General features: G+C 46.3%; 1 protein-coding gene, 2 long non-coding RNA genes and 4 pseudogenes across 3 annotated transcripts; 2 read left to right on the forward strand and 5 right to left on the reverse strand.

Annotated features, from left to right (window-relative positions):
- Positions 1 to 550: 550 nt before the first annotated feature.
- Positions 551 to 113,400, forward strand: LOC140216177 (uncharacterized). The gene is made up of 3 exons (XR_011892868.1): positions 551 to 959; positions 26,823 to 26,960; positions 113,155 to 113,400. It is a non-coding gene; the product is annotated as an uncharacterized lncRNA (long non-coding RNA).
- LOC126540886 (uncharacterized) lies at positions 37,257 to 38,451 on the reverse strand (annotated as a pseudogene).
- On the reverse strand, positions 41,081 to 41,916 carry LOC126540885 (piggyBac transposable element-derived protein 3-like; annotated as a pseudogene).
- On the reverse strand, positions 86,503 to 101,163 carry LOC129387239 (uncharacterized; annotated as a pseudogene).
- Positions 113,401 to 121,786: 8,386 nt separating the features above from the next.
- LOC129387240 (putative nuclease HARBI1) lies at positions 121,787 to 125,783 on the forward strand (annotated as a pseudogene).
- Positions 125,784 to 125,881: 98 nt separating this feature from the next.
- Positions 125,882 to 127,983, reverse strand: LOC126540882 (uncharacterized). Its single transcript, XM_072286182.1, has 2 exons — positions 126,566 to 127,983; positions 125,882 to 126,276 (listed from the first exon to the last, which is right to left on the reverse strand). The coding sequence occupies exons 1-2, from the start codon at positions 126,771 to 126,773 to the stop codon at positions 126,023 to 126,025; spliced, it is 462 nt and encodes a 153-aa protein (XP_072142283.1). The 5' UTR covers positions 126,774 to 127,983; the 3' UTR covers positions 125,882 to 126,022.
- A 4,912-nt stretch (positions 127,984 to 132,895) lies between these two features.
- LOC129387243 (uncharacterized) lies at positions 132,896 to 143,973 on the reverse strand. Its single transcript, XR_008614492.2, has 3 exons — positions 140,358 to 143,973; positions 139,824 to 139,989; positions 132,896 to 137,522 (listed from the first exon to the last, which is right to left on the reverse strand). It is a non-coding gene; the product is annotated as an uncharacterized lncRNA (long non-coding RNA).
- Between the last annotated feature and the right edge of the window lie 206 nt (positions 143,974 to 144,179).

The raw sequence follows: 144,179 nt of genomic DNA on the forward strand, positions 1-144,179 counted from the left end.
ATTGTATCGGGGAGGCGAGAGCCCGTCAAGCTGGATATCTAGCTTTTTCTCTCCCCCTCCCACATCCTTGGGATGGAAAATAAAGGCATTATTATTATTATTATTATTATTATTATTATTATTATTGTAAATATTTTTGCTCACTTGTAAATAAACGATTTCATGACCAGATCTGTTGCTTCACTGTCTGCAATCACAGTAAATTCCTTATATGAGCGTCAAAATGACATGCTACAGGTCTGCAAGTGCAGACAAAAAGTAGTTTGTAAATACGTCCAGACTTTATCAGGTAATGTCTGCAGTTTACAGGTCTTACGGCACGCATAGGGTGATTGACTGCTGATCTCGAGGACGGCGGTCGCATTTTCAGGGAGGCGATATGCAAGGCGGCCGTGTGCCGTATGATGTCAGTGCGCGTTAAAGAACCCGAAGTGGTCGAAATTATTTCGAAGCCCCCACTAGCCCCTAACACCCAAAGCCAGCTCACGAAATGCGCACAGACAAAACGCGTTTGAATATCGATACAGTGCGAACTGGGCCCGTAAAATCTCGCAGGAGTAATGATTTGGGCTGACATAACATTGTTTTCATGATAAAGATTCATTCTTTGACGCTCGCAGAAAGCGCGGGATACCCGAAACGGGCTCATTTTCACTTCGGTGGTAGAGATGCAGCCGACGCGAGGCTGGCGAGGCGCTCATTTTGGCTGCGTGCTTACCCCGCCTTGGTCAACAGCGCCGCCCCGCGGCATCGGTGCGCTGTGGGGTCACGTTTTCGCCGCCGGTATTCACACCTCCCCTTCTAGCCACCCTAGCGTGGTGCAGGGTGCAGGCATGGTGCCATGTGGGCTGAAACTTTTTTGTTGTAGTACATACTGCACTAGCGGTTGTACAAAAACAGCAGCTGATATAAGTATGCTCTATCACCGAGTAACAAGTGACTGCGCAGCCTGTGACAACGTGAGTATAAAAAGCGTAGAAGGGTTTTCAGCTGGGCTTGTTGGTGCATGTTACTTTTGGGTGAACTGCGCGAGGACGGGATAAGAAAGAAAACTAATAGGAGCGCTCATGTTTGTTTCCTTGTCCCGTCCTCGTGTAGTAGTTCACCCTGAACTAGGAAGCGTACCACGTGGTACGTAATCTCGGTCGTTCTGTCGCGTTTTTGAATTAAGGGCGCATCCAATGGGGTGCAGTGTTTGTTTATATTTTCTTGAAGCTGCAGTGAATGACGAAAACTTCTAGAATTTAGTTTTGATTTCCGGCCATGGAAGCCAAATTCAAATGGGTAACTTACTGGTACGGTCCGGTTACTGTTCACCTGCTCAACAACGTATCACAAGTTATCAGACGTGAAATGACAATAAAGCTTTCCAACCAATGCATAAACAAAATGGGTAATAGTAGCTTTGTTCTTGATTTCGCGGCGGAAGCCTGCATGACAACTTGCGATCCTTGCTTGTAGTCTGCAATTCGTTTCTTGCAGTTTAGTCATAGCAGTTTTATCTTTTACGCTACAACTAGTGATGTTTTCCTTGCAACGGGCCGTTTTACATGTTCCGTCAGCACGCAAGTCTTTAATCAGCTCTCCCAGTTTTTTTTTTTTTTTTTACAGCTTCTGACCTTTTTTCTAATAACCATTTATTTCGCGTTTTTGGAAAGATAGTGATACAGGAGCCGTTCATTCTTGGAAAGTTTGCAACCAGGCTCTAAAGAGGTTAAGAGGCTATTCCGGGTGTTTTTGTATTGACAGGTAGCGATATTTCATTTAAAACTGATCTTAATTGTCCATTATAGTTGGCTGTCTTTTTTTCCCCCACTAGTCAGTATAAGCGTCTTACTTGATTACGCCGATATAAATATTGCTGCTGTAATATATGCGTCTGCTTTTGAATGTTCATTATTCTATGCTTACTATTTGCATTTGATTCGTATTCGAACATTTTGATATTCGCTCACCTCTAATTTTATTGTAAGTAAGGAGGTTCATTGCAACTTTATTAACAGATCATTTGTTGCAATCTGAGTCAAGACAATATTGTATCCGTGTTGGGCAAATGGTAGTTTCCGTTTATTGGGGTATGAGAGAGGCTTGTGACATTTGCAATTGCAGGGAAAGTGATTTTAGAGTTACTGTGAATGTTTCATTGAGTGCTATTTTCATCATTCTTGAAGCATTGCTAATGAGGCTAGGCAGTGAGATGCATGTGGAGAGAGTTCAGCAAGTGCACTCGCTGGAGAGTGGACATTACAACAAGTGCTACCATAGAGTTTCTAAATAAATACCCTGGAGGGAAATGTGGTGCTAGTGTCTACGGGGGTTCTCCCGAGCATTGCCTCAACCTACATGGGAATGATGGGAAGCACAGGCTTCGGATTGACTTTGATCTTTAGACCAGCGGCGTTTACTTGCAGCGCAGTAAACGAAGCTATACTCAAATATTATCGCGTAAAATCTAAGTTTATTTCTGCACTATCTTATATAATGCACAACACATTACATAAACTTTGTATTACTGAGATTGAAGCACGGTTTACTATGGTTTACACCAGGACACACCAGGGTATGCATTCTTGTGCAATTCTGTTCCCGATTGAGTGCCAGAGAATAATTATTTATTTATTTTTACAACAGCAGTAACAACTATGCATGTACTTAAAGAAAATACTCATAAAGTATTTATGGAAATAAAAATTTTGTATTGTGAGAAAGTGTTGCGCCCTTGAGAGGTATGCTACAAGTGTCATCTGCTACGACGCCTGCTCGCTGCAAACGCAATACTTTTCTAGCAGACGACAGGCACTTGCGAAATATCTTGCTCTTTTGAAAGGCTGCGTCGGCTGTCACGATTGCTGAATGTCTTCAAGTACTTTTAAGCACATCTGCTGCACTGCTAGCAGGGATGCTTGAGGCCTCCTATGAGTATGCTTTATATTATTTTATGTTGACGTACCGCTTCCGAAGTTTTACGCCGTGGCTTTGCACTTACCCATTTTGCGACACTAGACTACAGCCAGTAAGCAGCAACCTTTCCTACCACAAGTAAGTTTGTGTTCTCGTGCAAAGTCCTAAAACACTCATTTCAATGAGCACATAAACGAGCAATGCATAATGAATCCCTGAATAACATTTGATTGTCAAGCCACTAGAAGTACAACTGTCTATGTCTTGTATCAGTAGTGTTTTCTTTTTCCTATTCTGAGGTTTCATAAAGCACGTAATGCTACAGTGCCAACCTAACACACCTGACAAACCAAGGTCCAAACGGTCAAAACATGTTCTTTCAACGTTTACGATGCTGTTGCTTTGTCGTCAGGACTTCGACACCACACCGCGACACAGACATAGTCCCAGCCGCTGGCCCAATGTGCTATCGCCACTTTGAGCAATAGAACAAAGCAGGGCGCTTTTCGTTGCACTGTCCCACTGCAGGTTATTCGCAGCTTTCACGTACGGTGGCGCCGTCGTGCGGCGGCGGCCGGAAACAATCGAAAGATTATACTCGCCGCTGGCTGCCGCCCGTTCGGGTAGCGTATTGGTGTTGTGTACGCTTTTCCTTCACTTTTGGTTGATGTTTTAACGCGTTCAAAGCTGCCGTGGGATCCTGAAGGACACTTAACATGCTCCGAATGAGCAAACATAGAAGTAACCGTATTTGCTGCGTGCCGCAATGGGTGCCGAGCGGTAGTTATGCGGTAGGTGATGTGAGCCTTCACTCATTCCCACCGGCTGCTTCCATGAGCAAGAAATTGATTATTAAGCTGCGGATTGGCAAAGCTGTCACAGAAGCGATGAAGGTTTGCAGTGCGCACTTCATGCCGGAGGACTTTTTTTGGAATACGAAAGATCAGTGACGATTCCGAGCACTTGAAATCGCGAATAGACGCACCTCCATAAAGACGCAGGCATAGCTCTATGTTAAATGCAGGGAAAGATATAATGCGCAATCTTAACTCAGATGTGTTGTAGGAGGATTGATGCTTGCGTTCTTACCACTCATGCCTTTGCGGCTACGTTGGAGCGCAAACATTCTCCGTGAAGCCTTGTACCTGTTTCAAAATTTCTTGTTCTCGTTCATGCATTCGTGCTCTGCAACGCTGGCTTGACATTCCACCATTTTCGAACAGCGAGATGAGTTTCTCATTTGTGCATCGAAGCAAAGTGTCGCAGGCGTAGAGGGACCTGGAATTCGTACCTCGTCTGCCACTTCGATGCACGGCTGCAACGTGTGCACAGGCGCGCATGACTGCACTCGTAAGGTAACATATATTAATCCAACAAACGTTAAACTACTGTGCAGTGTTCACGTAGCGAACCCTCAGTTGATGTGCGTGTATATTATTTTATATAAAGATAACTGGAATAATGAAACAAGCACTGCTACGGACCGGTAAATATCGGCTATGTATCGCTTGATCTGTCTATAGGCAAGAGGCGGTAGGACTCACGCAGGCTGTAAAACTACCGCAAGGCTGTAGCTTGCACAGCACGCATAAAGCGCAATAACTAAATTACAAGAGCGAACGGTTATCGTATTAGCTTAAGCGGTCAGATACGGTTTTTGTTTACTTCTCGTGTTCAACATCCAGCTTTGTTAACACAGGCAGGGATAACTAGACAAGAAATTTTCGCACACGGAACGATGCTTTTTAGGGCTGCTTTTCACGCCGTCGACGTAAAGGACTTCAGTCGCGCGGCATCAGCAAGGTTTTTCTTCTCGACATGGCGGCTTATTCAAGCAGTGTAAGTAACAACTTGCAAAGAGCACCACACCGTATAAAAGTTCATGACATCCGTTCAAAGAGGTCAAATTAATAGAATAGCAAATAGAAAGCACGGTCACTTCTCTCAATAATACCGTCGCGGTAAAACTGAAACCACATCGTGTGGCTTGCTTCGAAGTCGCGAAGTTTGTATGCAAAGGCCTTCAACAGTCATGGACGTCGACGTGCACGCTTTTATGCCGCAGCACACAAGATGACCAGCATTTAGGACTTCCTCACCTTCAAGCAGGCTTCGAATCCTGCGTTCTGCTCGCCCAATATGAGCCATTACGCAGGCAAACGACAGCGGGTGTGTAAATTGAAGAGACATTTCAACATGATGCGAAACAACATGTCACTGAGCAAGACTACCGCAGTACTGCACCGACGGCACTAGTTCTTAATCTCTCGGGCAGCCATGTTGGATTTAAGGTGGCGCCCCCTATAGGCTGTGAAAGTTGCGAATAGCAATTGCGCTGGGAGTGAAACCAAACTGCCAAAAAATGCTTGTAGACTAGTTTGCCAGTCAACAGAATGCCAATCCGTAGCTTGTACTTCCCATGATTCCCATGATGGTTGAACGATCACAGCGCCAGAATTCTCTCTAGTTATCCCGATATGAAACTCTATGAGTGCCACTAACCCTTTCCTTTTGACATTGTGTGAAGGACACTATACTCCATCTCGCAAGTCATCTACAGTAGTGTGGAAGCTGCATGACTGCTTAGTCAATAGGGAGGCTGAATGCCCCTCGAGGTTCTTTCAAGTGCACTGCTTTGTCTGCTGAGCGGCTGCTGAATGAGAAATATACGACATGCATTGGAAAGGTCCTAACATGTCACGTATTGCTATAACATAGGTACCAAGCAAAAACAAGACTCTAATCCTGCCATTATTCAGATAATTACACCCTTAACTGTTTTACACTGCTCAAGGATATTGTCTGTATATGCCTCATACCTCCAGCAGTGCTGCAAATGGCTTGCAATTTTTGCATCTGACAGGGGCAATAGTTTCTGATACTTGCCAGTTATCTCTGCAAATGAGGCATGCCTGTTGTTGCGGCTGAACAGCTTGGCTGCGAAGCATGAGGTCATGGGTACAGCCATTGGCTGTTGTAGCCACATTCACATGCGGAAGGAATTGAGACGGCTGTGGACCTGTTTTGTCGTGGCCCCAAGAACACTGGGCATATGCTCAAAACTAATCTACAGCCTACCCCCTCAATACTCGATGAGCTATGCTCTGTTTCAAACTTAGCAGGCAATGCTTTGGTAGCTACGCAAGCAGTGCAATCATTGAAGCATCCCTTCATGCATTTCGCAAGGCAGTTCTTAATCTGCAACACTTTCTACAGAGTAACTGCTTCATAAACTACAACTGCAACTTGTGGACCTTAGGCTACACCAAATCAAGTCTTGTTTATGCCTATTTGTGCTTTCAGTATGTGACATACCTTACTTTTGTTGTCAGTGCAAGTGATTTACTGTGGCTGCTAGTCGCAGGAAAGTGTCACTCTGCTGGTTCAGTGGTAAATGGGTTCAGATCTGTGATGTATATTTTGCTCTAGTTACATCATATTTTACTACATTAATTGACGAGACCTAATGTTGCATTGAATTGCATGGCTCATACCTATATGTTCCTTTCATGTGGCATTTTTTTCTTTTTTAATGCAGGCACGGAGGTATCTTTAGCCATTGTAGTATGTACTTCTATGTATCAAACAGAGTATAGATGTAAAGCTCTGCTGGCTGCTTCACATATGCAATACCTCTTGATAGGAAAAGAATACCCATTATCAAGCCTTTTCACAGCCATCTTTGAAGATTTTTACGCCTCTGCAGAAAGTTCTTTCATTTTTTTTTCTTCTTTTTCTTATTTTGGGTGGGTTTGCTGTGAGGCATATGGGGAATAAAAGAAAGTCAAGAAAAGCTTCTATTTCTGCCTCATGCAGGAACTGTGGCAATGTCTCTGCAAACCTGTCTGTCACCCAATGAGTGTAGTTTTCAGGTACATCTGGCTTCAGTTCAGCCAGAGTCCCTTAATACTTTTACTGGTCATGAAACTCCTCCGAAAGTTTCATATAGGGACAAGAGTGGCCGCTAGGGGCGCCCTCGCCACTCAGGGGGCATCGGAGTGAATCCGGCGCTGGCGCTCTGCAGCCTACGACAGAACTGAAAAATGCGAATAAATACATCTCCGGAGTGATACTACTGTGAGAAGGATGTGTGTCTGGGCAGATGATGGCACAGGCAAAAATGAAACTTTATCCGCGCACTGGTGGCCGGCGAGCCCGGTAACACTCAGCAAACGCACTATTAGATTTGGCAGACGATCTCGCTGCTGCCACCATTTGAAGGAGTTGAAGGTTGTAGAGAGGAACCCGGTGAACAGGATTTATTTACATATTAACATTTAAAACAAGACATACATCGACAGTCTAGCGTGACTCCCATATGGAGCCCGCAAGACGACGCATACGGCAAACAGCTTACGAGCACACAGCTCACGAGTACATTTCTTGCACGACAACGAGCACACAGCTCACTAGTACATCTCGACCATGACAACGAGCACACAGCTCACTACGACGAGCACACAATGAGCACACTCTAGCAGCCGACAATCGCTGCTTATAAGCTCTCGCCCCCCCCCCCCCCCCCCTTAATTCCAAGCGAACGGAAACGTTCGTCCAGTCATCATTCGACATCACCGTTCGACGTCACCGAGGATGACCTGCCCTTTTGGAGGAGGCGGGCCCACATACTCATGTTGCACACACACACACAGGTGTAAAGGTCCGGAGCCGACGTCAGAGGGCTTCGTAGAACTCTGCTCCGTCAAGGGTGGCGCTGCCGAGTACCACATTCCTGAGCTGACCCCGCGCCACGTGGCTGCCGGTTATCCGCAGTTCTCTGAAGTGCGCCCCGTCTGGTTGGATTGGAACACGTGCAGCGGGCTGAAATAGCTGGCACGTTGCCACCCCGTACGGCCATTCTTAACGGCACACAACCGACTGCGCAACAAGCCAGCGGGCCTCGCTCGCGAAATACGAATCCCTATTACAAAAACAAATAAGACAGGTGCCAGCATGGTATGTGCTGGCTAGTATTTAAGAGACAAGAGGTGACCACCTGCCGGTCCGATGGAGCGGGGCTGGCGCGTCTGTTCGCCGTTCAAGGTACGAGGCGCAGTGCGCATACACGCATCGGCAATGGGCGCAGGCGCCCCTGGCTATGCCTGCTAGCATGGATACAGGTATATGTCTGGTGGCAGTGCTTGCACTACTTGAAGGAAATCTGGGTAAACGACGATTAATGGGACTTAGTATTAAATCTAGCTTTACAACGAGAATTTCGATGGCAATAATAGCATGTCATTTATACTATGCAAAATACAGTGTTGATAAAACGTTTTTTTCCTAAAGCATTTAGTGCAAATTTCAGTAGCTGATGCACGGCCCTTTTAAGACAGACCGGCCTTAATGCCTCCCGAAAGTGCAATGGTTACTACTCGCGACCACGCCTGTTCGCAATTCTCTACATAGACGCTTACTTGTAAACATTTGTTTTCCATTTTATTCAAAGTATTTTCTTCATAACTACAATCAGTATGAATGAAGCAGTGATGCAAATTCCGGAATAAGCAATTAAGACCGAATGCTGTTTCATATGAATTTCTTGCTTTATTGTTTTCTTTACTGCCAGCGCCTTCATTCCACATCTGCCCTTAAGGTTGCTTATAAAGTATTCTGTAGTTTTCATTCCTTTATTCTGGTTTTTATTGCAACTGGTATGAATAATTTATCCATACAATCAAGTAATTCTTAATTCTTCTTCATGGCCGAGACCATCATTAATAAGGTAAACTAAGTCAGAACCGTTTCCAGCATCAAAGATGAAGAAAGTGGGAACAATAGTTTTATTCATGAGAACATGACAACAATTTTTAAAGCAAAAAATCCCACGAATATTTTTATTTTGCAGAGGCGTGACAGAGCTACATAACTCGGAACAGTTTAACCATGTTTAACACAACTTTTCCCCCCCACTTGCCGGACAAGACTGGCGCGATGATTCCGTGGAATTGTTTTTTTCTCTGGTGAAGAAACGCAGCCGGCATCTCAGAAAGAAATGAACTTCTGCAGTGGTTGCCACAAAATGAGATGGACAGCCCACGCTAGCTGAGGGAATTCTGTTGTCATGCAATATTGACACATGTACTTGTCTTTATTGGGCGACAAGTTTCACCGCCTAACAAATGTTATCGCACAGCGCAGGACGCACCGGCATGTATTGGAAGTTTCTGGAATGTTATCGATGCTTCCATCCGCTGTCTGTGACCGAGCCTTGTGTAATCTGATTGCATGTATGCGCGACGCGAATAATGTAGAACTTTAGGGAAGGCCCGCGGGTCCCTCCGATTACTCTGGGACATTCGACGACTGATGTATAAAAGCCGACGCGCTTGACCCGCAGATGAGATTTTCGACGATCGCCAACTGTGTTCGCCGCTCTCGTTGTGTTTTAAGTGTAGCCTGTTTTGTGGGCACAGGTTCGCCCAATAAAAGCTAGTTTTGCCTTTCACAGTATTGCTACTGTGTTCTTTGACGTCACGACGACGTGACATCTGGTGGACGTGCTTTGCGTTCATGTACCGGACGCCCCCACAAAGCCGTGACCCAAGCCCTCACGCGGAAGACAACACCAACGTCGCCAAGAACCAGTGAGGTAGCCGCAGGCTGCAAGGACTGCCCCCGGAGCACGGACTTTTGCCTGAGACGACCAGGAAGATCGCCACCAAGCCCACGCCAATGGCAGCCCCAGCGTCCCCCGTCGTGCTGCAGCAGCCCAGGGAGCCACCGACGTTCCGCAGTTCAACGGTCGAGGACCCGGAAAGCTGGCTTGAGACGTATGAGAGAGTCGCCACATTTAACAACTGGCACAGCGACGACAAACTGCGACATGACTTCTTCGCATTGGAAGACGCGGCCAGGACGTGGTTCAAGAACCGAGAAGCCACCTTAACGACCTGGGAACTGTTCCGAAGCGGCTTCCTGCAGATATTCGCAAGTGTCGTGCGCCGAGAACGAGCCCAAGTGCTATTAGAAACCCGGGTGCAACTACCTAATGAGACAACCGCGATCTTCACGGGGGAAATGGGACGTCTATTCCGCCACGCCAACCCTGAAATGCCAGAGGAGAAGAAAGTCCGCCAACTCATGCGTGGTGTGGAGGAGGAACCTTTGCCGGAATGGTTCGAAGCCCACCGAAGACCGTCAACGAGTTTCTTCGCGAGGCCACCAGCATCGAGAAGACACTCGAGATGCGAAACCGGCAATTCGACCGCCGCACGAACTCGACAAACTACGCCGGAGTTCAGTCACTGGCCACCGACGACCTATGCGAAACTATCCGAGGGGTCGTGCGGGAGGTGCCACAGAAGCTGTTCCCATCATCACAGCCTCAAGTGGCTTCGATTGCCGACTCCGTACGTGAGCAGCTCCAACAACAACTCGGAGTAGCCCCTGAATCGCTGCAGCCTCAGCCGCAAGCGATGACCTATGCCGTCATCACCCACCGTCTAGGTCCCCCTCCATGACCGCGCCAGGGCCCCGTAACGCTGCAATTCCGTCGACCACCACCCGTCGCCCAGCGCAGCTACCCGAGGAAGACAGACGTTTGGCGCGCTCCTGACCACCGCCCACTCTGCTACCACTGCGGAGAAGCGGGTCACGTCTACCGACGATGCCCATACCGGGCAATGGGACTGCGAGGTTTCGCCGTCAACGCTCCGCGCCCGCAGCAAGGTGAACCCCCTCGCGATATCGCCGACTACCTCGCCGCTACTCAGTGGAGCTCTCGACGACCATCGCGTTCGCCATCACCAGGCCGCTACCTGTCGCCACAGTGCCGACCATACACTGGCCCAGCCCGGGGCCGGTCAGCGAGCCCATATCCGGAAAACTAAAAGTAGCAACCGATGGAGGTGCGGTTGCTGTTTGTCGAACTGACGAAGATCCTCCACCGCCGACGAAGACACCGAAGAAACTACCTCGACGACATAATGACACGCCGCTGTCCCGACGAAGTCTGGAAGCAAAGAATACGACGACGAAAGACGACCTGACGACGCGACGTTCCAGCTTCAGTTCAACACGACGCAGCCGTGATCCGACGCCGAGACCTAACTGCAACGCCAGACAAAGAACCACCGACCTCGACGTGTTTCTCGATGGCCACACAGTCACCGCCTTAGTCGACACGGGCTGATTACTCCGTCATGAGTGGACACATCGCCGCCCATTTGAAGAAGGTTAAGACTGCATGGGAAGGCCCTCAAATTCGGACTGCTGGAGGACACCTGATTACGCCGACTGGAATCTGCACGGCAAGAATTACCGTTCATGACCGGACTTGCGCTGCCACCTTCGTTATCCTCCAACAATGTTCACGAGACATCATTCTCGGCATGGACTTCCTAAAGCAACACGGCGCAGTCATCGACTTGAAGTCGAAGTCGATAACCCTGTCTGAAGATCAAGCGATACCGCTGGAGAGCTCTCGTAGTCACCACCCCTTGAGTGTGCTCGAAGACCAAGTGAGCATCCCGCCTCACTCGAGCATTGTTATTTCGGTTGGCACAGAAATACCCGCTGACGTAGAAGGCGTCATCGAAGGCGACCAACGTCTACTCCTCGACCGTTAAATTTGCGTCGCTAGAGGAATCGCTTGACTGCACGGAGGCAACACGAAAATGCTGCTGACAATCTTCAGCCAGGAGTTCAAGCACATCAACAAGGGCACGACGATCGCATACATTGAGGAAATTCTGGAAACCAGCAATGCGTTTGTCCTCTCGGATTCTGCCGCATGTACCCCGACGACCGTAGTTCCCGAACCAGACCGACATAAATCCAAGTCTCCCCATGACTAAGCAACAACAGATGAGAAGCTTACTTCGGCGATACAAAGAGTGCTTTTCGACGTCATCAAGGATTCGACAAACGCCATTCGCAAAGCAACGCATAATAACCGAAGAGTGTGCACGACCACTCCGCCAGAGCCCTTATCGAGTTTCTACGCGAGAATGTGAGGCTATAAGGCACCAAGTCGACGAAATGCTGCGCGACGACATCATCCAGCCGTCCAAAAGCCCGTGGGCATCTCCTGTAGTCTTGGTGAAGAAAAAGGACGGAACCCTACGTTTCTGCATTGATTATCGTCTGAACAAGATCACGAAGAAGGACGTATACCCCCTCCCACGAATAGACGACGCGTTTGATCGGCTCTGCAACGCTAAATACTTCTCGTCGATGGACCTCAAGTCTGGCTATTGGCAAATAGAAGTCGACGAAAGAGATCGCGAAAAGACCGCCTTCATCACCCCAGACGGCCTCTAAGAGTTCAAGGTTATGCCATTCGGACTGTGCTCGGCGCCTGCAACGTTCCAGCGCGTGATGGACACGGTTTTGGCAGGATAGAAGTGGCAGACCTGTCTCGTTTACTTGGATGACGTCGTCGTCTTCGCCGGAAATTTCGACGATCACCTCAGGCGGCTTGCGACAATACTAGAGGCCATCAAGCCATCCGGGCTTACTCTGAAGCTGGAAAAATGCTGCTTCGCTTACGATGCGCTTCTGTTCCTAGGCCACGTAATCAGCAAATCTGGTGTCCGTCCAGACCCGCAGAAGACAGCTGCCATCGCACAGTTCCCGCAACCCATTGAGAAGAAGGCAGTGCATAGATTCCTTGGCATGTGTGCCTACTACAGGCGCTTTGTCAAAGACTTTTCACGCATCGCTGAGCCGTTGACACGTCTAACTAAATGTGATGTTGAGTTCAAGTGGGAAACGCCGCAGGCCGACACATTTGAAGAACTCAAACATGCAGTCGCCGCCAGTACTTGCGCACTTCGACGAATACGCCGATACAGAAATCCACACTGACGCCAGTAGCCTAGGCCTCGGTGCCGTTCTAGTCCAGAGGAGAAACGGAGTCGAACAGGTGAAAGCTTACACTAGCCGGTCGCTGTCAAAATCAGAAGGCAACTATTCTACGACTGAAAAGGAATGCCTTGCCATCGTTTGGGCTACAGCTAAATTTCGCCCTTATCTTTATGGCAGGCCATTCAAAGTCGTCAGCGACCATCACGCATTGTGTTGGATAGCGAATATAAAAGGATCCTTCTGGACGACTGGCATGGTGGAGCCTCAGACTACAAGAATACATCACTGTAACCTAAAGTCCGGCCGAAAACACTCCGTTGCCGATTGCTTATCACGCGCCCCCATTGACCCGCCGCCGCAAGATGACGAGAATGACGACGCCTTCCTTGGAATGATAAGCGTGGAAGACTTCGCTGAAGAGCAACGGGCAGACCCGGAGCTAAAAGGCCTCGTCGAATATTTGTAAGGGCACACCGACATTGTCCCCAGGGCATTTAAGCGCGGATTACCTTCCTTCACGCTTCAAAACAATCTACTCGTGAAGAAGAACTTCTCACCAGTTCGCACCAACTACCTTCTTGTTCCGTCGACGCTGCGTCCAGAAGTACTGCGCGCCCTACATGACGATCCGACCGCCGGGCACCTCGGCTTCTCCCGGACGCTATCGAGGATACAAGAAAGGTATTACTGGCCATGCCTAACCGCCGACGTTGCCCGTTACGTCAAGACATGCTGAGACTGTCAGCGACGCAAGACACCACCCACTAGGCCAGCTGGATTACTACAGCCGATCAAGCCTCCTTGCCGGCCTTTCCAGCAGGTCGGGATGGACATGTTGGGACCGTTTCCGACGTCAATGTCCGGGAATAAGTGGATCATCGTGGTGACGGACTACCTCACCCACTTCGCTGAAACTAAAGCTCTGCCGAAAGGCAGCGCAGCCGAAATGTCAAAATTTTTTGTCGAAAGCATTCTGCTGCGACATGGCGCCCCAGAAGTCCTTATCACCGACAGAGGAACGGCCTTTACAGCGAAGCTCACCCAAGCCATTCTTCAGTACAGCCAGGCAAGGCACAGGAGGACAACTGCCTACCACCCACAGACGAATGGTCTCACGGAGCGCCTGAATAAAACCCTCGCCGATATGCTAGCAATGTATGTCGACGTCGAGCACAAGACCTGGGATGCCGTCCTGCCGTAAGTAACCTTCGCTTACAACACAGCGGTGCAAGAAACAACACAGATCACGCCGTTTAAGCTGGTTTACGGCATTATTCAAAAGACTCGCGCGAAATAGCAGGGACAAAGACAGAAGACGACAGGACGAGCGCTAAACATCAACTGGTTTTTACTGCGAGCGAAGGTACATATATACATTTCGTTGGTGCATGCGCACACAGTGTTAAAACAGTACAATCACATTCTAATCAAAATGTGGGAGACTGTTCTGTAAGTACATTTTTTCTTTTTTGGACAAGGCAAGTGAAGCCGTGCTGACACAGTTATCACCTTCCCTGTCAATGTTATATGCCTCACAAATCTCGCACCCCCACCTTGTGCCTCCCCTACCAAGCACACACGTGGTGTCAAACGCAGGCACGCACCCGCATCGCTTACAGTGCATGGCCAAATGGCCGCCCCCCGCTAATGAATCTACCAGCGTTCGGTGCTCTCGTAGTCGTGGGAAGGTGATAATGAGACAGGGAAAGTGATAACTGTGTCAGCACGGCTTCACTTGCCTTGTCCAAAAAAGAAAAAATGTACTTACAGAACAGTCTGCCACATTTTGATTAGAATGTGATTGTACTGTTTTAACACTGTGTGCGCATGCACCAACGAAATGTATATATGTACCTTCGCTCGCAGTAAAAACCAGTGGATGTTTAGCGCTCGTCCTGTCGTCCTCTCTGTCTTTGTCCCTGCTATTTTGCGCTAGTCTTTTGAATAATGATGACACCAACTAGCCCAGCTTTCTGCCTTGATAGCTTTGATTTCTTGTACATCGGGCCCTGTGCTTCCTTCTTTTATGTGTCGAGATCCCTCAGTTACATATGTGAACCTAATAGCAGTAACTACCTATCGGGCAAGAGTGCTATCCTTCGCCCTGAAGAATGGACTGGTACCGCCAGATGTGCAAGCCTTGTTCCATCCCTGCCAAGCGTCCGTGCGATATATTAGAAGAATCACCAAGATCTTCCGTGCCGAACTCTGGAGACACATCCGGTATTTCCACTCGTGCCTACGTGTGCATGTCGCGACTAGGACAAGCTGCCTGGTAACCTGTGACGCCTTGATTAGGACTTGGGCTAGGGAGGCAGCTAATGTTACCGAGTTTCTGTGGTCTTCTGGCCTGCCATCTTTGTGTGCTTGGAAAAAAGCAAAAGGGGATTCCCAAGATGTTCATAAGAAAAAAGTGTTGTGTTTAGCGAAATGTGGTCTCCCAGATAATGTTCAAAGGGTTTTGAGCTGCGGGCCTAAATTTTGTAATGAGGTTAACGAGACACCGCTTGGACTCCTTACTATGGTTAGGAAAGTTGGGCAATGTGCAGATGCAGAAGAGAAAGCTAGATGTATTTCTGAAGGTGTCGACTGCCTGACAAGTAGGAAACCATGCTCACCTGGGGCAACGCTAGCGGTGAGCAAAACTTCATTACCTCAGGAAGAATAATCTCTCTTTGCTGACTGCTGATAAGGAGGGTGGTTTCGTCGTGTTGCCCAAAACGATGTATCATGAAAAGGCTAAGCAGGCTATTGAAAAGAATTTTGTTCCCTTGGAAAGATCTGGCAGGAAAGTAAAGGCAGAGGCACTAAATCTGTGTGAACAGATCAATTTGACAGGACTACACAAGTCTGTAAAAGCTGCGAATATGCCGGGGCTGAACGTATTTTTTTCTGCAAGAACCCACAAGGAAGGCATGCCTCTCGGAGCACTTGTATCCGAGAAAGAAGTCTGGCAAGGTCTGGTATCAAAATACCCACAAAAGCATCTTAGCCAAATAGATGTAGAAGATCCTTTTCGTGTGAGCAACTCAAAGGATGTGATTGAATTTTTGGGTGAGCGAGATGGTGCTTCACGAGCCAATTTTGCCTTTTCAGTTGATATTGAGGAGCTCTTTTATTCCATTCCCTAAACAGTTGTTAGACGCAGTAAAAGAGCGGATTGAAAACTGGGGGGCTGTCCAGTTCCAAAATAGTAGTGGGGTTTCCGTTAACGACTTTGTAGCATTAGTTGAGTGCTACCTCTCTTCCACCTACATTTGTTTCAACGACAAGTTGTTCGTGCAGAAAGATGGTATTTGCATAGGCTCCTGCATAGCTCCTATACTTAGTGAAATTTTTTTAGGCCAATTTGACAAGCGCGTGGCAGCGTGCATAAAACAGGAAAAACGTGTTGTGAGGTGTTTTAGATATGTCGATGATTTTATTGTGTTTGTGAATGTTGAAAATGAGAGCGACAAACCACAGGTTGTAAAAAGTGTTTTAGAAATTTTCGGTGATTGTTCTGGCAAATTAAGGTTCACGCATGAAGTGCCGATGAATGGATGTCTCCAATTCCTCGAGCTGTGTTTGTACTTTGGCACAGGGCACATCTGCTGGTCGTACCAGCCTCGCACAAAAAAGGAAATTCTAGCATATAATTCGGCTCACTCAAAATTGGTTAAGAGGGGCATTGCAAAGAATTGCCTGCGTGGTGCTCTCGAAAAGTCTTGCCACCATAAAATTGAGGTTAGCTTGCAGATGCAAGTGCTCCGGTTGCAGAACGCCGGTTTTCCGAAAGATATTGTGACGGCTGTGGCAGAATGCCTCCTGAAAGAAATCAGAGCAGCTGGACGCCCTGGCGTAGCAGCCGAAAAAAGCTGCAAGAAGCTGAAACGTACAGCTATACCGTACGTGCACCAGCTATCACACCGGCTGAGAAAAGTTGGAGAAAAGTGCAGCGTGGACGTGATGTTCACTGCCCCCGAAAAGCTGGTGCACATGTGCAAAGCTGTAAACGAGAAGAAAAAACCGGTCTGCGCCATAAAACATGCATGCAAGTTTGTACCCTGCATTGTTGGGGTCGTATACCGCATACCTCTCTCGTGCGGTAGATGCTACGTGGGGCAGACTGGCCGCTTCCTAAATGAACGGCTACGAGAGCACCGAACGCTGGTAGATTCATTAGCGGGGGGCGGCCATTTGGCCATGCACTGTAAGCGATGCGGGTGCGTGCCTGCGTTTGACACCACGTGTGTGCTTGGTAGGGGAGGCACAAGGTGGGGGCGCGAGATTTGTGAGGCATATCACATTGACAGGGAAGGTGATAACTGTATCAGCACGGCTTCACTTGCCTTGTCCAAAAAAGAAAAAAATGTACTTACAGAACAGTCTGCCACATTTTGATTAGAATGTGATTGTACTGTTTTAACACTGTGTGCGCATACACCAACGAAATGTATATATGTACCTTCGCTCGCAGTAAAAACCAGTTGATGTTTAACGCTCATCCTGTCGTCTTCTCTGTCTTTGTCCCTGCTATTTTGCGCTAGTCTTTTGAATAATGATGACACACCAGCTAGCCCAGCTTTCTGCCTTGATGGTTTACGGCAGGAACCCGACGACAACGCTCGACGCCATGCTGCCACACGTCACTGAGGAGGAGAATCTTGACGTCGCTACCTATCTCCAGCGCGCCGAAGAAGCCCGACAGCTCGCCCGCCTACGGATCAAGAACCAGCGGTGTACCGACTGCCGACACTACAACCTCCGACGACACTTCGTCGAGTACCAGCCCGGTGACCGTGTTTGGATTTGGACCCCAATACGTCGACGAGGACTCAGTGAGAAACTATTGCGACATTATTTCGGACCCTACAAGATCATCCGACGTGTTGGTGAACTGGACTATGAGGTTGTGCCAGACGGCATTTCGCAGTCACAGCGGCGCCGGGCACGATCTGAAGTGGTCCACGTAGTGCGCCTGAAGCCCTTTTACGCACGCTGACGAACTTCCTTATTTTTGTTTTCTTTGCTACGAGTGCTTTTCTTTATTACTTTCGTTTGTTTGCAGCATCGGGTCGATGCTTTTTGAGAGGGGGGTATTGACACGTGTACTTGTCCTTATCGGGCGACAAGTTCCACCGCCAGAGCACTCACCAGAGCAGGATTGGCCACCCTGGTGCAGTACTTGGCCACAACCTCCTATATGAACACAACAATCAAACCCCGGCCCTCAGTCCCCAGCAGCTGCGACGCAACTGACCACGGTGGCGGTCAGACCTGCGACGCTGCAGAGGGTGCTAAGAATCCCTGGCTCCGGACAGGCCGCCATTGGAATATGAACCTGGCAACATTTAACGCTAGAACGTTATCTAGTGAGGCGAGTCTAGCAGTGCTATTGGAAGAATTAGAGGGCAGTAAATGGGATATAATAGGGCTCAGTGAAGTTAGGAGGCCAATAGAAGCATATACAGTGCTCAGAAGCGGGCACGTCCTGTGCTACCGGGGCTTAGCGAAGAGACGAGAACTAGGAGTCGGATTCCTGATTAATAAGAATATAGCTGGTAACATACAGGAATTCTATAGCAATAACGAGAGGGTGGCATGTCTTGTTCTGAAACTTAATAAGAGGTACAAAATGAAGGTTGTACAGGTCTACGCTCCTACATCCAGTCATGATGACCAGGAAGTCGAAAGCTTCTATGAAGAAGTGGAATCGGCGATGAGTAGAGTGAAAACAAAATACACTATACTGATGGGCGATTTCAATTTTCAAGGTAGGCAAGAAGCAGACTGGAGACAAGGCAGTGGGGGAATACGGCATAGGCACTAGGAATAGCAGGGGAGAGTTATTAGTAGAGTTTGCGGAACAGAATAATATGCGGATAATGAATACCTTCTTCCGCAAGCGGGATAGCCGAAAGTGGACGTGGAGGAGCCCGAACGGCGAGACTAGAAATGAAATAGACTGCATACTCTGCGCTAGCCCTGGCATCATACAAGATGTGGACGTGCTCGGTAAGGTGCGCTGCAGTGACCACAGGATGGTAAGAACTCGCATTAGCCTAGACTTGAGGAGGGAACGGAAGAAACTGGTACATAAGAAGCCGATCAATGAGTTAGCGGTAAGAGGGAAAATAGAGGAATTCCAGATCAAGCTACAGAACAGGTATTCGGCTTTAACTCAGGAAGAGGACCTTAGTGTTGGAGCAATGAACGACAATCTTGTGGGCATCATTAAGGAGTGTGCAATAGAAGTCGGCGGTAACTATGTTAGACAGGATACCAGTAAGCTATCGCAGGAGACGAAAGATCTGATCAAGAAACGCCAATGTATGAAAGCCTCTAACCCTACAGCTAGAATAGAACTGGCAGAACTTTCGAAGTTAATCAACAAGCGTAAGACAGCTGACATAAGGAAGTATAATATGGATAGAATTGAACAAGCTCTCAGGAACGGAGGAAGCCTAAAAACAGAGAAGGAGAAACTAGGAATTGGTAAGAATCAGATGTATGCGTTAAGAGACAAAGCCGGCAATATCATTACTAATATGGATGAGATAGTTCAAGTGGCTGAGAAGTTCTATAGAGATCTATACAGTACGAGTGGAACCCACGATGATAATGGAAGAGAGAATAGTCTAGAGCAATTCGAAATCCCACAAGTAACGCCGGAAGAAGTAAGGAAAGCCTTGGGAGCTATGCAAAGGGCGAAGGCAGCTGGGGAGGATCAGGTAACAGCAGATTTGTTGAAGGACGGTGGGCAGATTGTTCTAGAAAAACTGGCCACCCTGTTTACACAATGCCTCATGACCTCGAGCGTACCGGAATCTTGGAAGAACGCTAGCATAATCCTAATCCATATGAAAGGGGACGCCAAAGACTTGAAAAATTATAGACTGATCAGCTTACTGTCCGTTGCCTACAAAGTATTTACTAAGGTAATTGCAAATAGAATCAGGAACACCTTAGACTTCCATCAACCAAAGGACCAGGCAGGATTCCGTAAAGGCTACTCAACAATAGATCATATTCACACTATCAATCAGGTGATAGAGAAATGTGCGGAATATAACCAACCGTTATATATAGCTTTCATTGATTATGAGAAAGCGTTTGATTCAGTCGAAACCTCAGCAGTCATGGAGGCACTGCGGAATCAGGGTGTAGACGAGCCGTACGTAAAAATACTGAAAGATATCTATAGCGGCTCCACAGCCACTGTAGTCCTCCATAAAGAAAGCAACAAAATCCCTATAAAGAAAGGCGTCAGGCAGGGAGATACGATCTCTCCAATGCTATTCACAGCATGTTTACAGGAGGTATTCAGAGACCTGGATTGGGAAAAATTGGGGATAAGAGTAAATGGAGAATACCTTAGTAACTTGCGCTTCGCTGATGATATTGCCCTGCTTAGTAACTCAGGGGACCAACTGCAATGCATGCTCACTGACCTGGAGAGGCAGAGCAGAAGGGTGGGACTAAAAATTAATCTGCAAAAAACTAAAGTAATGTTTAACAGTCTCGGAAGGGAACAGCAGTTTACGATAGGTAGCGAGGCACTGGAAGTGCTAAGGGAATACATCTACTTAGGACAGGTAGTGACTGCGGATCCGGATCATGAGACTGAAATAATCAGAAGAATAAGAATGGGCTGGGGTGCGTTTGGCAGGTATTCTCAGATCATGAACAGCAGGTTGCCATTATCCCTCAAGAGAAAAGTATAACAGCTGTGTCTTACCAGTACTCACGTACGGGGCAGAAACCTGGAGGATCACGAAAAGAGTTCTACTTAAATTGAGGACGACGCAACAAGCTATGGAAAGAAGAATGATAGGTGTAACGTTAAAGGATAAGAAAAGAGCAGATTGGGTGAGGGAACAAACGCGCGTTAATGACATCTTAGTTGAAATCAAGAAAAAGAAATGGGCATGGGCAGGACATGTAATGAGGAGGGAAGATAACCGATGGTCATTAAGGGTTACGGACTGGATTCCGAGGGAAGGGAAGCGTAGCAGGGGGCGACAGAAAGTTAGGTGGGCAGATGAGATTAGGAAGTTTGGAGGGTCAACATGGCCACAATTAGTACATGACCGGGGCAGTTGGAGAAGTATGGGAGAGGCCTTTGCCCTGCAGTGGGCTTAACCAGGCTGATGATGATGATGATGAAGTTCCACCGCCTAACAAATGTTTTCGCACAGCACAGGTTGGCCGGCATGTATTGGAAGTTTCTGGAATGTTATTGATGCTTCCATCCGCTGTCTGTGACCGAGCCATGTGTAATCTGATTGCATGTGTGCGCGACGCGAATAATGTAGAACTTTATGGAAGGCCCGCGGGTCCCAGCGATTACTCTGGAACATTCGACGACTGATGTATAAAAGCCGATGCGCTTGACTCGCAGATGAGATTTTCGACGATCGCCGACTGTGTTCGCCGCCCTCGTTGTGCTTTAAAGGGACACTAAAGGTTAATATTAAGTCAACATGGACTGTTGAAATACCATCCCAGAAACCTCGAAACGCTTGTTTCATGCGAAGAAGAGACTTATTTTAAGAGAAAATGTGTTCTGAAGCGTCCGCGTACCTCTAGCGCAGTTCAAATCACCCGCCCTCTGATCGATTATTGACGTCATGGTCTCATAGTGACGTTGCGTCGTCGGTGAGTAAAACGGCTCTCGCAGACGGCGCTACGGCTTTTCTGCACAAAACGCAAACGTGCGGCCAGAAACAGAGCCAAGACAGAGCTGACAGCAGCGCGAAAGCGGAACTATGGTGGCTAGCGGAAGGGAAAGCGCACGACGATAAGCTGGTTCTTTATTTTATGACGCCAACTTCGACGCTCGTTGCAATGGATGACCCTGACAACGACACATTAGCTTGAGATGCTGGGCTCGAGTTCAGCGATTTAAGCACTGATGAACGTGACCTGCTGTTGAGGGCTCGCGCTGCCGGCATCATTGCGTACTACTAAGACGACGGCCTGCTTTGAAAGGCACTTCACGCGACTTCAGTAAGTCGGCGTTGAACTCGTAATCCTCTGAACGAAAGTGCAGCGAGCACACTACGTGATTTTTCGGCTTTTTGCCAGTGCGCTGTGGCAGAGGTACGGCACTTAACCACTTCGAACGGAGAGGCGCTTTCTTGCAGTCAGTATCTTGTAACTTGAGGAGCAACTTTGGTGCTTCACCTTCGACTGACGCTCTTTTCGGAGGCCGTACCAAGTTGTTGACACTTAGCATACGGTAGATAAACAAGAACTGCTGGACTGTTGGTTGACCTCCATCTCCGGCCACATGTCTAGCTGTGCCGAAAAATCGCTAGAAAAAGAGGACATAAACATGCATTCATTCATCACATGACACTCTATAAGCATTATATATGTAATAGCTATAAGAATGTGGCAGCGAGCACAACACGCAATGTAAATAGGACATCCATTTTCTGACAGGCAGACCTTTCTGGCTTACCTCTAAAAGGTCCTGTCCAATATTTCCTACGAGAACGTAACGGAAGCCAGCAGTGAGGAGACATTCTATAAGGGACACGGTGCTATGCAATGTTATTCTGAGAGCAGCACAAGTGGGCTTTCTGAGGAAGAAAATGTGTTGCTGTTATGGCAAAGATTTGGTATAAGCAGACCAAGCATCGAGCCATGCAACGTCGTCTTTCAGAGTCTGAAAACAAAGTTTGTCTTTTGCATAACGCACAAAATTTTTTCTAAATGTGTAGCCTATTACCAAAAAAGACTGATTATACGATCACTGCAATATGTTCAGTTTCTTTGAACAGAACCTGCTCTGTGCATTTAGTGTTCAGGCAGTCAAATAATTTGTTCATGCGCCTTGTGAAATCAGCAGTGTCGGTGCATCCATGAAGCTTCCTGCAGTTCTCTTGTTTACTGTAGAATTCCATGGCTGAAGCTGTACTTTCACTCAGCAACCGAAAAGTAAGAAATATACTATGAGGCTCATTAATCACAAATGAAAGCATCCAGTAACCAGCACGTAAACATACCTGCACTGCAAGCTTCACGCTCATTTTCTGAAATGCATTTGGAAATATATGAGCTTTTGTGAGTTTGTGAGTGAGCCCAGACTGCTGCTCCTCATAATCCAGCAAGGCCAAGTAGTACAAATGACAGACTTCTTTGTCACCAGGCAGCTGTTCAAAAAAAGAAGGTAAATGCATCATTAAACCATTGCCCTTTTTTCCATGCCAGTAAGAACTTACATAAAATTTTCCAACCTTCACCAGATTGTTCCGTATGCACTTAAATATGTGGCGGATAAATCGCAGCATAAATGGTTCTCCCAGGATCGCATGGATGTTGAAGGGAAGTCTGCAGTTCATTGATTTCTCCACTGGCACCTAAAGAAAATTGCCACGTTATGTATGATGTACAATTCGCAAATTTAATACCACCAATACGTGTGATACAGTAAAATATTTACCTAGTGAGCTCAAAGCTGACCTATTGGATGCGAAATCGTCGCGAGTGACTGCATCTATAACCACTCCAGCGTTACAAAGGTGAACAATACACTCCAACAAGAGTTTTGCAAGGACTGGGCCTGGAGCAGCACCAGACGCACAGAACACTCCTACGGTCTGTGACCAACCACCCAGGAATGGCCGAAACAGAGACACCAAAACGTGATCGCCATCCTTGAGGTGATCAGATTCCCTGGTGTATTCACCAAAATCAACTTTACCCAGAAGCCTCGTGTCACTTTCTCATAGGTGAACACTCTTCCTCACGCTCATTTCATCAAACATCAAAATTCCTGAAAGCGAAGAAAATATACAGAGTGAAGTGTCAGGGAATACAAATTAAGTCACCACTTTAAACCTCAATTAATAAAAGCACACCTCGACGTTCCCTTTCAGTCAGACCTTGGAGCTTTTCCCTCAAAATATGAAACAAATTCTTGTCAAATCCCAACTGTGCTTTTAGATTCTTCAAATAAGTGTACAACGTGCGAGGATGTGGCTGGGGAAGAAACCAATTTTCATAAATAAATGTGTACACCGATGTCGATTTTATCTTCAGCAGCATGCAGTCACGAAGCCATTCCTTCATGTACCTGTTGGCAAAGATTTTTTTTTTTTCGTAGCGAAGCAGGAAAAATGTGCAGATCTCAATAAATAAAACGCTGAGCGATGTGCCTATCTACTTAAAACTTACCGCACTGCATTTGGCGACTTCACGTTCACTTTCATTACACTGATCAAAAATTAACTTTTCACGCTTTGACAGTTTGGGCAAATTTGTTCAGTTTTTCGAGGTTTCGCCTCTTGAGCTGTCACCCTGGCGAGCTTCAGTGGACAGCGCTGAAGTCGTTGCTCTAAGCAACGGATATGGGCCTTCAATTTTTTAAACTGCGAGAAGCTGCATACAGCTGCCTCAGTTTGACAGGCAGTGTCTACACGTACGCTTCCGTTGACCCCAATGCCTACAAAAAAGAAAAAAGAAAAAATTTCACTTATAGATATCCCGCGCACCGTACATGCAATCAGCAAGCAAGCAACAAGGCACACGCATGTCTACTTTCATTACCTGCGCCAGTTTTCGTTGCATCTGCGCCCGTCGAACTCGAGCACATCGTCGCTGCAGTGCCGGGGCTCTCCAGGTCAGCTGACAGTTCCCGGCGACGCTTGGTAGCCTTAGGCTGTCGAGGCGAGTGAGTTCTGCACTTTTTCAGATTTGACAAATACGCACAGAGGCCTTCGAAAATCCACGGCACAGCATCCGGCGAAAGTTTTGGCACATCGCGCTGTGATGTCATAACCATGCCATCAACTATCCATTGATCCGCCCGCACAATGTGACTCGCATCGAAGTGCTTTTCACAGACACGCACATGCAGGGAGTCGAAACTGAAGCCAGAAGTTTCTCAGCGTGGTATGGCACGCTTCCATTCTTCACGCCAGTCGCTGTAACTGGGCAGGCCGAACATCGACACTTTTTCTGCATTTCCCCTGTACCTGGAGTGGCATCCAGGTATGCAACAAGTACACGGCATCCTGACCCTACTTTCAGGCACACCCAGGGCACATTTTCATGAGACACAGCACATGGAGAAGCCGAAAACTGTCAGCTCACATGCCACGCTACTTCGCACTGACAGCAGCTGCCGCCTTCGTTCTCGCCTCCGTGATGCCCCTCCGCTACACGCAGCGCTGCACTGCGGCCGCCGCTTGCAGTGCACAAAGTTCTCCCATAGCGTGACGGCAAAGCTTCATGACCAGTAAAAGTATTGAGGGACTCTGGTTCAGCCATTCTTAAAGGAGCTCTGAAACAGTTCTCGAACATACTAAGAAAATGTTGCCGAAGTTTAGACGAGACCCCAGTGAACATGTGAAGCAAATATTCTTGCACTGCTTGCAGCAGGGAATTTACAATCTAATGTCAAGAGAGAGAGAGAAAGAAACATTTATTATTTGACACAGTGTCCCGAGCGAGGCCCGGTATCACCCTAATGTGGGAAGGCTCCTTAGTCCAGGAACCTTCTGGCTTCGACTGCCCTCTTGGCCCTGGCAACGAGTTGTCGTTGGGCTTCTAGGTCCCTGTGGGCGAGCTTGGCCTCCTATGTTTCGAATAGGTGGTCTTCGTTTGCTTCTTGTGCTCGTTTCGCATCCGTTTCCGGTTTCATTTCACTGCCTTCCTGCCACGGACATTCCAGGAGCAAGTGTGCCAGGATGTCGGGTACATTGCAGAGTAGGCAAAGGTTGCTGTGGAGCGTCGGGTAGAGGTGGTGCATTATCGTTCCGTGAGTGTACATGTTACTTTGTAGGTGTCTAAGGATCATGCTTTCTTCTCTGCCGGGTTTAGGGTGCGATCGACGGTACACTCAACACTTGAGCCTGTAGTTTTGTAATATGGCCGAATAGTTGGTGGGTACGGTCTCCGCCTCTTTTGTCGCGGGTCGGAGAGTGCATGGGATGAGGGGAGCCCTGCTGGCGTGCTCTAAGGCAGTGGCGTGGGCCACTCCATTCCCCTCTAGTCCCTTGTATCCAGGTACCCATGTTAAACAGGTGTAAGGGAGCAGAGTGCTTCGTCTTATTAGCATCTTGAGTGCATTGGCCGACACGTGGCCCCCCGAGAAGTTTCTACAAGTGGCCTGAGAGTTGGTGAATATATATAATGTCAAAAATGGTCAAAATATATCTTGCTTTCGCTTTCACAATGTCGTCTGCAACTACCTCGTGAGCAGGCAAGTGGACCCAGCAGGTATTGGTGGATTTCGTGGTCGGAGGAACATTCTCCATTATCATATTTTTGGTAATCTTGAGTTAAATAAGTGAAATATATATATGCCCGCAATCTATAAAAGACCAATAAAGTATCTTATATTTGCATTTGCGGTCTACACACAACAGTTGCACATAGGTGTCTCTGCCGTGCGTTGCCTCAGCGATTGCACCGTCGTGCTCCGTAATGTGGATACTGTGGGTTGCCGGTAATGTGGTACTGTAATGTGGTACTGTGGGTCATCACAGGTTGCCGTGATGAGCCCTCTCGTCAGTGAGATGCTCTGACAACTGCATGCTCTGATTTGCGTCTGTGGAGGACGTATGCCTAGGGGTGAAGCTATGCAAAGCAGCATGAGCACCCATCCCTCGTTGAGGGAATGGTACGCGTGCCTAAACCAGAGGTAGTGTCATGAAGAAAAAAAATGCCCAACTTTAGAACTGAAGTGGCCTTGCCCACTTGCCATCATACCTATGTAGCTTCCGGTGCACAAGTGAAGATGAAAGGAGACAGAAAGCTGCAAATTGGTGCAATAACTATCTCTAACTTCACTTATACTTGAAGGATTAGAAAAATGTTTGCGGCAAGAGATTTGTGAGGTGATGTCCTGTAATTTTGAGGTCATTCTGTGATTAGTTAAAAAAAAGTGTTTCGATGTCCTTTATGATTTTAGCTTGATTGCCTGCATTCCAAGGCACAGCCATAAGCAGTTGTTGAGCATCTGATGTTGCACAGAAGGTGAGCACTTGGTGCATGTTCCTTAGTCAACTTTTGTCTATCCCGTAGCCCAGGTAGCTGGTTAGCACTTCCGTTACATCTGCTGTATGTATATGTATCACATAAAAATGTGTGTGTGTGTGTGTGTGTGTGTGATGCAGCCCTCCAACTGCTCTTAGCATGCAGATTTCTGGTGGCCTCGGGGGACGTTGACATTCTTTGTTCCACTGCACATTCAAGCTCCTGGTTGCTTCACCATTCATCGACGAGCGAGCACCCAACTGTCATGTGCTCGCAAGGTGAGGACGTCTGGGCCAGCAGCCCCTTCACATTTTCTAGGCCTGCATGTCACTTCACAGGTTCCTATAGTATACTCTCATATTTCTCCTCCGATGTACAGCCTGGACTTGAAAAAGTGGAAAAGCAAAGCCTTTCAACCGGAGTTGTCACTAAGCTTTGTTTAGGTTTAGAGAACCATAACATAAACGAAAATATTGCGTTATATGGGAGCAACATCACGCTGCAGTCAAAGCAGGTATGCATGCCTGTCAATGGTGATGACTGGACGGCGTGCACTGCACCTTTAGTTACACTTTGGCCACGCGCTATGCTGTTCACGTTTCACTTGACGCTAGTAGCGCGTCCCCAGCCCATACATAGCGCAGGTAATTAATTACAGCTACATTGGGCTCATGTGAGCAAAGCAACCAGTGGTGTCAGCTATGACAATATTTATTGATGCAAGCAATAAGCAATGAACACCTGCAGATGGGAAGTTCATTCTGTAAAAGGCATTAATTAGGCTTGCCTCGTTGCACGTGATTGTGAGGCAAAGAGGTCGCTTGTGGGTTGTGGGCAGTTGTCCTTAAATCCAGTAAAAAGTCTCAAGAGCCAAGGAGCAAGAGGGCACGTTACCTCTGACAACCCTATTTTATATCTTTCTGACTCTGCAAGGGGGCAGTCCTCCTCAAGGAGAGACGGAAGCCTTTCCTTTTCTCACAAGTCTGGGGAAAGAGAATGCGTCTCATGAGAGCGCCGGGGAAATCTGGGATGCGATTGCACAAGCAGCTCGCTTTTCCATTTGTTCGGTTTCGTCGGTGCCCGCATGTTTCGTCACGGCTGCCATCGCGCTGGGGCGGGACCACAAGGTGCGCATACGTCACGCTTCTGTCAATCATTTGAAAACCGAGTGGAGTTGTCTGTTAGCGTGGAATGGTTGACGAGTTCATTCGCTTCGAAGAATGAATAACCGTTGCCATCGTAGTGCTAGTAGCAGACAGCTGCGCTTGTTGTCTGCTCGTAATGTCGTCGCTCCCGAAACATGGGTGGCTGTGGCGGGGTTTCCGTTTGTCGAGATTAAAATGTGACACGCCTTCGCAGAGTGTTAACGATGTCAATTATTGAAAGCAATTGCAATCAGTGAAAGTAAATGTTGTGCCTGCTCTGTGATAAATATATATGGTGTTCTTTTTTTTTAATTGTTGAATGATACGAGTGCATTTTTCGAGAATACTCGCCGTTTCACGTTGTACTCACGGAACCACATTCAGTGTTTGGCATTCACAAGCCACGATGGCCGCTCCTATTGTCGTGCTTTTGGAGTCTCTCAGGCAGCCTCGGCGACGCATGTTTCGGGATGCATTTGACGAGTTGACAGAGGAAGAGTTCTGCGAGCACTTCAGGCTCTCAAAGAACACTTTGTGGTGGCTCTGCGAACAGTTGGAGGACGCCATCAGTGGCCTTCGGACCGGTGCCATCATGACGCAAGACAAGGTGCTTTGTGCTCTCCGTTTCTTTGCAATGGGGAGCTTCCAAAGATCCATCGGCAGCGAAGAATTCATATCTATAGGGCAGGCTCAATTTACCCTGCTGCCTCGGGAGAAATGTTTTCGACTTTATTTTTTATCCAGATGCGGAGTACTATCACAATCGCCAAGTGCAATCAAATGTGTGTGGTGCAATACAGCATATGTGGCAAACTTGTTTAGTTGATACTTGAAAGTGTGAGGCCAAGGTTTTACAGTAAGTTATATGCAGCAGCATTTTAAAGTGTGGGATTTAATTGCAGGCAACTTGCCATATTTGTGCAACTGCTCAAAAGAAACAGGCTTAGTGGAAACTGTAATGTCTTAAGCTGTTACTGTGTCACTGATGGCATGTGCCCTTGTTCTCTAGTCCACTCAGTTATCGCCTTTTTGCAGAACTGCTACTGGCAGTGATGACTGTGTATGAAGGCGTTAGATTGTATGAGTGATGGCGAGTGTCCTTGCCTAATTATCCACGTATGTAATGTGCAGCTACGTTTCGTCTGCATCCCTTACTCATCTACTTTCTATTTTTCAGTTCAGCTGTTCAAACTTCTGTTAGCCATGTGCATGTGTTTGTGTCCCTCTGCACAGCCCATAAAATTTCTAAAATATCATTACAGCTGTCTACTGTAAGTCTACTATGCACCACCATATAAACAGACAAAGACCTATGCACTTTGTTTGTTTCTTCATTTTGTGCCACGATCCAAGCATAATCGTTGACCAGACATTGTACCAGGACCTCCTGGTGCGAGACCCAACAGGGTCCGTGAGGCCGACAATGTACTGGGCGTGGCCAGCCTGGAAAAAAATCACAATTTATAATGAACTGATCACTATGTTAACTATGTTATGAACTATCTTATATCCAGAGCATTAAAGCCGTGATATTTCAGGATTTTCCTTTTCACTTACTGGTTCTCATAGGGCTGGGGCCAGCTCTCGGTTGTGCAGCTGGAGGGCTGTGGAGCAATGGCTTTGCTGGAGGGCAGTCTGGCTGTGGCAGTGCTCCTACATTGTTTGTAAAAAGTACATTCACTCAATGGTTAGAGTAGTAGTAGTTTGTGCTCCATATAGATGAAACAGTTTCCACAAAAGGAGAGAGGCAACAGGGAAGAAGCTTACTTTCAGGTGAAAGGCCGCTCATGCCAGCTGTGATGCCCACTGACTCAGTTGTCACGGTCACCTTCACGGCGGGCTGCTTTATGTATGAGACACCAAGAAGCAGTTTTCAAAAGTTCGTCTAATGTGCTCCTCCTGGGGTGCAACTCACAGTGTCATGAAAACACAAAAGAAATTCATGAAATTCTAGCAGTAAAATGCCTTGTGCATGCCACCGCACACGCATGCACATAAAGGGAGAAAAACTGTATCTGTCATACCATTGTCACATGAGCACTTTCGATAGAGATAAAATTTCTTGCTTGCAATTGAAAGCACCCTGTGTGACTACGGTATAACACTGCTCACGCGAAGCAGTATACGCGATGTGATTGCCAAAAAAATTTTGGCATGTTTATGAACAGCTTACCTCGTCGAGTGGCTGAAAGAAGGGTGCACACACACCCATTACTGTGGATGTGCTGACCAATTGCTGGATATGTCCACGAAGGCCGGGCAGGTGGCCTCCATCTTTGCCACTGCAATTACAAACAGCATTGTAAAGACCGCAAGCAACAGATCCACTCCTCGCACGCACCTTTGGCTTGTTGAAGGTGTGGCGGCATCTCGACAAAAGAGAAAAACCTCCTCCTGCCAAAACACCTGCCACTGCTCGGCAGTCTTTGCGGCTGGGCATTCCGCGTTCAATAGGGTGGCAAGCTTGTTGCATAGATGCCACTTTCGCTCAACTGTACATTCCAGGCTGAGCTCGCACGATGCTCGCACAAGGTATGGGTCACCCTTCATGAAGGTGACCAACAATTCGCGTTGGTGCGCCGACACATGTGGGTCCAGTCTCGCATTCTTGTGCGAAGACATTATGGTGGAGCGCAAGCGAGCAGAACAAAGCTACAATTGCCAACTAAACTGTATGTTTCCGCCAATTTGTTTTGGGCTGTGAAATACCACCTAGAGAACTAAATCAAAATACAGTGCAACCCCGATTATACAACCTTCTCGGGACCGCGGAAAAGCGTCATAAAATCCGAACATAAATTATACCTATAAATATACTGCTTATTTCGCGTGACAGGTTTACGAGAAACTTCAGTGTAAACTACTAGCATGCTCTGCAGGGCTTGGGAACCCAAATTACCAAAAAAGTAAAAAGCTTGTTGGTGTATGATATAATTGCCAAAAGAAAATGATTTAAGGAAAACAAAGAAAGGATTTGAAACATCAGCTTTACACATGAAAGTCTTTCAAGGGGTAATTTTCCACAGGTTTGTAGTTTGTCTCCTCCAAACTTTTTTCTTGTCTTCTACTTGTGTGCACCTTTTCTTTTTCTACCATGTGCAGCGCTAGTGCAGTCACAGAAGGACTTTGTCAAATGTTTTGCGAGATAATTTTTAATTGTGCGAAGGCCACGTTCCAATCTAACTTGTTTCATTATATCTAGTCTGCCTGTACTGCCATTGTTGAAGTGACTGAGTGTCACTAGAGCAAACTTGAGACTCAGCACGTCTAAGCAAATAATAAAAAGTGATACTTTTGTGAGAAATCCGGTATCGAACTTGGCGTCATGCCTTGAAGAGCCCCTAAACCCTTGTTACCTCAAAAATTTGCTGTTAAACAACAGTGCATCAGCCTCTGCATTGAACACCCAGCCGCAAATATATTCTGTTTCAACCGCTGCGACGTGTAGTGCTGCTGTGTTCATAAAAAGTTGTTGCTGCAGTATTCTGTGTACAATGCGTGTTTGAAATGTTAAGAGTTGTCTAAGGCCCTTTTAAGAAACATTACAGTTTGAGTAGTGCACTGTATGACATAATGAATGTGTACCGGGTTGCTGTGTCGAAGTCACCGCACTTTGTTCACAAGGAAGCAAAAATAAAAGTGATTTACATGACCCAAAGGTCACAGCACATTGACTCGGTGTAGTTTATATTGTAAAAGCGTTTATTATGCTCGAAGCTAAACAAAACTTTATTACAGGCTCGGGCGGTTCTCTTTATTCACACGTCTTTCGAGTTTTTCAAGATGTTCAAAAAGCTGCTCCCTTTCTTCTGCTCGACACTGCACTTCATACCTGTGAAGGCGTGAATTTTTGAAGGATGAATAGATTGCATTTTTTAAACAGGCTGATGGCGCTCACGCATAGACGCCTTGCCAGACAGTGTTGCTAATTGAGCTGTTAGGTCCATTCCATTCGCCTGCACCACTACGAACTAGTTCATGGCAGTTTACGAACAATGCAACACTCGAAATAATTGCTGAGGCACAGGCATGATACAGGCCTTATGTTTTGTGCATAGAGTGCATAGTTTTGATGGTCTCAAACTGCAGTTACGATTGGCTTTTCAGGGTAAATACACACCACACTCGCATAGTTACACCAGACGCAAGCAAGCAGGGCTCTAACATCACTTGCACCTCTATCCTGCATTGCTGTGTCCCACATGTACACCTGCACCAAGTTGGCACCAATATTAGAGGGTGCAGGAAAATCTTGAACCAGTCCTGCACCATTGCTGTACCGCTCAAGCGCATGTTAGGGTGCAGCACCTAGTGAACTAGTTCAGGTGGTGCGGGTGAATCAAACAGACCTATCGACAGTGCTTCGAAATGCTTGAATATCTGTAAACATAATTGTTTTAGTTTTCAAGTTGTTAATGAGCACAAAAAAGAAATAAAAATCAATTTCTTGCTCGACATAAATCAGCCTCACTGAGAATTGACTGCTCCACAACGTAGCTGCGCAGCGACATGAGGCAGCCCTTGTGCCGATATTTGTGTGGAAGAGATATCAACGCTTCAACGTGCAGAAGCTGTCCTGTGCTGTCTGCACATGTGTGGCCTGGTCTTCATGGCCGAGCTTCAATGCTCTAAATTGTGTGCGAATATTGCTACACATCTTAGAATTAGGTTGTCTGGCAAACATGCTCCCTGCTGTCATATTCCATGTATCCTAATATATACATTCCTGTGTGTCAGGATATGCAAAATGGACTTGTGCAAGAGTATGCCCACTCTAGAACGTGACACAGTGCATCACTCAAAGGTTGCATTCCCATGCTTAGCAAAAGAAGGTACTGCAGTTGTACATACCGTCCACAATGAGAAGAATGTGGGTATCCAAAGGGATAGATATTTTTTGGCCACATCTGTACACAGAAACATGCAATGAATGAAGCCAGTGAAATCATGGTGTCATCATCATCATCAGCCTATTTCATGTCCACTGCAGGACGAAGACCTCTCCCTGTGATCTCGAATTACCTCTGTCCTGTGCCAACCGATTCCAACTAGCACCCGCAAATTTCCTAATTTTGTCGCACCACCTAGTCTTCTGCTGCCTCTAGTGCGTTTCCCTTCTCTTGGTACCCATTCTGTCACCCTAATGCTCCAACAGTTATCTAATCTGCGCATTACATCACCTGCCCAGTGCCATTTTTTTCTCTTACTGTGAATTAAAATATTGTCTACACCTGTTTGCTCTCTGATCCAAACCGCTCTCTTTCTGTCTGTTAAAGTTACGCCTAGCATTCTTCGTTCCATCGCTCTCTGTGCAGTCCCTAACTTGTTCTAAAGCTTCTTTGTCAGTCTCCAAGTCTCTGCTCCATATGTCAGCACCGGTAAAATGCACTGTTTGTATACCTTCCTTTTCAATGATAACGGTAAGCTTCTAGTCAGGAGCTCATGATGTCTGCCATACGCTATCCAGCCGATTTTTGTTCTTCTGTGAACTTCCTTCTCATGGTCAGGGTGCCTGTGATTAGTTGACCTAGGTTAACGTACGCCTTCACAGACTCTAGAGGCTGACTGGCAATCCTGAACTCTTGTTCCCTTGCCTGGTTATTCATCATTATCTTTGTCTTCTGCATATTAATCTTCGACTCCACTCTTGCACTCTTTCTGTTAAGGTCCTCAATCATTTGTTGTAACTCGACTGCAGTGGTGCTAAATAGAACAATGTCATCGGTAAACCGAAGGTTGTTGAGGTATTCACCGTCGATCCTTAAGCCTAAACCTTCCCAGTTTAATAGCTTGAATATTTCTTCCAAGCACGCAGTGAATAGCATTAGAGAGATCGTGTCTCCTTGGCTGACTGATGGAATAGCACAGTGTGGTATAAAGGTTGTGAACAGGATAAGTGCCTTAGAAAGACTGGCCAATGTTTCGATAGTTGGACCTATCTTCGTCAAAGGTGGCCTCGTCATCCTCAGCGTGTTAGTCTTAAAAGAGTTAGTAGAGTGACGTCACGTGCGGTTGTTGTTGGTGGTGGCTGGTTGCAAAGGGAGAGCCTTCAAAGAGAATGAATGTTGTCGCTTGACATCTGTAACTGTGGTTTCTAAGATGATGGGACAAGAGTGGGAGAGTCTGAAGGTGGGAGAAAAGAAAAAAAAAGAAAAGAAAAAACTGACACCAAGAGGGAAGGAAAGGAGCAAAAAATGAAAGGCATGGGAGGGTGTTTGGAAAGCGAGAAGTTATGGAGATTCGGGGGTGTCGTTGGCGGCACTTTCTTGTGGCATTAGAAGTGCCGGTCAGGCGGTCAGTGCGCGACTAACAAAAAGGAAAAAGAAAAACATCAGTTCAAAGAACGACTTGAGTAGCATAGCAGCAATGTGTCAGGTAATTTTGAAGGAGTTAAGGTGGTGGCAAGGAGTCTGGGTGCCAATGTATGGGGTAGCTGGAAGGTAGCGGTATGCTCTTTCTAGGGATGTTAGCCCCAGTAGCTCAACGTAGGTGTTGTCACGGCGGTATACAGAAGTGGCGACAGTCTGCGTGGCTGAGGCGCCGAGAAAGGTATCCGGGCGTCTGGGACTTTGGAACGTGTTGGTGAGGGTGTTTCAAGAAAATATAACAAAAACAGAAAAAAAAGGGGGGGGGGGAACCAAAACCGGAACAACAAATAGGAGGATAAAATGAGTAAAAGCGAGCGGAGGCAGGTGGGCATTGCAAAAAGGGGTCGTACGGTTGATATAAACGTAAAAACATGAAAGAGTATATTAAATTGAGTAATGAGTAGGGAAAAATTGGAAATGGAAGAATAGGTGAGGTTAAGAATTAAGCATAGCTGGTGGCGTGATATGTTTTATGCCTTTGTTGATGATATGAGAATTTCAGATTTGTGTGTGTGTGATGTGGTAACTTTATTTGGAATCCGGCAATTGGGAGGCCCAGGCCTGGGGCCGCCTAGATGGCCACTGGGAGCTGCTGCTCCCGTGCGGCTTCCTTGGCTCGCTGGACGGCCCAATGTTGGTCGTGGAGTTCTGAGCTGAGCAGCACGGCCGACCACCGCGCCCGTAGATTTTCTGGGGAGACTGCCATTTTATTTTGGTATATTTCACATCCCCACAACATGTGTTGAAGAGTGGCTCTAACAGACTTGCATAGCTTGTACATATCGCTCTCGCACATATCGGGGTAGAAAGTTTTAGTTGCACGGGACTCGTATAAGTTTCTGTTTGTACTGTAGTCGCCTCCAAGTAACGGACTCAGCTCTGTTCAGTTTAGTGCGAGGCGGTGGTAATGCTCGCCTCCGATTTTGATAGAATTTGTTAATATCGCTAAATCTTGTTAATATATCTTTTTCTCTCCAGATTTCCTCCTCCGCGTTCTCCTGACCGATGGAAGTCACTCTTTGCTCAGCTCGATGAGTAAGACCTCGAGCTTTGCGGTGTGCTACCTCGTTAAGGTGGACTGCGGGAATGTCTGGAGTCGTATGCAATTGCAACCAGAGCAATTGCCTGCCGTTCTTCTCTGCATTGGAGAATTTTGCTTCATTGACTCTGATGATGCGCCATGCCTCAGGAGAGATCCTACCTTTTGCATAATTTCTAATGGCTGCTTGAGAATCGCTAATGATGTACTGAGCATTCGTGGAGACCAATGCTAGTGCAATGGCTACCTCCTCTGCTGTCTCGGAATGTTTGGTATTAACCGATACGCTTGTAAGGGGTTTTTGGGTGTGATGTACGATTACTGCTACATAGCTATTTCTGTCTGGGTATTCAGCCGCGTCTATGAAGGTTGCTCTGTCGTCTGACCCAAAGCTTCGGATAATTTTCTCTGCTCTACTCTTGCGTCTGCCGTCGTTGTAACCTGGATGCATGTTCTTGGGTATATTTGGTACTAGGAGCTTGTCGCGAATTTCTCTCGTTATCGTCCTCTTTTCCCCGTAGAGATTGTGGTAATTCATTCCTAGTTTGCTTAGTATATGCCGTCCTGTTTTGGTTTTGGTTAGTTGCAATGCTTGAGATGTTTGTTGTGCTTCTATGAGTTCGTCTAGTGTGTTGAGGAGTCCTAACTTTAGCAAGAGATCCGTGCTAGTACTGATGGGAATCCCTAGTGCTAGTTCGTATGCTTTTTTTTATCAGGTTGTTAATTTTACGCTTTCAGCTGCAAACCAATTGTGGAAGGCTGCTATGTATGTGATCTGACTGATTACGAATGATTGTATCAGCCGTATGATACTTTCTTCCTTCATACCTTGGTGCTTGTTAGTAATTCGTTTGATTAATCTCATGGTGTTTGTTACCTTTGTGTCTAACTTCTTTATGGTTTCCCTATTTGTGCCTTTGTTCTCGATTACCAGACCCAGCACCTTGAGCTGGTTGACTATTGGGATATTCCGCCCGTTCTTGGTGTGTAGCTCGATTTCCTCATGAGCCTTGTTTCTGTCGTATCCTTTGGGAGGCCTGCCTCTAAGTGTGGGGCGGTACAATAGAAGTTCAGATTTCTCTGCAGAGCATGTGAGGCCTGTTCCTATGAGGTGTTCCTCTACTGTGTTAATTGCAGACTGGAAAACTGAAACTGGAAGACTGGAACTGCAGAAATTTAACTATTGGTCCGTTCGATTTATCTGCACTACCTGAACTAGTTCATGTATTGCCACACTTGGCCATTCGTTTTGGCAGTGCAACGTGGCGCCCTCTGAACTACGGCATTCGTTTTAAACAAGTGCAGGCGTCGTGCAGGGCTAGTTCAGGCAGACCCTGCACTGTGTTGGGAGGTGGTGCCGGTCGTGCACAAGCGCAACAGCTATGGCAGCAGACGACGGCAGCATTTGCGTTGCAATAGACGGCGTGTCAACGAAGCTTGACGCCGATCGTCAATGAAGGTGGGAGCCGTGTTTGGCAAGAGAACGGCTATGCGTACAGGACAGAAGGTATGTTTGGGCACAGCTCCATGTTGCATGAAACACGTGGGTGCACGAAGCATTTTGCTTGTAACGTCATACCCGCAATAAATATTTCGCTGTAGTCAGCGCGCTAATCGCATTATTAACTGCTGTGAGTTAGTTTCTGTATGACAGCTTACCTTTCCTTGGCACATGACTATCTGTAGTAAACTGATACCTATTTGTGTGTATTAGCACTAATACCTCTTTGTGTGTGCTAGTGGGGCGCAATATCGGTGCGTAGGTTAGCGTTTAAAGGTAACTTTTTATACTTATATTGATTCCGCATGTGCACTCAATGGTATTCTAGCTATTGGGTGCGGTATGCTTGCGTCTAAACAGTTGTGTTTACGTTGTTGGGATATACTGCGCTTGACAAAAACATAAATTGTTAGCTTTTGTACATCTGGCATTGTACAGCCACAGACTAGATGATTATGTTGCACTGAGTAATTTTCTACTTCTTAACCAGACGGGACAGTTATGTCCGTAGTGTTTGCGGATCAGCAGCCGCCTACCGGCACCCAGTCGCCAGCAGCAGCAGAAACAGCGGCACAGGAGGCACCTGCAGAAGTGGCACGGGGCGTACCAGCCATACCTGCCACACCACGGTCAATGAAGATATCGGTGTCTTCATCATTGACAACTTCTTCTTGCACTGGCAGCTGCCGCAGTTCATCAAAAAAATTTCTCTCTTCATTGCACAAGTTGTGCAGAAGACATGCACCCATGAGAGTAAGTACGCACTGTTTGATGCTTGCAGCATCGACGAGATACAGCCGCCTGAAGCGCTGCTTCAGCAATCTGAAAGCATTCTCAACTGCAACTCTTTGCTGCGAATGAACCTCGTTGAACTTCTTCTTCCACGACGGGAAAGTAGCCTCGTTGTCTCGGTAAGGCGTCATCAGCCATGGTAGGAGGGGATGTGCTGAATCTCCAAGGATATATCCATTGCAGCATTTCAACGCGGCTTCTTCAAAGAAAGGGCTTTCACGCAGCATCCTTGCGTCTTGTGCCGAGCCAGGGAATCCAATAAATACATCCAGGAACTTGTTTCTGTCATTGACAATGCCTTGCAGCACAATTGAAGGCCACTTGTTTCGGTTGTAAAAAGAATGAGGAGATTCCGTCGACTTGTTGATCTCGACGTGGCAGCCGTCAATACAGCCCACTGTGTTTTGGGGCCCCTTGCCACCGGTTTTCGCAAGGAGGCTCGCCTTGCTGCGCTCCTGCTCCTGCCGGCCAGGCCACGCAATAACCTCCTCACTGACACTGTTGAGGAAATCCAACATTTGCACGACACAGCTGTGTACAGTTGACACGGCAAGGTCGAAGCGGTCAGCCAAAGAGTACATACTGCACTGTCCACCCAAGTAACACAAAACCACCAAGCATGTCTTTTCGGCACTAACCCTTGGACGTCCTCTTCTTGTCGCGCTCGGGAAGAACAGCGACGCCATGTATCCGGTAGCAAGTCTATCAAACGTCTCGAGCTATAGGCGGAAAAGTCTTAAATTCAAAATCAAAGTAGCGACTCACGACTTCTTCACAGTACTTAGGAATTCTATTGCGTTGCAACCTAGTTAGCTTCAGCGCTAGAATTGTGACAACATCGTCGAAGTCCTCGTCTTCACTGTCAGAGTCCATCAGCTCAATAACTGTTTGAACGATGGCTGCAGATGATGCGCCGCAATCCATAACGTTTTCCACCATATCAACCAGCCTGTACACCCTTCAAAACACTTTCGCCTAACCGCGGGCAGGCTGGATCAATCCATGAACAAAAGTCGACGTGCAGCTGGCAAAGCGCCAAGACCAGCAGAAGGCCTGCACTACCTGCACTTCAGCATTCATTTCAGTTTTGCGCTAGTGTCGCGCTATGCCTGCACTGCTGAACTGGCACTGCATGAGTGTGGCACTTTTTCTGAACTGCCAGGAACTAGTTCACGCAGTGCAAGGTAAATCGAACGGACCTTATGATTGGGCGGTGCTTTTCTCTTTTGAATGTGCCTAGACGATGCACTCGCTCGATGTTATTGCTTTCGATGGTTATTTTCAGGTTCTCCTGGCAGTGATCAATTATTAGTTTTTCAGAATCACTCCAGCTTTCGTTTTCCGCATCTTTGAGCCCATAGAACACCAAATTGCTTCGGCGAGACATGTTTTCAAGATCATCCATCCGGGCAGTCAAAGTAGATACATGAGCTGAGCAGTTGGCGGTAATGCTTTGTATACTGTCAATTTGAGATCTTACATTTGAAATAGACTGGAAATCTGCCTCAATCTTCGCAAGCTTAGTGTTTAGGTGTGCAAATGCTTTCTCATGCTCCTCAAGGGTGGACTTGATAGAGCCTAGCTGCTCAAGGATTGTTGACTGCCCGGATTGTAAAACTGTAAGCGCGGCAAGTAATCATTGGAATTGTCAGCAGCAGAGGATTAGTTTCCACATCCTCGGCCAGCAATAGCAGTTTCAACATGTGGGAACACTCGTAAAACATAGCTATACATCGCCGTGGGCCCGGCAGCACAAACAGACAACAGTTACTACTGGAGCGCTTGGCGTAAAGGCTGTGATAATTCATTACCTGCGTAACGAAGAAGCGAAGGCAGTTAGGGCGATCCATTTCTGTAGCGCCGCCGAGCCCACTAAGCGCTACGATGGTTTGGTCGGGCCTTATGTAGCCGAATCGAGGGGAGGGCACGGCGATTGTCACAGATAGCGATGACGGTGTCCAGGGGTTATGAAGATAATGCAGCTGAAGCAAAGTATCCGTAGTTGCAGGTGGAGGCTCGCACTTGGCTGTCCAAGCTTGATCCTGCAGCGGTTGTTCCATGTCGGTATGGGCATGCGCAGAGGGAAGCACAGGCAACGGGATGACTGTCGATGATGTGCAGGCGGACAGCACTCCGAGAACAGCGAGCAGATGGGGCCAGGAAAGTGGGGTGAACTGCGTAACGAAGAAGCGAAGGCAGTTAGGGCGATCCATTTCTGTAGCGCCGCCGAGCCCGTTGTAGCTAGGATAGTTGCAAGGGGGTGCCTGTGTTAAGTATTTCTGCCGTAATTCATTGAGAAATTCCTCTTCTGTGCCCTCATATGCGTGTATTAACTTATTAATGGCTTGCATGTGATTTTTCTTGTTATTGTCATGGTCAAGCAGGAACCTGAGCATGTCAGATTTAAGTTACAGCTTTTAAAGATTCTAAGTTGCTACGTGCCAAATTAATTCCCGTCGGATGTAAGCATTTAAATTTGTGTATGAGGTATGATTCCGTATATTTCTACTCGCGAGGTGAATGCAAATTTTTTTTTAGTATATAGAGCTTTGCTTTGTCGAATATATGACATGTTCATTGAAGTGGCTGGCTACTGGCATGGCCGCTCGATGAAAACACACAGGTGCGGCCTGCCGTATGCGGCGGAGACGGCGTAGCTCGCCTAGTGTTCCGGCCACCGCAGTGGCGCCACCGGTAGGGGAGAGCAGACGGAGATATTTGCGGCGGATCGTGGCATGACAGCACCGCTCGCGTGATCTCGCCGCTATTTAACCCTTTCAGGCGCCACTTGTAATTATGCATAGAAAAAAATTTTTTTTTACCTAAACATTCTTTTTTGGACCTAAGAAAGACAAGACCATTGAATTCTTGAAAGTTATCATGAAACTTTATTATTTACAACATCGTACACAATTGTGTACACAGCGCCTCGGTGGTCACAAAATTCACTTGTGGAAGGCGAGGAAGCAATTTCGCTCTTTCGTCAGGCACAGTGGCACGGCGCATTTCATGCAGAATACCTGGGACCTTCCTGTGCACTTTTCGAGCTTGCACCTCGATGGCTTCTTCTGGTCGCGGGCTTCGGGCCAATGCTCAAAGGAGTCGTAGCGCGCGTCGGTGCAGGGTAGCGATATTCTTGCTTTCTTTTGCCCTATCTTTGGTTGCGGGGTTTGGATCTCTTCAAGAGAAGGCCTTCCATGCTTTTTTTCGGGCAGTACCGACTTAATTAATGCTTCGGCAACTTGCAAGCGAAAATTCATCAAATCTAGGAGTTTAGCTCTAGGCACCGTTTGATTGTCGCGGAGGTATTCGAGCCAAGAATTGCATATAGCCACGTCCACAAAGTGAAAAAGCACCCTCAGTGTCCACTTTTTCGAGCGAATTTTCGTGCGGCACAAACTAAGCAGAAAATCCAGCTTGTCAACACCACCCATTGACTCAGTGTATTTTCTTATCATTTCTGGCTGGTGTACAAAGACATGCTCTTTCTTTTGTTTGTCCCATCGCTTCACTTCACATTGCTGTCCTACTCCGACAAAGTTGGATGCAAGTGTCACAGTATTATTATCGTTCCAAATAACTGCAACAATGTCATCATCTGTGACGCACTCCTCTGAGTAGCCCCTTGGCTTCTTTTTACTCGGCTTGGCTGATTGGCAGCAGGCACTTCGACAGTCTGTTGGCCCGAACAGTTCCTGCTGCAAGTATATTGTCTGTCCGGAGTTGGCGCAGAAGAGGAATCGAGGTGAAGTAGTTGTCAAAGTACAACTGATGATTGCACCCTACCGGAATTCTTTTCGCGAGGTGCAGTGCGACACCAGAGCAAAGTCCATATGCTTGCTTCAGTTCCTCCGGTATTGTGTTGTGGCCTTGGTACACCACGAAATCGTACAGCAAGCCACTCCTTCCACACAGAGCGAATACCTTTACTCCCCAAGGTGACGGCTTCCCTTGCACATACTGTTTAATTGAGAGCTTCCCTTTAAAAGGTATCATTTGTTCATCAACTGTTGTTTGTTCTTCGACCTGCAGTTCTAGGCAACGAGCCCTGATACTCTCTAGAAACGGGCGGACCTTCCAGAGTCTGTCTTCGCAGCTTTCCTCTTCGTCTACAGCAGCATGAAGGTTGTTGCGCAACTTGAAAAATCTCTTCGCTGTCATAGTCTCCGATATGAGAGCAACTTTCGCAGTGCTCTGCCAGTACATACGTACCCTTGAAAGAGGGATTACTCCCATTAGAATGTGCATACCGAAAAGCTTGCGCACCTGATCAGGATTAGTGTTAACGGAGATCTGGCACTGCTGTACACTGTACAAGTTAGTAAACTCCGTTAAGAATTTATACACAGACTGCGGGACGTACCTCGAAAAATAGTTGAAAGGTGTCATAGTGTCAGCTTCATCTGAGGCGAATATGTCTCCTCCACAAAACATGATGTTTAGTGGCGGTGCGAACTTCTTTTTTTACCAGCGCACAGTTTTTGAAATGACGCTATCATGAGTCACTTCTTCAGCTTGCGTTTCCCCTGCACATGCATCTTCTTCTTCGGCGAGGTTGGTGAACGCAGCAGCAACACAGGCGTCGGTCACTTCACATGTACCATCTTCATCACTTTCCCAGACATCGGAAACGTTGCCATCAGCTATGAGCTCCAAAAGCCTTTCAGCCGACTCTTGGGTTTTTTCATGCTTCTTCGCATTGTAAAAAGAAGAACAAGGAATGGCCAAAAAACCTGGAAAGAAAATCAAAGCAACTCTCAGCGTTCTTCATTTCTGCAGCGACCATGGCGCTTTGTACACAATCGTGTACACATGCGCGTGCGAGCGTTAGCGTTCGGTCATCTCACAAAGGATGAAATTATCACTGCTCGGTACTTTATATATTGCACAAGCGCGTCTAATATTTTTTTGCTTGCTACAATGTAAAAAGCGGCTCTAAAAAAATAAAAACTTGACTCACCGCTCTTTGCTGCTCCAGCGTCTGCCATTTCTTGTTTTGATATGAACATCTTCACCGAAATGCGACAGATGGCGCCCAAAATGCACATGGTTGCCAGTTTAAAGTTTGAAAATACGCTAAAAACAACCAAATAGAGAATTGTGCGTCCTAAACGTGAAAAAAACACCAGACGTGCAATGTACACATTTGTGTACAAGGCACCTTAAAGGGTTAAAGGGCGGTAATAAATCTTTTGGCGGCCTGTCCGGAACCAGGGATTCTTAGCACCTTCTGCTGCGTCGCAGGTCTGACCGCCGCCGTGCTCAGTTGCTTAGCAGCTGCTGGGGACTGAGGGCCGGGGTTTGATTGTTGTATTCATATAGGAGGTTGTGGCTAAGTACTGCACCAAGGTGGCCAATCCTGCTCTGGTGAGGGAGTGCGTTACCGGTTCTGGTCACCGGGATCAGGCCGCACTCCAGGCCTCTTCGTGCAATTTTATCAACATGCGGCGTTTTTTTTTTTAAAATCCGGTGCAAAATTGCGCGGCACCGGGATTCGAACCACGGTCCTCTTGCACGCGAGGCGGATGCTCTACCTCTACGCCACCACTGCACCTCTACAGGCTGCTATTGGAATCTGAACCTGGCAACGTTTAACGCTAGAACGTTATCTAGTGAGGCGAGTCTAGCAGTGCTATTAGAGGAATTAGAGGGCAGTAAATGGGTTTAATAGGGCTTGTTGAAGTTAGGAGGACAAAAGAAGCATATACAGTGCTAAAAAGCAGGCATGTCCTGTGCTACCAGGGCTTAGCGGAAAGACGAGAACTAGGAGTCGGATTCCTGATTAATAAGGATATAGCTGGTAACATACAGGAATTCTATAGCATTAACGAGAGGGTGGCAGGTCTTATTGTGAAACTTAATAAGAGGTACACTGTACGATTGAAGGTCATACAGGTCTGCACCCCTACATCCAGTCATGATGACCAGAAAGTCGAAAGCTTCTATGAAGATGTGGAATCGGCGATGGGTAAAGTCAAAACAAAATACACTGTACTGATGGGCGACTTCAATGCCACGGTAGGCAAGAAGCAGGCTGGAGACAAGTCAGGGGGGGAATATGGCATAGGCTCCAGGAATAGCAGGGGAGAGTTATTTGTAGAGTTTGCAGAACAGAATCATATGTGGATAATGAATGCCTTCCGCAAGCGGGATAGCTGAAAGTGGACGTGGAGGAGCCGGAATGGAAACTCTAGAAATGAAATAGACTTTATACTCTGCGCTAACCCTGGCATTATACAAGATGTGGACATACTTGGCAAGGTGCGCTGCAGTGACCATAGGATGGTGAGAACTCGAATTAGCCTAGACTTGAGGTGGGAACGGAAGAAACGTACATAAGAAGCTGATCAATGAGTTAGAGGTAAGAGGGAAAATAGAGGAATTCCAGATCAAGCTACAAAACAGGTATTCAGCTTTAATTCAGGAAGAGGACTTTACTGTTGAAGATAGGAACGATAATCTTATGGACAACATTAAGGAGTGTGCAATAGAAGTCGTTGGTAACTCAGTTAGACAGGATGCCAGTAAGCTATCGCAGGAAACGAAAGATCTGTTCAAGAAACGCCAATGTATGAAAGCCTCTAACCCTACAGCTAAAATAGAACTGGCAGAACTTTCCAAGTTAATCAACAAGCGTAAGACAGCTGACATAAGGAAGTATAATATGGATAGAATTGAACATGCTCTCAGGAACGGAGGAAGCCTAAAAGCAGTGAAAAAGAAACTTGGAATAGGCAAGAATCAGATGTATGTGTTAAGTGACAAAGCTGGCAATATCATTACTAATATGGATGAGATATTTCAAGTGGCTGAGGAGTTCTATAGAGATTTATACAGTCCCAGTGGCACCCACGACGATAATGGAAGATAGAATAGTCTAGAGGAATTTGAAATCGCACAAGTAATGCCGGAAGGAGTAAAGAAAGCCTTGGGAGCTATGCAAAGAAGGAAGGCAGCTGGGGAGGATCAGGTAACAGCAGATTTGTTGACGGATGGTGGGCAGATTGTTCTAGAAAAACTGGCCACCCTGTATACGTAATGCCTCATGACTTCGAGCGTACCGGAATCTTGGAAGAACGCTAACATAATCCTAATCCATAAGAAAGGGGACGCCAAAGACTTGAAAAATTATAGACCGATCAGCTTACTGTCTGTTGCCTACAAAGTATTTACTAAGGTAATCGCAAATAGAATCAGGAACACCTTAGACTTCTGTCAGCCAAAGGACTAGGCAGGATTCCGTAAAGGCTACTCAACAACAGACCATATTCACACGATCAGTCAGGTGATAGAGAAATGTGTGGAATATAACCAACCCTTATATATAGCTTTCATTGATTACTAGAAAGCATTTGATTCAGTCGAAACCTCGGCAGTCATGGAGGCATTATGGAACCAGGGTGTAGACTAGCCGTATGTAAAAATATTAAAAAATATCTATAGCGGCTCCACAGCCACCGTACTCCTCTATAAAGAAAACAACAAAATCCCAATAAAGAAGGGCGTCAGGCATGGAGATATGATCTCTCCAATGCTATTCACAGCATGTTTACAGGAGGTATTCAGAGACCTGGATTGGGAAGAATTAGGGATAAGAGGTAATGGAGAATACCTTAGTAATTTGCGATTCGTTGATGATATTGCCTTGCTTAGTAACTCAGGGGACCAATTGCAATGCGTGCTCACTGACCTGGAGACGCAAAGCAGAAGGGTGGGTCTAAAAATTAATCTGCAGAAAACTAAAGTAATGTTTAACAGTCTCGGAAGAGAACAGCAGTTTACAATAGGTACCGAGGCACTGGAAGTGGTAAGGGAATACATCTACTTAGGGCAGGTAGTGACAGCGAATCTGGATCATGAGGCTGATATAATAAGAAGAATAAGAATGGCCTGGGGTGCATTCGGCAGGTATTCTCAGATCATGAACAGCAGGTTGCCATTATCCCTCAAGAGAAAAGTGTATAACAGCAGTTTCTTACCAATACTAACGTACGGGGCAGAAACCTGGAGGCTTACGAAAAGGGTTCTACTCAAATTGAGGATGACGCAACGAGCTATGGAAAGAAGAATGGTGGGTGTAACGTTAAGGGATAAGAAAAGAGCAGATTGGGTGAAGGAACAAACACAAGTTAATGACATCTTAGTTGAAATCAAGAAAAAGAAATGGGCATGGGCAGGACATGTAATGAGGATGGAAGATAAGCGATGGTGATTAAGGATTACGGGCTGGATTCCAAGGGAAGGGAAGTGTAGCAGGGGGCGGCAGAAAGTTATGTGGGCGGATGAGATTCAGAAGTTTGCAGGGACAGCATGGCCACAATTAGTACATGACCGGGGTAGTTGGAGAAGTATGGGAGAGGCCTTTGCCCTGCAGTGGGCGTAACCAGGCTGATGTTGATGATGATGAATAAATCTCTTATAGTGTTCATCATATTAGCAAGCATGACTACCGAGTGTATCAGCTCGGCAATGTTTCCCCCAAAATATAGCAGCTGTTCGTTTAGAACTAAAGTGGCTGCTTGGGCTAGTTCGGATTGTCTGCGTCTCTGTTTCCTCCTTTGTTGCCGTTGCGCTGTACACTCTCGAACCTGGAAGACTGGTGCGACAACCTCTGTCGTCGATAACAACGCCACACAAAGGAAATCACCAGAACGCAAGACACCCCAGAAGTGGATCCCCACTTACTGCACCTGTGGGATGCCAAACGGGGCCTTACCCACCATTGGAAAAAACAGAAATACAACAGGAAACTGAAGACGCGCATAGCACAAATAACAGCGGAAGCAGAAGAATATGGCATGCAACTCGTCTCCGCGAAGTGGTGTAGATTCTGCGACTCCTTCGGTGGCACGCCGGACACGGCCAAAACGTGGCACATCCTCAAAGCCATCCTGGACCCCACGAAAACCAAAGGAGAAGGACACAGGGCTCTGGAGCGGTTACTACACACCTACCCACTCAGCCAACAAGATCTCATCGATGCCATCAAGACCAAGTGCTATGGAGATCCTGCTCCCACACAGCCATGCAGAACACCCTACACAGGACAACCCAACCCACTAATGGACGAGCCTATCACAGAAAACGAAATGAGAGCGGTCATCGCAGCCACCACCCGTAACACAGCGGCGGGCACGGACCAGATCACGAACTCCATGATCAGAAACCTGACCGACAGGGTTATCTCCGCGCTCACGGCCTTTCTCAACCAACACTTGGAACAAGGTACGGTGCTGGCGATGTGGAAACACGCATGAATAATCATGATCCCCAAACCGGGCAAGAAATTGGCAATTGAAAACCTCAGACCCATCTTGCTCATGTCCTGCGTCGGCAAGGTGTACGAAAAAATTATAAACACGAGACTACAGAGACACTTGGAAGATAACAAACACCTGCTGGACACCATGTTTGGTTTCCGCGCAGGCCTGTCCACGCAAGATGTGCTACTCCAAATCAAGGAAGAAGTCCTCAGTAACGTTTCCCACAGTGGCGAACACGTCCTCCTAGCAATCGACATCAAAGGGGCTTTCGACAACGTAAACCACCAAGGAATCCTAGAAGGGCTGGCCAACACCAACTGCGGCAAGCGAACGTACAAGTATGTTCAGAGCTTCCTGAGCAACCGCACGGCGGAGCTGAAGATGGGAGAGATCCAGACTCCAGTGTACCACCCTCCCAATAAGAGCACACCACAAGGTGGTGTCATCTCTCCCACGCTGTTCAACGTTGCCATGATCGGCCTAACAAGCCAACTGCAGGACGTAGCAGGTCTTCGCCACGCAATCTACGCAGACGACATAACACTCTGGAGCATAACAGGGTCCCTCATTGAAAATGAAGAACGGCTGCAAACTGCAGCAAATCTTATCCAAGAATACGTCAGCCAAATGGGGGGACTACAATGCTCCCCCTAGAAATCTGAGCTCCTACGAGTCTGGCGAGGTCGGGGTAACCACACAGTCCCCACAGACCCAACAAGAAGACTCGAGGTACGCCTCAACGGGGGCCTCATACCAGAGAAGCCATTGCTTAGGGTGCTGGGCATGTGGCTACAGTCCAACCAGCGGGCCACACACACCCTTACACTCCTTAAAACCACTGTCAAGGCGATATCGCGCATGATCTCCCGCGTAACATCCAAGAACAGAGGCATGAAGGAAAGGGACACCCTCCGACTGGTCAGAAGCCTGGTGGTGAACAGAATCACATACAGCCTGCCCTACTACCACCTCACACAGTCCGAGACGAAGCAGGCCGACACACTTTTGAGGATGGCTTTCAGACCACTCTCCGCCTGCCGATGAGTACATTGACTGAGAAATTATTGGCGCTACGGTTGCACAACACCCTCAGTGACCTGACAGAATTCCTTTACGTCTCGCTACAACAGAGACTTGCGCGAACTCACACGGGCCGGCACGTCCTGCAAACCTTGGGGTTCCCAGCTATAACAACACGAACCCAAGAAACCTGCTTGATACCTAGTCACGTCCAGGACAGGTTTCACGTGGCCCTGATACCACGCAACATGGACCCTAACCTACACTCCAGCAGGAGGAGAGTAAGGGCCCAGTACATGGAGAAAGCGTTCAGGTTCAATACCACGGCTCGTTTTATGGACGCCGCCATGTATGGGACGAACAACAATGGTGCAGTGGCAGTGGCATGCAACCACCGAGGCCACGTTACTTCCGCTGCATCGACCCGCCCCTGCATGATTATGGAAGCCGAAGAGCTGGCCATCGCGTTAGCCATCCGCAAGGGCCTACACGCAAACCAACCACTGACAATCCTCACGGATTCCCAACAGGCCTGCTGCAACTTCCTACAGGGAAGAATTGGAAGACCTGCTGCACATGTCCTAGCTCGAATACTCAAGGAGGATCCTGAGGACTTTACCACCCAAACCATCATCTGGATACCGGGCCACACTGGCATCACGGGCAACCTGCAGGCCTACAGAGCAGCTTGAGGATTCGTACATAACCGAGCACTCATCACGCCATCTGTGGAAGACCCGGACCCTGTCGACCTCGAGTATTCAGCCATCGTGAACTACCACAGAGGGCGTCGCTTGTGATATCCACCACCTAATAGAAATCTAAAGACAGAGGATGCTGCTGCCTGTCGTAGGCTTCAGACAGGCACTTACACGAACCTACACATATTACATCAGATACACCCCACAGCCTACAGGGACGAATGCCCGTGGTGTCGGGCCACACCAACCCTATACCATATTACGTGGGAGTGCCCACTACACAACATAGAACACCCAGACATGAACACCATGAGGGAGGAATGGGAGGCACTGCTGTCCAGCTCGGCCCTCGACGACCAGCTCAAGCTGATACAGAGAGCTGAGAAGATGCCAAGAGCCAGCGGAGCCCTGGACTAGGGGCCCCGACCATTAGCGGTTTTTCCGATTATTATTTTAATAAAGTTGATCTATCTATCTATCTACACTCTCGAAGATTTTCGTTTATGCAACAGTTATTTCTGCAACAGCACAGCTGCTTGTTGACAAGTGCGCTTGTATTTACTGAAACATTGTGTTTTCCACTCTAGAAAAAAGAAGACGTAGAGAGCAATGGGGAAGTTATAACTTCTTTATTGTCTGTGTAGAAAAAAGAATTCTGTGTTGTAATCACAGGCGCAGTACTTTCCTGACGAGAGGCTTTTGCGCCAGGCGTACAAATCGCTCAACTGACAGGTTAATATCTCCTGCCCAATTTGCAAGGACCGGTTGCAAGAGCTTTCTCAGGAAAACTTTGCACACTTCCATTGCGTGGCCGTCTGCTCCACAAGTCAGCTCCCGGCATTGCAACAGGTGCGGAAGAAGTGTTGATGATAGGAGGCCGCAAATTTTTCCACTTCTTCTCACTTCTGGTATCTTCATTACCCTATTAATAAAGATGCATATGAGCTTGCAAATGCCAATAATTACCATCTTCGGGTATTTGAGGTTGCCGTTGCTAATGTTCTCGATTAGCCCGTACAGCACGTCTGTCTTCTGAAGCTACAGCTGAGCTTTGCAAGCCTTGCACTGCACCTGTGTCAAAGGCAATTACAAAAGAGGGGAATGATTAACAGGCATTTCATACTATAAGTATGTCATACTGGTTATTTAGCGCACTCGAAAGACAAGGTTCAAACACCAAGGTGGTGACAAATTTAGCTGGAAGAAAGCGCTGAGTCTTTGTCACCTCCTTGTTTGTTTAACCATTTTGTTGCAAGTGCGCTAAGTAACCAGTATGACTGAATTCCAACTAGCCCAAGTCACCACCCTCTGAAGTGATATAAAAGTATGTATTCTAAAGAGGATCTTGATTTTTTTTAGCAAGAACCACGCCCATCACAAATGAAGTGCCGGAAGGTGGCTTGTTACGATATCCACGTCTATTATTTTATTACTGAAAAGAAAGTGCCGTTACCTTCTCTTCACAAGCATGCATGAGGTACCCAGCCAGATAACCAATTGGAGCTAGTTCTATGTCAGCCCGCGTCTCAGACCAGCTACCCAAGAATTCAAGTTCACTGGACAGCTCTTTCGCAGCAAGCACAAGACCAGATGGCATGGGAACAGGGCCGTCATCCTTTACATCCATCCTAATGGATGTTTTGACCTCTGAACTGACAGGGGCGTTCCCATTCTTTGCAGCTTGCAGTATTCCAACCTAAGAGAGTAATAATCACGAAAGAAATTGTAAAGTCATAGCACAATACAAGAATCAACAGCACCTTCGGAAGCTTCTCTGCTGTGAACACCGCTGCCCAGACGTCTACTCTGTCATTTCTACCATTGTACTGTCTGAAGCAGCTGAACAGGGATTCAACGGGGTCGCTGTTTAGACCTCGGGTCAGAACGTACTGGAAGCTGTGGAACACAGTAAAACAATGAGAATTGTAAATTGTATTACCCAGCAAAATTATAGAAAGGTAGATTAGCATTGAAAATGGTATTTACTTCCCGTGGTCAAGAAGATACTCAGTTAGGGCCACTGTCGATCGTGTGGTGAGAACTGTTGCCTCGTATGTTTCTTTTGTCATTCTGTTTCTTGATTTGCTGCCAGAACGCTGAAGTTCCTCTAAGTAGGCAACAAAGTCTACTTCTAGCCACAACAGTCGCTCATCATCTGTGGTGAAGAAAGGCGCCTCATTCGGTCCTTGGGATTTAACGTATTGGCCGTGTGGCCTGACACTGCCGATATCATGCAGGGCGTACCACTCCACCACCATATTCATAAATGCAATGGTGGCACAACATCCTTGAAATTCCTCTGCATCTGAATGGCATTGAGGATTTTCTTGAAGGTACTTGAGCGCCCCAATCACAACTGCAGAGAAAAGTTGCGTTGCCCTCCTCACTTTCATTTTCTCAAGATTGTTGGGCTCTACATGAGACCGCGCAAGAAATCTTACTGGCTTCACAAGTAGATGAGTTTGAATCTCCAGCAGTTTCTTGAGATACGTACCTCCTCGTATTGTTTCATCGCCATCCATCAACTCTCTTTCCAGAAAGTTAGTCCGAATGTTTTTTATCGGGTGATTTGGATCAAACGGCAGATACCTGAGGAGCACCTTCTCGAAAAGGGTGCGGCACTGCATGATCAAGTGTGCCATTTTCATTCAGGCATTTGAAAAGTGCGACGTTTGTCTGATGATTATCAGTTACAATTCTCATAACATGAAATCTCACGTCCTCAACTACTTTCAGCACTTCCATTGTGATAGAGAACAGCTGGTCGCCTTTCAGACACCTCGTGAAAAAGTATCCCACGGGAATGATGTATGGTGTCGACAAGTCTCTTATTACAAAACATAGTAAGCGGTTTGCGACTTGAGGGACCGCTGTTGAGTGCTCTCCTCCTTCAGGGTCAACAAGACCGAAAAGCTTATCGACCTGTTGATCATATATAACCCTCTGCTGTATGGCCACTTCGTCAATGATGAATTGAGCAGGAAGCTTCTTGCTCTACACTGAGCCCCTTCAATTCGATACACAGCCACTCCTTTATCAACGAAGTGACGCCAATTTCACCAGTTGAATGGCCAATATATTTTTGCAGCGTTGAGCGGCAAGGAAGCTTTAAAAAATTTCTGGATCTTACATGCTCATATCCTTTGCTTGAGCAAGCCTTCCAAATTACACACTTCCTTAGAATGATGTCACTATAGTTAGGCTTCTTCATGGAGAAACTGCGGACTTGGTTCCTAATGAACTCGGCAGTCTTGTCGCCTTGTGCAGCTTCGAGTACTTCATAAAATAGGCAATGTCCTTGTTCTTTTCAAAAACTTGAGCGCCCTCCTCAGCTCCATCGACCTTCTCTTTAAGTGTCTGCAGCGCTCCTTTAACCCTTTCGCTGTCGGCCATTTCTGGCCATGACGCACCCCCAGTGTCGGCTTGGTTTCAGGGAACGAGCATAACAGGGAACGAACATAGAAATTTATTTTTGATTATGATTGGTATGCAAACAACATAGTCAATGCAATATGCACATTTCAGTGTTCTGCAGCTGTTGTTAGTAAACATCATCATCATCAGCCTGGCTATATTTATTTATTTAGTTAGTTAGTTAGTTCAATATCCGAATCTGATGATGCAGAATTCACCTCTTCCGAATCCGAGCTCGGCTCGTATTCTGAATCGGAAGAGCCAGCGCTCCAATGAGCAGATGAAGGTCCCGCGCGCTCAGCCATCCGAAAGTAACCGCACGCAGGGAGGACGCGCTTTCACTCGCCCGCACAATGGAGAGAAATGGGATTTTGTGTGATCAAGAAGACAGAGGGAGATGGAAAAAGACTAAAACAAGACTAAACAATCACAAGGGCATTTATTGCACCTTTCATAGATCAATGCCTGCTAGCCGAGTTGCTATCCACAAAACATGCCGATGGGTGTGCGACAAATCTAGAAGTCCGACTCACCGCGACCGGATAGCGAGCTGGCTCCCAACACCTGGTCGTTCGCGCGTACGGTCACGCGAACGGTGGCGCGTTCGAAGGCGGCCACGCGAGACGGTCTCGCAGCAGCATGGATCGGCGCACGCGCTGCACGGCATGTCCACACTGCTCACTGGCCGGAACTAAAGAGAAAGCGCATTCTCTTTCGGCACCCAAGTAACCCCGCCTGTGGGCGGCGTTAGCAGCGCAACACTCGCGCCATCTCTCGTACTGCGCCTCAACTACTCCGACCGTTGCGGGCGCCAGGCCACGCGAGCTGTGCGGGAAAACAACATATCAGGGGACGCGCGAGAGTCGTGCATCTCCACACGCCACTTCGTGGGGCAGCAAGGAGGCTCTGTCAAAACAAAAATGGCGTTCATCAAGTCGAACCATGCACCGGTTGGAGTCGGTGCATGGTGCTCTCAATCAAGTTGGCTCAAGGAGTGTCCGAAAAATCAGACGAGAGGTTGCAAGGTGTCCGAACTTTCGGCAGTTGTTATACATTATGGTCTATGGGGAGAATGGCGGTGCCGCGAAGATGACCGAATAATTGGGCATGCCCGAATTTTTGGAATCCGGAAAATCAGTCAACGACTGTATACCGTCATGACAACACCTACGTTGAGCTACTGGGACTAACGCCCCTTGAAAGAGCATACTGCTTCCTTCCAGCTACCCTATACATTGCTCTCCAGACTCCTTGCCGCCGTCTTAACTCCTTCAAAATTACCCGACGCATTGCTGCTACGCTACTCAAGCCGTTCTTTCAACTGATGTATTTTTTGGTCTTTTTTGTTACTCGCGCACTGACCGCCTGACCGGCTCTTCTAATGCCACAAAAACATGCCACCAACGACACCCCTGAATCTCCCTAACCTCTCGCTTCCCCAACACCCTCCCATGCCTTTCTTTTTCTTTTTTTGCTCTTTCTTTCCCTCTTGGCGTCGCTTGTTTTCTTCTTTTTCTTTCTTTTCTCCCTGCCTTCAGACTCTCCCACTCTTGTCCCATTGTCTTAGAAACCACGCTTACAGATGTCAAGCGACAACATTCATTCTCTTTGAAGGCTCTCCCTTTGCAACCAGCCACCACCGACAACAGCCGCACGTGACGTCACTCTACTAACCCTTTGAGACTAACACGCCGAGGATGACGAGGCCACCTTTGACGAATACAGGTCCACCTATCGAAACGTTAGCCAGTCTTTCTGAGGCACTTATCCTGTTCATAACCTTTATACCACAGTGTCCTTTCTTTATAGGTATTTTCCTACTTTTCTTGTGTAGAATTAAAGTGGCTGTAGATTCTCTGTAGATATTTTCCATGGTATTTATGTAAGCCGTCTGTACTCCTTGATTATGCAGTGCCTCTATGACTGCTGGTATCTCTACTGAATCAAATGCTTTTTCATAATCTATGAAAGCCATATTGTACTCTGCGGATTTCTCGATAACCTGATTAATGACATGGATGTGATCCATTGTAGAGAATCCCTTCCTGAAGCCCGCCTGTTCCCTTGTTTGACTGAAGTCCAGTGTTGCCCTTATCCTATTCAAGATTATTTTGGTAAATATTTTATATAATACTGGGAGTGAGCTAATAGGCCTATAATTTTTCAGTTCTTTAATGTCTCCCTTTTTGTGGATTAGTATAATGTTTGCATTCTTCCAGTATTCTGGGACCCTTGCAGTAGATAGACATTTCGTATAGAGAGCCGCCAGTTTTTCAAGCATTATGTCTCCCCATCTTTGATTAAGTCGACTGTTATTTCATCTTCTCCTGCCGCTTTTCCCCGTTTCATGTCTGCTAGGCCCTTCTGACCTCATCTCTAGTTATAGTGTAATGGTGTAATGGGCACCAAAAGGAATGGAGAGGGGGAGGAGATGGACAACCTAGGTTATTCATTACAACTCCAGATGAAGATACCTGTGCAACATATACCACATGTACCTGTGCATTTCTCTTTGAAAGCGAGCTTCCTTTCATCGTACTCCAGCCTACGTTGTGCAAGGGCAAGTTCAGCTTTTCGAATAGAAAATTAATGTTCTTCCCGTCTGGCCAGGAGCTCCAAGCCAAGCTCTTGTAATGCTCTGATTCCTGTTGAGGCGACAAAAGAAAACTGTTGCTGAGGTTCCAAGCAGCATGAAAATGGGCAAAACTATATGGATGCCCCATATTAGCCCTTTAACCCCTAATCCCATGCTGTGCTCGTCATGGGAAGTTGTATCAATATCGCTAGTGACAAGTCAAACTTGTTCAGCTCGATGTTGTGCTGCTCCTGCTGCCAAAGATGAGTTACAATTGGCATTGAAGGAAAGCTGCCCTTAAGAGCAGTTTCCTTTTTGTTAATCATAACCAGAAATGAATCAAGTAACACATTTTCAGAGTGAGGATATTTAGCAACCTTTTCATTTCTTTAGCGACGCATTTACCTATGTAGCGACTGGCAACTTCTTTAGCAGCGCTGACTTGCCCAGATAACGGAATTCTGTCATGCAGACATGAACAAAACAATGTACATGAAAAAATAAGCTTTGGAATACGTATTTCAAGTTCGCTTGTGGCTACTCTCTTAAAACGCCAAGCCAACGGGAACCTCACTGATGGCTCCCGCTCTCCTGCACCATATGTTGGCAGAAAGCAGTTCATGTTGGCCAGTCTTCTATCTCATGTGGAGGTCTGTTCATATACCTCTCATATTCTTCCACCGTGGGCAGAACAATCGTTCACTGAGAAACAAGTTTCTTCAAAGATGTGAGAAAGCCGACAATACAGCCCAGTAGTCACAAGTCTTTCACAGGTACCTGAACATTTCAAATAAGTGCCCTTTCATTGCACAAAGTATCTCTCAAGGCTCTATAGGATTTTCTCATAGGCATTGGCTTGACAATGCCTATGAGAATGAATGAGAAAGACAAGGACGGCGGTAGGGCATGGCCTGACTGTCCCAACTTGGGAGTGGCCCGCAGCGCGCCGTGTCGCGTACCTCAGGACATTCATTAAAGTTTTGCATGCATCCATCCATCCATTGGCTTGACAAGCTTCTCTTAAACAGTACTTTACATTCTAAATTCTCCTATGAAGCCATGGCCTGTTTATGATTGTGTTCTCGTACTTTTATAACCTTGTAGACTTTGCCAGTGTTTTGCTATTTTATTACCTTTTCCTTAGCGACAATTCTGGGATAGCCGGCCCTTTCTGTGGTGAAACGTCCCATGTTTCATAGCTATGAAGAGGCAATGCACTACATTGACAGTAAAATAATGCAGTATGACCATCCTCTGACTGAAGATATCTTATAAAGAATGATCCATAAGAAATCATGCCATATGTGAAAAAAAGAAAAAAAAATGCTTGTGCACTATTGATAGACTCTGATGACTAAATAACACAGTAAATTATTGTCCTCACCTCGTGCAGTTCCTGGAACGCACTGTAGCTTGCGTTGAGGTTGCTGCACTTGCTGCTCAGGTGTTGTGATGCTACCGTCATCTGAGGCATCTTCCACTGGCCTGGTGTCCGGAGGTGCAGGAGAGTTTGGCATATGGCATTCATATACTGGAGACTGAGACTCCACAGTATAGATGCCGCAGAGCAACTCTGAAGCTGGCGACTCGATTTCTACAGAAGCAAAACAGTAAAAAGAATCACTGGCGATGTAATGATAGATAATGCATTCTCATCTGCTTAAAAAAAAGAAAAAAAGCTGTTCAATACCCTACTTTGCTTGCAGTAGTAAAATGTGGTGCAGAAATTATGATTACTATCTTGCTGTACTGTGTAGTTTGTCCTCCTTTTGATGTTACGAAAGCAGCTGATGCAATACGATTGAGACTAGAGCGACCACCTGTTCTTTCACAGGAACACCAACATGCACACAAAACAGGAGCACCTCAAAAAAGGTTGTACTGGCTGTTCAACGTGAGCTGTTTCTATACAGAAGTTCCAGAAGCAGATGGCACAGCAACAATATTTCATCCAGGCTTTCTGTTCTTTCAATGGGCTGTACCGTGTGGTTGCCAAGATACTCAGTGAAATTAATGTATCAATAACTGTAGGTCTACACACGCACATAAAACCTGCTTGACGATTACACTTACAAGCCTGTAACATGTCTTTATGTCATACATAAACTTGTCCAAGATTGTGCCTGCTTTACCATGTACTGTAGTATGCTACCCATTACGTATGCATTTATGAACGTGTCAAAATTACGGCTTTCCGCATGCGTCAAGCAAATGCGACACGAAGCAATGGCCTCTCGTACTGCACTTTTCAATAAATGCTTCACGATCCACATCTGCAGTGCAAGCTACGTTGTCCTGCCTTCGCAAATAATATACGCTGGAAGACCATGCATGCACTAATCGGCAAATTAACCTGTTAACGCGCAACAATTACCATTCAACTCTCTGTCCACCGCATGGCTGGACTGCGATATGAGGGTCTTGGCAGTGGCGCCTCTCACGCGCTGCGCACTGTTTGTAGCCTTGGCAGCAGCTGACGATGCCTGCTGCTGTCGCACCTCCACAGCCCCTTTTCGTTTTCTGGGTTTTATTTTCATAATATAATTGAACTCCCGCCCCAAGTCGGACACTTCTTGTAGCAGCCGCTGCAGCTCGTACTGCTCCTCGGTACCGGACCTAAAACCAATAGGTAGGCTAAGCGTGGGGACAATTGTACATTTCTTTTCTGCTAGAGGCGACGCAGAAACAACAGCAATCTACGCACAAATAAGAAAAGTCACTTACTTCCGCAGGTTCTCTCGGTCGTCCTGTCTAAAGTAGCCGACCAGTAGCTTCACGTGATCTTTGATCGCACGAAGCGTGACCTCCCTGCGCAGTGCCACGATCACGATGGTCAGAAGAGTTTCCCACATGTCAGGGTTTTGAAATGGGTTTATGGCCACAACCTCCCGAAGTAGAAGATCTTCATGTCTCCTGAAGTGTATTCTAGGTCTGCGCTTTACACATTGCGATTCCAACGAGCTCGTTGACGGGCTGCATGACATTTTCGGCGCAGATATGTCGCAGCAGCAAGAATTTATTTTTCATATTCTGTGCTTAATTATTAAACTGTTACAAACATTCTGCACTTAATGTATCATCTCTAATAGAAGTCCAAATTGGCGACACAAACTTCCGCGGCTGAGCTCGCTCATCTATTGGCTGTGCTGTCCCTCCCGTTCTCACAAACTTTGCAGACGGCCCACTTTGTGATGTAGCAGCCAAACCAAACGACCGGAAAGCTAGCTGTTTGTGCGATCGCACCCCTGGAGAAGGGTGTACTAATGTGCATTCCCCATGCCACCCACCAGCTTTAAACGTGGCCACAGCATGTGATCCAGCTGACATAATATGTGGGAGGAAATGGTTGCGCATGCTTCCTACGAGGAGCGTTCAATAAAGATTTTCCCTGGCCCACTTCCTGTGGACGGAGAGCAACGAAACTTTGCAGATTTATTAGTCCTTCTCTACATAGGTGCCATCCAGGCACACACACATCTCCCATCTTATTATGCAACTGCAAACACCTCGCTTGTAGAAGTCGACAGGTTGCTCCAAAAGCCATGTTGTGACTTTAGAAATCAGAGTCTCATCATCTGGAAAATGCTAGCCCTTCAAATATGACTTTATTGTTGGAAATAGGCGGAAATTCGATGGTGCAAGGTCGGGTGAATAACTGTGACGCGGTAGAATTTCAAAGCCGTAGGAGCGTGCTTCCATCTGGGCAACATGTGAGTTGTGAACTGGGGCATTGTCTTGCAGAAGGCGGACACCTTTGGTGAGCGTGCCGCATCTCTTGCTTTTGATGGCCTCCCGCAATTTCCGCAGCAGTGAAGCATAGTATGCCCCAGTAATTGTGGCACCCTTTGTTAGGAAATCCAAGACTACTCCGTGCTGGTCCCAAAAGAATGTGAGCATGACCTTGCCCGCTGAGGGCTGGGCGCATGCCTTCTTTAGAGGCAGCGAGTCCAAGTGCTTCCATTGCATCGACTGGACGTGAGTCTCCGGATCGTAGTGATGGACCCAGCTTTCATCCTGTGTAACAGACAGACAGACAGACAATGAACTTTATTTGATCCTGAGGAGCTTAAGCGGAGGCCCCTATCGGGGACCCGCGGAAGCCGCTGGCCGCGTCCAAGTCGGGGCAGGAATACCGTGATGTTCCGCCCTTTCTCGGGCCCTCTGGATTGCCTCTAGTTGTGTCTGGAGCGATGGGCTCCGGAGTGCCTCTTCCCAGTCGGCTTCGCTGGATAGAGGGCCGTTAGGTAACGCGTGTAATCAGTCTGTTGAAAAAGTCCTCCTGGTTTCTATGGCACATGGGCAAAAGAGCCTGGGAGCATTCAACTTGTTCCTGCTTTTGGGAAGGCGTGAGCAGCCGGGGAACCCAGCGAGCGGATACCTTACGTATATGAAGGTGGTCCTGAATGACTTTTTCCGCAGACCCCACACTAATCTTGACATCTTGGGCTAGGTCTTGAACGGTTACGTGGCGATTTTCCAAAATGGCGGCCTCCACTTGCTGGATGGTGTGTTCATCGATAGCGGAGTGAGGTCGCCCTGCAATCGGAGCCATTTCCACCGAAGTCCGACCAAATTTGAATTTCCATATTTTCAGTTCTTCACTACATCATATGATGGGGAATCCTCCCTAAAACCTCTTTTATCTCATCGAACGTCTCCCTTGGAGTGCGGCCTTTCAAGTACAGGAACTTGATGACTGCTCTGTATTCCACTGCATCCATTATCATACCTCACACAACTTCAGCACCTGTAAAAGAAAGACCGTTATTAGTTCAGAGTTGCACATTGGCACGTGACCTATAGTGACTTATGTCATTACACATGCGCAGTTTCAGCATCCTGCAATAAATAGAAGTGAATCAGGGAAAATCTTTATTGAACGCCCCTCGTACAAGCTATGAAAAATTATTTCCCATTTATCTCTGCAAGATTTTTCACACCATCTCCACAGCTGCAATGTGTAGGCTGACCTGAATACAAAACACTCTAGGAAACTTGTTGGCATTTGCAATACTGCAATCAATGCCAGGCCACTGATCTGGCAAGTGGCTTCGTCTTAGTGATGTCTCGATGTCCTCCTTGCCTGCCACTCCATACGGAGCGGCGGGTGAGGAGCTGTCTGGGCAGCAATCCAGGAACCTCACTTTGAAATGAGCAGGAATTGCGACACTGTTGTTCCACACTAGAAAATCCATCTTGACTGTCATTTCCAACTTCTTACAAAATACAGTTTTAACTCATTAGGGACTTTGGCTAACCACTTCATGTCACTTCAAAGCACAATGCTGAGGACTTGGAGCACAATGCTGAGGCGCTTACTCTGGCTCACTTACTCAAGTGGCGTGGTGGCTTTGGTGTTGCGCTGCTAAGCCTTGAGAGTGCAGGATCAGATCCCAGCCTTGGTAGCCCTCAATGGATGGGGGCAAAATGCAAAAGCACCTGTGTATCGTGCATTGTGTGCATGCTAAAGAACAGCAGCTGGCCAAAATTAATGTGGAGTCCCTCACTATGGCGTGCCTCATAATCGTATAGTGGTTTTGACATGTAAAACTCCGGAATTTAAATTCAATCCATCCTTGACTGCCTCTTGATCAACCTTCCTATGACAGGGAGGTTTTGCATAAGTGCAAAATCAAATATGCCTTCAGCGTCAGCACTTTCAGGCAAGGGGAGCCACAGCAAACCATCAGCACTGTCAATAGCAAGTCCTGCTTGTATGTGACATGATAAGGGTAGTTTTTTGACAGCACGTTTAAATGATGCACTTGTGGTGGCAGCTGCAGAGCTTGCTAGATGACTTGAAGACTGTCATCAGTAGCTGGTGATTGGAGAGAATTTCATACTTACGTTCATACAAGTATTTATAAAATTTCTTGATTCGAAAAATAATTGCAGGCCCCCCCCCCCTTTCTTTTTATTGGCACACAATTGTGCTCTGTTGGGGTCATTTATTGTGACACATAGTCTGCAGGTTTCTCCTGACTGCCAACCACATGTGACAACACTGTTCCTGTTCGTAAGCCATGCAGATCCGTCACACGTCAGATGCAAATAGTTTTTGGTAATCAGGTTATCAACATAGAGCAACTGGCTTTTCCACAGGAGTTCTTTGGAGTCATTAAAGATATTTTCGCAATTACTTGATCGCTTTGCATGCACTTTCTTTGTGTAGCAAGTTATGCAATGAAACAAGCAGTACTGCCAAGTTGGGCAGAAACTTCACTTAAAGTTTGAGACCAAAAAATTTCTTTAACTGAGTGACATCTTTTGGATGGGAAGCATGCATGATGGCTTCTACCTTTTCTGGTGCTAGATGCAACCTATTGCTGTGAATTTCATGTCCAAGATAATGGAGTTTGCCATAAAAGAAACTGCACTTTTCTGCATTAAGGCAAATTCCATGAGCTTGTAGCTTCTAGACCGCTTTTTCTGTTCACTCATAGCATTCTTACTTTTCCCATGATTGGAACATCTGCAGTAAAATCTGGAGGTTATGAATCTCTCGAGATGGCACAAAAGATTTGTACAGTGGAACCCACTTCTAACAATATTCAAGTGTCACGAAAATTCTATTGTTATGGCCAATAATTGTTATAACCTGGGTTGCATGAAAAAATCAAAATAGGGTGATGGCAGAGCTGATGTGAGAAAACTATAATGGTGGGAAGGCCAGTGGCCCTCCCCACCACCTTCTGCTATCCAGCTGCTGATTGTGTTCACTTGTTTAACTGCTTCTTGGAAACTCCGATCACATGTAGCAAGCCGTGGCTATCGGTGTTAAAGAATGGCACTGCTATAACAACTGCAAAGAGGGGTCACGGGTGGCAAACAACATGCGAGCACAGCCGAGGCATTGCTTTGGTGGCCCCAAAAGGGGCCTTTTAAAAATTGCGGGAAGGCTGCCCCGGCAGCCTGTCAGCTTGAGAAATCCAGAAGAAACGCTAAGGCGAGATCGCCACAGGCATCTCGCCACTTATGTCCATCAGCCTTGCATGCTTTACGCAAAGCTTGCCGACATCCTTCTCCAAGGCATCCAGGTGCTCCATGTAGTGCGGCGGAAGGTTCCTCGCGAAAGCAAAGCCTTGGAGGGTCTGAAACATCTGCCGGGCCTCCTGTGAGGACAACATTGAGGCAGCCTGCCCTACCACATCATCCTGCCATCGTCGCCGTCGCTATCAGATGCAAGCACGTTTGCCTAATCAGTTATAAGCACTTAGGCTTTCTTTTCACCGGCAACGTCATGCATTGCTGATGATCAGCAGGCGCATCAGCCATCTTCGTTTAGGCGGCGAGTCAGAGCAACTGTTGGTCAAATGAGGCTGAGAAACCGCATGGCCAGGAACGATTTCGAAGCAGCCAACAAAGACGAACGCAAGCAATTAAGCTGCCTGTAGAACTGCGCTGAATAAGGAGCTAGCGAGCAACATGTGAGCAATCTGCGAGTAGTGCACTTGGCGCGGTCCATTCGTGTTTTGGAGGGTGAGGCAGCTTAGGGGGTCCCATTCATGTTCGGAGGGATGGAAGGGCGATGGGAGAGAGGTGCGCAGAGATGGCTGGAAAATGAGCGCGCGGCAGCTGTTGAAGCAGCAGCCCTTCGTGCAGCGGCTCGAATTTCTTGTTTTCATTTTTTCTTTTCAAGGATTTCACATTTCACTACCTTTTGGCTCGGACACACAGCAGCCAGACTTCATCATTATAACTGATATTGCGGCATTGTAGTAAGCGGGTTATTTGACCATGGAAAACATACAAAAGATGACGGTGCAGCAGCTTTTCATTGTTAAAACCGATATAACCAGTATTGTTGTAAGTGGGTTCGACTGTATCACCTGAAATTCATATCACCATAAAACAAAAAAACAAAACAAAAGAAACCTAAATAAAAAAAAAGAAAACGGGAAAATAACATAACAAAGAGCAAGCACGTCTGAAAATTCTTTATTTGAGCAGAAGGCACTTCTGGTGTTTTTTTGCCTGTGCTCTTTTGTAAGGCTCGTCAGAAGACATTTTTCGAAAGCATAAAAATGATTGCACGTGTTGTCGCTGATGTCAATCTATGGTCCCGTCTTCAACAGCAAATTCCTGAGGCATTTGATTAGATGCAGGAAGTCCAACAGGAAAAAGAGGTGTCAAGACGCATTAATTGGGGGCTGGACTTTGCACTTCACTGATTTTGCACTTGCTCCAATGCCAAGTACCCTCCACATGTTCCTGTTCCAACTGGCGCCATCACAGCTAATGAAGTCAATGAACAGCCCACTTTTTTCGGCCGGAATCGTTGCCTCAACAACCACTTTTGCAAAGATGTTCCCCTTCATATTGCCATTAGTGGCAAAGCACCCAATAATCTGGCTCCATTTGCCTTGGAAAGGGACGAAGAGGATGACTAGCCCATGGTCGGAAGGTATACCTTTCTGCGTTTCTGCGGTGAAGGGTCCTAAATCTACAAAGCCCTCGATCACCCCAGAATTCTTCATGGCCAAGTGCTTCGATAATTTCAATTCACCAATAAGCAGCCCACGATGTCTTTTACAGGCATCAATGTTTCCTGCCTTTTCTTTTAGTCACCTTAACCCTTTCAGGCGCCACTTGCAATTATGCATAGAAAATTTTTTTTTTATATATAAACATTCTTTTTGGGACCTAAGAAAGACAAAACCATCGAATTCTTTAAAGTTATCATGAAACTTTATTATTTGCGACATCGTACACAATTGTGTACACAGCGCCTCGGTGGTAACAAAATTCACTTGTGGAATGCGAGGAAGCAATTTCTCTCTTTCGTCAGGCACAGTGGCACGGCGCATTTTATGCAGAATATCCGGGCGCCTCCTGTGTACTTCTCGAGCTTGCACCTAATTCGCACCTTCTGGTCGCGGGATTCGGGCAAATGGTCAAAGGAGTCGTAGTGCGCGTCGGTGCAAGGAAGCGATATTCTTGCTTTTTTGCCCGATCTTTAATTGTGGTGCTTGGATCTCTGCTAGAGAAGGCCTTCCACGCTTTTTCTCGGGTAGTACCGACTTAATTAATGCTTCGGCAACTTGCAAGCGAAAATTCATCAAATATAGGAGTTTAGCTCTAGGCAGCGTTTGATTGTCGCGGAGGTAGTCCAGCCAAGAATTGCAGATACCCAGGTCCACAAAACGAAAAAGCACCCTCAGTGTCCAATTCTTCAGCTTGCGTTTCTCCTGCAGCAGCATCTTCCTCTTCTGTGAGGTTGGTGAACGCAGCTGCAACGCAGGCGTCGGTCGCTTCACACGTGAATTCTTCTTCGTCACTTTCCCCGACGTCTGAAACGTTTATCAGCAATGAGCTCCAAAAGCCTTTCAGCTGACTTTTGGGTTTTCTTATGCTTGTTTGCATTGTAGAAAGAAGAATGACGAATGGCCAAAAAACCTGGAAAGAAAATCAAAGCAACACGGCGCTTTGTAGACAATCGTGTACACATGTGCGTGCGAGCGTTAGTGTTCGGTCATCTCCCCAGAATGGATGAAATTATCACTCCTTGGTACTTCATATGATGTACAAGCGCGTCTAATTTTTTTTCGGATGGCACAAAAAAAAAGCGGCTCTAAAAAAATAAGAACCTGACTCACCGCTCTTTGCTGCTCTGGCGTCCGCCATTTCTTGCTTTGATATGAACATCTTCACCGAAATGCGACAGATGGCGCCCAAAATGCACATGGTTGTCAGTTTAAAGTTTGGAAATGCGCTAAAGCCAACCTAATAAAAAAGTTCGCGCCCTAAACGCGAAATAAACACCAGACGTACTATGTACACAATTGTGTACAAGGCGCCTTAAAGGGTTAAGATGTTCTCGTTACAGCCAAAACAAGACTGATAAGAAATCATGTAGCGCTTCAATGTGGCCTTGCTGGGAAGGGATAACATGTTCTTGAGATGTTCATAAAGGCGAGGACTTTTCATCTTCATTAACCCTTTCACTGCCGGGTTTTTTCTTCACCGCTGCACACTCCCTGCAAGGTTTTTTTTTACATGTTAGTTTCTTGAAAATCTTATGCTAGTAACACACTACAATGCTCTGAAGGTCATGTAAGAATTTTTATTCAAGATTATCTTATAGATATTAGTTTTACTGAATACAAGAAATTGGCACTTAAATAATTAGCAATAATTATCTGCTAATTAGGATGTCCAGGTGTTTAGAAAACTTTTTTGGGGTGGTATTCTTCAAAACAAAGCACCACACAAAGTGGCACCTGGCAGCTAGAACACAGATAGCGAGACTCTTTTTGTTGCTCTGGTCGATGCTGTGTGTTAGCGCAGACGCGGCAGACTCGTGTTGGGTTCTGCATCACGGTAGTTGGTAGTTTTGCGAAGTGGTTGTACGTGTCCTTGAGCCGCGATTCGTGTGCTTCCCAACACTGCACGAATTAGCGGAACACATGAGGCAGTTTGCAGCACTAACCGGGTTCCCCCAAGGTGTAGGAGCCCTATATGGATGCCATATAGAAGTGTGCCCACCACAAGAACAAGCCTGTGACTGTTATAACTAAAGGATGGTATAGTATAATACTCTTGGCTGTGGTAGATCAAAGCTACAAGTTCATGTATACAAATGTAGGCACACCTGGAAGAAACCATGACGCTGATGTCTTTCAGAAGTCAAAACTGAAGAAGATATATCAAGCAAGTTGTTTGATGTGGAAAAAAAAGTGATCCATGGAGCGACAGTTGGCCCCGTACTTCTTGCCGATCAAGCTTTCCCACTTCAAAAGAAAGTAATGAAGCCTTTTCCAGTGCCAGGGGCTGCAGTTCTGCTTCACATGTTTTTAATTACCATCTGTGTAGTGCAAGAAGGTTTGTGGAAAATGGGTTTGGTCGCCTGAAAGCAAGTTTCAGAATTTTGCGCAAAGGCCTGGAAAATAACATTAGTAACGCGAGACGCATCATTCGTGCATGTTGTGTGCTGCACAACATTTGCGAAGAACTGAGTGGTTCTGCTTCACAGGTTTTTAGTTACCATCTGTCTAGTGCAAGAAGGGTTGTGGAAAATGGGTTTGGTTGCCTGAAAGCAAGATTCAGAATTTTGCACAAGGGCTTGGAAAATAACAATAGTAACGTGAGACGCATCATCCGTGCATGTTGTGTGCTGCACAACATTTGCGAAGAACTGAGTGATCGATGCGACACAAGCTGGCTTGAATGTTTAACCTCTGTTGATGCCAGTAGGTCTCAACAACAGAGCAAAACCAACCGGTCAGAACCAGGTGGTGCAGAAGTACGAAATGCTTTAGCAGCGTTCCTTGCTGGCAGCTAAAAGAGCACATGGATTACCTCTGCAAGGCCACTTCAGTGTGCATAACTGTGCGGGTGCCAGTGTTTTTTTATGCTGTGCTTTCTGGTTGCAAATCTGTGACACTCGGAATGGGTGAAGCAGTCGGATGTTCAGCGTGCTTTACCATAAAAACTAAAAACTGTTAGCCATCTTTTGTGCTACTGCAGTCACCCAAGTTGTATATGAAAAGCAGATCAGCAGCTGCAAGTTGCTTGTGTGGCTACCATATGCAGCCTCCCAGTGTGATTGAGCACTGTCTGTATTAATGTTTACATGCGTTTGTTTAGAAAGCCTGGAAGATTAAGTACAACTTTGCTGTTATAATAAAAATTAATACTCTGATATAAAAGCAGTTTTCACTTATGCTTTCCATCTTTTCCTTCACTGATTTCTCACTCAACTTACTACCATGGCACAACTTGGACGAGTTTACACTTCTCTGAACTGAATCATTGCACCATGACCGACATGAACAACTGGATGTCTGGCACTTATTTACGCTAAATAGAAATAATGAGTCTTTTAAGTACCTGTTGCCGTCCTTAATGTGGTGCAGGGCAAAGCTGAGAATAAAAACTTCTTTAGTGAAAATCATCGGCATGCGCATATTGGTGGTGACCTCTCCCTAGCAAGTATAAATGGTTTGCGCGCAATTCAGGCTTTTGCCGGCAGGTATGGTCTAAGTACATCCGTAATTCCACTGAAGCCAGATGTTAAGGTTGTCATGTGCTCTACACGCGTAATTAAGTATAGTCAGCCAAGCAAGCCAAACTATAAATCAAGAAGACAAAGTTCCATAATGAATGTCAGCTGCCAAAGTACCCCAAAATGACAGCCTTCACACAATATAGAGTCAGCGAAAAGATGCTCCACAATGCTGAACTCATTGCTAAGGAAAGGAAACAAAGTGCAAAGGAGTGCAAAGGAAACATGTCATTACTAACCATGCATTGAAGAATGTTCCATTTGTTTTCCTTTTTTTACCTTTATGTGCAATAAATTTTACTGCTGCAAATGAACTACTACTAGGCATTAAATGTTAGGTGGTATACCAACTTGCATCAGCACCTGCCCTGAATACCTTTGTAGCTGTTCCAAGTTGGCACTTTGCATGCGTCAAGCCTTGCTCTGAAAGTTTAAGTGCTGCTCCTATCACTTACAATTACATGCCTCTCCGTGGCTGCTAAGAAATGCTGCAATTCAGTTTCTACTCTTTTATTTTTTAGCAAAATGTTGCTGCCTCAGTTGCAGCATGGCTGCTTGCATGTCATTAGACTCTTTTTGCAGTTTTAGCCCTTCCTTCATAAGTTATCTTGATTTTCTAGCTGCTTTTTTAGCAGTGCTCGATTCTTCTTTCTGTAAATCCAGCAGCTGCTGCATGACTGAAGCTCCTGGCCATTTCCTCTTCCCGCTGGAGGAGGTGGTGTCATCAACTGCAACAGAGTTGCCTTGTTCATTTGCACTATTGGGTCTGGTGCTACTGCTACTTGCAAGAGCACGGCTGCTGCAGCTGTTGCTGTTTGCAACATTTTCTGTATCTGTGCTGGACTCATTGGGGATGGTGTCATTCCAAGAGGCCAGCAGCTCCGCGTCTTCGGTCACATCTGCGTCTACGGCAACCTGCACAGTTGTGACCTTGGATTATTGTACCACACAATCAAGACATCTCAGGTGCTCTTGCACGCAAGCAAGCAAGCACACTTTCAACAGGACAAATGTGAATCGCCTAGCAATGTAGTGCATTGAAGATGGCTGTTACTCGGTGCTCATCATTAGTCTTCATTTTTCACATGCTAACCAGTGCTACTATCACAATGAATAGCATTGTCCAATACTACGCACTAACTATTTGGTGAACAACATTCTTGTGAAAAGTCATGCAATTCAAATAATCTTGCACGACATGATGAACATGGCAACACTAATTAGGGTGGGGAAACATTCCAAGTTAGTTTATAAACACATTATACCTGGAAACTTTCTTCAACCAGCTGGTCGTCGTTGGTTGCTAAGCTGCCCAAAAATTTATGGAGGCTCCAATAATATTCCCACTCGACACCTATCGAGCCAGTTGTCGTTCCTTCCCTTCTCAGCTTCCTAAAGAAAAAAAACAAACTTGTCACTGTAGACACAATCCGCTAAATGTTCTATCGGTGGAATGCTATCAAAAGAAATGGGAAAGCATGCTTGCTGAGCACCAGGCATGAAAGTATGTAGAAATTGAAGCAAAACATCACGCTGTATGATCACAAAACTGTCCGTATCGGCAATAACAGAGCGTTACTTTGAGTGCCTTGGCTCAGTGGTTATGGCAGTCGACTGTCGACCGAAGTACTCATGTTTGATCCCGGCCGCAGCAGCTGCATTTCGAGCGAAACAAGACACAATGCGCCTGTGTGCTGTGCGATGCAAGTGCACATCAGGAAAGCCATGATGGTCTCAATTATTTCAGAGCCATTCACTGCGGCGTCCCTCATAGTCCACACATTGTTAAAAGGCGTTAAACCGCTCACATGTTACCGCTTTGATCGCATACAATGCAGCAGTAATGAGTCTGCAGCGAGAGGGTTATGCAAGCGCAATCGGCAGGGTTCCATTTGACATACAGATTAGTTGCATCGTGTCTGGTTCCAACCTGATGAAAGACGAGACGTTCGAGGTAAATATTTACTCTCGTGCAAAAAAGACCCAACACAACCACTCAGGTTGTGTTGGGTCTCGTGTCAGGGGTCTCAGGTTGGTTGGGTCATCTCCAACCTCGTGGAGATGCTGTAACACCTCGTCACCAAATAATGAAGCGCTTGCTCCGGTATCCAATACTAATGCAGCGAATTTCCGCCGTTCATCGTTAGCACGATGAACGGCGCCTGCGAGACCACAACACCTCCGACATGACAAGCCAAAGGCGCAAGTAACTCGATACCACCGGTTGTGTTCCACATCACTGCACGGGACCCAATGTGGATCACCGGTGGCCTCGCCCGTTTCCCGAGCCACATGCTCGTCCTTGGCCCGGTGTGCGGCCGCAGTCACGGGCGATGTGCCCTGGTCGGTCGCTTTGGTAGTAACGGCCGCTGTAGCCTCGGTGGCCTGAGTGCCCATCACTCCACTCCGGCCCGCCGTAGCCTAATTGAACTGCGTTCGGCCTGTGCCGCTCCTCCGGTCTCGCATTGGCCTCACATCTCTCTCATGGCGGGCTGAGTGCGGCATTAGTCGGTGCTGTTCTCAGCGTGTAGGCATACGGGTCCAAAGCGCAGTCTGATAATTCCCAACTACGTTGGACATGCTCCTCAGGGAACGATGCCGACGCGTCAACTCTAGACGAGTATGAAGTGATCGTGCTGCCGTTACACGGGCAGCGAGGCTCGAGTGACAGCGCCGCGGGTGGAGGTGGATGGTATGCTCACACCGCGAGGATGTCCCCCTGGATGCGCTTCACCTCGGCGGCGAGTTCGTCTAGGTCTCTAAACCTACATCCTCTGAAGTAGGCCGCGAAAGTGGGTTGCGCCTGCCATGTGACGCGCTCAAGTTTCTCTGCATCGGTGGCGAGAGGGTTCGCGAGACGATAAAGTTCGTCCATCGCTCGAACATATTCCAGCAGGGACTCGTCTGCGTGCTGGGTACAAAGCTCCAGCTCTCTCCTCAAACGCCACTCATAGTTGGCCGGAAGAAATTCCTCGCGGACGTTTGCGCGGAACTCTTCTACCATGTGGCATCGGTGTCCGGTCAGTCAGAACCATCGAGTCGCCTGGTCAGTCAGTGAAACCGGGATCATGTGCGTGACTAGTTCAGCGTCTGAAAGCCCGGTTGCTTGCTGGTAATACAGCAGACGGTCGAGGTACTCACTTGCACTAGTGCGATCGTGGTACCTACTGTAGGTAGGTGTTGTAGCTTCGACGGGGTGGCCGGACGAAAGGTTTACGGCATGAGGCCTAAACGGCCGGGGCGCGCAGCGCCGCAAGAAGGAGCCGGACTGCTTTGGTAGAGGACCAGACAAAGAATGCCCTTTTATTTCTCCGACGGGAAGCAGGAGGCAACTTACAGCGTTTGGCGCTGAGTGGCGCCCTGACGTAAACGACCCAAAACCGAAACCAGAAGCTAACGCAGGATTCCACATCACCTCTACCTTGAAAGGAAAAATGCTCTACTCTCTCTCCTCGCAACAAACGTCAGTCATGAGTCAAAGAACACATGTTAGCACTGTAACACACATGTTTAGTGATGACATCTTTACACAATAGAAAATGACATCTTTGGCTTCCCATTTAAGAAAAATGCACATGAAAACTGAATATGAACCATTGCACTCCAGTTCTGCAGTTTCAGTACCCGTCTTGGGAAGACGATGAGATGCAGCCTTGCACACACAGATCACACATGAAAAAAAAAAAAATTCCACAAAGTACAAAAGTAGACAGTACAAACATCTGTGTGCCCCCTGGGACAGCACTGATGGGTGGCTCATTCGCCCTGAGCCTGACTCGAGACAGTCTCTGTGGCTGTCGTGGATTGGACATTGTGCGTAAAAGCACTTTACACTCCATAGTCCCCCCGTAAGAATGCTAAGGACTTTTAATGTTAAAAAAAAAAAAACACTTTTTGGCATGAAAGAAATTCGTATGGCGGTCAGCACCGTAGTAATGATGTGCGTACTGCACGATTCCATCTTCGTCGCCAGTTTGTTCTAGCTTCGACGAGCCAGGCGGACGAAAGGTTTACGGCATGAGGCCTAAACGGCCGGGGCGCGCAGCACTGCAAGAAATAGCCGGACTGCTTTGGTAGAGAACCAGACAAAGAATGCCCTTTTATTTCTCCGAGGGGAAGCAGGAGGCAACCTACAGCGTTTGGCACTGAGTGGCGCCCTGATGTAAACGACCCAAAACCGAAACCAGAAGCTAACACAGGATACCACAGTAGGCATGTCTGCCTTAATTTGTGGTCGCTTGCTCTGCGATGAGGCCTGCATTGTGTTTTGCAGGGCGCCGGCTAAGCTCTGCATGATTTGCAACGCGTTCTGCAACATTGCCTTGCTCGACAGCAAACTCTCTTCCAAAGGGCTGGATGCCTCCGCCGCCCAGGTCGCGTATTTCCAACTGCTCGTAGGTACAACGGGGCGTGGAACTTGCGGAGACGACGGACGTTTGCGCGCATGCGCGAGTGAGAGCGGGTGCGAGAGAGGAAATGTGGGAAGTTTTGATTCTTGAAAATACGACTCTGCCTAGGTACTACGGAGGAGTCCCTTGGGGCGCGGTGTATGCGCTTGTCCCTAGGCGCGCCGTGCCGGCAGAAGTCGCAGGGCGCGGTTGTGCTGAACTTAGCATCGCAAGTTGGCGGCTCGACGCAATCATATTTAATCGATCATGTTTTTACTAATGAAAACAACGTGTCATTATTTCGCATTATTGGCGGCGCCTCCAGGACACCAAAGCGGCAACGGGGATATCAAAGCTAGAAGCCGGACTGGTCCGTGGGTTGGGGCTCGCAGAGGCCTGCGCGTGCCAGGGGAGTATAAGATCGGCTGTCCGCTATCGCGGACAGCCAATGTTTTATGCGAACACCCCCAGGCACGCTTCGGCCTCTGCGGCCCCAACCCACGGGCCGCCCGGCTTCCAGCTTTGATCCCCCCGCTACCGCTTGGGTGCCCCGGAGATCCTGCGCCGCCTGCTTTAATATAACCTCAGGTGCTCTCCTGAGGCCTCCGTTTGCCGGTTACATGTGCCCTCCTGGAGCAGTGCTTGTAAAAAATCCGATCTATCGTCGCGACGAAAAATTCGACCCGTGACTTATAAAACACCAGTCAGAACATTGTCCCTTCAGACACAGCGATCACCAAGTGGCGTCCGCGCCCACTGCCTCACCGCGCGGGCAGCCAGCGGCGGAGCGTATAAACCAACTCGACCGAACTCCGCAATGCCGGCATGTCAGGGGACAAACGAATACAACGCAATCTAAGAAACCTCCTCCGTAGTGCCTAGGCTGAGTCATATATTCAAGGAGCAAAAGCCCCCAGATTTTCTCTCTCGCGCCCGCTCTTACTCGCGCCTGCGCAGAAACGTCGAGCTCCGTCAAAAGTGGCACGCCCCGTTGTAGCTGCTAGCGGATGAAAATACGCGCCCAGGTCGGGCTACTTAGTGGCATGTGTGCCTCTGTGTCTCCGTCGCGAAGCGGCGAGGGGCCCAACGTGGTACGCCTCAGATCAGCGTTAACCTCCGCCCACGTGGCATTTGCGCAATCCTGACTGTTTCGCGTGAAACACTAAAAACCGAAGCTGCCGGTTTGTTCAGCAGCTGCCGCCGCGTTAGCATTTCGCAACTTTCACAGACAGTGGCGGTGTCGAGCGGTGGCGCCGTCTTTTTCAAACAGAGATGAGTTTCTCATTTGTGCATGGAAGCAAAGTGACACAGGTGTAGAGGGACCTGGAACACATGCTCGTCGTCATATGCCACTTCGATGCACGGCCGCAACGTGTGCACAGGCGCCCATGACTGTACTCGTAAGTTAACGAATCCTAGTCCAACAAGCGTTAAACTACTGTGCAGTGTTCGTGTAGCGAACCCTCAGCTGATTTGCATGTATAATATTTTATAAAGATAACTGGAAGAATGAAGCGAGCATTGCCGCAGACTGCTATATATCCGCTATGTATCGCTTGATCTGTTTATAGGCAAGACGCAGTAGGACTGATGCAGGCTGTTGAACTACCGCAAGACTAGCTTGCACAGCACGCATAAAGTGCAATAACTAGATTACAGGGGTGCACGGTTATCGTATTAGCTTGCAACAGTGGTCATATATGGGCTTTTGTTTACTTCTCGTGTTCAACATCCAGCTTTGTGAACACAGGCAGGGATAACTAGACAAGAAATTTTAGCTCACAAAACGCTGCTTTAAGGCTTCTTTTCACGCCGTCGATGTAAAGAACTTGGGTCGCGCACCACCTGGAAGATTTTTTTTCTTGATACGGTGTCTTATTCAAGCGGTCCAAGTAACAACTTGCAGAGAGCACCACACTGTATAAAAGGTCATGGTACCCGTTCAAATTGGGCGAATTAATAGAATAGCAAAGAAAAAGCACAGTCACTTCTCTTTGTAACACCGTCGTGGTAAAACTGAAACCACAGCTCGTGTGGTTTGCTTCGAAGCCGCGAAGTTTGCATGCAAAGGCCTTCAGCAGTCACGGACGTCGACGTGCACGCTTTTATACCGCAGCACACAAGATTACCAGCGTTTAGGACTTCCTTGCCTTCAAGCAGGCTTCGAGTCCTGTGTTCTGCTCACCCAATGTGAGCCATTACGCAGGCTAATGACTGTGGGCGTGTAAACTGAAGAGACATTTGAACATGACGCGAAACATGTCACTGAGCAAGACAACCGCAGCACTGCACCGACTGCTCTAGTTCTTAATCTCTCGGGCAGCCATGTTGGACTTAAGGTGGCACCCCCTATAGGCCGTGAAAATTGCGAATAGGTTGCTGAATTTGCGTTGCTACATCTGACAACATGAACAAATTTGAGAGGTCAGACAAGCCAGCCGCCATTATTCACTAAAACGTGGGTAGTCCTAGCGTCAACACACACCAGAAGACTTGCCGTGTTGCCAAATTCGATCCACGTTGGTAGCGCCAAATGTGGGGTTCCACTCTGCATGCGGCTAGGGCTGAAGGCGAGCTCTGAATCTAGCCCCACGCATTCGCTTTGTGGTACTCCCCAACCCGTAGCACGGGAATCGCGGCTAGGTCGGGTTCGAACGAATAAGACAACCGGCAGCATCAACTATAATAACGTTTATTGCTACCAGCAGTAAAGAACACTGGCAGAGGGGTGCCCTCTCTGTAATAAGTAATAATAGGCTGGCCTCGTTGCCCGGGATAGTCAGGCAAACGAGGTCACTCACGGGTTGCGGCAGGTACTCCAGTCCGGCAGGTTAGGGGTCCGGCCTCAGAGAGAGGGGGTCTGCCTTGGTGGCGCTGTTTTGTACCTTGTTACCTGTGCGAGGGGAATGTCCTCCTCACCCGTCAGGTACCTGCCCGCGAGTCGGGGAGGAAGGGTGCGCGCGTGTCGCGAGAGCGAGGCAGAAGCGGGAGAGGGCTTAGTGCGCCTCTCCTGTGTCTGTGCCGGCTCTCGGCGCGACGATGCGGGGGAAGATAGGCGTGCGTGTGTGCTCCCCACAAGTTATCACTAAGCTAAATACAATATTTACTGTTTCTTTATACCGAAGCATACACCATTTGGAAATCTCGAGAGAGACTACACCTATGACTCCATATTTTTCAGCCACTTACACTGAGCCCTCCGAAGCAGGTTGGGTAGCTTTCCTTTAACAGTCTTAATGCAGTGCAGTAGCATTGCGCTGACTGGGAGTTGTGGATGAGCACTGCAACAGGTACTGCAACAGCATTTGTAGCAGCCAGCAGTACCGTGAGAGTGCTATGTGAGGCATCACAGGATGATGTTGAAGTTACAAAGATAATTTCGCTTTCTGCATTCAGCTCCTGTGTACGTCTCATTATTGGTGTCACAACCAAGACCACCCAGAACTGGCCATCCTCTGAGCGACCCAGGTTGACATAGAGGCGTGCATTGAGTGATGAAATGCGAAAACGTATAGGAAGATGGTGACTTTTGATGCAAAGAAACTAACGTGTTGTGTCCACCAAACTAAAATGTGACGAAGAGCATACATAGACCTGTTATGTGCAGAAGGGTTTGCAATTAATTTCTGAACCGAGGTGTCTACAGGAACTTGAACCAAAAGCTGCATAAATTAGTTTGTGTGAAATATAACAAGACAACAATGTCACACATATGCTAATTCTGAACAAAACAAGTGAACGAAACCCACTTTTATGACTAAATTCATGGATACAAAGTGCTCAATTTATGAATTGGGAACAGGAATCATTAATGCAGCCGATTTTCATAACAGTTGACAGCTGCATTGGTGTTTCTTCTGTTTATTTAAAGTGCCTGTGAGAACTGGGCACCATGGTGAAAAGGTGAAGGCAGCATCAAACTGCATAGATATGGGGACGAGTACAATGAAAACTTCAATTTTGTAATTAAGTCCTGAAATTGTGTGCCACTGTCTAATAAGCTCGCAGCATTGTTGCTACTAGCATTGTAAAAAAAATGTCCGATAGGTGGCAAAGCAGTGTAGTTGAACAAACGTCATTACTGTCTCATTGTAAGCATGGCCACCTCACTTGAGGTGGCTCAAGATGGTACTTTGAGACACGTAACAAAACAACAACCTTCTGCTATAATTTTCGACAAGGGAAGGAGTAAAGCAAATTAAAAATCATTGGAGAATGTAAGCTATATATGTGTAATGCATTCTTGTGTCCTGTAGGGAGATGAGTGCAATCCACGCTCACTTATAGATTGAACTCAACCACGATGAACAAGGTGGCACTCGTCCTTCAGAAGCACTTTGTGTGTGTGTGTGCCTATGTATGTATGTATGTATGTATGTATGTATGTATGTATGTATGTATGTATGTCTATGTGTGCCCTTTTGATGCAGTGCACAAGAAGCAGCAATACTTTGAACAGCGAAGACTGGCAAGGAAAACATTTTCTCCAGATTGTGCGAACTTTTTCAGGGACCTACAGTTGCCATTTTGGCTGCTTCAAGAACTGTACGGAAAAACTTGGTCAAAGGAAATGCCCCCCTATATATGGCGTTTTACAGAGCCACAAAAAGACGGCGCAAGAGCCACCCCAATTTTTTTGCATTGTTGTGTAACCCCATTTTACAATGAAATGGCCGCATTGGCAGGTATACAAGTGCGGCGATGTTTGTCGCCTGCTAATACCACGTGTGCATAGGTAATCTAACAAGCAATATTTATGAAACCGTCCTATCTGAAGTAGTGCAGTAACATAAAACAGCTAACTGCTGTAAGAAACACTAAGCATTTTCATTTGCTCAAGAATGCGTTCCGTGTAAAGAGTGAAATCATGAGAATGATAACCTATTTAAAATGCTTACATTGTTCTGCGGTTGCACGAGTGCAATAGACTCCGCATAGTGGCCAGCGACAGAGGACAGCAGGCCGTCCACTCTTGGTTCTGCCCTTCTGCTCCTCCCTGCCTGTTGTGGCTCTAAAAGTAGGGCAAAAAAGGCACCATTACTCATTTCCTCACATGCAACGCAAAACTTGTTTTTGTGTGGTATTGCGAGTTGTTTACCACTGCTCATTGCAACTACTGTTTGTATCGGAGGTGACATATACCAAAATTTCTTTTCCTTTAGGAAAATCAAGGAAATGCAGTGTTAACGAGTAAGGCATTTCACAACATGCCACTATTCTTCAAAGCAATACCAAGCATTATTGTACTTTTTGGCACCAAAGAAAACCAGACTGTTTGTGGCATTGCACAATTTATTTTTTCAAATAGCACCACATATGTGATGCTATTTGTCGCCTAGCCAGTCTGTTCGTTCTCTCACAACCCTTCTTGCATAACGACTGTCACGATCCGCCCGGGTTCATGAACGAAGGAGGGCTCGAGGCACCCTCCGTTAGAAAGACGCTGGGCAGCTGTGCTTGTCGGTGTTTATTGCGGTGTGTTGACCAGTGTTGCCTACCGAGCCTGGCAGGCCACCAAGCCTGGCGGGCCAACGAAGATTATGCCTGAGGGGCGTCACATGCTTGTTACAATGACGAGAAATACTTTTTCTCTATGTGCAACTTCTTTGTTATGAAAGTTACTTGAAGTATGCAACATATGACGACGAACCTGTTCACTAAACATACAGCAAATACATACACATACTAGCACATTCATTGTCCCCTTGTACCATTTGGTGTTGTCCATCAGCAAGCATCATCCAGATTGAGTCCTTGTAGTCAATGCGTTATACAGCTTATTTACATGTTCAATACAACTTGTGTTTGTGCTCCTAAATCTTTCCTTTTTTATTGTCCTGGGAAATTCTGAAAGTGTTTATGTGTTTGTTCTTTAGTTTTGTAAATTTAGTACGCTACTTATGACTAATATTCTACAACCCATGTTCTGTAATGACAATGTTTCTGAAAAGTATGTGTTCACAATAAGTAAGTAAAAAATTGTGAAAGGGTTTGCTGTACATTGACTTGTCTGATTGCTATGGCCACTTGCATCCTCGCGTCGCCTCTCCGCTGTTGCAGTCCGGAGTGGTCTCGCTAAGAATAAATACGACGCATAAGGAAAATAAGTACATGTCATACATTTGGAAAGAGAATGCAGAGATGTTTATAACAAATGAATGAAAAAAATGCCATGCAACTTACCTCTTAAGCTGCTTGTGCCAGGCGCTACGCCAATAGACACATGAGGTGCAGTACTTGCCGCATCGCCAGCACCGCTGTCAACAGCGCTTTCCTCCTGCACATAGGCAGTTGGCATCAATAATGATTACAGTTTTGTTGTCGTGATATTTGTTATGTACGGGAAGTATTGTAGTCGTATTTCAATGGCATCCGAAATGGTTGCATTTCGGAATGGCTACACTAATGAAAGCCTGTGCGATGCCCTTTTATATGACGATCAATGATGAATGGTTGGTGCACGTGCTGCTCAATAAATGAAGCTCTTTTGTTCCTGTTGCAAACCATTTTAAGTGTTTGCTTACCTATTAAGTGAAAAGGTGGCATGCTACGGCTGTTTCTACACTCAAAAGTTATCTATTATCTCAGTTTCATAAATCTGCATTGGCTCAACCCCAATTATTTAGAAAACAAAAGCAGGACGGCATGCCACTGCATGTGGGCATGCATAAGCTAACTGTAGAATGATTAAACGGACTACACCATGGCTTACATGCCTCATTAAAAAGCAGAAAGCATTGCCTTTACATAAAAACACAGGCACTGAGCAAGGGTTTGTGTGCATGTCTGAAAGAGCGAGTAAGTGATAGTAAATAGCTTGACGATTGCCGCTTGAGCTCAGGCTACCTTCTGAGTGGCAACACTAGCACACGACCACACATCACTCATGCCGGCAGCAGAAGGTGACCGACTGAGTAAACTGTGACAGCACGTCGACTTGGCTTTGGCCTTTTGAAACCCATGCGCGCTGGACGTGTCTCTTGGAGACGCGACAAAAATAATGTGAAATTGAAGTTCACTACGGGGTCTGAGCAGCGCTACCTCTATTTTTAGGTGCTGCTAAATGGGAACAGAGCATACAGTAATAGACAGTCACTTAGGGTTGCCGCACGGAGGCTTCTTTTTTTTGATACCCTACAGGCATCAATAACAAAATGCCTCTTTCACCTCTTCGTTGGGCTCGAAGAACGGCAGGTAGATGCCGATGGCTCTCGCCATTCCAACGAGGGAAAGGATGCACCCTTGTGGTCCAGGCAGGCTGCCTACACCGTTTCTCTGTGATTATGTTAGAATACGGTATGCAAAAGCTCTGTCAACGAGTGTACTTACCTGCTATCGGCATTGAAGGCAACTGCATCGCGGTGGGCATTGTAGACATCCTTCTTCCAGACACCTCGCCACTGTGCAGCAGTTTTCACAGCTGGACTTTTCGCGTTGAGTAAAGCTGCCAGTTGCTGCCACAGCTCCTCTTTGCGCGCTGCCGTCAGCTGCTGGCTCAACGCATACGACGCTTTTGCCAAGTAATGGTCGGGTGCTCCTTGAGAAATACAACGAGCATTTCACGCTGCCTCGCTAAAACATGCAGCCCCAGTCCCCGTCCTTATGCGACGACATCGTTTTCGTCGCGCAAACAAGCCTAACACATAAGCAAAGACAGGCAACTTGTTTGCATAATGGATTGCACGCCACCTCGCAATTAAAAAAAGAAAACAACTCAAATAAAATTATAACTCCAGTGGCCGTCTGTGCCGCAAGCTCACATTTATTACTGAAAATTATATTTGCAAGTGGTCTACATAAAGCAATGTTTTTTAATCAAGCCAGCAACATCCTTCAATTGCTATACTGTTCCCAAAGCACAAACAAAAATGATGACGTGACCTTCCGGCAGACCGCCGCTCGTTGATTGGTTCCCCTCGCGTCGTCGTGTTCCACTCTTTCTCAGAGTGACGTAATCCAGACATAACGGCCAGACTGAACCGGTTCCAAAGCCAACAGTTACAGAATACGGCGCTATGGTCGCGGAGCACAGCCACAGCGACATAGTCGGGGCTCAGGAGCTGGAACTGTCACCAGCCAACTCTCAGATGTCTCCTCTCCCGACCGTGCTCCTCGAAGCTGCTGCTTCCCATCTCTAGAGCACAGCTGGAAATGCATCTGCCCTTCTCCTCATCCATGTCAGCAAAGCCAGCTCCTCCACCTTCATCTCCTTTTCTCATGTGCTTCTTGCATCACGTGTACATCACCGTTTCGCCGGCCAGCGTCAGTGTCTTCACGTATTCCCACATGCGTTGCCGGTGGCTCATGACAGAATTCAAGCCGAATCGCTTGAAGGTTGCTTACAGTGCCGTGCACCCTGGAGTCGTCAACGAAGATTATCATTTGTCGTTTCTGGCACTCAACCTTCTGGTCCAGATGGCGGATGTAATCTGAATAAACATTGAGTAATCCAGGTCTTCATGTTCTTGTAGTACCACACGGGCATGTTCTTCACGCTACTAAAGTAACGCAGGTTTTGTGACTTCCCTATTACTAGAAGAGGCAACATTTTAGTGCCAACTGCATATACTCTGACTATGGTCATTACTCTATCCTTGCTATGCTTCCCTCCAGTGCAGGCCTCAGTGGAAAAAAAAAGTGAATGGTTTGGCAGCATTTTAAGGAATAAACCTGCCTCCGTGCATTGAAAATGTCCACAGGAGTGGACTCTTGAATCAGACTTCAGCTTGCTTGTCTGGTAACCCATGACAGTAGACTGATCTATAGCTGCGCTGTCCCCACAATTGTTTTTGAATGAAATTCCCTGCCTTTTCTTGAAACCCTGAGGCCATTTATGGGTGGACTAAAGTCTTGAGTGCCCATCTTCAATGCAAGCATCTGAGTTTTTTGCTGGATAATGTTACTCGAAACTAGATAGTTCTTCGATAGGACTCCTTTCACTCAAAACAGCACGGCAGATGATGCTTTCGTGCAGGCATTCTCTTTCTGACAGGCTCGACGATGGCCACTATTTCTTGTATAGTCCTGTTCTTCCATGAGCAATCTTTCCGTGCACTTCGTAAGACTGCCAATAGCTCCGGTGATTTTACAGATGCATCAACAGTGCATTATGCATCAACAGTGAACAGAGCAAACACCCTGAAGTATTTTCTTTATGCAAGCCAGCACAATAAGATTCTCAGTGCATTTTCGTTTCGCCACAAATGCATAGGCACAACCGGCTTGGCGCAACATCCGCATCTCGTGCTGAAACGAATTGTGCAATGGCTCGCTGTTTCATAGTGCGGCCGATAGATGAGGCATGACCAAAATTCAGCATTATGCATACTAAGTAACTTTACCAATGAAGAACCCAAAATTCTTTATGAGATTAGCATTCATAGGGTACTTCACACAATTTGTGATATCCATTTATCTATGTATACTTAACCTCTTCCCCAAGAAAGTGAGCCATTTGGAAAGCACCCTGACAAGTGGAACAATCGGCAAAAAGTCAGAAACCAGCAAAAAAGTCAGTATCCTAGGCAGCTGCATGTGAGATGTCAGTAACACAAAATTTAAGTTGGCTACACAGAAGTGACAAATTTGGAAATATGGCATGTCTAGACATTGCTTCAATGCCAATCACAGTAACGCTGACATTGAAGGTGCCTTAATTCCTACGTACGTTCCGTCGACACACCCAACTACGTTCGTAATGTTCCCGCAAAGTAGGAAGCGTTCTTTTATATATGCCCTCTCTGCCGCAGTCTTCGGGAAAGCCAGCCACCGCTTACGCACTGCCGCATCGATAAGCGCGTCAGACACATCTCTGACACAGCCGCTCAGTAGTTTGATGACGTCCAATGTAACTCTCGGCGCTGACGCTTCTCTGAAAACTCCCAGTCCCGTAGAAATGGAGGGCGCAGAGGACTTGCTCTTCGACAGTGAGCGAATGAAGCCCGCCATGCTGTCTCCACAGACGAGAGTCTTCGCCTAGCTCGTCACACAGCCAGCGCACTGATGTCCTCGACAGGCAAAAATGACGCTGAAGCTCCACGGCGGTCATGTACGTGAATGGGTCTAGACGGTCATACTGCCGCTTGCTGTTGCTGGATGCAATGACATGGGCTGCTGCTGCCACCGCCATGTTCCCGAGTTGAACTCGGAGGGGGTTTCACGATGTATGAGTTTAGCGCGAGTTCGCCTGTCAGTCAAAACCAGAGGTCACGCCCCGCACTAGGCATGTAACTCTTGTGCGCGCATCCACCACGGTTGGGCCACGGCCAACTTATCTTTCGGCAACAGCGATGTGGTGTCGAGCTGAGAGGCATCAACAACCTTGACCGCCGACATAAAACATGCAAAACACACTGTCATCGGTGATGTACTGAGCACTACTATGAAAAACAAAGCGTTGACTATCGCTGACTAATGCATATATCTTTCGGCCTGAGGTGGCCCCACAACATGGTTTCATTGCTTGCATTGTGGTGACATAGCGCGCAGTAAATAATTATCGGCAAGTCACTGTATGCTTGCAAGGCATCGATGCGCCAGGGTGGACGATGATGCTGAGGAGTGCTTATCGCAGCAGTCATTTGAGATGGCTGCTCTGTCATCGGTGATGTATCGGAGCCACAGCATCGCAAACACGATCAGTGTCCAAGAATCGCTGGCTCTTCAAGACCCAGTACAATGGCATTTCTTCATCACAAGCACTGCGCACTCAACATTTCCAACACCTTCCTCCGTTCGAAGTCTCATTTCATAACTGCACACAAGAGCCCTCACCTGCCAAAATGCGATTGCTGCGGTGTCGTTACGATATCCATCTGCGATCACTGCTGGCTCCAACAGAGGTAATTCGCAAGCACCTTGGAGTGCACAACACACTCAAATACTGCGTACATTCGCTCAGAGGCACCTTCACTGGGCAAGCGATGACAAGCGATCAATTGTGTCGCTGGGAAGCACGCACTTTTTCGCAGTGCATCACAGAAGCTTCGCGCACAATGATAAACTAGTACATTTTCAGTGTACTGCGTCACTACTGACTATAGTGCACTAGAAATATCTTCTAGTGGCACGAGCGGCAACCCGGAGGCGCGCCGGTTCACATGGACAACGCGAGATGGCGCTACTGCAACCTTTCTAGTGCTGCTGCTGCTTTGTTGGCTGGGCGCCAGCGGCATCGCGCAGCTAACTTTTCAAGATTTGGCATTTAGGTTGTCACAGATGTTAATGTGCGGCTGCTTAGTGATCTGTAATGTTTGTGGTATGGTTTTACTGATCACCCGCTTTAGGAAATGCTTGCACGCTTCAATGGCTCTGGTATCGCACCCGCTGCTCGCGTATCGTTTACTCGTTTTATGGACTGGAATTTTCTGTACGAGTAGGACATGTTGGCGCATAGCTTGGATGCAAAAAGCGATGGCACAGACCAAATGCACAAGATTACACGAGCCCTCGTCCAGTCTGCACTTACTGCATCTGTATTTCATTTACAATGCCACTTTCTGCATTCAAGTTTGACTCACGCAGACTGCATATTTTCTTCCCCGCGAGAAAGAAGGCTAGGGCAGATAATATAGAAAACAAATTACAGCTAATTTCAGAAGAGAAGGAAATCCTTGAAGCTCTTTAATATCACCTCTTTGTGGTTCCATGTCCTCAATTCAAAAGTGCTATCTTTTGCATATACAAAAAAATGGCATATGTAAAAAAGAACATTACAATACACCAAATTTTGGCACTACTCTATTGCTCATGAGGGACAAGAAAGTAACAAAAGCAAAAAATAACTTCAATTTTTCTAGAACACACGAGTCAGGGGGCCAAATAAGTGTCTAGATTTTCTTTGTTTATTAGGAGTTATTTACAACCTAAAAACTGTTCACAAGGCATCGCATATGATCTGAGGTGCACAGCAGAGCCTTGTTAGATCTATTCATGCTCACCACACAAACTAGACAGCCAAGTTATCCTACTAGCATTTGCTTAGTTTCAGATACCTTGATGCTAGGCACCTTTTGCTATTGCTTTTGTTGATGCTCTTTGTAAAAAAAATGCATGCGAGTTGTGATGTAAAATGCCATTAATGAGGCAGCAACATCCTCGCAATGGTCAATGCACCGAAGGTGAGAATCTTGTTTTGCCTTTACGACGCTTATAGCATCCAATATGCTGTCAGCATGGAGCTCAGGCAGGCTGAACCATCTTGTGAAGGCCTTCTCCAGGTCTGCTACAAGCTGTTACAGTGAACTGGATGGGTATAACAGGCCCCCATTATCTTTCAGACAAGTGAACTGAGCCAAGTTCAAGTTTTGAGATTTTTCTCTGCTGATCAACAGCATATGGAGGTAGTTCTCGCAGCCTGTCTTCAACATACACTTTCGTGTGACATAACCCGCTATATATAATATAAGCCGGCTGTCGCTTGATGCCACAGCATATCCTGAGTGACCTGGGGATGCCTTCAACAGCATCGCCTCTGCTGCCTCTACGTTTCCTGCATCAAGGCACTTATCGACCAGTAGCTGGTTTCCAGAAGTGCCTTGCCCAGCAGCATCTGGGCCTAACAATGCACTAAGAACACCCGCAGACAAATGCGCAGGCATTTGATAAGGTGCGGGAAGTCTGAGAGAAAAAAAAGGTGCAGCTTTGGGCTGACGGGATGCGGTGTGCTGCATTCGATGCTCATCAAGGATGCACTGACGCCTGTTAGCGTCCACATCCGGCGGTTCCATGTGGCCCCCCTCTGATGTCATAAAAATGAACTTTTAGGCCTGCTTTTCCGGCTAAAATGACTGCTTCAATCATAATCTTACTAAGGAGGCTTCGTTTGATGTTCCCCTTGGTGGCAAAAGCAGCTAGAAGCTGTGTCCATTTGCCTACAAAAGGGACAAACATGACCGCCATTCCATGGTCACACACATCGTGCTTATCGTCATCTTACATAAATGGACCAAGGTCCGCAAAACCTTCTATGTGGCCAGCAGTTGTGACTGATAGATGCTCTGACAGCTTCATTTCATCTACAATGAGGCCCCCATGCTTCTTAAACTCATCCATGCTTCTTGCTTTTTTGCTCACCACATCAAGAACTTTGTTATTAACCCTTTGAGGGTTGAATTATTTTGGAAAAACTTTCCCAGGTAGTCAAATTACTTTATTGAGGATCTTGAATGTACAAAATGTATAAAGTCGGGAATAAATAGTAAAAAATAATTATGAACAGTATTTTGGTGTCGGTATCACTCAGAACTACAAAATGTTCAATAGTATTTCCGAGCGTGGTACTCCTTGAAACACGGGTCCACGCACAGCGCCTTATCGCAGTCCGCACACCTAAAATGCGCCTCTGTTGCGATCACGTGGCGGAACCGAAACCGTGAAAGCGCGTTGCCACTGAGAGCGAGAATACCTCGCGAACGGCGCTGATAAGGAAGCTGAGAGCAGCGCCAATCAAGATAGAAATCAACTTCTACCGCCTGCAAGAGAGTGCCGACTACAAAAAAAAATGACGTTTCACGCGCCTCCGTTGCGATCACGCGGCGAAACCGAAACCGCCAAAGGGGCATTGTCGCAGTCTGAGCGACGCGCTGAAGCTAGCAATCAGTTCTGTTTATCTCCCCAAGAAGGTAGCACAAATTTCAAATGCTTCTTGTAAGTGCTAAGAGGTGGCAGCACCTCACGGTGAGCACGCTTCGTCATTAGGGCGCGAAATTTCAAACGGAGGGTCGGAACCGTACCCGTACGGCAAAGACCTTGCGGGACAGAAAACCGCCGCCGTACATGTACGGCAAAAACCTTCAAAGGCGTAAACCCAAATCCTGTCTTGTAGCACTTCAAGTACTTGCGGAGCGTTGTTTTGCTCGGTAGTGCCAATATATTTTCTCTTCTCAAGTGTTCATAGAGCCTTGCACTTTTCACTTTCATGATAAGGCACTCCAGAACCCATTCAGTTGAAAACTTCATTCCTTTGTAGCTTTTGCGTGAAGATGCCTTAAACGTGAAGCACTGCCTCCCGTTGCTTTGAAGGAAATGTGGAAACTTTGGCTGTAAACTCCTCTTCAGCAATTGTTCGGTTCTTGGCTTCCATTTCTGCAAGTCTCTGTTTCATGGCAGCGACATGGCTTCTGAGGCGCGCTGCTTTCCGTTTTTCAAGCTTGAGCCACTGAGAAAAGGCTCCTTTTGCTGGCACGCACATTTTTTTGGTGTAATGTCACACATTTCCTAGTTACCGCCGCCTTCCAAACAGACTTGCATTCAGTACAGACAGTGCCTGCAAATAAAAATGGTATGGCTGTAAAAACTAATACTTAAAAGGAAACTTCCAAGTGCCATTGCTCACTTTTGCAATGTAGGTGTATAGCCCTATATTGTCACTATGTGTGCGTTAGCCTTCTGATAGTTATTTTCAAATTGTCCTCGTCACAATGATCAACTACATAAAACCCCAGAGCATACTTCTTGTAGAACACGTAGCCTACACCTGTAGTATAAAGAAATCCAAGGCGTCGGATGCGTCGTGTCATCAGTTCTGGAATTATAGCAGTCTTATAAAAGTACACCAGGCCCTGAGGGATGTCTTGCCATATTTCTTCGTCAAAATATATACGCTCTACTGATATGGAATCTTGAAGGTCAGCATGGTCTGGGAAAGATTACCAAGTCGCACCATGGCTTCTTCGTGACTCCCATCTGTCCTTGTACTTGGTAATAATAATAATGGTCTTTTTTCAGAGTGACCTCACCATTGGTTACTGCTCAGTAGAAACCTTTATCAGAGCAGGCATCAACAACTCTTTGGCCAGCTTTCGAAGCGGGGCACTTCACTTCTAGAAGCCCATCCTCACTGCCACCTCTCACAAGGTGATCGAGCGATGCGGCAATGAAATAATGTAATTCGTGAATGTGCAATCCTTTTTCCAGGACATATATATCTTTGTGATATAGGTGCATCAATTCTACATATTTTTCAACCGCTTTCGATTCATTTTGTGTACCATAGATCCTGGGGTCACCATTCTTCATTGTTTCCTTGCAAGGGTAAAGTATTTCTTTAACAAGCCCTTCTGGCTTCAGGCAGTGCAGTATCCTGTGGAACTTTGAAGCAGTTAGCTTTCCAGTTCTTTCTGTAAGCCATGCAGGGTTCTTATTTTGGCCTACGGTCTTTGCACAGATCTCCGCCCTCTGGGTAGCTAGTAAGTAGTATCCGTCTTTTTCCCCTAGAACTATGTGTGATACTTAAGCTCTTGTGCAAATAACGATAAGGGCTTGGCGTGTTCAACTCATCCTGCGATGCACAGAACTATACAGTACAATGTTTTTACCTGTGATACGTATTTATTGAAAATACGAGTGATATTTAAGGCCTTGTCCAGGACAGTGAAAATAAGGGTTTGTTGTTCTTTGATGTAGATGCGTGGTATACAGAACTGCACAGTAGTACAGTCTGCCAATTTTAAGATTTGTGTACCAAGTCTGTAGATATAATAGTTAAGCTTGTCTAAAGTTGTAAAGTAAGTGTTTGGAAAGCTCAGAACTGCACAGTACAATTAGTACCCAATTTTTATCCTTTTGATATAAATTGTACACTCAGGATCGTGGAAAAAACGGCTAGTCATGCTGTGCACAGAGCTGCACAGCCTAGTGTTTGTATCCAAATTTTCCTTGAAAGCGTTTTTTCTAAGCTGCACTATGTTTTTAATCACAGTACTATTTGCAATACAGTCACATGTATACAAGAAATGTTTATTGCAAATAAAGACCTACTTTCTATCCGGTGGTATTGATGATGCTGTCGTGCCAGGGGACCCTGCCATCATCAGAAATGCTGTACTGGCAAAGCTTGTCCCTCACAGCATAGGCTTGCCTGAAAAAAAATAAATAGGCAAGTAGCACAGTTAGACAACAGAAGTGTGTGCAGAAAATGTACTACGATATGTTTATAACACAGTAGATCGTTTTCTGTCAAGCATTAAAATAAAACGTGATATTTGGGCTTAATCTGCCATTTAAATACTCGAAGATAATTACAAGGTTTAGAATGCTGGGCCAAAACAAAGGACCTAATATGGCTTGTATACTATATCCACAATGTATGTGTTTCCAGATTGCTTTGTGCAAGATGCTGTACTGCAAAGCCCGAATTGGTTTATAAAATGTTATTGTGAGTCCTTTATTTTAATGTGTCACAATATGAATGTCTTGGAGAACATAATACTTTTGGCTAAAAGATAGTCTTCCAGCAAAGTAGGTTTGGACTACAAGTAGATAACAGATAAAAACAGCTGTTACTAGAAAATAATTGCACCTGCATCCAGAAATGCTTTTTAAGTGAATGGGCTATTCAGCTCGCATATTATTTTTCAGTACGAGATATGCTTGTGCACAAATCCATAAAGTAGACAACGCTCTACAACACAGATGCACAAGATCGTTTGTTAAACTAGAAATACCTGGTTGAGTTAAAGCCTGTAGAGTGCTATGCAAACAAAGCATCTCTGCTGCCTTCTTCAGCTCTCCAGCTGCCTTCGGTCACTTGCCAGTCCTCACAATCAGCAGTTCCAGGTGGACAGTATGCAGCTCGAGATGCAGGCGATTCATGAAGTAAGAAATTGTGTAGCGCTACACAAGCACAGTCACACACAATTCTGTTGACATTATCATCTTTTGCTTTAAATGGCCGTTGCAGAATTTGCCATCTCTGTGCCATAATGCCAAAAGCATTCTCAACCACTCTGCGAGCTCGGCTAAGTCGGTAGGTACATATTCTTCTCTGATGTTTCTCTTCAAATGGCTGACTTGCACCAGATGTGTCGGCGAAGAGCAGTTGAAGGGCTGTAACAATGTACAAGATAAACTTGATGTAAAGAAAAATTACAGAAAAACAATGTGCCACTACAAGAACACACAGCACAAATGGCATAAAAAGACTGTTGTAGCTTACTTTTGCGAGAATAAGGTCTCATCATAAAGGTCTCCAGAGGGAAAGCCTCATCTCCAACAAAAAAATAGGGCATCTTGCCAATGCTGCCAATCTCCGAGTCTTCAGGAATCCAATTTGATTTGCCAAAATCAACTCCTGGAACTTGCTGCGTGCAAACGCACCACCATCGGACTCGCTGCCGAAGTGCCCAATTTCGACATACAGAAACCTAAGGAAGGACACAAAACATTTTACATTAGAAGCAAATGCATGTAGAAGTGTTGTTATTGGGTATATTTCAATATGTTCAAATGTACCGTATTTACTCGCGTATAACCCGCCCTTGCATATAACCCGCACCCCTAACTTTGAACCCCATGAAATAAAAAAAAATATCCTCGCGTATAACCCGCACACTTACCTGAAAAAATGAGGACTAGGAAGTTACAACTGAGCAAACAGTCACCATTTTAGTTTTCAAAACAAATATATTTGAAAACGACTGCCGCAACGTTGTCAGTGCTGTCGTTCAATTGTCAATCGTCGCCACTCTCACTGCTGCCGTCTGAGGCTTCATCGCCGCTCTCAAAGACGTAATCATCTTCGGTACCATCTAGGCTGTTGCTTATGGCACACTTCTTGAAACTCTTGCGTACCATGTCGGCCGGGATCATCCCCCATGCATCTACGATCCACTGGCACAGCAGTGCAATATCTGGCCTTCGCACGCGTCCCGTCGGCGTAAGGGCGTAAAGGCCATCGGCCATCCACTGGGCATATAGCCGCTTCACGTGAGCCTTGAAAGGCTTATTGATGCACACATCGAGTGGTTGGAGCATGGAAGTCATGCCGCCAGGTATTACGACAAGGTCTGTGCCGTTGTCAGCGAGGCGAGCTTTCACCGCGTCAGTGCAGTGGCCTCGGAACGAATCCAGCACCAGCATCGAACGGCGTGCCAACAAGGCACCTGGTCTTTTTTCCCAGATTGCTTGAATCCAGTCAATGACGAGGTCACTGTTCATCCACGAGTTATCTTCCACTCGCACAACAATTCCTGGGGGAAGTGGTGTACTCGGTAGAGTCTTGCGCTTGAATATTACATACGGGCGCAGTTTGGTGCCGTCGGCCAAAGCACACAACATCACTGTGCAGCGCAGCTTGGTGTTGCCGCCAGTCAGCACACTAACAGATTTTGCGCCCTTTTTTTCCAGGGTCGTGTCCATAGGCATCTCGAAATATACTGGCGTTTGGTCAGCATTTCCCAGCTGAGATAGCAAGTAGTTGCGCTCTTTCCTCAGTCCGATGACGTAACGTTGAAAGTTGAGCAGCTTCTCCTCGTAAGCGTCGGGAAGCCGCTGGCACATGGTAGTTCGCCGCCGCATCGAAAATCCATGCCTGGCCATAAAGCGCTGCAGCCATCCGCGGCTCGCATGAAACTCGCGTGGAATGTGCATTTCCCGGGCCAGCTTCAGGGCTTGCATCTGCGCCATCTCTGTAGACACAGCGTGGCCACGACTCCTCTGCTCCTCGATGAATTTTGCAAGCTGCGTCTCGAGGTGAGGGTACGCGCCAGTCTTCGGGCCGCGAAACGCTCGCCTGTCCTTGTTCGCAGCTTCGAGAGAGTCTTTTTTCTTCCGCCAGTCGTGAATGCAAGATTCGTCGACATCGTTCTTTCTCGCAGCAGCTCTGTTGCCGATTTGTTCAGCAGCGGCGACGATCCTGAGTTTCTCCTTCGCCGTGAATGATTGCCGCCGAGACACACTCATGATGCATTTCAAGGAATAGCTAATGATGACGAGATTAATGTAGTGTAATCTGACTTGTGTGTTATATCTAACTGATGCATGAAATGATTAATGGATATAAACACTAAAGATTTAAGTCCGAAGTCGTGTATATCAAGAACCACTAATAGCCCAGTTCCTCATTATCTTACCATTCACTTGTAATCTGTTAATTCTTACTACACTTAGAAGTAACTTGGTAACTAGGAGTCCACATCATGGCTAATCTAACTTGGTTGCTATATACCAAATACAATATTACCAATGTTAACCACATGCTTGGCTATTTATGCTCTAACTTCCCTACTGCCCTTCCTTTCTTAAATTAATGGCTTAACAGCGCAAATCATCCGTACCTGTAACTTGCATCACTTATCGCAAGCAATGACTTGCTGAAACTGCTTTTGTAGTTCCTGTTTAAGGTTCCTGATTTGGCGGGGCACTCAATGACCACGCGTTTGCCATCAATGGCTCCAATACAATGAGGCAGGTTCCACTTTTCTTCAAACTCGTTTGCAACCTAATGAAGAAAGCAGAATGAAACACTACTGAGCGAAATCCACATTATAAAATAGTAAAATCTCAGCCATTTGTGCAAAGCCTCAAGCAATGCAATCTGAGGCAAATGTCGCTTTATAGTTTTGCTTTTACCTATGCAACACTGACAGTGCAAAACACACAGCCCACATTGAGTGTTGCAATTCACGGTCTGTGATTGAACTATTACATGTTCAAGATCCCCAGGTTGTCCAGGTTAACCTGGAGTCCATTACATCATACCTCATAATGAGAACATGGTTTTGGCACATAGAACCCCAGCATGCAACATATAGTGCTACACTTATTGCTTCTCAGATTCCGACTGCATGTGCAGAATCTAAAATATGTACTGAGTAACAGTATGTGAAGCTCTTCAAACTTACATTACTGAGCACATGCAAACCTTTGAGTTGCAATGCGTTAATACTCAATATCTGTGTTTCTATATGAAATTGTCTTCTAGTTTTGCTTACTGCAGAGACAGAAGCTTTCAGTGCTGTTCCTAATTACTCAGTTATAGAACTGCAGTAGTCTAATCTGCTTTAATACAGTTTGAATTTGATTAAGTAAGAAGCAATATTAGGAAAGTACATACCTGTGTGTTTAACAAGACGCAAAATTTCAATCTATGCGTACTTAGTTATTTCGTTTGGAAAAATGCCACCTTCTGAGTTGATGTGTGAAGTGTGAATTCAGCTTCGTGATTTCTCCAAAACAGTAGCGTCTTCTCTACTACACTCACATTCCGAAGCGCAGGGTAGGAACCTTTGTTGGGAGCAGGTGAAACATCCTTGCTGAAGAGGTGCACAATGTGACATATGCACACTGAGAAGGGCAGAAAAGATGAGCACCCGTCTTGTCTGCCAACTCGTTTTGTCTAACTCCTGGGCATGTGTGTTAATTTGCTCGACACTTCTAGCAACTAAATTTATAACTTGTGCAAAAATTAACATGCATTTTCATTGCGATTTTGACTTCAACCTTCATTTTCTAAATAATCAAGTAGGAAGCACTAGCTATGGCCAGCGCATAGTGACAGAGATTTTGCCATTTTCATCAGTTATTTTCAATACAAAAAATGCACGCTACCATTTGGCATTTAAAGCTCTTTGGTGGGCATGCGTGAATATTGGATCTTTAGTTCGAAATGAATAGTGATTTAGGACGAATATTTTCGAATCTAACGTATGTTGTCCGAAGTCGCAGCAAACTCCAATGAATAATAAACTTTTTTATTTACCAAGGATAATTTGGGAGTTACGAAGTGAAACTGCTGCTTACTACTTCTGTGGAAGAATGAGATGCAAATTTGGCCCAGTAGAACTTATTAAAGAAATGTCGAAGGTATAAAGAAGTTAATTATAGCAAGATTCATCTGCGTCTATGCACGCAAGAAGCTAATAAAAAGAATGCAAGAGTAAAACAGTGCACAAATTAAAAATGGAGACTTGAAATGACTAGAGGAAGTGTAAACATGAGATAGTGCGGCACAGTGGTTTTATTCTGGTTAGACGTCTCGGCTACAATTATTAGACGTCTCTGCCTTTGTGGTGCGACCGTTGACGGCGCATGCCTCGCACGTAAACAAACTCCCCATACTGGGCTCCGTTACAATACTCCTGCCCATTCTTCATGTGCTTCACTGCACAATATTATGCTTCGCTGCATGAGAAAACTGTACTGCGACAAAGGTTAATGCAAGGCGCCGATCATGACACTTTGTAAAACCGAATACTAATGTTTCTTTAGAAGCGAATACATATCTATTAACACAGTATTCGAATATTCGCAAAGTCCAATTGTTTGGATGTTCTACTTACCTTGAGCCACTCAGCTGCCGATGACAGACATTTTACATAAACAGTGCCAACGACCTCCCAGATTGCTTGACAGACCTCGGCAATTACCTTGCAGGCGGTCGACCATACAGCCAAGAAATTAAATGACGAGGACCTTCTTGTCTCGCCAGCTGCCAAAAATCTAACGGAAGAAAAACACACACCTACCTTTTAGTGAACCCATAACTCTTCCTTCGGATGCATGAAAACACAGCACAGGTGCATAAATTCGAAACCATCGTGCCATCAAAACATGGACATGACAGTGTGCTTACCTCACAGCCAAAGCTGGGCGGTGGTCTGGCAGAATGGCCTTGTGGAACTTGGTATTCGCTTTTGTTATCCTAGGCCCTACCAGTTCCAAGAGTCTATCAAAACTTCGCGGCGGCATCCTTAAATAGCTAGCAAAAAAGAAAGCACAGTGTGAGCATTCAACAAGACAAAACAACGAACTGTCAACAATACTTACTTGCGGTAGTACTCAACGTCGCGTCACCTGAGGTGCGGTAACATAGCGTTGGCGTGGCCCAACTTCTCTCGCTTCTGCAAAGCTGGGTGAACCCACCATCGCCGCTTCCGAGGTGGCCGCTTTTTCCGTCCTTCATTGTCCATTGACAGAAAGCAACTGGCCAGAAGTATCATAGTTACTTCCTCTTCCTTGTCCATTGCTGACTAAACTAAAGCTGCAAACGACACGTGCAGTTGCGCGAAATTATAGCTTGTAGTAACTGATGGGCCAATGAATAAACATGCCGCTTGAAATGGTATAATGAACAGCGCCACCACGCGGACAAACGCACGCAAACTAGATGGATGTGGGCGAAAGCGGCAGTGGTTTCCTCTGCAGTGGCGAAACAAATGTGAACATCTTGTACATGCGCGGAACAGATTTTCCGGCCGCTTTGGCTTTTCCACCAAAGATTTTCCGCCTGCTTGCCATTTCCCAAGTGTGAACGTAGCCTTAGTCCTTTGCAGGGGTGCACCGAACGTGATTCGACATGTTGCTTTCCCTGAACGTCTACTCTCATTTTGTCTTCCATTCCTCTGACAGTTGGTCACGGATTAGTGATGCTGTTTCATACTGCATGTATGAGTTAGCATTACCGTGTGGCTACAGTTCTGTTCGTGTGTGCCAGAGTGTGAGGTGTTCAACTTCTCAACCAGTACTGCGGTACATTTCAATCATAGCAGAAGAGGGGGCACATTCTCTCTGGCGTTCTCCTTAGGACATTGCAGCTCATGGTGTGTGTTGGGTGAAGAGACAAGATTGTCCTGAGGACTGCATGTTGGTTGTCCTACGCCTGCAGATGCCCGAGTCAACTGCCACTTGGGAAGTAGGACGGTATAGACAAACGTCTTGTTGGTGACCGATAGCCAGAGCCAGGCATGTGTGACAGAACTGCTTCGGGGTGGCAAAGTGCACATTGCTGTGCCCCATTCTTGTAGCACACTGTGTATGGGACATGAGCGCTGCAATATGTACGGAGGGCTGTGCTGGTCGTTCCCATCATTCAAGCAGACAAGATGTTGCAGATGTTGACTTTGAAGTGTTTGAGGAGGTTCGTTGATGAGGTGCGGGTTTAACTTCATGTATGATGCCCTTGGAGGAGTAGCGAGGAGGCATGTCGTATATCTTAATGCTAGTTGATAGTTGATTGGATGACAGATAGCTTGGGCAGGATTACCAAATCTGTGACACAGAGGTTGGCAAGATTCTTTGGGGTGTGAATTGTAGTGGTAACTCTTAAGGTATCAGTGTCAGTGTCATAAGGTCTCAGCGGGCCGCATAACTCATGGCAAAGTGGAGCACACGGGGCCAAAATGTAGCAAGTTGCACACCGGGCGAGGGGCATAGAATTAGGAAAATTAGGTTGGATTACATCTTGTTCCTCGGGGAGAGGCCATAGTCCACCCTTTGTTGGCTGTCATGTAGCGTGGAGGCGTGGTGAAAAGGCAAGAAGCCAGCGACCACATTTCAGTACACTCCATCGTTGCCAGCAGCTTGGGGCAGTGGTAGGCTTAGCGGTGCAAACTGAGAGGATTCTTGCATATTCTGTGTTGGCTGGCTCTCCCAGCACGCAGCGCTTTGGAAGTTCACACTGGATGGTTTCAGAGCGTGTGCCGACAGCACATACATTCTCTTTGGGTGGTTGGGATCTGGAACATGGCGAGGGCACATCTCTTGACTTCGGGTGGCTGTGGTATTCTCGGGACTAGGGGAGGCTGCCTTGTGTGCAGCTGTATGATTAGCTTGGTTGTGGGAGCTCAGTTGAGTGCCGTGTCTTCCGTCGACAACAAGAGGCAGTACATCTGGACAGGTTCACCAACTTGTAGATGCATATTTAAAGGCCAAATATGAGTATCAATATTGTGATTAGCTTTATATCATGAAATCTTTCTGTGCGCTGAAATAATATGGATAAAACTGCAGTTCCCTTGTCTTGCAAAACTTTCTTTAATGCACTCTTCTGATGGTCACCCAGCATGTACAAATTGGCACTATGGTGTTGGAACAGTGCTGGTCATGTGTGGAAGGCTGTAATGTGCTCGATGTCTTAACTGATACTGTGGCCCATTGTACTGTGGTGCAGCTGGGACGTTTTTAAGCAAAAGATCCCTGATCCTTCCGGGAACAGCTCTGGTTGCCAGCTTGCTGCCAAAAAAGAACTTCTTACTCAAGCGCAGATGTTTGAAGAGCTGTACGGCACTTTAATTCAGGACGTCTTGGCACTTTGCCTCAAGCTTGAAAACCACATGTCCGAGTCAAAGTTGTGCACATACTAAACATTATTGCAAACAATGCTTTCGACATGTTTTGATATGCCAACATCTCCACTGTCGATACCGTATTTAAAGAATATGGTTTTGCACTAGAAAGAACAGATGTCGCCATGGGTTTCAGCAACATGTGGAGATTCAGACAGCACAGTGTTTGCATAAGATTTGAATTCAGTTTTCAAGATTCTGAGTCGTGAACTTGGCATCCTTTAACGTGGATATTGCACCTGAAGGAGATAGGACCACCCTGACTATGTTTCATGAATTCTTTGACTGGTTACCGTGCTTTCTATACATATCCCAGCTGATTTGGGTGTGATGAGTACATACATCTTGGTCTAGCAACCAACTTTATTACTTCTTTATTTATCCTTGTGCTTTCTGGTTTTGTTTCGTCCATGTACTGTGCATTAGGTGCATGTTCAAAAACCCCAGGTGGTCAAAATTAATTCAGTCTCTCACTATGGTGTGCCTCATAATCAAATCGTGGTATTGGCTCATAACATTCCCAGAATATTTCTTTTGTCCTACACTTGTCTTACTTTCCTTCCTCATGGCTTTTTCTTTATCTGTCAATATGTCAATTAGACAGGCAAGCCCTTTGGCCCAATATGGTGAGGCATATATGCCTCGTTTGTCTGGCTATGACATTGGCATGGATATCTCAAGGGACACTGATTAAATCTTTCACACCCCGAGGGTGATTTTTATGATAGCATACAGTATTTTAAAAATTTATTTATTGTGCACATGCGGCACAAAACTATATTACTTATCAACATGATCTCTCTCACCCTCAATGCAAGTGCTTACAAAGTGGCAGAATTCCTGTAGAAAAAAATTTATTTGGGAGCGTGCGCAACCACTTGTGCACCACACGGTGTTCCTCTTCTGCTGCTGGGGTACCGATCTTTCAGACGCTGAGAAATCTGAGCACATCATGCACTATGTGGTACACTGAACAGTAGCATAGCCACGGAGCGGCAGACCAGCACAGTGAATTTAATGTCTGACTGCTTTGGTGCCGAGTCTGCCATTGACCACTTGCGTCCTCGCGGAGCCTCTCAGCTGTGGCACTTTGGAGTGGTCTCCCTAAGAACAAATACGAAGCGGAAGGGAAATGGATACATGCCGTACGTTTGGGAAAATAATGCAGAGGTGTTTATTAAAAATGAGTAAAAAAATGCGTTTCCTCTTACTTGTTATGCTGCTTGTACCAGACTGTGTGCCGACAGACGTGTGGTGCAGTGCTTGCCATGCCGCCAGCGCCACTACTGACAGCACTTTTCTTCTGCACTTAGACAATTGCCAACACTGATTACAGTTGTCGTGATATTTATTATGTACATTAAATATTGTATTCATACTTCAATGGCATCCTAAATTGTTGCATTCCGTCTTGGCTATACTAAGGAAAGCCTGTGCAATATCCTTGTTATTGTTACCATGCTCTGCACAACATTAAGGATGAGGAGCATGAGCTTGGGGGTGGAAGAAGATGACACTTCAGAGACTGGCTTGCTGTTGACTTGTCCTTGTGAATCATGTACATGGTCGTCCACTTCCAATTTGAACACGGCTCCAGGCGGCCGGCGCTCCGCGCAGCGTCACTCGTGGCCGCCTGGGTAACTAACGCACAGGTACACTGGCAACCATATGCGTGGCCTCAGCCGTTTGCTACAGCGCGCCAGCACCGTCAGGTTGCGCTCGCTGTGCGGGGAAGCTCCCTTTCTCGTTGAGCTGTCAAAGCGCCCAGGGAATTAGTGTTTACTACACAGCTTTTGCAAAGCCAAGCAGCTGCGCGCATTATGCGTTGCAAAGACCGGAAAAATGGCTTTTGTTTCTCCCTTTTTATTGCAATCGACCACGTTAATAAAGGCTGCTAGGGGAAAAGCTTTGTCAATGTTTGAGGCCGAAGAGGTTACTCTGAAGCCACAGCTCCAGTGTTCTAACTGATATGATCACTTAGTGCCCAGCATCCACAATGAACTGGCGACGAGCGGGTGCTTTCATCTGCTGAAAGAATGCCGCCGCATGTGGTACTGTGAAATGTTTTAGGGAAGTCCGATACTGGTTAAAAAATAGGGTTCTTTAGTTGGGAAGCCAGTTTCTGTGGCACAATATACGAGAGTTTACGTGCATCACAACAGAGGCGAAAATGTTAGCTATTCGACCAGTGAAATAATAGGTTTTTGCAGCGATAGCTGTTGGGCGCCTGTACCTGGATTCCTTGTTGTAGTCGGCGCTGGCGCAGTCCACGTAACCGATGGGTGCATGGTGTTCCCATGGTATAAACCCACCGTGGGGTGGTATTCATGGCGACCATCTTGGGGTAACCCAACAACGGCTGGTGATCATGGCAGCCATCCCCATGGTGGTTGCTATTGCAACCACCATGCACCCACTGCTGCATGGGGGTGGTTTCCGTCATATGCACCCACCGAAGAACCATGTCAAACCCATGCACGGGGGGGTGCAGTATATACCCACTGAAAGGTAGTAACCATGGCAACCACCCCCATCATGATTGCCGCGGTGGTGCCGGACACGCATCATGCGCCGTTGGGCGCATGGTGTGGTTACCGTGGTTTGCACCCACCGGGGAGCTGTAACCCACCGAAGGTTTGCAATTATATGGAGATTGGTTGCCCTTCAGATCCCGACTGTGTGATTGGAACGCAGCCTGGGTCTCATAAGCCTCACGGGTGGTTGTTGGGAAACAGCCGCCTGCCATGGCAGCCGGGTATCACTTAACCGCTGCACGGCAGCGGGATGAGTAGTGTGAAGACTCTCGACACCCTATGAATCTGCCCAGCGGGTTCCGAGGGTATCGCCCAGGGAGGCAGGAAGCAGTGAATTTATCGGGTGCGAGAGGGTGCTCGGTGAGAGCGATACATAGGTATCACGAATGCCACATGTTTGGAGTATAGTTTAAAGCTATCGCTGAATTTCGCGTTACACACCGGCACCGTCCCATGATATATTTTACTATTACTGTTAGGCACTGCATTGCTATTAGTTTTTTATCTGGTCGTCAGTAATCTCCTCATAAATTTTCAGGATCTCGAAAACTAGATACGCCTTCTACCTGTGGCTCAAAAAAATTGGCTTTTCAACGAGTGACGACCACTGAAGGAGTTTTTTTTTGCCCGTAGGCTTTTCAACAGTGCATATATTTTGCTGCAGTGTAGGCAAACTTTACTGTGCCAAAGTGCCGCGTGTAATCGTGTTTTCAAACTTCCCAAAAACTCGTATGGCGTTTACTCACGGCAAGCTGCAAGTCTGTAATGGAAACTAGGTGCCTAACAGTAGCGGTTGAAAAGTTAATTATCAGAAATAAGATAACAGGCTAACTAGTAAAATTATTCATCTGTTTTCGGATGCCCTCCCACGCTGGCGATAATGCGGTGCAATAGCTGCCTCCATATCTCAACGGAACGCTTTTTTAAAAATAATTGGTGCACTGAAACACATGGGGGTGCCCTGAAGAGAGATTCATAGAACGCTAATATGAACACTAGTGCAGCCCCGCAAAAAACTTCGAAATAAATGAAAGAGTCAATGAAGAAGATGGACATTTTTTACTTGAGATGTGACAGAAAATTGGGCAAATGGGACGTAAAAAAACAACAACAAGGAAATAAAAAGCTGTAAGAAATGAAAGAAGTTTGGGTGATCCTTTTTCGCCACGCCTTGGTGAGTTGTTGAAAACTTATCACTGAGTTGTATTCATATAGGAGAATACCTTAGTAACTTGCGATTCGCTGATGACATTGCCTTGCTTAGTAACTTAGGGGACCAATTGCAATGCATTCTCACTGACCTGGAGAGGCAAAGCAGAAGGGTGTGTCTAAAAGTTGATCTGCAGAAACTAAAGTAATGTTTAACAGTCTCAGAAGAGAACAGCAGTTCACGATAGGTATCGAGGCACTGCAAGTGGTAAGGGAATACATCTACTTAGGGCAGGTAGTGACTGCGGATCCAGATCATGAGACTGAAATAATCAGAAGAACAAGAATGGGTTGGGGTGCGTTTGGCAGGCATTCTCAGATCGTGAACAGCAGGTTTTCATTATCCCTCAAGAGAAAAGTGTATAACAGCTGTGTCTTACCAGTACTCACCTACGGGGCAGAAAACTGGAGGCTTACGAAAAGGCATATTGGAAACAGAACAGCGCGGTTTTCATGGGGACAAGCAGGGAGAAACGACACGGACGAGCGCTGTCCGTGTTACGAAAAGGGTTGTACTTAAATTGAGGACAACGCAACGAGCTATGGAAAGAAGAATGATGGGTGTAATGTTAACGGATAAGGAAACAGCAGATTGGTTGAGGGAACAAACACGAGTTAATGACATCTTGGTTGAAATCAATAAAAAGAAATGGGCATGGGCAGGACATGTAATGAGGGGGGAAGATAACCGATGGTCGTTAAGGGTTAAGGACTGGATTTCAAGAAAAGGGAAGTGTAGCAGGGGGTGGCAGAAAGTTAGGTGGGCTGATGAGATTAAGAAGTTTGCAGGGACAACATGGCCACAATTAGCACATGACTGTAGTAGTTGGAGAAGTATGGGTGAGGCCTTTGCTCTGCAGTAGGCGTAACCAGGCTGATGATGATGGTGACGAATCACTGAGTTATGCGACATTCTTAGTAGTGACTCATTTGTTTCTCGACATCGTAGGCTGTATGACGTGCTAATGCAACGGTATAATCGCTATTTCCGTCCCTGATTGCAGCTTACACACTTCCAAGTGCGAATTTTGTATTGTTCTGCCTTTATGAAATGCCGTTTTACTGTTCTGCCCTATGTCGCAGTCACATTAGAAACAATGAAAGGCACAGCTTGCCAGCTTTTAACAATATTGCACCATGGTCAACCTGTTAGTATGCCAGCACCTAAAGAAATCGCCATATGTCAGGTACTGGGAAAAGTAAGAAAAGGGGGTGTGGAGCAGCGAAGCCAAGAAGAGTAGGCGCATGCCTAAAAAGTTCAATCGAATGCGACATTGGCTACCTTTGTCGTGATGCTAGCATCTGCTGGTATGCAAGCATGCATTAACTGACAAAAGTTGAGTGCTTCCATTCATTCATAGCTGATGACAGAGTTACCTCATATATACAGTAAGTTATTTTTTCACAGCTTTGTAAAGAATGCTACTCATTTTCACGTAAACCCTGCCTTCAATTTGTGTGTGCTGGGCTCGGGGAACACAAGATTACGCGGAAGCGGTCATTATTGTGCTGCAAAATCAGTTTGTTTATCGTTATTTTAATTCCCCTTCCACATAGATGCAGTTTCAGTCCTAACTACCCTATTTATCTGAGACTCATAGAATTTAGAAAACTTCCCAAAGCGCAACATGTCTAAAAAATTCATCAATGGATTTCGTTTCTACCGCCCCATTCCGAAACTGGGTGCTCAGCGTGCGCCACGCACAGGTGCTCGGTAATCAAGGACATTCAATGGTGACCTGCTTAATAGCTCTGGTCATTTACAAAGTTCTAGAAATTGAAATTAGTTCCAGGCAAACAGCTTTAGAGCTGTAATCATTACATACTGCACAGTGAATAATTAAATTAAACATTTTGAACAATTAGTCGTATAACCAAGGCCTCTATCTGTATATCTTGTGTCCGCTGAGCCCTAGCACAAAGTAAATGATGGCTGATAGCAGCGTCTGCATAGCCATAACCGTCACATCTTATAAATCGCCAAAGGTTTGGTAAAATAGCCCCATATTTTTCACAAGGTATCATATAAGGAAACCCACGCACTTTCTTAACAAGGATTCCCATTCTGAGCTAAGTGCCTCCGGCTATGCATGGAGTGATATTTCATTCTTCGAGTTCTACGCTTTCTCACGTCATTTTTTAGCACTGTGCACGGCTGCATAACCTTGCTTGGGACGGGCTAGCGGTAGATGCTTATGCTAGTTCTCAGGAAATTCGCCTGCGGCAAACATGCAATGTAAATATTGCTAGCTATAAACAATCATTGAGAAGTGATTTCAGCAATCACTAATAGGGCTGAAAATGCTGGTTCATCATTTTTTTTTTTTTTTTTGCAGTACTCTATCTCGCAAACGCTCAAAAACATAGCTACGCTTACCGTGTGTTGACCGGGCGCCAGACCCGTGCCCTGTGGTCCCACCTCATGGTGAATGTCGATTCGTCGGTGAAGATGACGCATGTCCATCCATCAACCGACCAATCTGCGTGCTCTTCAGCAAACTGGAGACGTTTTGCCTTGTTCTCTAATCGTAGGAGCGGCTTACGCGCGGCAGTGCGACTCTTCAAACCTGCCTCATAAAGGCAGCGCTTGATAGTAGTAGATGAAACTTCGCTCATCCCAAGGGTTACTTGCAGCTCCCGGACAGACGTGGTGAGCTTGTCTGCAGCAGCTGCCACGATCGCCATGTCTGCCTCTCCTATTGTTACTCTTCGGCCGGGCTGCCGAGGAGCGTCTTGAATTTCGTCCTTCACTCCAATAAGCCTGAATAATCCTATTTACAGTAAATAGAGGACGATTTGTCATCAAAGCGATTGCGCATTGGGAATATTCCCTCTAACATAAATCTATGATGCGCCTTCTTTCTTCGTCCGAGACTCTTGGCATCTTTCTTCGCTTGCGGCACGAAAAAGAAATGAGGTCACGTTGAACAGAAAAATCCTTGCTGTTGAGCAGCGATAAAACGAGACGGTAGCTTCATACCCCTAATGACTCCGTAGTTGATCACGCAAATGATGAAGCGCTTACAGTCATTATAGGGCGACTGATATCAAACAGCTAGCTTAACAGCGCCGAATTAGTTGGGAAAAGACGCTGTAGACAGTAGGGCGGCCTGAGTGTATAGGTTTTGGAGCCAATTCTGCGGCAAGTATCAGACAGCATGCAGCACTTCAGTGGTGACTCATTGCTAAAGAGGCAAAAAGTAGTCACCATGCCGCTTTTTCGACGAACTGATAACACTGTATTGTTTCAAATGTAGAATGTGGGCATAAAATGTTTGTTAAGCCATTTGCAAGAAAGCAGTTGTCGCGTATGAACAGCAACCACGGCCAAAGATGAGAATGCGAACTTCACCACATGGCGAGCGCAACCTGGTGGTGCTGGCGCGCTGCAGCAGACGGCACGGCTGACGACACGCTTATGGCTGCCACTGCGCCTGCGTGTTAGTTACCTAGGCACCCACAATCGGCGCTGCACGGAGTGCCGGCTGCCTGGAGCCGTGTTCAAATCGGAAGTGGACGACCGTGTACTTACCATAAATACATTTCCTGTCTTGCTTGTTTCCTCTGCAACAATATGGTCACCGATGATCAATGGTTGGTGCACGTGTTGCCCAACAAATAAAGCTGTATTGTTCCTGTTGCAAACCATTTTAAGTGTTTGCTTACCAATTAACTAAATAGGTGGCATGCTACTGGTGTACAGTAGAAACGAAACTATTGTTTCAGAGTTTCAAATGTGCATAGGCTCATCCACAATTATTTAGGAGGCAGGACGTCGTACCACTGCATGTGGACATGCACAACCTCTACACATACAATGATTAAACATACACTACACCAACATGGTTTAGAGCAAAAAGCATTACCTATGCATAAAAACACCAATACTGACCAAGGGTCACTATGCATGTCTAGGAGAGTGCTGCAAGTCATAGTAAACAGCTTTAGCTTCACGATTGCTGCTCGCACTCAGGCCAGCTCTTTAGTGGGAACTCTAGCACGTGAGCACACAACACTCATGCCAACAGCAGAAGGTGACCAATTGAGTGAAGCGCTACCGTACGTTCACTTGAAGAACAACGAAACTTTATTTGCAGAAAGGACTTCATTGCACCTAAAACAGGGCAACGCCGTGTGGTTGGGCCCCTACTCCAAGGCTCCGCTGGCCCTCGGCATCCTCTCTGCCCTCCGGACCAGCCTGAGCTGGATAGCAATGCCTCCCACCTCACTCTCGTGTTATTCACTTCTTGCTCTTTCGTGTGAGCCATGAATTCCCATGTGATGTAGTAGAGTGTCGGTGTGCTCCCACACCACGGGCATATGTTGTATGCTGTTGGCTAGTACATGTACAATTTATGGAGGTTTGTATATGTGTCCGTTTGGAGCCTGCGTAACGTTGCTGAGTCCACGGCTGAAATGTTCGTATGCGGCGCTGGGTAGAGCCATCTCAATTCCCTGTATTATTCTGTCCCTGTATTCCCTGTATTACGTTGCCGATTTTATCCTCCACCATGGTGCCCCTCGACAGTTACTCACAGATCGCGGCCACTCGTGCTTATCTGGAGTTGTTGACTACCTTCTCTGCTCTTGTGCCACTGAGCACAATCTGTCAACCGCCTACCACCCACAAACTAACGGTCTTACGGAATGTCTCAACCAAACAATCGCAGAGATGCTGTCGATGTAAGTTTCCAATGATCACTGCGACTGGGACGCCACGCTGGCTTACGTGACATTCGCGTATAACTTGTCACGGCATGACCACCGCAGGATGTTCACCCTTTTATCTCTTGTGTGGTCGTGACACCACACTGCCATTTGACACAATCCTCCCTTCTGTGCCACATGTTGCAACTGAGTGCGCTCGTGAAGTCATCGACCGCGCTCGCATGGCACGTCAAGTTGCCCAATCTCGTTTATTAGTCTCACAGCATATACAGAAGGTGCGTTACGACCGCTGCCATCACGATGTTAAGTTCGCACCAGGTGCTTGGGTTCTCCTCTGGTCACCATATCGTCGGGTTGGCCTCTCCCAGAAGCTTCTCTCACGCTACACAGGGCCTTAGAAAGGCCTACGCCAAGTGAACGATGTCAACTACGAGATTTCGCCGCTACACTTTGATGCATCCTCAAGTCAGACTCCTGTCGACGTCGTGCACATTTCGCGGCTGAAGCCATACTTCGCTCGCAATTCTTCGTCTGCCATGTGCCAAGACGGCGCTTAGCCACTCGGGAGTCCTGTTACGGAAAGATGAAAGAAGAGAGAGGGAGAAGACTGGATACGCTGGCTGCTGTGTGTTGTTGGCGGTCAGCCATCTTAACTATTCTGACTCATCCTATATATATATATTGTAAATATAGTTTTTTATATACTCGCAACATCTCCGTAACAATATTGTGCTAGACTGCAGGGTCGCATAGACTTAACTGCTCATCCGAGCCATCTGAAATAGTGTGTCATGAGCTGTATGAAATAATATCAAAGGAAATAAAATAGCAGAACAAGAGACGCCACATCCTGTAGAATAAGAGACATAATTCACAAAACCAGCTACGGAATGGCTTTGAAGTTTTTAGACGGCAAGTGCAGCAGCTCTCTATAGTTCTAAAACTGCAGGTACTCTGCTAATAGTGGTGGCTACAGGTTATAATAAGTTTACACTTGGCTGCCATATAGACAAGTATGGCAGTTGCTTAACATAGTGGCCACTTTATGCATTTGAGAAACCTGCTGCCACAGCAGCTTCTGATCTTTTTTGAAATCCAAGAAGGCAAATACTAGATAGTTTTAGATTAGGGGATGCAAGGTGTTGGGGCCCCTAGCGCTTGGGTGTGTTTGCATTTGCGTACGCAAGCAGAAGCAGGTTATATGTTAGTGGCCCCAAATGCAAGCCGCACTGAGGTCGCATGTGCTCGCAGTACCATAAACCTGTGATCGTTGCTGTTATCATTTTTAAAAATATGAAATCAAGCATATGAAGTTAATTACACTAAACCGTTTTTAATAATAGCAGTTAATTTGTATAAAAACGATGTCTGTTCGCACTAGGCAAAAGATTGCACTAGGCAACAGATGGGCAGCTTACAGAATTCTGTAAGCTGCCCATCTGCTTCTTTGTCGAAAAAAGAAATCTTGCTCCTCGCAGTATCCGCCTGTGGTGGATGATTATGCCAAAAAAAGTACTCTATGTTGTGACGGTGGCTTTTTTCTTCCTGTTGTACTATAGTATACATGTATTAACGATGTACAAGAAAGATTCAGTTAGTAGTGCCGTCTTCATTCTTATCTGTTGTCCTACGTGCTCTCTTGCGCTTTACCTCTAGTTATGCAGTACCATCTAGCCCACCAGTCTGTTCTTCGGAACTTCATATGTAATGTCTGTACAGGCGAGCGCTTCTGCAAAGAAATGACCTGTATAACAAAGGAATAATTCTGTCCCGGTTCTATTGTGAGCTTTGCGGTGCATGTCCTTCACAACGAAGGGACCTGTATAATACCCGTGTCATACGGGCAACTCGGATCTCCTTCAAACTTCCTTCCCTTAGAGGACCGCGAGGGAGTTTCACCTCAAAGGAGTTAGCTCTGTGTCACATGGCCTATAAGCGAGCTTTTGAAAGCTGCCGCTGGGGGCCCATTAAGCGGTGCTCACCTCGTACGCAGTCATGAAAGAAACACGTTATATATTGCTAAAAAGTTTTGGTCACTTGTCTTTTCTTACAAAATACAATATTTAGGCATTGCATTTTAAAAATTTCATTTATCTTAAAGACAAAAGAAAAAACGAGCATGTACTCAACATAGCATGTACCTCATACACAGCGATTTTGTCCGCCCTGCTAGCCAACATGTGCCTACTCGTGTCGTTCGCGTGGTTGTCGCTGGTTGTGCCGGTTTCCCTTCCTTCGTGCGCCAGTGTCGCACGCGCATTGCTGAGGCACTCGCTGCTGTTGTTCCTTGGTTCCATGACTGTAGTCGGCTAGGCGTTCTGCTGTTTTACTGTCGTGCTGGCTGTTATTGCGGAAACATTGTGTATTGTGGTGGGGTGGTAGTGTGGTCTGGGATAATTTTTCTCTTTTGCGTGCTTGCGTGACTGTGCGCGTTTGTCATCAGATCAACTATGAGTGACGAGAGCGAGCATGTGAGGAAGAAGTGCGAGATAGCCCTCACTTTGGCGACGATCTCATCAATGGACATCGAAATCAATGCAGCTGCAGAGAGGGTGCGCCTGACCAAAAGCAGTTGTTTCTCCACAACAACATGCTAGCAGCACTGTCCTCATCTTCCTGCCGTGCACGAAGGCAAGTTTGGGCCTAGCATCGCGATGGACAATGGTTTGAAAAGATATTGCCAAACTTGGGAGGGCAGTGCTACCGGCAATCATTCCGAGTGTTGGAAACGACCTTCAAATACATAGTTGATGTCTGCCGACCAACAATGACACGACAAATCACAAATATGCGGCAAGCTGTTGGTATAGAGGAGCGAGTCGCCGTGGCGCTCTATCGTCAGCTGAGGACTGGGCAATTGCTCACTTGTTCGATCTGGGGAGGTCGACGGTTGACATGATATACAGGGAATTCTGCGAAACCGTCGTGGAAGTTCTGGAGGCAAACTGGGTAAAGATGATGATTCCTGGTGAGGTCGCCAACCATATGACAGAGTTCCAAGCTGTTTGTGGCTTCCCACATACAGTAGGTGCTCTGGATGGGTCCGGTTTCTTCACTGAAGGAGCATGCCAGTGATTATTATAACTATAAGGGCTGGTAAGTACACACATAGGGCGAGTAGTAATGCTTGCTGAATGTATGCTGCATGCGCAACCTATTCCTAGACAAAGTAGAAAGTGTGGAGAAAGAAATTTAGTATTCCTTCACGCAAATTTGCATTCCATTCATGTTTAGCCTAAAGGACTGTCACAGAATTTGGTTGATTAGTCATTGACTACGATGTCAATTTTGCTTTCAGGTATAGTGTGATCCTGATAGCTTTGGTGGACCACAAGTACAGGTTTAGGTTCATTAGCGTTGGCTCCCCAGGAAGATGCCATGATTCCCATGTATTTCAAAGCGCAGCACTGGCGAAAGTTATTGAAGGACCTAAATTTAGGCACCCAAGCCTTACTGTTGGTGGCACTGACGTGCCGCCACTTATCCTGTGTGACCAAGCATTTCCCTCGACGGCCAACGTCATAAAGCCCATTGCCAATCCACGCACCGAAGCGGAAAGAACGTTCAACTACGAACTTTCAAAATCAAGAAGAGTTGTTGAGAATGACTTTGGAAGGCTAAAAGCGCCTCAGGTTCTTAATGAAGTGCATGGAATGCGATCTCAAAAGTGTGCCAGTTGTTGTGCATGCATGCTGTGTACCGAACAATATCTGTGAAAATTTCAATGACTGCATATCACAGCAGTGGCTGAATGAAGCAGAGCTGCAGGACACGCTGCATGAGCAACCATCACATGCAACGTACATGCAGGTTGCAAGTGGAGTAGAAGTCAGAGATGCTGTTATTAAATATTTGCAGCAAATCGGACAGCACTAAACAGAGCCAGTAAAAGCACATGCTTAAGTTTTATTCAAGAAATCTGCGAGGAGGTCCACCAGTTTCTCTTGTGCTCTTACTTGCCTCTCCCTAAGCGCCCGCTCATCTTTCGAAGCCTCATCAAGGGCTACAATAAGTTGTCTTTGTTGTTCCAAGAGCGCTTCCTGGAACTTCTGCTGTTGGGACACACGTTTTCTCTTCCGGTGTGGCCTCTGGCATTCACTACAACTTCCACTGAGTTCAGAGGTTGAAGGCGTTGCTGTAGTCTGCGTCACGCCTTCAGGGTCCATATTCCCATATTCTGTAGCCCGCTCAACAGTGGGCTCGCCTGAAACCCTTCCAAGCTCGTCATCTGATGTCGATGGCTGGCTGGCTAGACGATGACTGGCTGGCTGCATTTCTGAAATGTGCGTCGATGGCTGGTTTTCCGACTGCATTCCTGAAATCATCTTAAATAAAGGTATCAAGAGAGATTCTTGTATGGCTTCAAAAAATATGAAGGTGATGTTCTTAGTGGCATGCAAAATTTTGTAAGTTCATGATTACCAAGCAACAGCAAAAGCATGCGACTCGAGTAAGAGTTTGACCTACGTAATGTGCTTGCTTTAAAAGGCAACATTTGCATGGACTTGAAACAATTTAGCAGTACTACTTTAGCAATTTAGTAGCAGTACTCACCTCTGGGGCAGAAACCTGGAGGCTTATGAAAAGGGTTCTACTTAATTTAAGGATGACGCAACGAGCTATGGAAAGAAGAATGATAGGGGTAACGTTAAGGGATAAGGAAAGAGCAGATTGGGTGGGGGAAAAAAACGCGAGTTAATGACATCTTAGTTGAAATCAAGAAAAATAAATGGGCACGGGCAGGACATGTCACGAGGAGGGAAGATAACCGATGGTCATTAAGGGTTACGGACTGTCCAAGGAAGGGAAGCGTAGCAGGGGGCGGCAGAAAGTTAGGTGGGCGGATGAGATTAAGAAGTTTGCAGGGACGACATGGTCACAATTAGTACATGACCGGGGTTGTTGGAGAAGTATGGAAGAGGCCTTTGCCCTGCAGTGGGCGTAACCAGGCTGATGATGATGAAACAATTTACAACAACGCAAGTTGTTAAAACAGCCAGGCATAGTGCCAGGTGCTTGATCAAACTTGCAATGAATGAACCACGATGCTTTTGCAGATTTTTGAAGAGTTGAGAACTCATAAATTGTGATTAGAAATGAGCTTTATGTTGAGGCTGTGAAGGAAGAAAGTTTGGCATTTATTTCACTTAGGTGCATATTGATGTTGCTCGCTAGGTAAACAGGAAGTGAAAGTGTGTCTCACCTGCTCGACAGTTTCTTTCGGGTAGCACATGCTCTCTTGCACAAGAGAGCGATCGTTCACAGGAAGGCTACCTAAAAATCTATGGAGCTCTCTAAAATAAATCCATGTTGTGGCTCCGGAGCCCGTTGTGTTATCCCGTGCCTCTTTCCTAAAAATAAATGGCAAGCGCAGTTAAGAAATAGGACAAAGAATGCATGTGAATTAACAACACAAGGCGTACAGCTTGCTCAACGCAGCACAGTGTTATTTCTATCAATGTATGTACTTGAACATCAGCACTAACGCCAGCTAGCACAGTAAGCAACTAAACTGTAGGTGCAAGTGGGAGAAAACTGCTCAGACACTTCGCCAACATCTGCAGTTGAAAACGGCAGAACATCTGCCCTCTTTGCATTCATTACTGTCAACTCCGATTGCTGGGCGGTAGCGCATGCATGTGTAGAAAGACGACGTTCACCTGTATTTTTTAGTCAAGTTGTCGATTTTCGACTGGACTAGCTTGTGTGTCTTGACAATGCTGCTGGCCCGCAGAGCCTGCACAATAGCATCGTACACCTTCGCATTGTGTTTTTCCACTCGCAGCTGCTCTAAATAGTCTTCCCAAAGGCGAATTAACGGCCACGTTTCCGCTTCGGTCCACGTCGTTCGTGGAATAGGCCGCCAGCTGCGCTCCTCTTGGGAAAGACGTGAATCACTCATTCTGCATGCGCGAGATGTGCTATCGCGTTGACAAAAACAACAAAAAATAGCGCAGTCAGGGCAAACGCAGCAGCCATTCCAAGAACGCCCGGTTCGAGAGTCGAATGTAACTGCTCAACTCAAATATCTTTTCAGTGCTCAAATACTATATTAGTATATGCAAAAAAAGAACAGTTATAATTGCTGGTAAAAGTGAAATTAATAAAAATGAGGGTGATTTCTTCACTCGAAATTCAAGCACGCTGGGAACAAGAGTATTCCCTTCAGTCTGCAAGCGAGATCTTCCATCTCCTTTTGCTAGGAACTTCCTTAAACTTCCTTTGCTAAAGGACTGCCGTGTGACCCCGCGCGCATCTCGCTCGAGATAAAGACGTCCTTGGTTGAAGGGAGTTAAAAGGCCTTTAGCCACGTCCATGTGACAGGGGTATAACGAATCTTCGGAGGGCCCAAGCACTTCTGAAAGTGTTTGACTACAGTCGAACTCAATTATAACGCGATACCGGTTTTAACAACATATTGGTTATAACAATGAGAAGCTGCTGCACCATCAATTTTTGTATGTTTGCTATAGTGAAATGAACCACGTACCACAATGCCTCCACGCCACATTATCGGTTATAACAATGAAGTCAGGCTGCTGGGTGTCCATGCCGAAAGGTAATGGATTGCCAAATCCTTGAAAAAAAGAAATGTGATCTGCTGTACCATCGCCCGTGGCCCCAATGGTCGCTGTGTGCTCGCTCATACAATAGAACCTGTTTTCCAGCATTCTCCACATTGCCAGCCTCGCGCGCCTCACTCCCGTCACCCTTCCAACTCCAAACACAAATGGGCTGCGTTCATAGCTGTATGCCACACCATCCTCCGAAACACGAATGGACCGTGCCAACTGCGCTGAAAGCGCTGCTCTCAGATTGTTCACTCGCCCCTCGTTCCTATGTCTTTCGTTAACCTCCACAAGGTTGTTTTGTTGAAGTTTGGCAGGTTGTTGTCTTCGTAGACAGCCTTTTGCACACTACCCATTGTTGGGACCTCCCTCTTCGCCTACATGCTGTGCACTTTTAGATGGATGGCATGGACTGTGAAGCTGTCATGCTTCACAGTTCACGAGCTTGAAATCTTCATGTCATGAGGTCTCTTCTTTGGAGACGCCAAAGGCCCACACAGATGCTCCGCCTTGAATTTGGCAACGATTTGGGGAGATACTCCAGTGTCCTCGCTCACAACACGGTACTTCCCGGACACACTTCTCCAGGAAATGCATCCTGGTGCGGGCGTACACATTTGCAACTGCTTACTTGGCGTGCCATGACAACTTCAAGTTGTTTTCAAGTCAAGTTTTGAGAAGTGTGTAGCACCTACCAAGGCGTGAAGCAGCTCCTCTGTGTGGAGCAACAGGAAACTGTCTGGAACAATAGCTTTGTTTGGCTCTCGAAGGTCTACACATATTCTGATGCTACCATCTTTCTTGTCAACAACAACAATGGGGGACACCCATTCAGAAGTATCGATGCGTTCGATGATGTCAAGGCTCAGCAACCTCTGAAGCTCATTTGATACTGGTGACCGGACAGAATATGGCAGACGGTGAAGCTTCAACGTTACAGGCTGCACGCCTTGCTGCGTCTTGATACGATGTGTGAACCCCTTAGCAAGACCCAACTCAGGACTGAAAAGTGAACTGAATTCATGTGCTAAGGCTGGCGGAAGAGCTTTGTCATGGAGCTGCGCGCTTGGTGGTGTGGAAATGGAACAGGATAGCGGGTCAACGACAGTCGGCAGCGAAGCAACGGACATGTATAAGCACCTGAGAGCAGAACCCTCAATGCAAAGATTCAAGGCTTTAATGCCGTCAAGACTGATCAGACAAGTTCCTCGGTGAACAACATAAAAACATAGTGACGCTGTGCAGCCTTTAAACCGAACATCTGCCTGGAAACAACCTAGCATCGAAATCAGCCGTTGAGAGTAGTCAAACAGAGTAACATGCGGAGCAGGCAGGAGCGGAACACTCTGAAAATATCGACTGAATTCTTGCTCCAACAGGATTGAAACAGACGACCCTGAATCTGCAAGGAATGTCAAGGTGACATTCGCAACTTGGACTTGAATATGAATTCTGCTACGCGCGGAATGGTGCACATTCAACACTTGCTCAGTACTGCTAGATGACGAAACATCTTCATGAAATTCAACTTCACTGACTCGGCCTTGCATTTGGGTTAGCTTGCGGTTGCATACCCTTTGAAAGTGGCCCTTGCGACTGCAAAATGAACAATTCTTGCCATGCACTGGGCACTGCGATGCGGACGCGATGTGGTCCCGCGAGCCGCATCGGAAACAATGTGGCGAACCGGAGCGGCTACTCTGTTCTCGGTTCCGCTCAGGGGGGCGGTTCCACTGCGGCACACGTGAGCCGCTCGCGCTCCTCGTTGAACTCTGCTGAAAGGTGGCTGCCGGTTATGAATTTCTTTTTTTCGAAGAATGCGAGGATGGTTTACGACGCTGCCGCAATGAAATTGCCGCGACCGAAGCAGAAAGTTCCTTTAGCTCTTCAGCCACTTGCTCAAACTGAAGTGCAATTCGAACTGAATGCTCGAATGAAAGTGTGGAACCCTCAAGCAATAACTGCTCACTTACGCGATTGGAAGCTATGCCGGTAACGAATTGATCCCGCAGAGCATCATCTTGCAAGGCAAACGAACAATGTGATGCTAGCTCCCGTAGAGCGGCAACAAATTCATGATCGGACTTGCCTGCATTTTGGCTGTGGCGGTGAAAGCGATGACGCTCAATGATAACGTTGCGCGACGTCGAAAACTGGTGCAGAGTCGTATTCGTCAGGCAGGGCCACGACAGACTTGTCATCGGCGAGTGCTGTGGCACTGGTCTCTGCATGTAGTGTCTGATAAATGCGCTGGCCCTCCACCCCCAAACAATGCAAAAGAATAGCCTTGCGTTGCTGTGGCTTGAATGCGGCAGCTCCGGACGCCAGCAAGTACACGTTGAACATCTGCTCCCACTGCTCCCATGGCAATGAAGAGCGGCCGGTCGTCGGAAGGAAAAACGGTGGTGGAGCAAGCCCGGTGAAGCTCATGGTGGGTGGATCCAGATGGCGCAGCAGAGCTGGGGTTAAGTTCACAACATCCTCGTCACCAATGTGGTATTTTTGAAGGTGAAGTCAGGCTCCGGCCGTTCCGATGTAAAAAGCCATTTATTGAACACATACAACCATATATATAACGAAAAACAGAAGCGCCCCCTGGAGAATAAATAACTCAAATTAATAACGAAACTGAATACAACAGGTTGCATATGCCATTCGCGACAAACTGTCAAGATATTTTATCACAGATGGCAGGGTGCCATGGCAGGGAGCCATGTGAAAGACTGCAGATAGTAACAGCCGTGCAAGTAGGTTCAAGTAGGTGCTGAACCACTATGTAGCACGAAAATTATTACAACATGGAATAAAGAAATTAAAAAAAAGACAAAGTGTGGTAAACAACATACTAATGAGTTTCATTTCGTTTTTCTCTTGCTGCTTTGATTTTCTGGTGCATCAAGTCCTGCACAGCATGCATTGTGTCAAGCTGCTCGTCAAGTGACAAAGTACGCATCATGCCAACCATAGTAAATGCAAAATGGTATAGCATGTCTTTTTCCTGCTCTTTCTGTGCGCGTGATGCTTTCAGATGGCTGAGGCATTCAGCTGCCATGGCCACGCTGGGAGGAGTGTCCTCAGATGGACTGAAAGTAGACATAGTTGTTTTTCACTATGTCCGTCAGAATACAATGTTTCTTAACTTACATCTTCTGGTTCTTTGATGTTCGCCATGACTTGCGTGGCCTTGGCGCACTGCTGAAATTGAAGGTTTGAAATTACTAAACACACTGTACCTCTACTTGCACAGTGCATGTGCAACAACATCCTCGCCTTGCAGTTTGCTTCTCCACAGGTCTATCTTGTAGGTCTTCCTCTGTCGATCTGTGTGAATGAATGCCATAGTTTATGCATTATGTATCTCACAGACATCTGTAAACGTGATTGTTTTTGTTTCATTGTTTCAGCCTGTAGTAAGATGTGAAATCTTCATGTTTCAAAGGTGTCACTCGGAGTTCGATGACCACTACTCACAGTAGGGAAAATGTCAGTTGGAGTAGCAAGGACACTTCCGTCGGTTGAGCTGCTGCCACCTTGTTCCAGACAATCTTGCCCCAGCATTTCATCTGATAAGAACTGCAGTTCTTCATCCTGGCTAATGTTGCCTCCTTCTGCTGGCTCTTCCATTCTACATCAAGTGGAAACAAAGCCGTTTTTTCATGCTTACACACAATAAATGTTCTAAATGATCTGGCCTCATTATTTATGCACAGTTATTGCCTGTATTGCAAGAGAAAACAGCTGGCTTCTAAAAACCGCTGTGTGCATCAGCAGTAATGCTTTCATACAAAAATGAGATCACATGTAGCTTCATTTTGCAAAACTTGTTAAGAATAACATAAAAGTTAAATAATTATTACAATATATAAAGGTATTGTAATAGCATTTTATGCTGAAGTTTTAAAACCGTGTTGATTTTTTATTGGTATGAAGTGCATAGAACTTACCGTTGACACACCTGGAATTCTAGGTTGCTCCAAAGGCTGTAAAGGTAGAGTTTGACACAAACTAAGTCGTTCAGGAAGTAATGCTATGCTTTAAAGTGCAGGATACACACTCCACAATACAGGGGTTACTGAGGAATCGGTCTGGTAACAGCACTTACATAGGCTCTTCATACACTATTTCCATAATTGGAACCATAGTTTCAAAGTGTTTCCACTTAATTGTGGGTATATCTTTTGGGAACGGTTCGGAGGTCGCTTCTCCGAAGACCGCCAACCCCCACAGGCCGATCGTAACAGTTCCTCAAATTGAAACATTTATGCCCCATTTCTGCGTTATGTTACAAATAATACTTAAATGCATGACTGATTTGCAGGCTTGTAGAACGAACTCAATTCTGCTTGCTGATATTGTTGGAGACTTCCAGTTTGTGCATAACATGCTCTCAGTTATTTTAAATTTTATTAAGCGCACATACATGTATCTGTAACGTAATTCTTGTACAAAACCCCAAAACCATTACTTATGTTCTCATATTGTTTGATTTCTTGAGTCGTATTTGTACAGCGTGAAACATATTCTTTGTTGGATTGTAACCGTATACACCTTTAAATCTCATCTGAAGTGTATTTGTGTTGAGGCAGGTTGCAACTACCGTAAGAGGGCTAAGGACTTGTGAGGCGTTCCCAAGCCTTTAGCTTTACATCACCTGCAAAAAAGCTTTGCCAAGTTGTGATACAGAATTTTGGGGTGACCTAGGGATGTCTTTACTATAACATTTGTGATGGGTGTGAAAACAACACCAAAAGCGTAGCATGCAGCAAAGTGCATAGGAAAACTAGGTTTCCTTTTGCAAATGCGCCTTTTCTGAGGTACTGTGTGTTCTGGATGTCTTCATTTACTCATTATTCACATAATTTCTAGCATGCTAGTCTTGCTTCTGTGTTGTTATTAATTGTAATACCAATAATCTTGAGTTTTGGCACTCTACATGTAATGTTTTTGAAGGTCATGTGGAATGTGCAATCATTTGTTCACTTTTACATCAACCTACTTCTCTGCTGCCATTGTAGTGTCATGCTCCTAATGGAGTAAACTGCGGAGACAATAAATTATATGTGAGGACTGTTACGAGACAGTAGGCATTTCATTTCGTACAACAAAGGCAAGGAGCATACATGACATGTCATCACTATTTCCAGTGCATTGTATGTCCTGCAACTGAACTGTACCAGTTTAGACTCGGGAATGTGTGCTTCCTGATTATTTGTAGCTGCAAGGATAACAGGACTGCACATGTGATTTAATAATGCCCTTTAGCCGAGATGGTAGTGCTGTCTGATTGGCGAGGTATGTTTATTTTAACATTTTTACCGCTCATTTACCATCAGGATTCCAATGCATGCAGTTCTACTCACAGTGAGAGAAATGCTGTTGTACCAGGGCACAGCGGATGGCATTGCCATCCTCGGTTCCATAGTTTGACACAGCCCCAACCTCTGGAGGCAGCTGGCATGCTTCAGAACTGCGGCATGCGTAATGTTTTGCCACATTGTGCAGTATGCATCAATGATGGCTGGGCACTGGTCTGGAGCCATGCGCAGCTCTGCGTGCAGGCAGTGAAATCGCCGCTTCAGCTGCCCTATATACCTGCAAAGTAGTTTACGGCAATGCTGTTGTACAACTGCTAATCTTGTGATGTGTCTCAAGATACATGATACTGACCACTACAGTCATTACATACAAGCCCTGTGAAGTACATCAAGTGTAATTATCTGTCAAGCAGGTAAAGGTATAGCAAGTGATATTTTAGCTCGTTTATATCAGGGAAGGAAATGAAGCCAGTATGAGAGATCATGTGGCTAATTGGCCAGGCTCGAGCAGATGCACTGTGTTGTAGCTTCGACGGGGTTGCCGGACGGAGGATCTACGACATGAGGCCTAAACAGCCGGGGTGCACAGCACCGCAAGAAAGAGCCGGACTGCTTCAGTCGGGGACCAGACAAAGAATGATTTTATTTCCGCGAGGGGAAATGCTGCAGGCAATTTACAGCGTCTGGCGCTGAGTGGCGCTCTGATGTAAACGACCCAAAACCGAAACCAGAAGTCAACACAGGATACCACATCACCTCTCCCTTGAGAGGAAAATGCGCTACTCGCTCTCCTAGCAACAAAAGTAAGTCATGAGTTACAGAAGAACACATGTTAGCACTGTAACACGCGTGTTTAGTGATGACATCTTTGGCTTCTCCATTTTAAGAAAAGCACACAACATGAAAACTGAAAATGAACACGATTGATTGCACTACAGTTCTGCTGAGTTTCAGTACCCGTCTTGGGAAGACGACGAGATGCAGACTTGCACACACAAATCACACATGAAAAAAGTTCCCAGAGTACAAAAGTAGACAGTGCAAACATCTGTGTGCCCCCTGGGACAGCACTGATGGGTGGCTCATTCGCCGTGAGCCTGACTCGAGACAGCTCTGTGGCTGTCGTGAATTGAACATTGTGCGTAAAAGCACTTTACACTCCAAGTTGTGATAGTCCCCCTGTAAGAATGCTAACGACCTAAGTAATGTTGAAAAACTTTTTTGGCATGAAAGGCCAATTCCTATGGCAGTCAGTACCGTAGTAATGATGTGCGTACTGCACGATTACGCTACAAGAAACGTAATGCATCCCTTATACCAGTAGTAACTGGAAGAAAAGGTGGGAGACAATCATCAAGGGAAGGGTAGTCACTGGAGTGACTCTATTCAGTGAATTTTCCAAGGAAATCCTTTAGCGCAGGGCATTTCACAAGTTTGGATGCATTCCATCGTTTGCCATTTTCAAGCGTGAAAGTATTGCGACCTACCCTACGGTAAATCTTAAATGGTCCCGAGTATTCAGGACCAGCCGTTCTCGAGTTAAGTACTTGGACAAGATCTCCTGGACGAAATTGAGGGCATTTTGTTGCACGACGACGGTCCACATACGTCTTGACACTTCTGGCGTAAGAGCCAAATTCGCATGCAACCACTTCCTTAATAGTCTGGAAGCTGTATTCAGTATCCTGATCCCAGACAAACGATTGTCCTTGCTTTAGCAGTTTCCTAAGCAGTTCTGCCAATTCAGCATATTGCGGGATCAGTTTAGAGTAGTATCGCATGAGACCAAGAAATGAATGCAGCGACTTCTTGTCAGTTGGTTGCGGTGCATCAACAACTGACTGAACTTTGTTTGCCAGCGGCGAAATGCCGTTCGCACTGAACCTATGTCTAAGAAAAGTGAGCTCTGGGACACTGTATACACACTTTGCATTTAGCTCCATGCCAGCAGCTGAGATTCTGGAAGGCGCAGTTTGCAGATTCTTATCATGCTCAGCTTGTGTGCGGCCCCAAACAAAACATCATTCAGGCAGCACAAGGTACCTGGACAGTCTTTTAAAACAGATAACATTATCTGCTGAACAGCGGAAGGTGCAGATGCCAATCCGCAACACACTCGTTTAAAGCGAAAGAGACCATCGTGAGTAATGAATGTAGTAAGCACACAGCTTTTCTCGGCCAATAAGACCTGATGATATGCGGACTGTAAGTACGACTTACTGAACACAGTAGCACCAGCGAGTCAATGCAACAGTTCATCAGTTGTCGGTAGTGGAAAGGCGTCAATGATGATAGCCTTGTTGGGGTCTCGAAGATCGACGCAAAGTCGAATGGAATTGTCCTTCTTTCGAACGATGCCAAGCGGAGAAATCCACTCGGACGCAGTGACATCAGCTGATTCCAGGTGCTGCAGCTCGGCGGAGACTTGCTCCCAGAGAACCAGAGGTAGGACGCAGTTTCGCGGAGACTGGTTGCACTGAAGGTCGGAGACGAACGTCATGGACGAAGCCCTTTACAAGTCCCAATTGTCCTGAGAACAGATGGGTGAACTCTGCTGGAGCGTTGTGTGGAAGAGACGCAAGCTGGATGCTTGGGTCAGCTGGAAGTACTGATACTTGTTGACATGTGAGCGAAGACCCTTGAATGTCAATGCCCAAAGCTTGAATGGCGTCTAAGCCTAGAAGAGAAGTGCCTTGGTTCGTGACGTGAAATGTCACTACTGCAGCCTTGTTGCGATACTTGACGAGCACAGAGAAACGTCCTGAATGCAGAATTTCTTGCTGCGAATAATTCTTGAGTCGAAGACTCGGAGGAGATAATGGAAAAGCTTTGAAATGTTCTTAGGGAGCTGTTCATAAGCGACACCGTAGCTCCTGTGTCCACAAGCAACTTGAGTGTAGTATTCGCAATGAGGACTTCGGCACGAATTGTTGCCGGACGGAAATTCGGTGCTTAAATTGTAAGCACAAACGGGACTGAAGTGCCTGATTCTGTCTCGGTGGTTGAAACAAGCTGAGATTGAGCAGGGGACTGTCGATGCCTTCTGTTCCTCAAATGGCAGACCAAAGCACAATGTCCCACTTTTCCACACTCACGGCAGGTAACGTGCTTTGCCGGACAGGCTGGATCGGATGCGATGTGGTGAGGTGAACCCCATCGGTAACAATGAGGTGCGAACTCTCGACTGGTTTCACAGAGTTCGGGCCGGGTGTCACGTTGGCCGGCTGCTCGAGGATGTGACTGTCCGCCACGCCGTTAATCGCCATCTTGAAGGCGCCGGGTCGAGGGAAAAGGGGGGCGGGAACCGCCATCTTGCGCGCCCAGGCGAGGAAGGTGATGGCTGTCAGCGCCATCTTGGCGTTGCGTCGAGACGCGCTGAACAGACGAGCTGTTGAAGACTTGAAGTTCTTTGTGAACTTGCTGTACGGTTCGTCCGATTTCCTGGGCCTTCTTGAGCATGAGGGACGATCGTTCATAGAGTAACCTTTCTCGTATTCTTGTTGATGCGACGCTTTGGAGGATTTGGTCGCGAAGGGACTCGTCGTACCAAGTGCCGAACGCACAAGCACTAGCCTTTGTAGCGCGGTGACAGTCCTGAAAGATTTCTCCGGGAAGTTGCTTCCTGTCCCGGAAGATAATCTGGTGCTCCAGGAGATTGGTGCTTTCTTCGTAGTGCTGGTCGAAGATGCTTAGAATGTCTTCGAACGTAGTACCCGCCTGGTCCGTCTGCGACGCGAGGTCGTAGTAGAGACGCTGCCCCTCGAAGCCTAAGTTACTCAGTAAAATGGCTTTCTTCCTCTTGTCTTGTAGTGCCTCGCCTCCGGTTGCCTCGAGAAACATGCGAAAGTACCGTTTCCATGTGAGCCACAGTACCGCAGGAGTACCGGGTAGCACTAGGAAAGGCGGCATAGGGGGTACGAACGCCATGCTGGGCACCGAGAACAAAGGCGGAGGAGTTGCGGTTGACGGAGGAGACGTAGTTGCGGCATCTTGCATGCCAGGAGCAGAAGTAGTACGGCAAGGGCATGTAGGAAGTAAAGTAAACGGTTTACCTCGTCGCCAGTTTGTTGTTGCTTCGACGGGGCGGCCGGACGGAGGATCTACGACATGAGGCCTAAACGGCCGGGGCAAGCAGCCCCGCAAGAAAGAGCTGGACTGCTTCAGTCGGGGACCAGACAAAGAATGATTTTATTTCCGCGAGGGGAAACGCTGCAGGCAATTTACAGCGTTTGGCACTGAGTGGCGCCCTGACGTAAACGACCCAAAACCGAGACCAGAAGTCAACACAGGATACCACACACTGCAGATAACACAGACAGGATGGAACAGGTGAAAAACCATGCCGACAGTGCTCACTCGCTTGTGTTCACCTGTCTCATACATTGTAGCTTGCCCTGAGTCAGCACGAGTACAACGCTGGTACGAACATGTACAGGAAGGAGGACAAACGCAGCCTTAGTACCGACTGCACAGGTTTCAATGGCAATGAAAATATTCACACATGCAAAAAGCCTATGTGAATGCTCTAGGCTATAAGCTTATGCTGTACATAATTTATCTGCATTTGAGCAAATGACTGAAGAAAAACTTCATAAAATGGGGCATGACTGCAAAGCATTGATTTCAATTTGGCTACTACAATTGCACATTGACTCAATGATAAACATCAACCACTGAACATAAATAGGGATAACACAACTACGAATATAACTGCAGAACGTGGGCAAATAAACCATGTAAATGATGTTTTCTGCAGGCATTTTATTCTAGTTAATCTTGTAAATGCACTCGTACTATTGTATGGTAATGACATGACGATATAATCACAATTGTTAGCACTTCTGCTAGCAGTGTACTGGGAGAAGCAAAATTTACAGGTGAGATATTCTCGTATGCTGAATGCACGCTGGTGTACCTTTCGAACACTGCCCTTGTTGTGCCATGCGCTGCATTATAGCACCTCCTCCCTCGAGTGTCTGGTGTCTGGAATGGAGTCATTAGCCATGGCCTACATTGGTATTCACTATACCCCAACAAAAGGCCAGAGTGCATGCCCCTGTCGAAGCATATGGCGAGGCTGCTACCGGTGAGCATCCGTGTGCTGTGGGTTCCACCTGACCATTTTGCGACAACGTCAAGGATCAGGCCGTTGGCGTCGACAACAAGCTGAACGTTGATAGAATGGTAGAAGTGCCGGTTGACATGCGCCTCCTCGGGTGCCTGGATCCTTATGTGCGTGCCGTCTATTGCGCCCACCACGCAGGGGAAGCCACCCAGGTTGTAGAAGTTGGTCTGCACCTCAGCCAGCTCATTTGGTGAGGGCCAGCTGGTAAATAGAGGAGCACAAACAACCTTTGTTGCACTGTGATGCCATGTGGGATTACACTTGTACATCTGAGGACACATCCCAGCCTTCCTACACGTAGTGCTATTCATACGGATCTAGCGCACAGCCCGACTGCACCGCAGGTGAAAAGTAAGCATTTGCCAGTATCGCAACAAACTGTGTAGTTGCTGTCGAAAACGTGATTTTCTCAACCGCATCTCGCGATCGCTACATTTACAATTGTATGCAGACGCTTAATAATATTTTGCTGTTACATCGTTTCCTTGCATTGTGCGCTGCTTGTTTTCTTGCAGTCGAAATCGACAAAGTGCTTTTTTCTTTTACTTTTATGTGCCACATTTTTCTTGCAAAAGCTCCTGCCTGACAAGGACGCACGGAGGCAACCGCTACATATGGTGCGGTACTAAATAAGAGCGGGGGATATGCGCAACAGTCAAAATGAAGCTATGAAAATCGTGAAGAGATAAAGTGAGGCTCACCGTATCCAAGTTGAGCAGTGGCGGACGAGAGCAAGAGCAACTCGCCGAATGGTGCGGCTGGCCGTCGATTCATGCACCGTTGATGGTATCACCGGCCGTGATCAAAAAACCACCGGTAGCGAAGAACTTTAGCGCGAGCACCAATTGTTGCTCAACGCTCAAAGCGTGGCTCTGACGAGTCGGATGTTGAAGATCGTCATGCAGGAGCTCGGCGAGGTACACGATGCCAGCGCGACCAAACCGGAAATGCCTCTGAAGCTCATCTTCGTCGAACACTTCGAAGATGCTCGTGTGATCCCGGAACACACGTTCTTGGCGCATTAGGAGCTCGCAGGGTGTCTACCAACCGGGAAAACCGAAAAATTCTCAGGGTTTTTTAGTAGTCTGGAAAAAGTCAGGGAAAACTCAGGGAATTTGGGCCTCTATCAGGGAAAATTAGCGGCAATTTTATTGAAAGGGTCGAAAGTCGCGGTAATACTGGATCGAGTAACAGACGGGAATCGTAATGAATCGTCTTTGATGCCCTGTCGTCGGCAGGGGGAGTTGTCAGTGTACAGTCAACGAGCGACTTTCCGTATTCCCGATAATTTGGACGGCTTCGCGGCCCCGCCACGTGCCCCATAGAGTCAACGTATAACAACGTGTGAAATTTCTGACGCAGACACTCTTCGCCGTCCGAATTTCCGGATGTTTTGCCGTGACCGCAGGTCCGAAGCGGCAATAATCAAAGACACCACCACTGCCGTTTTGATTACTTCGCCACCTCGAACCGGCACTCTCGCACGCAGATCCGCTGGCAGCCGTTGCCACCACTGCGGCAACGCTATAGGCCTAGCTGCTTCGACGTTCGCTATGAAGCTTCTTGCCGTTGGGTGCCGAGTTTTTTATTGAAAGAATTAGCTGCTGTCATCAATGGCACGGACTCCGCCTTTGTGGTCCTCGCGATTGGCTTAGAAACTTGGAAAACACGGTGCGTTGCATAATGCTGGTTTCTGAAAGTCAGCTTCGCGTCTGTACAGAAATGTTACTTGGTGAAGCTTACGCAAAAGTATTGCAGTGAAGCATAACAAGCGTGGGAAGGGGCCACGGAACACAGTATGTATTCCTTAATTATACACGCAGGCACCCGGTATTTCCTGTCACAGTACGAGCACCGATATGCCTAATATGTGTACCGACAGGCCTTCAGAGCGTTTTCGACGTGCCTGTGGCGGTTTGAGCCCCTAAGGGCAGTAAATGACACGGATTTATTTTTTTCCAACTGGCCGATTTTTCGTACGTTTTCGCGGCCCCTAGGGAGTTCGAAAAATCGGTCGTGGGCTGTGCAACTGACCAAGATGCTTCAAATGGTCCTTGGGGCGAACGAGTGGCGAAGGCGGACAAGAACAGAAATTACCTACGCATTGAGGAATAAACGGGAATGGAAGCTTGCTGCTGCCGTTTTGAAGGAGCTTGAGCCCAAAAAATAAAGTTTTGGCTGATGCCGAAATGCAGGTGTCCCTCTTCCAAACCAAAATAAACTCTTTAAAGCAGTGAAACACAACACTCGGGCGTCGTGCGCGGGCTGAGAGTATGTCAGGACAGTTGAGGTTGACTTACGAGCTGTTGAGAGAGAATCTCAATTGTGACAGAGTTCGGACCTCATCCCACTAAGGTTGCTATCAGTTGATAGAAATAGCTCATATTCGAAAATATTTGCTTCTATATGCATCTCCTTTTTATTCGTATTTGATAATGTCCGACCCCATTTGCAATTTTTTTCGAAGACACTTTATTTGCTGTGCATTTTACTAACCCATGCCTTCTATTCTCTTTTTGAATAACATAAACACTGCTCCTTAGTATTCAAATTGTATTAAGTCACGTTTTTATTTTTTTCATGTGCTTACTAGAGAGTGACAGCATCAGGCGATATGGTTTCAGTCCGTCTTGACATAAAACATAGTTAAGCATCACTCCGGGAAATTTGCAATGGCACTCAGGGAAAACCTGGAAAACTCAGGGAATTTGGAAATGTCAACTTGGTAGACACCCTGAGCTCGGCAATCAGTTCGAGTCGAGCGAGCCGCACGGCAGCCATGTTGGTACAGCACTATAAAAATTGTAATCGGCCTGCGTATGGGCAGACTAGGTTTGCAAACTTACCCCCGTATTCAGAAATGCGCCTTGACTCGAACTTGACTTGCGGCCGCCTCAAGTCAGCGCCAACGCGCATCATAAACCTCCCTTGACTTAAAGCGCCTCCTCGCGGCGGACTTCACTTGATCAAGTACGCGAAAACTTCAAGACAGGGCCAGCGCTACCTTGAAGTGGGCTTGACCGGTTGAGGAGCCATGGCGGCTTATAGGAGCGACGTCGCCAGAAGAATTAGCACATAGATTAGCGTGTGGAGCATGTGATGTCGTCTTCGGTGATGCATTTTACATGCAAACTGTGCCACGGCCATGGATGCGCGACAGATTGAACCCGATGGAGGTGTACGACGACGATGAGTTTATCACGCACTATCGCTTCACGAAGCAAATAGTTCGTGAGCTGCTCGCCTTTGTGCCACTTGAAGCGAGCGGCGACAACCGAGGATTGCCGCTGACACCCATGCAGCAGCTGCTTGTGGCACAGAGATTTTATGGTGCCGGAACCTTTCAAATTGTGAGCGGAGACTTGGTTAATGTGTCCCAGCCCACGATGTGCCGCACAGTGAAACGAGTGACGCGCCTTCTTGCAAGGCACCTGTTCCGAGCAGTCATCCGCTTCCCGGATGCCTCACAGCTGTCAGGTGTGATGCGAGATTTCGACGAGATCGCCCACTTCCCTGGACGGGCTGCATCGACGGCACACATGTACGCATAAAGAGTCCCGGAGGTGATGACGCAGTAGTTTACCGCAACTGCAAAGGAGTGTTTTTTTGTTAACGTTCAGGTAAGCCCTTTTTCACCATGTGTAGGGGTCGTACGTAAGCGATTAGTTTTGCAGAAATGTAAAAGCAGCGGTAAGAGTCTTAATCGTCATATTACAATTCTCGCATGCTGTTTTAAGTAACTATGTTACGCGCATCATATTCATTCACACGCTATATTTCACGGAGAGACAGTACGAGTGCCGCTTTTTAGTCGAATGTGTGGTCTCAACTGTAGCACTGCGGCAAGGAGGAGCTTTGCTTGATGATCACGAAGCAACTGATACGATGTGCATGCGCACATATTTTTATTTCACAACGTAAGAAATGGGATATCACACTTCTGTCCATCGTGACCACTACAAGCTGTGGAACAAATTCCGTATTTACATGTGCCGTGGCAAAAACAGGGCGGTGAATTATGGGCCACATGAAATTTTTAGTTAATTGAAAATGTCTGTGAGATAGCCTTCAGTTTTTTTTTTTTTTTTTCAGATTTTTATCTTCCATCTTGCTGGGAGGTAAACTGTACTTATAGTTGTTTCAATGACAACATGCCGTTCCTGCACTCATACTGCAACCAATGCTGCGATTCTTCAACGTTGTAGCGAGCTAGCCGGGGTCTGCCCATGACAGTCGCATATTCGACAATTCTAGAGTACCAGTTATGTACGAACAGTGTGCCTGGTCTGCTGCTTGGGGACACGGGCTAGGCCTGCTCTCCTTCCTTGATGACCCCCCTTGCTGAGCCAGGTCCAGTCAACTTGCCAGAAGGCAGGCAAGTAATGCCTAATCCTTTCAAGGGTGTATATGGTAGGTAACACCTCTCTCCATAACATACTATGTTTTTGTAAAGCTATGCAATACACCTGAAGTGTGTTACAGTGAGTATCTGTAATGCATAAGCAACATGTTCCTCTGTTATCTGCTGCTGCACCAAGAGCACACAGATGGTGTCGCCTATATAGCACCAGATTGTTACAGCTCCGTTCAATATAATGGTCGGTAATGAAATATGGCTTGGCAGAAAGAATGCAAATCTAGGAAGGTGCTACATCATTTGCAGGAAATGGAATGTATTTGTAGCCATTCAATGTAGATCTGTGCTAACTACACAGAAGAAAATCTTTGGAGCAATAGAATGTACAGTGTGCATTTGAAAACTGACTAATTGCATTGTATTGTCATTCTATCAGGTACAACAAGGCGCGCATCAAGACCCGCAACTCCATAGAAAGGGCCTTTGGAGTGTGGAAAAGGTGCTTTCCCTGCTTAGACATGAAGCTGCAGCACAAGCCTCGTAATGCAGCTCGCATAATAACAGCTTGCGCTGCCCTGCACAATGTGGCCCTCCTACAAAGAGAACCCGAGCCACTCGGTCTCCATGTTCCCAACACCCGATGCAGACGTGGAGGAAGAAATACTTGCCAAGAGCACCTGCCAACCGTTAATTGTGTGGGGGACAATATACCTGGCATGTGTGCACGGCAACTTCTTATCCAGAGAAGTTGCTCCTAAAGATTGTTGTTTGAAATCCACCTCAGTGTTTCTGAATAATAGGGGTGTGTGAACAGTGAATTTTGAGACCGAATCGAATGGAAATCGCGCAGAATCAAATCGAATGGTTTTGGAATAATGAACAGGCATTAGCAGCATTAATATAAAACAGTGCTCACATCCTAGTATAGTCAGGAAGGTTCTGTCATTACATAGCACATTATGAAGTGTTTATTAAAAGCATAAACGGAGCATCAGGAGCAGACCAGTAGTTTCTTTGTATGTGCAGAACTCTTTAGAGTGTGCGAATGGTCACTGCATAGCCTGTAATGTATGGCTACCGAAGCGACGAATCCTGTTCCACTACACGAGTTCTCATGTTTTATGTCTATACTATGCCCGAGGGGTGAAAACTTACCGTGCTTTTGCTCCAATTTTGTTTAATTGGGCGCAGTTAACGTTTTGAAATATTCAAGAAGTTTCGAATATTCACACACACGTACTGAATAGTTGGGTAATGGGTTTAGGGTTCTTCCATGTGTCGTGTGGCGTCTGTATGGCACTACAGACACACACGAAATGTAAAAAGACCATGTGTGTTAAAAACTCAGTTACTGATTAGACACGCAGCCTCAGGGTGTCATGCAGCTTTTATTTATCGCGTTCAATTTTGCGAGCTCAACTTGCTTCTGAACATTCAATATTTCTGTTTTGAGCTTATGCTCTTCATTTCTTTTTTGCATGTTGCCTGCGTGTTCTTGCATGAGACGCATTCACAACTTGTGCTCCTCCCTGAGCAAAGCAATCCTCACTTCATTTTCCGAAGCCAACGTTTTCTCAAGGAGTGCCATCCTGCTTCTGGGTGGCCTCTGGCTTGTAGATTCTCTGGCTAGTTCGGGCTCATTCTCCTTGTTTGAGTCAAGAAGCTCTGGCGCAGCTGCAGTGTCACCCACACTGGGTGAACCTGTAGCATTGGTGAAGTCATTACCCATTGATTGGTCATTTCGTAGATGGCCAGGGCTCCTTTGAAATGATCATTAGTTCAAAATTATGCTCATCATGCAGCACACTTTGCATCACTGAATGTAAATGCCACAACAAATTGCTTTCGACATATTCAGCTGAGGGTTTTGAAAAAGCCTAAATGCCTTCTAAAGACATATGTAACTTCTGCGCACTGTACAACAAACAGGCTGAAGGTACCAATTGCACAGACATGTAAACAGCATCAAAGCCTCGGAAAACACGATAAACTGGGAAGTGGTTCCTCCCACTTTCCTCACAGCAGATTGCCTTCAAGTTTCATGCCACAAAACCTTTCCAATGTGTTTCATGAAATAGTACTATACCATAATAGTCATATGTTGGTTTCACTTCTCCTGTTATCATGGGCTGCAGGAGCCGAACAACAGGCTCACTGTCAACTGGGGGGAGACAGATTGTGCCACCTGAGTCCTCTTCATTTGGTATTCTGGTGACCATGTGGCCTGCCACAGCCCCAACCAAAGCCGACAGCGGTGTCATGCCTGCTGTAGCAGGTCCTTTTTAAAGAAATGCGTACCAGTTGTAACATTCTATGAAGTACATTTATGAAGTGCTTTGAGTGGGCCCGTACACAATGCACATTGAATAAAAATGTTCAAATATTTGATTTCAAGCAGGTTGCTGAAACTGCTATGACCCACTTTTCTTTTTTCACGTCCTTTCCAGTATTGCATGCCAGGTGTATTACAGTATTGCATTGTGCCACATCTAATCTTTGTATAAATGTGCTAATATTTTCCTAGTACATTTATTTTTGTTACTTGCATTGCCTTTCAGCGTATGTTTAGAAGACCATGTGGTATTGCATAAAATGTCACTGCTGTATTGTGGATGCAATACACAATGCTCATTGAGGCTGTTCTGAGTCTTGCCGAAAAAGGGTGCAGCAAACTTCTATGCACTGTTTACAAACAAGTAGGCAGGCTGTTACAGTAATAGGGCATATCAGGAGTTACAAAATGTGTTTCAGTGCCAAATTTTGTGAACTGGAGCTCATGTTTATCTGATCATACTGAAATAAAGTACCCTGAGCATGTCAAACTACTGCTAAGCTGTTTTTGCCACCATACAATTGTGTCGGGGTACCATTAAAAAGACATTACTTTTCAGAGCAGTAGAATGAGCATAATATGCTGTTTGAACAGCTCGCGTGTTGCATAACTACTTCTAGCCTAATGCCTGTGTTTAGCAAACCTAAGCTGTGTCTGCTCATGTGTGTTACCCTACGCCCCCCATGTGACCCCCATCATGTGTTCCAGCATACGCACCGCGCGAGAAGTGCTTGCGCATGACGTTCATCACTTTGAGGAAAAAGCTTTTGTACCGTGCGCCATTTTGGCCAGCTGCAAATCTCTAACTCTACACGAAGCACACATGTAAGCAGTGCAGTACAAACGCGCAAAAAAGTAGCAATGTTATTTGGCATGACAACGTCGAAACGCGGAGACATAAATAACATGAATATACAGTACAATGCACTGTTCATGTCATTTATGTGTCGTTTTCGCAGTCAATGATGCAAGTCTCGGTAAACATGAAATCACCGAAGCCAATATACTATCGACACCACAAACACACACAGTTTGACAACGCAATTCCAATGGCCTACACAATGATGCTAGTCTTCTACGTTCCGTCATCAATAAAAGATCGCTTACCCGTCTTGTGAATTTTTCTCTTTTCTTCAGAATTCTCCTCTTTCCATTTCTGTTTCATGTTTCCCCAACATTTCTTCAGCTGCTTGGGGTCGCAAGGCGTGACACCATGCTGTGCGTTGTACTCCACAGTGAGCTTCTTCCATGCCGCAGTTTTAGCGCTCAGTGATGCCACGTCCGTCTTCTTACATTCTAGAACTTTTGTTATAATTGTTAACTAAGCTCAAAAGAAGCGACTTTTCCTCGGATTTGAAGTGCAGTGCCGGTTTTCTCGAGCCAGAAGGTGCTGTCATCTCCTCCGACGCCATTTTAAAAGTGACCGTCGAGCAGTGCTGCCAACCTCGAAAGCCACTTCGTCCCCAAATTTTCACTCAAACTTCCCTAGATCCAAAAAATAATATTCAGGCATGGAAAAAAGGTGCGTAGTTGAATTGTGAACTCTTTTATTTCGCAGAGACCCTCTTACTACACTTTGGTAGCAACTTTGAATAGAATAACACATTGATTTCCCATGCCAACTCGCGTACCACGTGATCGCGGGTAAGGAAAACATTAGTTAGTATCAAAACCTAATAAATCCTGGCCTAAGCCCTGAAATGAATGAAAATATCGCAGTGAACACTTACGCTCACCGGCTGCAGTCAAAGAGCGAGGGAAATCCACTTTGTGCCCAAATGTGGGCGTGAACAAACAAACGCTAAAGCATAAAACATGTCATTCGGGTGGCATCCCGACTGAGTTTCACTCCTGCATATACATTTCTTTTTTGATGAGGCCAATTAAGCGTTCTTTCACTGCAAAGTCATAACAGTTGGCCCCTCCTAGAACCCGCTTGGCGTGAAGCGTAGCTGCCAGGGTTTGCGTTACCAAGCTGTTTCTGGTCTTTGTTTTCATAAGGTTGATCTGAGAGAAAACTCTCTCCACTGTTGCACTGGAGTGCGGCAAACAGAGAAGCTTGTAGACGAAGTCGCTCAAGAGAGGGAACATTGGGCACCCGTCTCCTTGCCTGGCGTCTCACTCGTTTCCAAAAGCGTTGAGCGCTCGCATCTGGCGGCAGGTCCATTTCTGTATTGCGGAGCAGTCTCCATTCTGCATCAATTTTGTTCATTTCTCTTTCTGGCACCAGAGAAGGGAATGAGGTGGCAAGTGGGGCTATTGAAATCTGCTTTTTGATGACAACTTGCGGGTCGATTCACCTGGACGTTGTCCAATGGGAATCTGGTTAATATCTGGCTTGCCGCTTCAATATAAAATTCTAAACATCTGAGCCAGAAGTTATGAGTAATGGTTCGGTCTATGCCGTGAGGTTCCGACAGTGCTAACATCACTTTTCCGCCGAGGTATATCTCCTCAAGAGGTATGAAGTTCTTTGGGTCTCTACGGTACACGCTCCAACGGTACATCCTGCAAACAGATCGGCTTTATGTACGCTTCGAGAATGGTCTTTAATACCGCTGATATAGAGCCATGAAGCTTGTGCAGTCTTGTCTCTTCGGCTTGCATTTCCTTGTTTAGTGTGGTGAAAAGCGGAAAAACATAGTCGAGAAATTGGAGATACAGCTTTGTCGAGGGGTCCTTCAGCTTGCTCAAGATCGAGTCAACAGCTAGAAGTCGGTCCTCGCTGCTGTGGCTCTCAAAAAATGCAATAAGAGCAGGGTATTGCTCGAGAAGCCGTTCCACAACAGCGTGGAGGGAGAGCCAGCGTGTCTAGCCCGCAGGGGCGTCTGCGTAAGCAGGCATTTGGTGTGTTGTGACGCCACGTACTCGAGCATGCGAGGGTTGGACCCTCCCGCGTCTAACCGTGTGCAGCTTAGCCGTGTTCGGGGTAAACGGGATCCTGGGGGTTGAGCCAATGCCAGGTGTTTGGACCTTTACAGCCCCTCGGCGGCGGCAACACACCCCTTTGGCCTCGGCTTCACGTAGATGGCACCCCCAGACTGACCCACCCGAGGGAAATCGGTAGTTGCCTTTTCCTGTCTCTCTCTCCCTCCAGCCTTCGTCTTTCTCTCACTTTTCATCTTTCCTGTCTTCTCCTAGCGTCCGCTTACTTCCAATTTTTCCAGGCAGCAAGGGCTAACCTTGTGTGAATAACCAACCTAGCTTATATCATATTAGGTTATAGTGATAATGTACAGCTGGCGTTTACAGGACCTGTTTTTTAGTCCCTGTTGCGTCCCCTTGTAGGACTCCACGGTGGGTGGCAGGCGTTACTGCCGAAATTACAATCTCCTATGGCTACTTCCTTTCCCCCACTACCTGATCACTCCCTGAAGAGGGGGTGCACCAATGATGTCTTAGAATTTTTTGCCCGTCAAAAAGAAACTTTCCCTCGCTTCCATTTAGTCCAGTCCAAAACACCAAACAAACCCGTGCGAACAATCTCACCATTCCTCGTGTCCAAGTCTCTTACGCAAGTTTTTGGTACAGGTTACAAAGTATCCAGAATGGCAAGCGGTGATCTCCTCTTGGAGCTCCGCAACCAGAAGCAATATGAAAAGCTATCCAATCTAGTATCATTTGGCGACGCCAAAGTAACAGTAACTCCGCATCATACTATGAATACCAGCCGTGGCGTAGTGTCCGATGATGATCTCTTGGAGCCGACTGAGGCTGAGCTCTTGGAGGGCTTCAGTGAGCAGAACGTCATCAACGTTAAGAGAATTAAGATGAGGCGTGATAATAAGGAAATACAGACGAAACACCTGATGCTTACTTTTGGCACAGGTGTTCAGCCCGAGTCCATCGAGGCCGGGTATATCAAGCTCCGTGTTCGCCCATATGTTCCTAATCCCCTGCGTTGCTTCAAATGCCAGCGTTTCGGTCACAGTTCACAGAGCTGCTGAGGCCGTCAAACCCTGAGCGAAATGCAGTGCTCATGAGCACACCTCCCCCGCAGGGGCGTCTGCGTAAGCAGGCGTTTGGTGTGTTGCAACACCACGTACCCGAGCACACAAGGGTTGGACCCTCCCGCGTGTAGCCGTGCGCGGCTTAGCTGTGTCCAGGGAAAAGGGGATCCTGGGGGTTGAGCCGATGCCGGGTGTTCGGACCGTTAAGGCCCCTCGGCGCAGGCAACACACCTCTTTGGCCTCTGCTTCATGTAGAAGGCACCCCCGGACTGTCCCACCCGGGGGAAATCGGTAGTTGCCTTTTCCTGTCTCTCTCTCCCTACAACCTTCGTCTTTTCCTTACTTTCCACCTTTCCTGTCTCCTTCTAATTTCTTTATTACTTCCGACCTTCCTGGCAGCAAGGGTTAACCTTGTGTGAGTAGCCAACCTTGGTTATGTCATATTGGGTTATAGTGGCAACGTACAGCTGGTGTTTGCAGGCCCTGTTTTTCAGGCCCTGCAGCTTCCCCTTGTTGGACTCCATGGTGGGTGGCTGGCGTTGCTGCCGAAAACTACACGTCCACACATGGCTACTTCCTTCCCTCCACTACCTGATCGCCCTCAGAAAAGAGGGCGCACCGATGAAGTCTTCCAATTTTTTGGCCGCCAAAAAGAATCCTTCCCGCGTTTCCATGTCATCCATTCTGCAAAACCAGATAAACCAGTAAGAACTATCTCACCCTTCCTTGTTTCAGAGTCATTGACTGAGGTCTTTGGTCCTGGATATAAAGCGTCGAGGATGGCAAGCGGTAATCTCCTCTTGGAGCTCCGCGATCAAAAACAATATGAAAAATTGTCAACACTAGCGTAATTTGGGGAAACCCAAATAATTATAACCCCGCGCTGCACGATGAACACCACCCGTGGTGTTGTCTCTGACGATGACTTGATGGATCTCACTGAGGCTGAACTCTTGGAGGGCTTCAGTGGCCAGAATGTTATCAATGTTAAACGAATTAAGATGAGGCGAGATGGAAAAGAGATCAAGACGAAACACCTGATACTCACTTTCGGCTCAAGTGTCCTTCCAGAGTCCATCGAGGCCGGTTATATCAAACTTCGTGTTCGGCCATGCGTTCCCAATCCTCTCAGATGCTTTAAGTGCCAACGTTTCGGCCACAGTTCACAGAACTGTCGAGGCCGGCTGACTTGTGCCAAGTGCAGTGACAAAGAGCATTCCTCCGAAACATGCCAGAACACTCCACATTGTGTCAACTGCGATGGCGAGCATGCCGCATACTCGCGGTCCTGCCCGTCCTGGAAAAGAGAAAAAGAGATATGACAATCAAAGTCAAAGAAAACATTTCTTTCAAGGAGGCACGGAGGCGGGTGTCGTACCTGTCTAAGAGCAGCTTTGCCGATGTGGCGCGTAAGGGGGCAGCGCCACAACGGCCTCCGGCGGCTGTCCGACCCACAGGCAGTGAGTCGGCAGTTACGCCATCTGCCCCCGCGGCGGTTGCAGCTAGCGCTGCTCCGTCAACACAGCAGAGGGGACCATCGACCCCAAAGGTGGGCGCAGCCGAGGCTGCCCCAACCTCCCTGGCCCCTTCCAGCGCTGGCAACAGCCGGCGCAGCCAAATCTCGCAGGGTGCCCCATCGACCTCCGGGCTGGTGGGCGCAGGGGTCTTGCCCTCCAAGGCGGGCCTCTCTCTTGTAACTTCTCGCTTGCAAGAGCACTTGTCCGGCGCCTCACAAGAGGCAATAGACACTACACCTGTCCTCAAGGCGCACCAAACGCCTCAGGAGCGGCGAGGCTCCCTCGAACGCTCCAGAAAGGGCAGAACCCCCGTTACAGGGCCTCGAAAGAGCTCTGTAACCTAAGGCATCACTTCCGTTTCCGTAAACAAAGCACCAATTTTCTTTAAATATGGATACACAAATCATTCAGTGGAATGTCAGAGGTCTTCTTAGGAATCTTGATGATGTGCAAGAACTCATCCATAAACACAATCCAAAAGTGCTGTGTTTACAGAAAACACACTTAAAATCAAAATACGCAAACTTTCTTCGACAGTATGTTACCTTTCGCAAAGATCGCGATGATGCTGTCGCATCATCGGGCGGTGTTGCAATTATAATTCAAAGAAGCATAGCGTGTCAACGTTTACAGCTACGAACGGCCCTTGAGGCAGTGGCGGTTCGAGTGGTTCTGCTAAACAAACTTATCACTATTTGCTCGCTTTATATACCCCCCCCCCATTATAAACTAAGCAAACATGAATTTCAGTCCTTTATAGAGGAATTGCCAGAACCCTATATTGTTCTTGGCGATTTCAATGCACATAACTACCTGTGGGGCGACCATCGTATAGATGCGCGAGGACGTCTTGTCGAACAGTTCCTTTTTTCTTCTGGTGCGTGCCTGTTGAATAGGAAGGAACACACATATTACTCTCTCGCAAACAGAACCTATTCTTCAATAGATCTTAGTATAGTTTCCCCGTCTTTACTGCCCGAAGTTGAATGGGAAGTTAACAACAATCCTTACGGGAGCGACCACTTCCCCATACTACTAAGAACATATAAAGAAAACGAATATCTACCACAGGCTCCTAGGTGGAAGATTGAGACAGCTGACTGGGAGAAATTCCGAACTCTGACTGGTATCTCATGGGCTGACATGTCTTCGTTAGGAATTGATGCTGCAGTGGAGTTCTTTACAGCCTTCATAATAGATGTCGCCTCTAAATGCATATCAGAAGTAAATGGCTTGGCATGCAAACGGCGTGTCCCGTGGTGGAACGACGATTGTAGGATCGCTCGTAAAAAACAGAACAGGGCGTGGGGGTTGCTACGCGCTTCTCCCACTGCGGAGAATCTTAGCAACTTTAAAAAAGTAAAATCCCAAGGCAGGCGAACCTGTCGACAGGCCATAACAGAAAGTTGGCAGAAGTTTCTATCGCGTATCAACTCGTTTACTGATGAGGCCAAAGCCTGGAACAGGGTCAATAGGATAAGAGGGCGACAAGCATATTCACTCCCTCTGGTAAACACACAAGGCGATACCCTGCAAGATCAGGCAGACTCACTTGGGGAGCCCTTTGAGAGCGTGTCGAGCTCAACCCATTATTCTCAGTCCTTTCTCAAATATAAACAAATAGAAGAATATAAGCCAATAATTAGAAAATCCAGACAGAATGAACCCTATAACCGGCCTTTCAGTATTGCCGAGTTGAGAGCTGCTTTGAACACACGCAAAAGCACTGCACCGGGACCTGACAGAGTCATGTATGATATGATCAGAAATTTACATACTGACACACAAGTTACAGTACTCACACTTTACAACACTATTTGGGCTGCGGCATACCTACCATCTACATGGAAAGAGGCGATTGTGGTTCCTGTCCTGAAGCAGAGAAAAGACCCCTCCTTGGCAGCAAGTTATCGTCCGATAGCTCTAACAAATTGTCAATCTGAAAAAAAAAAAGAAACAGGCCGAGAAGTACATATTGTGGGAACGAGGAGGTTAATGAAAACAAAAACTTGACTGCGCGCACTTTGTGTAAATTTTAATCTGAAAGAACTTGGCACTGCTTATAGTCTCTGTAAAACTGCAGGAGTCGGGGCATCATTTTGTTGGTCCAGAGCAAACTTTCAAATTGAATCCTCTGGACTGTACACTCAACGCCATTGTCAACCAAAAATTCGCACCAGGAAAGTCCCGTCAGTGCCATTTGTCCTTGTACCGGATAATAGTACTTGTGCGAGGTACGAAGCAAGCAATCTTTCGGGTATGATGCAGTTTGAATGGCATTGCTCAGAAGTTCTCGTCGGTCTCTAGCAGTTGAAAGAGTCTTCACTTCCAGAAGGCCAAAGCTATCACCATCTTTCACTACTCTGTCTGGTGTGGCACCGAGTACTGCTACACCAAGGTTGACGCACAGGCCGCAATGGTACACTTCAATCGACGCACCGTTCTCAACATACCGCCGCACAGCACTCTCCTCATTAAGCAAGCCGTCCCTCATATAGTTGGTTAGCAAGGTGCTTGATCCAAAAACTCGCTTCAAAAACTTTTCATCTGCTGGCTTCTGGCGGCTAACAATGTCGCCAAAGTGGGATGCAGTCAGGCGCTTCACTCTCTCAAAGGACCATGTAGCAGAGCTGCCCTGGTCTCTTGTGCTTTCTTCAAGCGCCCATGCTTCTTGGAGTGTGAGAGAGCAGTCTTCAAAATTGTAGCCTGTTGGCACATTCTCGCTCTGAGAGCACCTTGGTGGGGAGCCTAAGCATTAGCTTCGCTGGCACTGCATCCTGCTGGATGACTGGCAGGGGCACTGGAAGAAAAGAGTTGTCCCGCAAGGTATCATGCAGCATAGGATGCATGTCTTCCTCGCACAGTGTTTTATGCAGTCCTTGTATGTCTCCTTCAGTTAACTGAACATGTGCATTTTCTTTTGCACGCTTTCTTTGTTTTGCCTTGTTGGGCACATGCTTCACAAAGTTCAAATCAGAAAACTTTAACGTGCACATGTTCCCATGCTTTGTCCCAGTCGCCCAGGCTCTTGGCTTTCCAGAGCACGAAGCAGTGTCCTGAATATAAGCTTGTCCAGAGCGCTTCATGTCCAGAACAAACCATAATAGGGCTGCTACATGTTTGCACACTCTTGATGCTCCTGCACGGCAGTTGCAACAGCCTTTCCTCACAAGCCCGTCAGATGTAATTGCTGCAGCTACGTTGTACCGTTTTGACAAAGAAAATGATGCCTCGACAGTGGCTTTGAGGTAAACCTGCCCACCAGCTTCACAGAGCAGTGCATCGTGAACCTTCTCAGTTTTAAACATCTATAGCCGGCAACACAATGTTTGGAAGCAGATAGAGCCCTCTCGTGTTGCAAAATGGAGTTCTCCGCCAAACTTCTGTACAGGCCTTTCAGCTGTTTAGTCCACGGTCCTTTCGGGAGACTCAGTGATAGTGGCTGAACATTTTCCACGGCTTGCAGTGGTGCCTGGAAGATAGACAAATCAATGATACCTACTAGGAGTAACCATTTGATTACTTATGTAAACGTAGATATGAAGGTTTTTTGCAACTAAAATAAGTCACTGATAAGCAACGAAAATTTCTTTCAAAGCTTTACGATGGGAGGCAGTAATATGTACACTCTTGGCAATCAGTGAAGTGAAGAAATTCTGCATGCCATTGAAAACCTGCGAGGATAACACAAAACTTCATCAGTAGTTTACTTTCTTTCAATGCTTCAGCACTTGTGAAGAAACATTTTACTTCACTACTCTGCAGACACCAAGAGCAAAGAAAACTATCTGTACATTTATAGAACGAAAATTTTAACAATTTAATATTGTTCTTGGTAATGAAAAGTAACTTTTATTAGCTATTGCAGAACTGGCGTCTGAATATTTTCACTGAAAATTAATTTCTGCGCTCGCTCTCGGTTTGAAAGTTCACATCGTACTTGGCTCATGATAGCATTTCAAGAGCCACTGTCTCGACAGTGACACTTTTGATGCAAGCATCGTACTTGTATAATCGCAGTGCGGTGTTGTGAACATGGACAGAACCGTACAGAGATTTTCCATGTTCCGAAAATATCCAGCCAACCTGCCTAACCTACTTTCATCGCATGTAACATGCATATGCGCGCGATCTTATGGTGTTCCGGTGCCCACATTGATGCACTCTGGAAATGCGAACATTTGCAGCCATGAACGTCTGGTAACACAGTTTTAGCGTAGCTGGATACACTGTAAAAAATGTTTTCGAAAAAAAAACAGACATTTTCTGGCAGCTGTCCTGCCAGAAAAGGTCTGTACAGTTCTGTTTTCCGTTTTTCGGTTATTTTACAATGTTAGTTTTTTATCATTTACCGAAAATCCCTGTAAGATTTCTGCAGAATTTCATTTTCTGTTTCGAATTAAGTCTGTGATATTCAGGTTTTTCTTTCTCATTATTTACTGAAAGCTTGTAAAATGTCTGTGAAATTCACTTTTCTGTTTTCAGTGATTGTGTTATCTTACAGTGTTTCTTTTCTGTCATGTACAGAAAATCTGTGAAATTCACTTTTTTGTTTTCAGTTATTCTGTTATTTTACAATGTTTCTTTTCTATCATGTACAGAAAATCTGTGAATGCAAATTGAGTTTAGTTGTCTGTTTTTGGCTGCCCTGTTAATTTACACACAATTTTCTTTTTGGTTTGCAGAAAATATATTTGAAATTCCTGCAAAGTTCTGTTTCCTATTTGTTTTTCTTTTATTCCAATTTTATTCCCCGCACAATATACGGTCTCTGTGCAAGCACAAGGGCTCATTAAATTACAAATACGATCTTTGCATCGTTTATACCAATGAAAGTGCGATATTACACAATTCGTTGCTCGAGGGAAGTTGCCTGTAGTAATTTAAGAATATCTGAATATGAAACGTTTGCACAACACACTGATTTTCATCAGTATAGCATTGCCTGAGAACCAAAAGCCAAGCAGCTTGATATGAATGAACATTTTATTAAAACGAAAGTCACATCAGCAGTCTTCTATAGCTCGAAAACTATTTCTGAGCCCAACGTAATAAAATGTTATACAACACAAGCAACAGAAACTAAAAATCTAAAAGTCATAGTCTTTCAAAGCCGTTACGAGTGCAGCCACTCTTGGTGACAGGCAGTGCTGCTTCCCGCCATTCTTTTGCACCTTTGTTCCTCTTGCAGGATTAATACCTGCAATAGCCCTGAAACAAAGAGCCACGAGCTATCACAAACTACCAGGCACAAAAACAATTTTTATAGTTGAAAGACAAAAATATATTCGTTCTACACTTGCACAACCATTCTGACAAGGGCGGATGTGTTAAAAAAATCAGGTCTCATATATGATCCGCTACGTTCTGAGGGGTAAAAGCTAAGTAAGAAAAGCACTAATATCTTACCTGTTCCCACCCAGAAATAAAACTAGCTTTGTGAGGCGTCACTTTGCTGCTCAAACCTTCTTGTCACGCTCCTCATAGCGATAAAGCAGCAAGATTCGTTTTATCAGCAACCACACATCAGCATGACTCACTGCTAGGCGGAAAGAGCATGTGATGCTTCTACAATGTCATTGTTTACGAGGCATGTGTTGGAGTTTCTGGTCATACAGGTACCATTGGAAACAGAAGTATCTAGGATGCTAGTGAAGTCATTTAAGTACCTTGCTTCTCAGTGGTCACCTCATTTCACTACCACATATTAAATGACTTGAGATCGATTTTCATCTCCACAAGTGAGGATTTGATCCAGTGGGTAATGATAAAAGTGTCGGACTCGTTCGTAGCTTATGCGCCCAGGAACTCATAGCCACTACAGTACATGTGGCCTTATGAATGAGGAGGCGTGAACGGATAAAACAAGGAGAAACGTGCTTTAATGAAACGTTAGGTCTCTTTTGCTTACCCTGCTACAACGGTTTGCCATGTCAGAACGCACCCCTCTCCCATAAAAAACAGCCTGAAATCCGTACCCCGATTCCATTACCTTAAGTGTGTATGTGTGAGATGCGGCAAAAAAAGAGCGGGAGAGACATTTTTTTCCGTCTGATTTATATTTTATATACAGGGTGATCTTTGTCACTTTTGAAGATATTTGTTTTAAATACTTAGCTACGTCGGTGTGGTCTTCTGAGCTGGACTGTACAGCAAGGCAGACATTAGGTACCTCAAATGTATCTGTAGTTACATAATTAACTTTGACTGACTTTTCTATTTTTCATCTCAGAAGCAAGGTTGGTATGTTGCAAAATTGATGGTCGTCAACTTTGAATATGAGCTGTTTTAAACATTCCTAAACGGCAGTATCATTCGAGACATCGACCAACAAAAATACACATATGAAAGCTCGTTGAGTCAGCTTTCCACCATTGCATATTCATAGAAAAATCGCTTCTCGCACTTCTAATGCATGCAGCAAGTACAGACGCAGTTAGTGTATTTTTATGATGTATAAGTTAACTAGATTTCGGCGGGAATACGATGAGCAGTTACGGCATTGTATAGTTAGGTAAAGTGGGCCAGCCAATTGAACAAGCTTTCCTTCGATACTTCGAAATATATTGCCGAGTAATAAAACTTAAAAATAAGCCTAACCTTCGATGTTGACAGATAAATTTTGCGATACAACCTTCCCTTTAAAGCAGAAATAGTAAAGTTTGTTACATAACTTAAGCTGATTAATCGTCTAATTATTCATCCTTATGAGGTACATAATGTCCACTTTGCAGTTCAGTCCAGCACAATAGAAAGCATCAGCGCATTTCTCACACTTTTTAAAATAGAAGGCTGCAAGGGTTAAAAAAAATTAACGTTTATAATACAGTTGCGTGCTTGTCACTTGCTTTGTTTTTGGTGTTGCGCTTTATTATAACAAAACAACGAAGTACCTGATCTCAGACCTTCACGTTTACTAGAATGCATCCTTGACTGTATGCTCTTGCATTAGCCTTCCAGCAGAACTCATAGACAGCACACAGGCGTAATCCCTAGCTGCTGCTGTACTGTTAACTATAGAGATAAAAGGTTTCTTTATGATGTCTCGCTGTTTGACACATATTTTCAAAAATGAGACTGGACAATGAGGGCATGTTATTACGTCAGTCAGTGGTAAATCAATTATTAATTTCTTGTACTACAATGTTGCTAAAACTCCCTACCTAAAAGCAAATTTTCTTTGGTGCTGCTCCTATACTACAGCACACTACCAAATATCTTTAGCGTTACTGCGTCGCAGTGCTAGTTCAATGCCAAACTGAAGAAATGCCAACTTTCACCTCTATAAGCAAACTTCATTGACAGTATGATATTCTCTATGAACACGCACACTGTTCAAAAAGCTTTTCAGTTGAAGTGCATTATCTTCGCATACTGTCAGTTTAGCAGCGTAGTAACCGCTTTTCTAAATAAGGTTTTGGAAGATTGGCAGACTGCAGTATGCATTTGCGCAGGGCGTGCTGTTACGTCAGGCAAGTGTACAAGTGAGTGAACATTGGCTTCAGTTCTTACCTCTGTGTGAATTCCAAGCACAGGCTAGTCTCCTTCTGGTACTGGATGTTAAAAGCAAAATGGGCAAAGAACAGCAGCTTGAAGGCCTCGTCTGGCTTCGATGCATGAAGTACTGGATGGGTGTCCACGCAGATTGTGTATGAATTAGCAGTGAGAAAAGTCCATCCTGGAAAAGAGTTGGAAGGAAGATTATTATTCGCTTTGTCCTTCTGTTTTCATTATTTCATTATGTCTTTCAGTTACGTGTACAGTCTCTTTATTCAGAGGGGTGGGTCCATCACCATTAGGTTTAGGAAGGTAAGTGAAAAACGAGGAAGGGATAACGACGAAGATTGCATTGGCCTATACATGATAGGCACATCGAGCCAACAATACTCATTAAGCATTTCAATCACCGGGACGTGTCTTTTAATAAAATGCATACATTTGTCTAATATAATAAAGATTTGCATTTCGGACAAGGTAGCACCATTTAGTGCATTTTTCAGCAATTTTTTTATGAACTGCCCCTTTAGTCGGTCATCAGTATCTTACCTCTCGCGCAGATGAAAGGACAGCTTGGCAGATCCCCCAAGTCATCGTCGCTGGCCGTCTCCTTACATGAAAAATCCAATTCACATGTGCATTAGCGTTAGGATCGGTCAATGGGATGTAATAAAAGAAAAATGTTGCCTTAAGTCCTCAACACAGACGCCATTTCACTTAATATGAGTTACCATTGCGTCGCACGCTAAAACACACCGCAGCAAATCTGCTGGCTTTGAGGATAAATTTTTGTTTATGGGCAAGGTTGACATAAAACTTCCAGATTTTTCTGTTATCTCAGTACAAATGTTAGAGACGTGGGATTAAAACAATCACTGCACTACTGTTATAAAAGGCAGTGCTGACTTGGTTATTGGGAGGAATAAATTAATGAGACACTTCACATTGTGCATTAACGTACGACGACTGCAAGGAAATAATGCAAACTACATTTGTCAGTTTTTACCTCTGTTAGCTTGTAGAACAGCTCTTTGTCTTCTCCGAAGATTGCGAGCAGTAGTAGTAGCGTGGCTTCGTATTCAACTGCCATTGACTTCCTGTTAGTTTTGGCAGCTTCTATTTCTTGGAGACAAGACTTCACACATTCTTTTTTTACTTAGCTGTGTGCGTAACGAAAAACTTGCCGTCCAACAGTCTTTAGTCGGTCATCAAAAGTCTGTGCAACATTTGAGCCTAGCAAGATGTTTATGTGGTTGGTCAGGTGCTTTGCCTGAAACAGAAATGGCTAGCTTCGCTCAATGTCTAGAATATTTTCGGATGCATTGATAAGCTGACGTTGTGATGCATAAGTCTCCGACATGAGCTGTGCAACCATGGTCTCATCTGGAAACGCAAGCCTGAACTGCGACAGCAGGTCATCTTTTTTATTCTGTGAGTCAGCGGTCTCGTCAGATGGAAGCTTTGGTTGCCATGCCACACACCCATACGAGTCTCTCTGAATCTTCACTCGTTTGGCACGCAAGTCCAGTTCATCGTCCGGTTCGAACTGATGTGGCTGCTCAGAGCTTGGCCTTCGTTTGTTGTTAACACAGTTTTCAAGTTTCCACAAGAGTGTCTCAATACCCGAGCCAATTACTGCCCCATTTAGGGTGTCCTCGAATGTCTTCGGGTAATGGCTGACAATTTCAGCTGTGATGGCACTCAAGATCTTGCGACCTGGCTTCCTATTTATGGCAAGAATATGGTCACTCACAAGTCGTACCATTTCATTCAAGTCGCTCTTTACTGGACTTGTAGCCTTACGACCAATGCGGAAACGCGTTGTTGCTAGGCTTGCCTAGCGACATTCGACGTACGGCTGCAGTTACCGTAAAGTTAGCGTTTTTCCACACGGCAGTGCTAAAACTGCCTAATATCTGTGTGTCAACACTAGAATGCAGCACGCATACCGATTCTTGATCGAGCCACAATCGCAAACTCATCGAAGCATAGTCTGAATATTGCACATATAATACCTCTGGTCATCTCTGGATGTGTATGATAAGCAACTTCCATGACTGTACCTCACAGCACTGCATGTGCGCACTTTGAAACGCGGCACTTATGTTTGCGATCATGTATCAACTTGCAAAAAACGACCGAACTTTAGACAAGCAGAGGCAAGGTGCTTGACATCGCGGAATTACACCCGTGTTTACAATCTAATGAGAAGTTAGTGCTTCCACATTCTTCCAGCAGCAAGTTCCCAGTGACACTTTCGTGCATTTTTTCTCCTGTCATTGTAACGTGCAGCTACATGAAAAAAACATACCGTACCAGCTAATAATATTTCCAATGCGCGAGAAGCTGCACACAATTCTCGCTGTTAGCACACTCAACATCGTCATTGCCGCCATCATTTTCTGTATCGGCTGTCGGTTCGAACATGCAAGGCGATAATACAAGCTGTCCGATACAGCGAGAATGTTCCGTAATGCTTACAACTAATCTGTGAAGCCAGACCAGAACAGCGTGCTACGCTCAGAAACGGCGGCGCCGACAGGCGATCCCCGTGAATGACATCGCAGCGGTCCCGACCAATCACGGGCAACAGCGGTGTTGGTGCGATGCCCTGAGGCGCTGGTGCGCGTTTTTTTGCAAAAACCAGCCGCTTGCGTTTGTTTCCGCACTTTTTAAACTAGATATTTGTGTTCAATGGACTAAAAACTGTAGAATGCCGCAGAGAACTCATTTTTTTCTAAAAGTGTTTCAGCTTCCCTTTAAGGGTGCCGCAAATGTTTCAAATATTCATTTCTGGTATGTCCCTCCAAAGTTTGTAGTGCAGACAATAGCAATGGAAGCACCCTGAAAAAAAAAAAAATTAGCTTTGCTTTTAGCTCCAATTGTGATATAAAAAATTTCGCATGCTTGAAGACATAACTGTTGCAAAAGTTTATTAGAAAATATTGTAAAATATGCATTGCACTTACCTGTTACACTGTGCTGCTGCTGTTGCAGACACTCTCATGCAGCAGGCTGTCGTCATCAATAGGCAGCGCCTGGAGCAATTTATGTATTTCCCAATAAAAGGGCCACGTTATCTGGCCACAGCCCGCGCCATTTTCTTATTGATGTCTGCAACAGAAATAAAGCAAAGCCACGTTTCAACTGCATTGTCGGTTATTAAGTTCATATTTTGCGCCATAGGTTCATAGAACACACCCGAATAGCAGTAGCAGTACAATACATGTACAGCACACGCTCTGAAGGTCAACGTAGCAAAAAGATGTCGTTGCTTGAAATTAGCTGTTCCCTGACGCGCACCGAGATACTCGCTTACAGATGTTCTTTTTATTTTGCTATTTGGAAATGAAAGTCATCGCAGCACGAAAAATACCAGTCACACAGGGCACTTTCAATCCCGGGCGGACACGATCCAGAACGCGCCCCGCATTTCTCTATGCGTTCCGAAGGACTGGTGTATCACATTTCGGAGCGTCCCCATCAGCGGACTGTTGTATGCCTGCTGGTCCAGTATGCTAAAAGATACACAATGCGTCCGATGAAGGTATGCGCTGCGTGAAAGAAAAGAAGTGCGCCGCGTCTATTAGCTCTTTCGACATCGCCAAGTGATGATACTGGCGTCCGCTCTAGAAAACAACCTGTGACGCTACTTCGCCCGATATGTTCCCGTTATTTCTTTCTTATTTAACGAACATGCACAGCGTCAAAAATAAAAATCGTACTTGCCTGTATTTGTTTTGCAGGATTTCAATCTTTCTCTTTGTTTCTTTCAGACTCTTCTCGATGCCGGCTTTAAAGAGTTCATCCACAATGTGCACGTACACATTATGATTTCTTTTTGCCCGACGCAGGTCATTTAGGTTATCTTCCCAAATTTGAATTAGCGTAAATGTTTCTGCTTGATTCCAATGTGCCCGTGCCGCTGCCATTGCTCGTCCCGCTGCTCGTGATGCCTGCTTAAACGAAATGTGCAACGAGGCACCCGACTGTTTGCAATATGGCCGACGAGCAGAGTGTCAGCGGCAGGGCCGGAGGCCAGACGCTGCTGAGCTGGAGAGTATAACAACATTTTGCGACAGCCTGCCATACATATTTTGTCTCTTTAAAGTAGCAAGTCCATTAAAACGCAAAGCTTATTATTTCTTTACGAGTACGGCTTTCAATTTGCAAACGCTCTGTCGTGTTTTGCTTTGATTCTGGGGTTGAGAGTACACATTCGCTCTGAAGTGCGAAGCCGAATGAGTTTCTTGAAATCATTCGATTGCGGAAGTCATTCGGTGCTAATGACATTAAATATCGCTGTGTAGCAACCGAATAATGTCATTCGATGCTAATGCCATTCGGTTCGAATGACATTAAAACGCCCAA

The sequence above is a fragment of the Dermacentor andersoni genome, chromosome 2, assembly GCF_023375885.2.
Source record: "Dermacentor andersoni chromosome 2, qqDerAnde1_hic_scaffold, whole genome shotgun sequence".
Taxonomy (NCBI): Eukaryota; Metazoa; Arthropoda; class Arachnida; order Ixodida; family Ixodidae; genus Dermacentor; species Dermacentor andersoni.

What these genes read in the sequence shown, in the direction of transcription:
- LOC126540882 (XM_072286182.1), bottom strand. Translation starts at nt 126,773, where the DNA reads ATGACACCGCTGTCGGCTTTGGTTGGGGCTGTGGCAGGCCACATGGTC. An exon ending in TCATGAAACACATTGGAAAG is followed by an intron (nt 126,277 to 126,565) that starts GTTTTGTGGCAT and finishes AATGATCATTTC; the next exon opens with AAAGGAGCCCTGGCCATCTA.